The following is a 129,750-nucleotide window of genomic DNA, read 5'->3' as shown; positions in this document are numbered from 1 at the left end:
TGCTTACTAGAACACCATTTACTTAAACAAAAATTCAGTTAGACAGTAGTTTTTATATCTTAAATGTTAGAATCTGCTGTGCAGTGACTAACACGGAAACTTGTAATTTACTATGAATATTTGATGAATCATGGACCTTAATCTCTCAATGAATTACATATCAGTTAGATAATCCTTATTCCTGCAATTTTTTGGAAGCACTTATTTGTCTAAGTAAGTCCCATGGACATTTTAAAATCCAAGAAAGCAGCTGTGCAGGCTAGCAGAAGTGTAATCTTCCTGAATCCAGCGCCATCATTGGACATGAGAGTGACCTAGTTAGACCTGAGGAAGTACAGGCTATAGAGGACTCTTTTCTGCAGTGCTCTATTTCAGTTTAGATATACAATCTCTACCTTCAAAATTGCTGCAAAAGCAGAACTGCCTAAACATGTTGACCTGTTGTGAGCTTTTTTTTTATCTCAACTTTATTGTTCTCTTCACTTTTGCAAACTAGCTACTTTTCCAGTAGGGAAAAAAGCATCCCTACATATTAATGCAGAGGGTTTTAATAGACGACGAAACTTTTGACTGTGAATTCACCTGTTGAACTGTATTTTTTCAAACCGAAGATAGGGCTACAGTGCAATGCATCCTGGTTTATGTAGGCCTGGTATCGCCTTGTCTCTACAAGCATTCATCTTTCTCTGTCTAGATAGCAAACACGGAAAAATAAGTTTCTTTAATTTGTTATCAATGCTGATTGGTCATCCTGATAAAAGATGGTGAATTTTATCTTTGGGAGGAATTATAGCCCTGATTATAAAATTAATCTACTTGATAAGGAAACACAGGTGTGGCTCGATCAGATTGTAAATGACCAAATAAGCTAACAGTCATCAGATTTGATCGCTAACGTTGCTAAATCCTGATTGTGTGTGTAACTTCACCTTTGCCAACTGAGCTCCGTTCAATCCAGACAGCAGGAAGAGAAATCTCTCAAGTGAAGATATCAAATGTGTTGAAGCTTTGACAGGATTGCTTGTTCATATGGGATCATATAACTCATAGTATAGGAAGCTGATTGAAAATATGTGTTTTTTTTGTCGTAATTTACAGGAGAATAAACATACATACAAAGGAACACTTGCAAAAAAAAAAAGAGGAATAATGACTCTACAGTAGGGGTTCTCAAACCTTTCACTCTGTAATCTCAGTGCATATTTCAACTTTTCCTTTACATATATGTCATGAATCACATCCATCCACTCGACCTCCTGGCTCATCCTCTTCCTTGTGATAGACTTTTGGGTTGCCACCCTTAAAATGTTACTTATTGTTGTGATCCCTTATATTGAAGTCTATTTTCCCCAGGTACATCACTTCAAATTTCAATGGTACTTTTACTTTTTTACCATATACTTTTGAGTCCGAAGAGTGACTATGGATGGACAGTCCCAGAATAGATGAAAGTGGTTGGCATGTTACCGCATTTCCTCTGGCAGTTAGCCCCATACTATACTTTATTGAGCAGGTGTAATGAAGAACCTGACCATTCAAACTCCTTCCAGGTCTGGGAATTTGTTGTTTTCCATTGTCCAATTGTTTCCATTCTTCTGTCGTAATAGCAGAATTTGCCTCTCGTTCCCACTTTTCGTTGATGTAGGATGTATCTATCAATTTTGAATTCTGTAAACAATTATAACGTTTTGGTATTATCCTTCTACACTTTTCTAAATGGTAAGCTTCTACAAATACCCACAACACACCTTCTTCTATGAATTTTTTGTATGTTCTTTTGGAGTGATCTGGTTTAAATAATGCCTCACTCATTGCCTGCATCAGTACTCCTTTGACCAAGTCACTTTCTATGTCCTTCCATTTTGGAAAATGTGTGTTTCTATAGGGCCAAAAGAAAATCAACCGTCGTACGGAAAGTTCTGTTTTCACGTACAACAAATACCAACATTCTTGACATTAAAATATAAAGAAACTGTTGTTGGATTACTCAAATATGACCATAAACTTCTCTATTTTTCTTTACTTTAGGTTAGAAAATCCCAACCAGTCAACCAAAAAGGAATAAAAACAATCTCCTATATGCTCTATGCGAAAAACATAAGTCATCAGATATTGTATCAGGGGGTGCACTTTGTGAAGCAATGCATTGGGATTAACATGCTTGAATGCTGCAGAAATACACATCTTTTTGTATTTTATCATACAATAACTTTGAAAACTGTCACACAAGGAACAGATATTAAAATGATTTTAAAAAAAACTATGTAAGAACTGCCAGTAAACGATGAAAAAGGCCTTGCAACATCAGAGCTCTGCACACATGTATACATAAATAAACATGATAACCAGACAAACACATTAAAGAAAGGGTAAACAGCACACCGAGATAGTTTTAATGTTAAATTGAGCTTCAGAAAACCGAACAGGTGCAAGAACATCAACCGTAAGGTGAATTATTTCTGAAATGAGGACATTGTGTAATGAGATTTGAGGACATGTGACCTTGTGCACAAGATAATTTCATGCTCAGCAGATTGATGTTGTTATCTGATCTAAACTGCAGCAGAAATTATTGTGACCTTAGGCACCGTGGATTCAAAGGAGCCACAAAGGACTTTATCAGAGCAGCAGATTAATGCTGTGCACATATCCTCTCTCAGAGACACTGGACTCTGCACTCCGCTATACCAACCCCCTTGAACTTGTCGAGATAAGATAGCCCAAGTTTATGAATACAAGAGGGGGGCACGTAAGAAATGCTAAAACTTAGAAGGAAACATGGACATTTCACTCCATTTTAAACTTATTTTGTATCTACTTCTAAGGAGTTTGTGATGTAGTTGCATAGTGTGGACTTTTAAGAAGGAACATTAGAAAAACTGTGTTTTCTGTTTCATTATGAATCTGTCAATAAAACTTTGGCCGATGTTCACCAGTTTACATCTCTTTTATTTTCCGGGCACTCCTCTAACAGATTAGATATTAAACAATATTATAATATTTTCCAAGGCCGTGATGAGATAGAGACAGATATCCAGGCTACATGAAAAACAAACTGAGATATCCTTTAAACCAGTGCAAACTCTAAGTATTAATGTCATTGTTAAACAGTTTATCACCTTTTATATCACATGTCATGAGTCGCTTTACAGTGCCCTAAAGTTAAGGATTATCATTCAGGGTCACCTACCATGACTTCATTTACAAGTTATTGTTTCGTTCTCTGAATGCATACTCTGATTATTATCACATCTTCCATTACAGACAAAAACCCAACCTGTTTCCACTGCAACTTGTGAACTAAAATAAATAGGTTTTATTATAAGTTGTTTGTCTTATTTGAAACTAATTTACTTGCAGGTTTCTCTGTTTTGGATTTTTATCCTTGTAATTGACTGCACTTAGTGTAAGTTGCTTTCGTGTCAGCCAGAGGTGTAAAGTAACTAAGTATATTTACTCAAGTACTGTACTTAAGATACTTGTACTTTACTTGAGTATTTCCGTTTTATGCTACTTTGTACTTCTACCCCACTTCAGTTCAGAGGTAAGTAGTGAACTTTTACTCCACTACATTGATTTAATACCGTTAATTACTTTAAACATTTGGATTAACAAAGTGAAATATAATCAACACTTAAATCAGACTTTAGTTAAACCTGGAGTAAATTCACCAGCCACCCTGCAGTACGCAAAGTCATTAAAACTAGCTGCACCTTTACCAGCTTTGATAACACTTTAATGATCAATAATTATAAAACATATCAGAGATATTATTCTGACGTGGAGAATCTGCCGAATAGGTACTTTTACTCTTGGTACTTTAAGTATATTCTGAAGCCAATACTTTTGTACTTTTACTTGAGTAACATTTTGAAAGCAGGACTTTTACTTGTGTAGTATTCCAACACTCTGGTACTTCCACTTTTACTCAAATACAAGATCTGAGTGTTTTTTGCACCTCTGGTGTCAGCTAAATCAAATGTTAAGTATTTGTGCCATCCTTAATAAGCATCAAAAAGCGCCCTATGCACCCTGATCCCAATCTTAAACACATCACTTTTTATTGTTCTGTTGTTTTCACGTGACTGACGGTCAAGAGCTTTTGCTTCTACCTGTGCGATTGCTTCTTATCCCTGAGTTACATATCTGATTTATTTCCAGTAAATGTGTGTAGTGTTAAGACATAAAGCAATAAATGTAGATTGGGCTCACATCTTAGCTCCTGTCACGTTGCTTTTACAAGCAAAGGAAGTGTTAACTCTGATTTCCTGGACAAGTATGAGTGAGTTGCTTTTTAATGCATACATCTAAAACAATATGAAAAGTCTTAAGAATTATGACATGGTAGCTGAGTTCAAGTTTTTTTAAGTCACAGGCCTCATAAAAACAAATCTGCTGTGAGTGCACTGCATGTTTCCTGCAGGCCAGAGGTGTTAAATACATATTTTGAGCAGGGGACAAAAGAGATGTGCTTGATGCCAGCCCTACCCTCTCTGTGTGGAATCAGGAGGTTTGACTGAGGGGCAGGGCGCTGGGCCTGTTAAATATTTACTGCAAGTGTAATAATTAACCTTCCACCCAAGCCCTGATCCCTTAAACTGGCTGCTCTGCCTCGATGCCATTGCCTTCGCCCTCCTTGCTGACATTCACACAGAAATACTTCTCCTTCAGCTTCTCCGTCAGTTTTCTCTCTCTTCATTTGCTTTTTGTGTCCGCATTGTTTCTTCTCTTCTATATTTCCTTCCCTTACTCGGCTCCCTTTGTCATATGCTTTGCTGCTGCTCTGAAAACCTTTGGCCTCGTCCTGTAAAAGCCACTGGGGCATGCATCTAAAGGTGAGTACGACTTTTACCAAAAACGATTTAAAAAGTACAGGATTTAAGGCAAACACAGGGACAAGTGTAATTCTTTTTTTATGCAGAGAATACTCACAAAAGCAGGCAGTAAACTAGAAAATATTGAAAAGGCGCTAACTTAAATAAACATTATGTATTGTGAGACAAAGTCTGTCTTAGTTTAATATGTTAATGACATGACACACGTTGACTTATTTCATATATTTAACATTTTTAATCGATTCTACGCTGTTATTGAAAAAAAAATCAAATTTATTTTAAAGGTTTTTTTTCTTCGAAGAGGCAAAACATGCAATCTAATTGATCTGTTAAACAGAATAAAAAGGCAAAGTCTACAGAGATATGAGTTTGTGCGCTGATAGTCAGGTAAAAAAGAGAAGCACTACAAGATTTGAAAAATATCTATATTTGCTTAATTCTGGGAGAATATTGACAAACTATGAAGCTAATCTTTAAGTCATTATGAGGACAAATGTCAGTGCGAGCAGGAAATGCCAGGCCTGCAGGTACATAGGTCAGTCACACCCATATACTCGCATATTGAAAGGCGCCCTCATGTTGACAGCAACCATAAAATCTGTGTTATCTATACAGGCTTTGGCCCTTTGGCCGTGCTGTTGGAGGATTGCGAGCAATGATGCCGTCTACTTGAGGCAATAAAAACTGGGAGGAGGAAATTGCTGGGTCAAAGTCACTTCCACATGGGGACTCCTCACGTACTAAAGCAACTGCCTCCAAGTCAAAATCTTCAGTTAACCTTTCTCTTTCCCCTCTCGCTTTTCTCTCAGGTACTTCCACACCAGCACTCAACCACTAAGAAAACTGGAAATGTGGTCTCATCAAAGGTTGGTCCATTTGTAACTTTGAGGAAGCTGCAGTTCCATGTCAGTCTCCTGGTGCTCGCTGGATGTAACAGCAACTCCATGTGGAAGCTGTGTGTGTTCCAGTGGAGGTGCTGTTACCTGCAGAGAGCCATCGAAAAAAACACACAAAGCCGGAAGGACTCGAGAGGTCGTCGTTTTTTTTTTACAAAGTAACCGAAGAGCAATGGGACACAAGGTGATGACCTATGAATTGACAGCCAGTGATTGTACCATCTGCCTGTCAGTTCTGTAGGCCACTGCTGTGTTTGTCCCCCTGACTGCGTACAGATTAAAGAGGTTAAACAAAGGTTCGGGGTCCATTGGAAGCAACTGTGACTTTTGATGGGATTCTTATTTTGTTTTTTAACAAGAAATACAATTGTTTTTGGAGCATCTTCTACAATCAATAAAGACTGAATTGTTACTCTATGTGTGGATGAGTCTGTCATTTGTTCTGTATTGGTCTGAATACAATTAATGTTTCGCCAAAGAAAGTTTCTTTCATTCATAATATGCAAAATCACAGTTTCTTTTGAAACACTGAAACGTCATGTTTGTGCAACGTTACATTTCCCCTTTTACCCTTTTTTTTTTACTCATGAGGCAAGTCTAGGTGCTTTTTTAAATTCTGTGAAAGTATCAAAACGCTTATCCATAGACAAATGCAAACCACCTGTATTCAGAAGGAGAGAAAGATAACTAAAATGCCCTTCAAAATGGGCAAAGATATTACAAAGATTCAGAGAGAGCATATGCAGTGTGTCCCTAAAACGCTGACCAATCAGAGCAGCCTGGGTCTTTTTGGTAGGGGTTCTTAAAGAGACAGGCGCTGAAACAGATCCTTCCAGAAAAAGGTTGAATAAAGGTATATTGAGGTAGGCAGTGTGAGAAAAATAAAGTGTCTTTTGAACATTGAAGCATGTAAACATGTTGAAGTAGAAACCAAATACAAAAATATACACCTGAAAATGAACATAGAAAGACTTCTTTAACTAAATGATAATTATATATATATATACATTAAACAATAAACAATAAATGATGATGACCATTACAATTTCACAATTGCATTTTTTTCTGTGAATGATTCACCATTAAAAAAAATATGCACACATTCATGATCTGTTAAGGATGATCAAAATTCAAATATATATATATATGATTAATTCCTAGCAGCAAGGTTGTTGGTTTATATCCTTTTTATAAAAAGTCTTTATCCTATGGTCTACAAGCACTAGAATTTCTCGCTGTAAATATGGATTGAATAAGATCATATTATATTATAACCAGTAGGAAACCGTTAATATGTGAATTTATGTTGGTAACACTTAACTGTAGGACAAGGAAGTTATTGAATAGTTCTGCATAATGTCTAATAGTGTCTGGTCTGTTTATGCCACCTTGCTTTAAGCAGAAAAATAAACAAATTGTGAAAGAGGAAAAAAGTCCATTGAAAATAATAAAAACACATCCAATGAACATACTGTAATATCAACATTTCATCACCAGGTGTCACCCTGCACATATCGTGGACCCACACACATTATGAGTGTGTGGAGGGAAAGACTATCCTCTTGGTCATGCATTACTGTGAGGACATCTGAAGTTTCTGCTGTGCTTTTATTATTTAAATACAGAGCAGCATGTTGGATCTATTTCTGTTTCCACTGTGTAAGGAATTTACTTTCCATTATGTTATTGCCATTAACATCTTTGCAATTACTTGCATGTGTCTCCTGAGCACTTTCCAGGAAAAGTAAGGGAAGGCTTTAAGTGTGTAGCTGTATGCTTAAACACGTGTATCTCCCACATTTTTAATAAGATTTCACTTCAATGTCCTGCTAATGCCAAATGAGGTGCTATGAGCTCTTTAGCACATTGTCCGAACTGACAGAACAGTGGACTGCTATAATGCCTTCCTCTCTTTCAGAAAAAGTTGTTGTTAGTGATGATGACAAATGTTTGGAGTGCAACAGTGCCTGGCTCCATCTGTAATGCTCTTGCTCTGGGGACATCATTTTTCTGAAATCTTTATCTCTTTGCATGCGTTTCTATTTATGGCTGAGGTCACTTAAAATGTGGCCGCATACATTGCCCTGCCTTCCTGATTTATAGACCACTTTTTTCTAAACTTCGGATAGTGAACTTGAGAGGAACCACAATTACAGAGAACAGATGGATAGGATTGTTAGGACATCATTAGTTTCGGTCTGTCACCTTTCCAAACGGACTCACACAACTGCACCATGCATGATTTGGTTTTCCAACTCTTCAAAGCAGCGCCACATTGAGCAGTGATTTAAATCATTAAAGACTTATTTGCACAGAGAAGGTGTGGAGTAATAACACACCATCAGTTGGCTCAGGGAGGCCTGAACATGACCTAACTCCAGGGTGCAATTAAAAAAAACGTTTAACTCATGTCTTTGTGACAGTTCATTTTAAGTTTGTTTTCCATGTTTTTCAATTCCTCCAACCCCAACCCCCCCGCCCCCCAACCATTAGCTTCTCCCCCGCACTGCTATTCCCTTTGACTTCTCCAAAAGGAATGCACATTCAACTCCAAGAGTTCCTTAGGAGTTATTGCAGAAACGTACACCCTTCGCTTGAATTTCTGCTCAGAGTAAAGGTCACTATTACTCCCACTCGTAATGGCTGCACGGTTATGCACACTCAGACGCTGTCCGCCCCCCAGCAGACTCTGCACGTCATTGCATTCCTGCTTCTGCGGCCTCTTATCAAGACTTGGAGTTAACACAAACACAGCACAGCAGGACCAGGGAATGCTCATTTCTTCACTGTGAACATGTAAGTCATATGTTAGGTGTATCTGGAGACACAACCTCTTTGTTCTCTGCTTTTATTAGCTGTCCGTCATGGCTTCTCCAGACTATGATCAAGCTGTTGCAGCTCTGCCATTGAAATAGCACCCCCTCCACAGGCCTCAGTAATGCTGCCAACAGGGTTTGCTTTCGAGTGAATCCTAACAGTGAAAGAATACCCCCCACCCCACCCGCCTCTAGACTATTTTTTCTTGTCTTGTATTGTGAGGGCAAATAGACACACTGACTCAGATGTGTTGGAGCCAAAGGAACCAGTGGGGCTTAGGGAAATACGGCAATAGGGAAGAGATCATTCATTTTGACAATGCTTCTTTGTCTGGATCTTATCAGAGCCTATTTTGGATTCTGTACGATTATGTATGGCTAAACCTAATCCTTTTATTAAGAAACAATTCTGTTTTTTAAATGGGAGACACTTCAGGTGAACAGGAGGACTCTTTTTACTGGTAGATACTTTCATCGAGCTTCCCCAGTTGCTTAAATTAAGCATTATTTTAAGTAATCTCGAGTATTAAGTATGTGATAATTTGCATACATTATCAAAACATCATTCTATTAGATAAGAAAAAAATCATTTTGAAAAATGAGCTGTTGAATTCAACATAATTGGCTAGACCCAAAAGTGAATGGGGTATTTACAGACCTAGCTTGAACAACTACCAGCTTTCAAGAATGTTATCTAATGCTTACGTCTCAATTAGAAATAGTGAAGTAAAAAACATCTACTGTTGACCTATTGAGTTAGTCTGAAAGAAGAAATGTTGAAAGCAAAATTTTCAATTTTTTTTATGCCTTGGGGGTTTTTGTGGAATGTAAAGATTTATGGTTTTACTAGTTGAGCAAAACAGCCTATAGAGCTTCGGGCTGTGCACCCACCTGCATAATGACCAGGCAGGGACTCAGTATGAACGTTAAAGCAGCCATACAAACCAAACATAAAGCCTCTGTGACTGAAGTTTCAACCAGAGAACCGGAAACCTGTTGTAAAAAGTAACACTCCCTTCCCAATGTCCGCAAAAAACCTCAGCCACAACTTCTGACACTACCCCCCTACCCCCTGCATCTCCTGCCATCTCTGCTATATGGAAGCCAGAATTATTATGGTGTAACATCTGGCTTTAATTATAGCCTTTCGCCCCCCTCCCTCCTCGCTCACGTCATCCCCCCTCATGCCTCTTTGTTGCTGCTGTTGTCCGCTCAGCATCTCTGTCCGTTTCTTCATCCATTCTAGAACTCTCTCCCCCCTCCTTCATAATCTCCGCCTACCCCGAGCAAAGCAAGGCCTTCCCCCGTTTATCTGACTCTGCTTGCCTCCTGCTACCATCCCCTTAGTCTGCGACAGTCTGCTTGACTTTTTGTGAACGCTGCATCATGATGAATGTGGACTGCATCTGGGGTCTCTCCATGTTCCTGTCTCTGAGTTTAGGATGGACCAAGGCTCAGCAGACCAACTACACCAGGTGAGGACAAGGCTTGAGGAATGTGTCATGGACAGTGTCAACTTGAAATTGTATTTGTTTTAATGACTTTAGGAGAGGCTACGTTTTTTTGCTTGAGAAATCAACTAATCAGCTTCACAAGAGCCAGCGCTTTCAGGGCTAAAAACATTTTGAATTCCTTCTTGTCTTTGTAAGCAAATTCTTTCCACTTCACTGTTTGATTGGGCACAGAGTTTGTGCCTGTTGGTTTTTGGCCCATGATGTGAGGCATGCTGAGTCTGCAGTGGATCAGCCGCCACATATGTGAACGTTTTTTTGGTTGTGCCTGTGGGGTCGAATCAGAGCAGCTTGGCTCGGGCTCCGGACATTTTCACTTTAATTAACAGGCGTCTGACTTTGCTGGGGTTCTGCTGCCTGAGTTTGTGGGAAGCAGTTTTTCCACTGCATCTAAGTACATGTTTACTACTTCAGGATGGGGAATGTCTTTGTAACCTTTTTGCTTCTAGTGAAATGTCACAAGTAATATAAACCACATCATTTTCCAAGTTGAGCCAAACATAACAGTGAATATTTGAATATGCAAACAAAAACAACATTTTACAGTAACAGGCATATTCTTGTTGGCTCATAAATGCATCCCTGCTTGCAACAGCCTGTTACAGGAATCTGAATGTTTTGAAAGTCTTTGAGCTCTGAGAAGGTTTTGAAAGCAACAGAATTTACTAGAGAAAGTAGCACAATGAAGTTTTTGGATTAGTCTGTCAGCTGTCAAATGTTATTGCCAGATGTAGACGGAAATCGAACAAGGCCACAACAGAAAACCTGTATCTTTATTTGTGTTCTTTACAGAGTTGCCTCTTTGGGAGACAAACATACAAACTGAAAACTGAAATAACCAGTTGACAAAAGCTGTAATTAACCAAAGCATGCCTTTAGCTAGCTAGTTATAATGTATGTCCACTCTTATAAAACACAACACAATGTTTTTGGTAAACAGTTTTTTAAAGTGTATTTTATAATGACTCATTAATTTATTTAACAGTTAGTATCAGCATGTGACTTTTCAAATAAAGTGAGGCCTCACAACATTTAAGGCTGTATTATTTCATGATTTACAATTCAATATGAGCAAAGGAATACAGTCTATGTTATAGGGGCCCTGTTCTTCTAATTTTCAGGTTCATATTTGTATTTTTTGCCTCTACTTTGAGATGTCTCCATGCTTTAGTGTTCTAAAAGCTCTTAGTTTTTCTTATACTGCCTGTGCTGCTGCACTTCTTTTCACCCTCTGTCTAAAACCAGAGCCCAGTCTGCTGTGATTGGTTAGCTGGCCGGCTATGTTGTGGTTGGGAACCGTTTAGAGATGTCCCGCCCCTTAGCCTATCAAATATAATATGATGAAACGCTAGCCAAAAGAAGCACAGCTCAAGTGTTGACACAAATTACTTGATGTTTATTTTCTTTTGGTTTCTCCTTGCTTAAACTAAGTTTAATTCATGGAAATCAACAATAAATGTAGCAGTAACGCCCTGGGTTATTAACTTGTGGTCAGCCCATCAATAATAAACAACTGTAATATACTTAGCCTTAAGAATACTAAAAGTAGCTCTAGAAGTAGCACTGCTAAAGGAAGTCAGTCAAAATAATTGCATCTGTGGGAGTTAAAAGAGACTCTGGGTTCGTAATACATTTGTTATTGTGTCATTGACCTACAATGCTGTTAGTACTGCCCATGATATTTTCTACCACTGTGTTTCCTTCATCACAGGCCTGTGTTCCACTGTGGAGGGGACCTGGTCTCAGACTCAGGCTTTGTTGGCAGTGAGGGGTTCCCAAGCTTCTACAAACCCAACAGCAAATGTACCTGGCGTATCACAGTGAGACAGTCACCCTGCAACATGTTGAAATACTGACTCCTTCTTTCCTGTGTCTGACTCATATGGACTGCAATGTCTTTGTTTTCCAGGTCCCAGAGGGAAATGTAGTCATGCTCACTTTCCGAATTTTTGACCTGGAGGCTGATTCACAATGTCGCTACGATTATCTGGATGTGTACAATGGCCAGTCCAACCTGGTGCAAAAACTTGGCCGCTTTTGTGGAACTTTCCGGCCTGGCGCTCTTATTTCCACCACAAACACCATGATGCTAGAGATGGTGTCTGATGAAGCGACACAGGGCAGAGGGTTTGTGGCCTACTTCAATGGAGCCAAACCATACGTAGATGGTATGTGGTCAGAAATGTATTTTGACATTTTATTTAGTATGAAGACTTTTTAGAGGCTTACTATTCTACCAACTTTGTAGTATTATTTGTGACATATTTTATATCCTATGACTTTTCAGTAATATCCACTGCAAACAATCACCTTTTCACTAACTTTTAGATAACAAAGAATACTAAAATATATTTAAAAAAATTCTATATATACTAAAGACTCTTTAATGAACATTAAAACATGTGGTATACTGTGTCTAAAATATCACCAAAAAAAGACTCATGATATGGTATGTCAAATTACAATAAAAGGCGTAAATTTCACTTAAAATATCAGAACCAACAACATACCACATTTTGTCGAAAATATCACCAAAAAAACATTGTATAGTATGTCGATACTATGGAAAAAACAACATAATATATTATGTCAAAATTATGGAAAAAACAACGTAGTATAGTATTTCAAAATTTGGAAAAAACGACATAGTAGAGTAACTAGAACAAATCACAAAAAACAACATAGTATAGCATGTCAGAAATATCACAAAAAACGATGTAGTATAGTATCTAGAAAATAGTAAAAACACGAAATACTATAGGATGTGATAAATATGCAAACAACAAGAAAGTATAGTATGTCGAAATTTTGCAAAAACAACATAATATAGTGTGTTGAAAATATCACAAAAAATGACATAGTATAGTATATCATAAATATGAAAAAGCAACATAATATAGTGTGTCGAAAATATGGAAAAAACAACATTAAAAAAATCACAAAAAAAACATAGTATAGTATCTAAAAAAAAAATGCAAAGAAATACATTGTATATAGTAACTAGAACAAACCACCAAAAACAATATAGTATGTCACAAATTTGGCAAAAACAACATAATATAGTGTGTTGAAAAAATCACAAAAAACAACATAGTATAGTATGTCTAAAATATGCAAAAGAACATAATATAGTGTGTCGAAAATATGGAAAAAATGACATAGTATAGTATTTAGAAAAATATGCAAAAGAAATACATAGTGTAGTTTGTAGGAAAAAAATCACAAAAAACAATATAGTATAGTATGTCATAAATATGCAAAAAACAACATAATAGTATGTTGAAAAAATACCAAAAATCACATAGCATAGTAGGTCAAAATGATCATAAAAACGACATAGTATAGTATGTAGAAAATAGTGAAAAACGACATAGTATAGCATGTCATAAATATGGAAAAGAACATAATATAATGTGTCAAAATAATGGAAAAAAAGACATAGTGTAGTGTGTCGAAAATATCAGAAAAATAAACATAGTATAGCATGTCATAAATATGCAAAAAACAACATAGTATAGTGTGTTGAAAATATCAGAGAAAACAACATAGTATAGTGTGTTGAAAATATCACACAAAACGACATAGTATAGTGTGTTGAAAATATCAGAGAAAACAACATAGTATAGTCTGTTGAAAATATCAGAGAAAACAACATAGTATAGTGTGTTGAAAATATCACACAAAACGACATATTATAGTGTGTTGAAAATATCACACAAAACGACATAGTATAGTGTGTTGAAAATATCACACAAAACGACATAGTATAGTGTGTTGAAAATATCAGAGAAAACAACATAGTATAGTGTGTTGAAAACATAAAAAACACAGTATTTATTTTTGACATACCATAATTAATTGGGTTTTTCAATATTTTCTACCTACTACACTATGTCATTTCTTTGCATATTTCGAGATACTATCCTATGTCGTTTTTCTTTACATTATCGACATACTATTCCATGACGTTTTTTGTGATATTTTTCACATACCAAACTAAAGAGGCTGCAGCGCAATGGACTAGTGCGTTGATCTGCGGTTCAAGGGAGCACAGGTTCACCAGTTAACATGTCATTGTGCCCTTGACCAGACATTTCACCACAAGCTGCTCCTTTGGGGTCACAGTAATGAGCATTTAACAAGTAATATGTAATGCTGGTTTTTATGATATTTTTGGACATACTATACTACCTTTTTTCTCCCCTAATATTTGCAACATACTAATACAAAATGACTTTTTGCACACACTGTACTGTTTGCATATTTCTTAAAGTTACAGTGTGTGTGTGACTTGTTTCAGACCAGCAGTTCTGTGGAGGGAAGATGACGAAGGCCCAGGGAGAGATCAAGACACCCAATTGGCCAGACAACAAATACCCTGCAGGGACCAGCTGCTCCTGGCTTATCACTGTGGAGCCTAATATGGTCGGCAGCTCTCTCACTCCCAACTGTTTCTTTCTTAAAGTCTTTACACACCCAAAATGAAGGACAGCAACTGTTTGAGTGATTATTTGAAGTTCTGTATCTTGTTTTTTTACCAGGTAATCCAGGTTAAGTTTGGTAAATTCGTCTTGGAGGCTGACAGCTATTGTCGGTTTGACTATGTGGCATTCTTTAATGGTGGAGAGAAGGATGATTCGCGGCTAATTGGAAAATACTGTGGTGATCGGGCCCCACAGTGAGTGACAGATTGTTTTTGACCTCTTGAAGTGATTTTGTAGGTGAAGTGAAATCAACCTGAAACTCTTAAACTCTTTAAGAAAACGTTGGAAATGGTTTCCATGATATACTATGAATAAAAATACTGAGAAAAGTATTGATGAATTGAAACAAATGGATACCATATATATTTAAAATATCAGTTTACAAACATTAACAGAGTTCTTGCTGTATGAGTATAAGAGAGTAATATAAGTCATTTATCCAGTCATATGCTCAGTACTTTGCAAACCTCTGCATTTTTGCTAAAACTATTGAAACCACTTGCTTGAGGTCCGAAGCGTTGTTTTGATAAAGCTTTGCTGTTAAATGCGACCCACATTTCTTCATTTCTTCAAGACTTTTCTTAGTTTTTTGATGCAGCATGGAGGCATGGAGACAATGTTCTCTTTATCGTGCTTGGTAATATTGGTCGAGTAATTGATAACAACATTATAATATTGTGCGTTAAGAAATCCTTTAACTTCCACCTCATCTTCTTTCCAGGCCCATCATTACCAGCGGCAATGTGCTATTGGTCCAATTTGTGTCGGACCTCAGTGTGACATCGGATGGATTCTTTGCTGAATATACCAGCGTCCCACCTGGTTCTCAGATACCTTCAATCGACTCAGGAGTCGGCAGCAGGTCCATCCCCCCAAAACCTGCTGTAAAACCAACTGCACCCCCACCCGTCCCCACCGCCAAATATGTGCCAGCTGACCCCAAAGAGGGACCCAATTCACTCAAGCCCTCTAGAGGCCGTGGACAAGGCAACAGGGGGGTTCCCGTCACAAGACCAAATGGAAAGAGGCCTGGTGGGTGAAGTCATGTGGACGACACACTTATGTTTTAATTTGCAGAAGATGTACATCCAAGGGACAAGTTTTATTCTTTATGTTTCCAGTCCCTCAAAACCCTGTGTGTGCCAAAGCCTGCAGAAGAGACGGAACCATCAAGACCAGTTTCTGTGCAAGTGAATTTGGTAAGTTTCCTACTGTTCAGATACTCAAGAAGTAACCAATCAGAAGTTCTGACAGAGCTCTCTCTTTGCAGTGATAACTGGAAAGGTGACCTCTCTGGCCCCCGGGCCCAGAGGCACTCTTATTGTCAGCATCTCCCTCACTAAGGCCTACAAGGCAGGTCGACTGACGATCACACAAGTGGGAGAAACCACGTCGGTTAAACTGGTGTCCCAGTGCAAGAAGTGCCCGCTGCTCCGCAGAGGTAAGTTGAATTGAAACACACACACACACACACACACACACACACACACACACACACACACACACACACACACACACACACACACACACACACACACACACACACACACACACACACACACACACAGATTAATAGAAATTCCATTTACCCAAAAATGATATTACCTACCTTCTTTTATGATTATTTGTTCTGTCCCAATAGGTGGCAGCTACATTATCATGGGTCAAGTGGATGGAGAAGGACGTGGTACCCTGGAACCCGGTGCATTCACAGCTCCATACAAAGCCCCACATCACAAACTATTAATGAATATCAACAACCAACCGTGTTAACCTCACACACACGTGAAGGCTGGAGATTCAGATGACACATCAAATACAATACATCCAGACATTACAATGTGAAATACAGATCAATTAAAGCACAGTGTAAAAGATATACACAACACCAGAGTTTTAGCCACCATTTTAAAGGAATACACATTTTTTATTGCAAACACCTGCCGAACCTAACCTACCTTGGTAAATTATATGAATAAAGGTTTTATATCTCTTACAAATTGTTTGGCTGCATACTTTCTTGTAACTCTAGGTCTCTGTGTGTGTCTGATCCCACCTAGTGGATTCAAAGGGTATTACATTCAAACTGAACTACTGTACTGCTAATCCAACTTTCTTCTAAAGCAGATGCTGTATTTAAAATCCTGGATGTGGAGGTTATTGATTATTTGATTATTTAAATATATAAAAGTGTATACTTTCTTTTTTACATTAAAATACACCTTATTGAATAAACAGAAATGTGTAAAACATCTAAAAATTGTTTGTGTGTATATTTTTTACAAAATCGAATGATCAATTCTACACTGAAAACAAGCAAACACAAAGGGCCAGACTTGACTCTTTATAACAATAATGACTGAAGCAGAATAGAACACATTATTGATATTCTTTTCAAGATGATCCCTGGATATATATATATATTTTTTACTTTGAGGGTATTTTTTCATTAAGTAGATTCATTATCATGACAATTCATTTTGAGTCGATGCGTTGTAAAGAAAGAAATATGCAATTACTCAAAATCACCAATAGAGGTAGGTGTAGGTCAGAAATAAATTAAACATCTATAAATGTTGTATAACTTTTGAAGAAATTATAATCTAATAGCTATTTTTAAAGAAAGTTAAATAGGACCAAATTGTCAACATCACCCTGTGATGCATCTGCTAATAAACTGTACGTCTAAGTACAACTCAAAGCAGTGTAAAAAAAAAAAATGATAACCAAAGGATCAGAAAAGACATGTACCTAAAACAAGAAGAGCAACAGTACTAGTTCAGACATTGGAGAATAGGTGTGTTTAGCAGCTAAAGAAAAGTTTAAAAAACATTGTACTATAAAGGTTTTTGGAATCAAATGAATAGATTATAAAACCGTGCTTTGCCTTTACATTTGGATGCCGCTAACATAAACTACAAGCCAATTCAGTTACATTGGACACACATTTAAAAACCCCTTAAAGTTTCAGCATGGGCGTAGGTTCTTTTTGTTTCAACATTGGGCAAAGGAACACATTTTAAGGGGGTGAGGGTTGGGTGAGACATTTTGATTTCCCATCCATCCCTCCAAAATATACGCCTATACTGTATATTATGCTCATTTAAACTTCAACTTCTTAATTCACAGTCCATCCTGTTTCAGTTGTTTAGGTCGAGTGACACTTTATTGTAAAAAGGTATGAAATACATTCAATACATTGAATTGTTAACAAAAAGCAATATTGATTTCAAAACAACCAATGCAATATGATGGCTTTGTACAACAAAATAAAAAGGACAGAGGCAAATAGGTAAAACAATTTAAAAAAAGAAGCCAGGCCACCCTCCTCATTAAACAGGGATTCATATCAAACCATATCCAATCCTCCTCTCTGCTCCTACACCCACACACTCCCCTTCCCCTCCCTCTCTGAAGCTCCCTGCTGGCCGCAGCAGCCTCCTGCATCGGCCCTCCTGTGGCGAGAGGCGGGCAGGTTCTTGTAGACGGCACGGCTGTAGGGAATAAAACACATTCCCAGCTGGAGGTGTCGGGCCAGGCGACAGAAGGCGGCGAGAGCCAGGACCAGCAGAGGGGTGAGCAGCAGAAAGCCCACTACCAGCAGAGCCACACAGCCGCCGTCATCCAGAATGTCTGAACAATACAGAGATGTGCCGTGGGGCTGCACCTGGAGGGCAAGAAGAGAGGCAAGGGATTAGGAATAACATGGGTGCAAAAATCGTACCAAAAAAGTTCCACACACAAGTCTTGTTTCCATCACTTTAGAGGACATTAAATTGATTTACACTCATTTCTTGAAGAAGAACTGTTATCCTAACCATAACAGGTACTTAACCTCAACCTAAATGTAAACCTAAACAATATTTTTATCTTAAAATACAATTATTTACATGATGGGGATTTTATCTTGTCCTCAAAAGAAAGGTGAGTCCAAACAATGTCAAGTGAAAACATGAGTAAAACAGACTGCTCCTGGAACTATAGCTTTGCGTGTGTGTGTGTGTGTGTGTGTGTATATGTGTGTGTGTGTGTGTGTGTGTGTGTGTGTGTGTGTGTGTGTGTGTGTGTGTGTGTGTGTGTGTGTGTGTGTGTGTGTGTGTGTGTGTGTGTGTGTGTGTGTGTAAAGGTTTGCATCGTCACATTGTGGCTCGCCTAACATATGGGAACACAATGCAAGTGTTCTATGAAAAGGTGGGTAATCAAATATTCACACAGGAACTAGAGCAGCTAAACCACAGCTGCAGAGATAACAAACAATTTAGCCCAGAATGATCCCGGAAACTCTTGGAAAACAGTATCAAATGTCTGGGAAAACATTTGCCTTTTCCTTCTGCAGTTTGAATGAAAGTCACAGTTTGACTGGCAGTATAAATCCTTTGCTGTTGACTTCTTGATCGTAAAGAGGACATATTATGCTCAATTTCTGGTTCATTTGTGACTTGTGCCTCTACTGTGACATGTTTATATGCTTAAATGTTCACAGAGCTCTTTATTTTTCTCATACTGCCTGTGCTGCAGCACCTTTGACCCTCTGTTTGAAACCAGAGCCCAGTCTACTCTGACTGGTTAGCTGTCCAGCTCTGTTGGGATTGGTCAACCACTTAGAGCTGTCCCACTAATCAATAGAAGCGTGAGTGTTGCATAGTGATGTCATTATGCTTCTGAAGTAAACAAACTAGTCCAATGGAGGCATTTCAGACAGGAGGGGGGAGTGTGTGGGAGAGAAACTCCCTTTGAAGTGGAATTTGGGATTTTTTAAGCATTTGTAGACCATATATATGCGAGAAAACAAATATAACACACTACAGGAAAGGGGAACACCCAAAAAGCAAAATGTGTCTCAATGTGTCTTTCATTGTGACACATTATGACTGTATACTATTTAGTTGTTAGTAAGGAATTTGGACACAGCACCAAACCAGGTTTCAATAATAAGATGGCAGCAGACAGTAGATTGTTACCGTGGAGTGGCAGAGGAAGCCGAATATGATCATGACTAGAGAAGGGGTGAGGATGATGCCGAAAATTATGCTGGCCAGCCCGCCGTTGATCAGTGCTATGATCAGATTCTGTGCAGTGACCAGCACCGAGCATGCCCAGCAGTCTAATGAGCCCCTTAACTCCAGCGGGGTGTCAGCGGCTTCACTGCCGCCCAGAGAGTATGGAGGCGGCACCACGACCCCTGACCCCGCTCTGGAGGGGGAGCCCCGCTCAGACTGGGGCTGCTCGGCCACATTCTTCTCCAGCGTCCCATTCCGTGAGAGGCTCATCTGAAGAAAACAAAAAGATTTGTATTATTATGAATTGCAGATGCTTTAATTCATCCTGCTGTTAGCACTGGAAGTCTGCATGAAGGGGTCCTTTTATTTCACAATATAGAGAGATGCTGTGTGTTTAGTTTAGAGTTTGCCAAGTATTCTGCACTTTGTTGAAAAATCCATCCATGAAATAGTTTGTCTATTTTCTGTATCAAAATCCTCCAATTCATCCAGCCCATCCTCTGAAATCAAGGAAAACGCTGAAAGAATGTTTGTTAAATAATGTGCTGAAAGGTGTGGAAAGTCAACACAGATAACTGAGCTAAATAACTAAACACAGCTCTAAGTGCGAGGAAATGAGGCTCCACTGACCCCACCTCTAAACTCCAGGATAACCACGACCAAGAACAATGAACAGCTGGGAAACTAAAAAAATTCCATTAATCAGTCATTTGAGTGTCAGAACAATGATATGACTTTAATTTTCAAAGAGCAAAGGATTTACTACATTTGTTTTTAACAGATTAATGGTAGATAAGTTACAAGTTGTATTTTCTATGTCTCATTTCACTCTAATTTAGTAAACTCAGTGATGAGGGGCAGGTTCCACCATTTCCTTCTAATCTCAAGTATATTAGCAGCTATTGATGTTCTGCCAAGAAGTATGTGGACACATGGGTTTTACAACCAATCCCTCCTTTAGTCTGTCTTTCAACATCATTCAAAGTAAATTACAGTTCTTTCAATTTTTGCCCTCCTATAATCTGATTACTTGTGATGCTTCTTAAGTACAACATCTCATGAAAAACTACTTTCAACTTCAGTTTTTTAAATACTTTAATATCCTTTAAAATACTTGTATAAGTTCTGTTTGTGACTGTGTGTCTTCCATTAACCATGGAGCAGCTCAAACACTTGACTTTGGATGACATCATTAAAGCAGCTTTCTTATTTCCAGATTGATCAATTTAAGGAAATCCTAACTAACTCTTAATAATCTCAACTTTAGTGCAGAAACATATTCCAGCTGTTTCAGTAGGATGTTGTCCTGCGTGCATTATAGTTAGATAAGGCCTTTTCGTTACGGTCAGGATAGCATTTTTTCAGTTTCCTCTATTTGCTTATAATAGAAGTAAGATGGAGCTTGTTGTACTCACTGTGAGATAGACCTGGTGATGTGGAGGATGGGACTCTGAAGAACCTGGAGAGCGTTTAATGGTATTAGACAAAGAGAATTTAAAGAATTTCCTCCTGATGTATGGCTTCTCTTTTTTTAAAATCCAGATCTTGAGAGTGGTATCCAAGTGAGCTTACAACTACTCAACTAAATCTACAATCCTTTTTGTGTTCTGGAATATTTCCAAAAAAACACCATGAGATATTTGCCCGCTCTCGTGAACCCAAATGTCTTCCTGAGACCTCTTGTCGGCTGGGTCAGAAAAGAGCTCTGAAGACTTGAGGAAAATTCTGCTTTCCCACTGGCTTCAGCGCTTCCTTCCCTGACATTCTGTTTCCTCACTCCGACTCCAGTTTGAGATATGATTGAGTGTGTAAGTGTTTATGAGTGTGCGCATGTGTGTGTGTAAGCGTGTATCCTGTGTTGCCTCCAATGCGAATGCACAGAGAGCAGGCTGTGCTGTGTTAACGGCTGCTGCTGGTGTCTGGGCAGGGGAGCAGTGGAGGGTTTCTGTGATAACCCCTGGAACCAGTGGGAGGGAGGAAGAGTGTTTATTTGGAGAGATTAGAGGAGTCAGGGTAGGCTGCCCAATCCCCAACACTTTGCACCCTTACTCACTTTCTCTACTCTACTGTCAAAAAACTGATAAAACAAGAAGAGATTGTTTTATATTGCATCTTCATGAAAAACAACTCAAGACTGACTGTTCCATAACCTGTAGGCAGCAGGGGCGAATTACAAGACAATAGGTCATAGGGCCCAGAAATGGAGAAACACACATACTTTTTTTGTGTCTCTTTGAAATCTCTCTGTGGTCGTTTGTCTCTTTTGTTTTGCTTTTTTATCTGGTCCTTATGTGTCTCTCTGTAGTTTCAGGCTCTTTTGTAATTGCTTTGGTATTTTCTAGCTTTTGTGGCATCTATAGTTGCTAGGCCACTTTTTGTAGTCTCTTTGCTTCTCTTTGTAGTTTGTAGTCTCTTTGTGTTTGTATTCGTTTTGTTTCTTTTATTGGCCGTTTTGTGTCTATTTATGGTCATCTTGTATATCTTTGTAGTTTTTCCCTTTTGAATTATTTTTGCCTTTCTTGAAACTTATTTTTGTCTGCTGTTGTTTTGTTATCTCTTTCGGAGTTCCTTATGTGTTGCTTTTCACAGTCAGTGAGTCTCTGTGTTCTTTTGCAGTTTTTTCACAACTCATTTTAGTTGATTTTAAAAAATCTTTGTAGTAGTTCTTTGTTTCTTTTGGGTCAAATTAGTTTCTTTTCTCGTTGGCACATGTGTCTTTAAGTGGAATTTTCTAGGTGAAGGCTGTGGGGGGGTAGACCTGTTCAGTAATCCGTTACTGAGGCCATGTTACAGTCACACTATAATGTACTGACAAAGGGTGTGAACAATTAGACTGCTCAAATACTCCAAGAATCACAAAACCCATGAATCAGAAGGTTTAGGGAAAGCCAGGGCGCTTGAAATGGTTTTACAAGCTGGACTGACAGGGGATTGAACCTTGACCTTTTGATGAAAAACAGCTCGGCTTTCAGAAAAACATAAGGAAATGAGAATGGGGGTGGGGGCGCTCACCAAATTGGTGGGGGAAAGATGCTATCATGGGACTGATAAGAAATCAGAGGGGCTCAGTTCAAAGGGTGAAATTAGTATTTTGATATGAAGACTCATTTTTTATCCCACAGTGTATTTACTATTTGTTTACAGGGGTAGATATATATTCCCTGGAGGTGGCAAGAGCATTTTAACAGTCGGTACAAGATACAAATGATCAAAGCGTCTATGGCATTAGTGTGCTGGCTACAAAAATATGCAGGAGCAAGGGTGGTTATGTCATTAACAATGCCACAGAGTGTGTTATTTAAATGCGTATGTCAATGTCTGAGGGGGTTGGTAGAGGAAGAGCAGTCTTCCTGTCCTTGGAACCGGGATATCCGCTGCTGTGTCCACGTTCTTGACGAGATGTCCCTGCATCTGCAATCTCCTGTCCTCTAACCCTCCAGACTGATGGCAAAAATAGCAACCAGAAAGAAAAATCTCAGGTTTACACATAGAAAAGGAAATGAGACAGCCTGACGAGACGTACCGCCCTGAGGATTGTTGCTATTTGAAGTTTCACAATTGTATTGTTAGTCAACTGTTTTAGTTTATAACCTGTTTTCAAATCATTGAGAGGAATTTAAGTTGTAGGTTCAGAATGAAGGGGTCCGGTCATCTAGGTCACATTTTTACCTAAAATTGTGGCGTACAGTTACTAAGCACATTCAGTCAAGTACTGTTCTTAAATGCTGTTTTAAAATATAAAGCAAGAGTATTTTCATGTTATTCTTTTACTCCATTTCTTCTCAAAGGGGAATATCAAACTTTTTTTTACTCCATGATTTTTATTTGATCATTTAGTTTTACTCATATAACTTATATAACTTTGAGTAATATAACGTAAACCAGAATATACCGTAAGATTGAATTTTTGTAGGTAAAAAAAGAATTTCACTAAGCAGTCTGCAAAAAGTAATACACCTCAGCTACACCATTACCAGCTGTAACATTTAAGAGATAAACGAAGTGAATAATTATAATCCATGTGTACATTATTCTGAAACGGGCCATTCTTCATAAAGATTTATTTTGCTTGGTAATACTTTTTGTACTTTTACAAAAAGTTCAGGGGTTTGCTACTTTTATTAAAAGGTTTTACTTTTACTCAGCACCTTATCCACCACTGCCTCAAAATCTAAAAACAAACCAAAAACAATCAGATAGTTTTCTTTAGTATTATTATTGCATTACTTTTAGAATACCTCTGCTAAACTATTCGGAGCAGCTGCAGCTTTGACAACATGGTGTCAGGAAAGTGTTGGAGGGAAAATAAATGAGTTTTGCTCTCTCCTCTCTCTCACCATCTGCTTTGAAGACAGACTCAATCAAACTGGTCCAGTGGAACCACCAAGTGGCCAGCCGCTGCAGACTGGGAGGTCAGAGGAAACACGAGCTGTTTGAACTGTGGGAGCACAAGAGAACAAGGAGCCTTTACGGTCTACCCACTCTGACTCACTCAGTAGCCTACATGAACAACTGCTGCTATACAATTATATATCCTACAAGTGTTAAATACAAATAATATGGTTAAAGACAATGCTAAAGACACCCAATCCTGCATTGTTGTTCATTCTTATGGTAGTAACCCAAGTTACTGTGAAATATCATCAACCCTTAAATCAGACTTTAGTTAAAGCTGGAGTAAATTCACCAGCTACCCTGCAGTATACAAAGCTGCACCTTCACCAGCTTTAATAATACTTTAATGATCAATAATTATGAAACATATCATATATATTATTCTGAAATGGGCCAATCTGCATAATGAGTACTTTTACTTTTGGCACATGAAGCACATTATGATGCTAATACTTTTCTACTTTTACTTGAGTAACATTTTGAATGCAGGATTTGTACTTGGAACAGAGTATTCCTACCGTTCCTAATGTGTTTTGCAAATTATGGGTTCATATTTAACCATTGAACAAATTCACGGTTAATCTTTGGACTCAAATTGAAAGTTTTGTATTGTAAATAAAGATAAATAGTTTGGCATTTGGACAGAGGCAAGGGGGTGGCGAAAGTAATTAGATATCAACCAACGGGAACTACCAATATTTGTACAAATCTCAACCACAGAACCAATAAAACCTTCATATGCTGGTGAGGAAATAACAGGGGACTACCAAAGCCATTAGGATTCTTAGGATACCATATCTGTGCTAAATCTCATGGCAATTCATCCTGTAGTACAGATGTTTCAGCTACACCAAAGTGATGAACTTACTGACCCTGCCATCCCTAAAGCCACGCTGCTAGCATGGCTAAAAGCTAACATGGACCAGACGCATGCAGATGTCTATCTCTACAGAACAGTGATTATGACCGGTTCATACCACACGAGGAAACCAAAGGGAAAGACTCATTGTTGAATAATTTATCAAAACATTTTATTTTTCTTGAACAACAATACAATATGTCACAGAAAAATCACAGAGGGATTTAAGACAGGTCTGGCTCAGGTTTTCTTCTATGCGAGTTCTTTTTTTAAAACAATAAGTGCAGCATAAATCAAACAAGTCAAGGGGAAAAGATAGCATTATTACATCCTTCAAATAATACTAATGAGGACAAGACACAAAACAAAACCTTGACGTCATTAAAAGTCACATCCCTAAAAGTCTCTGCAAAAGGTGTCAAGAAGTACAACTACTGCTAATGTGCATCATAAAACCACTAATGCCTCACAAGATTATGAATTTCATACAATGGAAAAAAAAACATTTGAAAAGATCTTGAATAATCTGATACAGTACAAAGACATCATTCCATTTCTGTAACCACTAAACTGTGTTGAAATGGATCTAAGCACCAGTTTTATCACTGATAATGTTCATACTGTATATCGTTATATGCTGTTTAATGAGGGGGGCAATGAGGCAAGGAGGGGTCTAGCACCATGAAAATTAAACAGGCCCCTGATTGCACTTCCCCTATCCACACAATACACCCACACTACAATTTTAAAATACCTTGTAGCCCCTTATCAAGTGAAGTGCCCTTTGATACGCAATAAATATATAAGAAAACCACCATGTACAGTATAAATAATGTCACAATTTACAATTTTCCTTTTTCTCTGTGATCCAAAAAACAGAAACTGACAACAAAAAGAGGTATAAAAGTGGGAACAAATTCCCATTGCAGTAATTTAACTTGAGTGAAAAAGGATATTTTTAGGTTGTTTTATAATACAGCAACAACAAACCATAAAGTCGGATGCAGAAAGATTCGACCACAAACAAATTCAATATTTGATTGAGAACAAAACCACATACATAAGTCATATTGAGAACCTGAAAACAGATACATTATGTACAGTAAATGGTGTGCACAGACTAATGAGGGAAGGGCTGATATATGACAGATGTCATTTGTTGGGATTCATTTGAAATGCTTTAACAGCAGAAATACTAGAACTACTATAAATAGGCCTTACCCAGGTGATCAAATCATTGCAGTAAAATAATTTAATTTCATGTATGAAGCTAAGGATGGTGATGGAAGCCATGAGATGAAAACATAATTTCTGCTGATACGTGATCTAAGTCTGATATACATTGTTTTGTCTCCTGTGTTCATTCAAATAACTTGGTTTTCAAGAATTTCTAAGTTCCTTTTTGAAATCTGTGAACAGGTGTTTGTTGTTGTAATACTCATTTTGGCCACACGAGGCTGAAGTGCACCACTACCCCATGCACTAAATAGGACTTAAAGGATTTAGGTCTTTCTTCCAAGAAATATATACAATATATAATATACATATATTGTACAAAATATATATAGTTTGTTTTAGAATGCATGGAGATATTTAAACTCAGGTGGCATGATAAATGAATGTTTTCAGTCCTTTTTAGAACAAGGTATATTGGTGCAGTTATGCCTCTTGTGGCCAAAATCAATATTACAACATAAAACACTTTTCTTTTTATATCCTGCTAACCCTCCCCCCAAACTGTTTTCACAAATGAGAAAATAAGTAACTAAGAAAATTAAAAACGATTCCCGCCCAAAGAAAGGAAAGAAGTTTAGCTTTTCTTAAGTCATAAACACAGGAGAACTCAATGTAGATTTGACTTTCCTCACCTGCCTTTCAGGGCTTCTGCAGTTTAGCCTAGCCTCAACAAAATGAAACCCTTTATTTTGAAAGATTGTTTAAAGTTGGGTGAAAATGACTGGACCTTTCCTGTCATGTCTCAATTCATGTGCTCTATAACGTGTAAAACTGGATTACAGTATATAAAGCTGGCAGTGCACTGAACAGGACGGATGTTTCAGGGGCTAAATTAAAACAACGATGTGCCGCTCAGTCCGCTCGTCTATTTGGCCTCATGATTGTGTGTCTCTTTGGACATATTACTTTTCCAGACAGAACCTGGCACTTCATTGACATAAACATCAATGGTGACCCTCCCTGTCCCCCTCTGTACCCCGTCTATGCACACCACTGTGTATCCCATAAATTCATTCACAATTTACAATTATTTAATTTTTTCTGTCTAGAAACGAGAACAAAGCAACAAAAGAGGTATAAAACTGGGATTATTTTCCCATTCCAAAAATAAGAACAACACTATGTCTGTTTTCCGGGTGTATCATAGAAAACCACGCATCTATTTAGAGGGATACAAAACAAAAAACTATTTTATCATTTACAAACTTGATTTCAAACTACAGTAAAATCGTTTTAGTCGTCTTTAAACCCATATTCAAGAGAAACCAATACAAGTTTGTTTTTTTAATACCTACATAAATCCTTATTTGTGTGTTTAAACCTCTAATTACCTCTAAATACAGTTTGCAAGGCCAATGTGGTGTACTTATAGGCTGGTAACACTTTTTTAAGTATCTAACGGGAATAAATTAGATTGGAGTAGCACCTCAATGAGTATACAGACAGGAATTACAAATGTCGGAGTTTACCTGAATAGCAAACAAAAACAGGAACCAATACGATGTGACAATCAGCTACTCATCCTGTGAAGTGATTCCCCTGCTGGTACGACAGAATCACAGCAAATTCATGGACACATAGAATAACTAGAGTGGTGTAAAAAAAGTTCTACTGAATTTGCATAAAAGTACCTGAATTTATACAAAGAACCGGCTACTTGACGCTTTTCAATCACAGCAGTGTCCGTTGAACATATAACCTGATTTCCAATGCTAGCAGTGCTCACATATTTTCTTTTTTTTTTTAAATATCTAAAATGCTTTTCATGAGAAGTACCAGTCTAGTCATTCTATTTCAAAACACACGTCCAACCAGCAGCTGGTATGGGGAAGACGGTGAGCTATAGTTGGATTGGCTGAGTATCCATACCTTATTGTGTGATGTAAACAATACTGAGTAAACGTGATTGGCTGATTCAGAGAGTGTTTTCTAGGAATAGATTGCCTTGAAGACAACATTTGTGCAGCCATTAGAGTTTTGGTTTATGGCTGAAAGACGCCAGGGAGGAGTCCTCACTTTGAAACGGGTGATGGAGCCTGAAGGGGGAGACAAGAGGGGGAGACAGAACTCAGCCGGCAACTAGAAAAAGCTGTGTGTTTAATTAGAAACACTTGTGATAAGAAACAATTATTTCTGAACCCCACAGATATCTAATATGCACATACATACTGTAACTTATCATCAGTACTTTTCGTGAAATATTCTGTGATGTCTGTAAAAACTAATGTCTGCAGTTAATTCAACATTTTATGTTTTAGTCCTTGGGAAAGCCGCGGGTATTAAAATGTAAAAATGTCCTTGTTTATAATGTCTTAATAATTACTTATTAGAGGTATGTTTTGTTGACTTATGTCCTCACATTATCACATATATTTAAGAATTTGATATTATAGAGAAATCCTTCATTTTAGTGAAGATAACTTTCCATTTCAGTTCAGCCGTAACAGCGACGGATCCCTTGCTTAACCCACACTTTAGAGATTTGAAGGGATGGATTGAAACTAGACATTTTATATGTATGAAGCAATATGAAGTCCTTTTGTCTGTCCTTACAACCTCATGAAAAAAGCATTACCGTTATTGATCGATAAGTGACACTCACCAGTGTGAAGGCGTCGTAGATTCTCATCAGCTCCTCAATCCGATACTGCTCCAGCACCACGACTCCCGCCAGCAACACGCTCTTAGCTCGGGCGCAGTCCTCACAGTGCACCACGTAGCTCTTCTTAGTGCTGTTGTCACTGGTCACAAGCAGCAGGTCAAACACCTCCACCTGCACACACACACATTTGGGACTCAAGGTTAATTCTATGAAAACAAATGACAGACGTCCTGTTTGGACTGACAGCGAGGCCAGGGAAAGAGGAGACTCACGTCACAGTCGTTGCAGTAGTAGGCGGGCTCGTCCTTCACGCGGCTCTGGTAACAGATCTTCTTCCCTGCAGCCACCAGCTGCTCTCTCAACATCTGGATGTGCTTGATGGACTGCATCAGGCAGTGTCTGAGGGAGATGGAGGAGCGGATAGTGGGGAATGTAAACATACGCAGGCAGGCTCTCTGACTTTATGGAATGCAGATATGGCCAGTAGATGTTATCAAGAGCTCAGTAATCTGAGAATGTTTTAAAAGGACATTTTCATGAGATTTCATTTATAATGTGTAATTATTTCTTAGCTCATATATACAATGCTTTGTTTTGTTTGATGCAGCTGAAACAAAATGTTTTCCCAGTTTAGAAATCATTTTTGCCAGATTTAAAGAAATTCCCTCAAGTAATTCCTGAGGTTTTGCATTTGCGAGAATAGAACAGATGTAGGGCAGGCAACTAGAAAACAGTATATCTACACACCAGGGACAGCTTTGGGCAGAGGATTATATTAAATATAAATAAATAATATTTACACATAAAAAAATATCTTACTTGACCATCTTGCAGGTATCCCGGTCGGTGATCTTGATGGTGCGAGCCACATTCCAGGACACGTGGATCATTGGGACGATTGACTTAACCTTCTTCAACTCGTTCCACTGGTAGCGCTCCAGGGCCAGTTGGTATTGGTATGCTGGGGGAGAGAAAAACAGCGGTGAGCGTATTAAACAGTATATTTATGTTGTAATCTGACACAAAGAACAACACCGGTCAAGTTTAATGCTTCTGTTTTTGCATCGTGTTTGGGGTTCTCATGGTAACTTACAGTTGAGTGGTCCAACATTCCAGGCGATGTTGTTGCACCAGCCCACCGCCTGGACCCAGTGCACAGTCCCTGCATTAATCCACACCAGGTCTCCCGGCCTCTGAATGAAGCGGTACACGGGAATGTTGGCGCTGTAGAGGTCTTCCAGGACCGGCCACCAGGACCCTGTTAGGTAGTCTACTTTATGCCTGAGGGAAAAAACACAATGCATACATAGACTACACAATACAAAACGACAAAGTAAAATAAGTACACAAAACGCATAATCAATCAAAGGCTCTACTTGCTGGAATTCTGAAAACTCAAAGCAGATTTAAGATTTAAAAATGTTAACAATCAAGTTGGTTAAAGCTTTAATGTTTTAAGTACTATCTATGCCCATCAAACCACGGATGATGAAGTTAGCTTTAGCTATGATCAGGTGTACAGGACAACTCTTTGGCAACTGTCCTTGCTTTTGTCTGTACCTGTCCCTTACAGTTCAACATAAAAGCAGACACTGGAGCTAACGCTGCATGTGTTGTTAAACAGCCTCTTCACTTACTTCTCACAGAATTTGTTGATGGCGTCCCAGTAGTGCTCATGGACGGCGAACCACTCACAGTCACCAGGACCGATGTTGATGTTGACTGAGCAGAAGTTGTTGTTCTCTTGATGACCTGAAAACCAGCCCAAAAACGTTTGGGTTCTCTTTGTCTGACGCCTGTGTTTATAATGCATTCTAAAAATACCAATAATTTGCTTATGGCAATGTATGTTCATAGCATTTCAAGCACAACAATAACACATTCAAAAGCATTTCATATTGACTTTAGGGTCATAATCATTCAACATTTTTGTTTACCTTAAAAAATGATATGGATATATGACAATGATGATGGTTACGATAATAATAGTAATTATAATTATTTTGGCTATTATCATAATTACCTTAATTATCATATTTTATATAAAAATAGGATGAGAAATGATACTGTCTTGTTATCTGAACATGGACTTGTAGGAATGATTTTTTTACCTTATAAACGTAGAGATAGAATTTTGTTTATTTGTGTGCGTATTTAATTACTGATTTATCTATTTTTCTTCATCCTGCAACTGGATGACTAACGGGAGGGCTACTTTCTGTATAAGAGATGCTTTCTGCCCTCCCGCTTCTACTCATTTTGTTTGTTTGTCGGATTCATAAATTGTCTGTACTAATATTGCAATAGCATAATAAATACAATTGCTGGTCAATCTGATATTGACCAATTTTAGTGACTTAAAGTAAGCTGTATGTATTATATCTGCCGATATCTCAAATAGCTATTGGATGATGAATTATAAAAAGATAAATCATAACTATGTGAGCATATATGTGGGGGTGATAGACATACTGTTCCTTCATCAGAAAATACAGCGGTCTACTTGTCTGCCTTACACCGGGATGTCTGCGCCGCGGTTTTGTTGCGACCTCGGAACGGCGTCATACCCCACCGGGCGCGTTTCAGAAGCGGAGCGTCTTGCATGCACGGTTCGCAGTTATTGTTGATTTGGTCATATTTCCTGGACATTTGTACTTCTACAAGAAAGTAGTAGGCTACCTAGTGAAATGGTTTTATTTGTATGTCTGTTTAAATTGTGTTTATTGTTGTTATTTCCTATTTTGTTGTGTTGTAGCCTACAGACAAAGTTAATAATAATTGTAATAGTCCAGTTCAAAACAAAATGAATCAAAGATGTGTCGCTGTATTGTAGTTCTAAAAAAAAATGCATGCATCATCATAATAATTCGATATAATTTACACACAGTGCCTGTAAACAGGAGGAGAACGCTGGTATTTCTTCAGCTACTTGAAAGATTAGGGATGGGGGGAGGAGAAGGAGCCAGCTTTGGGTGCACCTCCTCAACCAGCTGAGGCTGGACAGCCAACGACATCCTCAATATTTTAGGATGAGTGCAGAGCAGATGGATGAACTTCTGTCCCTCCTGGGCCCTGAACTGACCAGACAATCAACAAATTACAGAGCTGCCATACAAGCAGAGACTGGCAGTTCCACTTCCTGCCCGGTGCTTTGCAACGCCTCACGTCTGCGTTGAAAATAGACCAGCCGCGTATTTTTAGCAGAGCCCAGCGCGGAGACGCTTCTGGGACGCTTCTGAAACGCGACGTGGTGCGTCTGATGGAATCACACGCATTGACTAGAGTGGCCGCGATTGCTCGGCGCGGCGCAGACGGACCCGATGGAAAATGGGGGTTAGTGTGTTGTCAGTCACACACACTGACCTGGTGTGCGGCTGCCTGGCACCTTCATGTAGAGCTGGACGGTGTTCATGCCCAGGATGGTGCTGCCGACGTGACTGAGCATGTTGTTGCTGGATTCCACCCGCATGAAAGCTGGCAGCTTCAGCAGCTCCTGCAGCTGGGGTTTCCACCTTTACAAACACATGAATCCTAATGTCAACGACGAGCGGAGTCATTGAGCTCCGTTTGAGCAGGCAGATTTTCATAACACAATCTCACCTTTTAGGGTCGGAGAGATCAATATTGGTCCCAAATTTAATGATCTTCCTGCCTGTTTTCTGCTCAGAGCTGGGGGAAAAAACAAAGTCAGGGTTGAGTTTTGTTCACAGTAATATAATGAATTCTTTGCACCGACAGAAGGACGTTTTGCTCTAACCTGGGGGTGCTGTTGGCATGTTCCTCTATGCTGGAGATGGAAGCAGAATTGGCTTTAGTTGTAGTGGAGGCAGGACTGACTGTAACCTGGGCAAATGACAGAGCTGCTTTTGTGGCGGCTGATGTTTCTGAAGACTCGGACTGCTCTTCGTCATCTTCGTTCTCGCTCTCCTTCTCCTCCTATAACACACCTACATGAGCTTAGCTGACATGTTGGCCAACAGCTAAAATTGATTTTCATTTCCCAGCTGAACAAAGATTATGGAGTGCATCAATATCTAACTAAAATTATGAATCATTGTCACAAGTCCATACACCTGTATCGGCTGATGATGAATCCAAACATACATGCATCTTAAAGAGTTACTTTAAAAAAAAACTATGAGAAGCCTATTCTCTTTGCTTTTCCACGGCCATTGTTTAAAATAACCAGGGTTATGGAAAGAATGTTTTAATAATGAAAAGCTACACAGATGATTAAAACATTTGCACGTGTTTTTCAGAACAAACATATTGCTGAAAGTCCATTAATAAAGCATGTTATAATATCTCTATTCACTAAACATTGGACAAAACTATCTACGTGTATGTGTGCACATATGTTGCCATGAAGGAAAATGTCTACCTGTAGGCTCTCCTGGAAGCTGGAGGCCTGGTATTGGGCGTATTTGGCAATTGTGGTGTGTGAGCGGCTGCTTTCACAGGGCCACGTCTGCGCCGAACCATGGTGATCCCAGTTCTCATCGGCAGGCTGCTGAACCTGAGTCCTCACCTCCACTGCATGCTCCGCGTTGGCCTCCACCAGGGATTTGGTGGAGAACAGTCCAAGGTCTTGTATAGGGAAAAGAGAACCTAATTATCATGGGATCTTTAAACACTCAAAAATATTTTTTTATCACTTATGTTGAATTCATTTATATATTTCAGACCATAAGCTTAACATGTTTTATACAACATAGTCCGACTTGAGAGAGTGTGCCGAATAAGAAATAAGATATGTTTATCTACACTGGATGACAGTGAAATACACAATGAAATAAATATGCAAACACATTCAAAATGAAATTCCTATATCACATAAAAGCCTTCCAGTGAGCAAGCCGTCATGTCATGGTTGACCGGTCTGCATTCAAATATGGATCATAATGACTCGATTTAAATGAGAGAATTCAGTTCTGTATTTGCACGTGTTTTACAGCTCCTGAGAACAACAGCTTGCTCAGAAAGCCTTTTATAGAAATGACTCAAAAGTTTCTAAAAAAGTGTAACGTTTAAAATGTCTACTACATCTGAAATAAACCCTGGTTCATAAAAGGTTCATTTATATCTTAATAAACGATGTCTCCTTCTCCTGTTCTACTATGGAAGCCCATAAGGGATTAAATAAAAAGGAGAATATAATGTTTGAAAAAAATCAATAATAATCCAAATTGTTTTTCTATTTTCTTTTCACATACTTGCATGTGCATTGACTGCTGAAAAATGTTGTTATACAGTAATGCAAATCGTTGTCAATTGAGTTTAATTCTTTTAGCTAACCTTGCCTTACCAGCTAGCATGCTACTGCTTATAAACCAACAACTGCATGGCCTGCCAAAACTTTCCAGGTAAAACTTGCACACCAATTTATAAGTGTTACTCATAGACATACATTATTTTGGATCACATGGCGTACAGAAAGGATGCTGAATTCAATACCAAGTCAAATGTGGAAGATAATATTGCTATAGCTGAACAACATTATCATTGTAATAAAGTCCCCTCAGGGCTTCCATACATTACTCTTTTTCTTTTTTCACAACAATGAAAAACAAGACAAAAGCCCAATTTAATAGCTTTTTTTGATGTGCTTCTAATCGCCCAAAACTAGTTGATGGGGATGCTGCTGAGCTTCAAAGAATAACTAGAGCATGGTAAAGTATCTGAGATGAGTATGGTGTATAAACTTACTTAGGCGGAGAGAGCCAGCAAGTCCTCTGATGACTGTTACTGCATTTTTGGGATCAGTGCAGAACTGAAGCAGGACTGGAGAGAAGGCGTCCCTCTTGCTCTCCAACTGCGGAAGAAAACTTACAATTAGAAAAATCTAATATTTGAACGCAGTGAAGCAATACATTTAATTTGTCTTAGAAGCAATTGAAAAATACTGACAGTAGGTTGGTAAGTTGTAGAAGTCCTGAAACAAGGTATGATAAGGCAGCTCTCTCTGCTGCTATCGAGAAAACAATCCAAGACAGTTCAAGTGATTTCAAATAACTAAAATTTATGGTGTTGAGTTACAGAGTCTTTTCAGTCTACAGCCATGCTGGGGGCTTCTGAGGCTGTATTTAGGCAGGGCTGTGAGCTAAATGCTAACTACAGCATGCTATGGTGCTCAGAAAGACATTGCTAGCATGCTGATTGCTATGTTCCGCATGCTAACATTTGCTAATTAGCACTGAACACAAAGTGGCAGCTGAAAGGAATATTTTCAGGAGTATTTAGTTAAAGTGTTGAACTGATTCACATTTTAACGGTAGATGTGAGTTCATGGTTTCATCAGGAGGGGAACTTGAAAGTCTGTGCAACATTTCTGACCCATCAATCAGACAGATTTGGATTTATTTCAGTTTGGCGGACAGACTGGACAATGGACATAACTTGTTTTTGGATCAAAGAAAAGATGTTGCATTCCAAACTAACTCAAATGTGGAAGATAATATTGTTATAGCTGAATAACATTATTATTGTAATAAAGACTGACAATGGACAGGCTGACATTTCCATTTGTAAAACCATGCCTCTAGCATGGCGAATAACATGTTGTTTGGACTCAATATTTGATGTCACTACTTGCTGGACTGCATCTTTTAGACTAAAGCTAAACTCACATAGATGCTCGGTGTGGGAGGATTGAGCTTTTCTCGAGGGATTTTGGTCTCGGTGTCAATGTTGGGTTTAACATTGAAGGCGGGAAGCAGGAAGGACTCCTTGAATTTCCCCTGAACCTTCTCCCCCCTGGAAAAGAGACGACAGGAGTTTATAACAATAACCTATATCAATTGGTAAATGAGAATCTTTGCATTAGCACTCACTTGCAAGCTCTTACTACTTCAGCGCCGGTGTTTTCAATGCTAATCTTGGATAGAGGGATTCTTGGTTCAAACTCTGACATGTCGAATGTTTGTCTTCCGGCATCTACTTTTATTAAGAGGATCTTCAACTCCTTTGACAAGCCCATAGACAAAGCTTTCAGTCTCAGCGGGTCATATTGAATCGTAGAGACTGAAGGCGTGGTTGTATTGGTTGGTGTAGTCTTGGTGTTATTTTGTAACTCTTCCTTCTTCGCCATTTTTATCTGTGCCTCTTCATTCCCCTTTTCTTTATTGATGCCGTGTGGGGTTTGATTTGTTTGAGAAATCTGGCCCTTCGTGCTTTCTTTTAGGAGTTTGGCTGACTTTCTGGAAAGGACAAGCACCGAGGAGGAAACATCCCTTTTCGCCAAATCCCTTATGTCGTTTGCTTTGTTTTTAGGACACATGATCCTGCTCTCTTCCGTCTTTATCTTGATTTGTATCTCTCCTTCTCTTTCTCCATCCGTGCCCTTATGTTTTCTCTTTCTGTTCCCAGAAGTGTCTTTGCTGTGTCCTCTCTCATCCTTGGTCGAGACAGTAATGCGGCTGGTGATCGAGGCTGTATGCGTGGTGGTCAGACTCAGCTCGGCACTAAGTGACCCGTCCAAAAGAGAGGTCTCTGTTCCTTTGGCGAGGATCTCCATTTCTTCACTAGCTTGCTTCTCTTTCATGCTGTTTTCAAGTTCTTTCTGCTTACACTGAGACGGGGATTCTGCGACAGGCTCCCTCGGACTGTGGGCTTTCAAAAGGGTGTCAGAGGTGAGAGTTGGTGACTGATTACCGGGTTTGGAGGATGCTGTGTCTGATATACAGAAGTCCTGATGCTCATGAATATCCGGCCCCAGTTCAAGAGAAGAGGAGTACTTCACTCCTTTGGTGGTGCAGGCAGGAGGACCCCCAAATGGACCGCCTCGACATGTGACCCGCTGGCCTCCGAGGAAAGTTGCCAGGCTCTTGAAGACATCGTCCAGACCAGTTTTATTGTGGCAAAGCTTATGGAAAGAAGAGTCAGGGGTTTCCCCACGGCTGTCTTCCTTTTCTTCCTCAGCAACTGGCACCTTTGCACTGGGGGGATTGCAGATTGCAGGCAGGGAATAATCCACCTGTTGGTCTTCGCAAGCTTCCTTTTTTATATCGGTGGAGCTCTCGCTGTCGTCGGAAAGAGGAGGAGTGAAGCACTGGGTGGGACTGAGCTGGAGGACAGGTCTACTCATCACTCCTTTTTCTAGCTCCTCTTCGTCTTCTCCCAGAATCGACACTGGTGAGCCCTGCCAGCTAAGAACAGGAGGTGTATCTGCAAGGTTGTCTTCTATTTCTCTTAGATTTCCCTCAGGCTGTAGGTCTGGAGCATTGAGAGCCCCTCCCTGGCCACCTTCTCGGCGATGAACAGGCACCTCCAAGGTGAAAGAACAGGCTGAACTGAGAGGCGCTAAGGCTTTAAATAAAAGTGAAGGGAGCGTGTCATCGGGCTTTGCTTTGGGGCTGTGTTTCGAAGCGATGGCGGGCTTCTTGACGGACAGTTTGGCGTTTATGGGAATGCTAGAAGGAGACTTTTTAAGGTGATTCTTGAGTTTTGGGGCACTATTGTTCTTCTTGGGCATTTTAATATTAACAGATTTTGAGGATGGCTGTGGTGAAGAGGGAAGAGGAGTGTTTGTGGATGGTTTTCGTGTTCGAGCACTCCTCTCTCTGTGCTTGTGTTTGCATGGTGCCTGGCTTTGATTGTCGAGGGACAGAGTTGTAGTCTCCATTTGGGCTTCTCCTGAAAAGTGGGAAGTAAAGATAGAAGTCAACGTTTCCTTTTCCGTAACTCCAGTTTTGAACTTTCTATCCCTCTTTGGTATTTTATCCCTCCGCCTTTTCCTCTCAGACAATCTTTTTTCCTCTTTTTTCTTACGCCTCTTCCTCTCTTCACCCTTTCTCTCCCTTTTCACTGGCTTCTCCGTTTTGTTGAGTTCTTCTAACTCCTTCTCAGGCTTGTTTGCTCTCGACCTGCTGTGGGAGGACTGTCGTGAGCAGAGGGGCTGCGAAGTCTTTCTATATTTGACGTCTGACAACCAGGATTTTGGAACATCGCTAGAGTTGTGGGACGCGGTGGATGTCTGGCTAGGTCTCGGGGTGTGATTGGGGCTTCCTTGGAGTTTCTGCTGTCCACTGAGGTCAGGGCTACACTGATGAACGAGTGATGGATCTTTTCTGCTACTGGCCACTGTGTATGGAGAGGGACTTGGAGGAGCACGTGGACTGCTGGCAGTAGAACCTCCATCTTTAGGGCTGCAGAGGAGGGTCGAATAGGAAGGAGAGTCTTCCCCTGAACTCTTGAATTGGGCAGGATCCCTTGAATTGCCCCTTTGATGAAAGCGCTGAGGTTCCTGCAGGGTTAGGACAAGACAATCAATTACATAGAAAACATATATGCACTGTTTATTTATAGATGTATAGAAATTAAGGCAAAATGGCACCCTTTTAAGATTGATTTTCTTTCCAATTAATTGAAGATCGAGCGAATATATATATGGATGTAGACGTTTGTGTGTTCATGCGATTTAAATTTTGATCACTTACTGTGCTTTGTTTGTGGTGATGCCTCCGTGAGTCTTTTTCCTCAGCAGTGTGTAGCTGCGGGTTGTGCTGAAGGGCTCTGGGGTGGCTTGTGTGCCGTTGTTGATAGTGGTAATGATGGTTTTGATGGCTGTAAGGCACACGGGGGTGGTCTGCTGGTGACGAGGACATTTTCCGGTCGACCTTCCCCCTGCTTCCGTGATGAGGTGCTCTGCCGCCACAACCCTGGTTCAGAGCAGCCTGGTGACTGTTATTGAAGCCATGTCCTCCAACTCGTGCTTTAGAGGTTTCCTGTGCATTTCAGAATCAATATTAAAAATAAACAAGCAATGTTTGTATAGTTTGATTTATTTTGGAAAGGAGGTTATATTAATGTCTGTGTATCTGTTTCTCAATAGGGATGTATCATGACACTTGATGGAATGGTGCAGCATAGGCTAATGAATACATCTTACATTTTTGAGCCGCTCCGACTCCCTTGCCGTATTTTATTTTGTTTACCATTGAAGATCAGGGCACTCCATTCATGTGGGGTTGAAATAATGTACAAAAAAAGAGTTCTGACTGGGTACTTAAACCCAAACACTAACTCAGAAACAGCTATTAACATCTTGTAAAATCTCTGAACACATATAGCTTCTGGATACAAGTAGGAAGAACTAGTTCCCATCTCGTGAAATGGGTTGGGGTTAGGGTTAGGGTTCGGTCTATCCGAGTAACATGTGAATGCACCATGGGCCTTGGCCGAGGTCTGTGCCTTCCGTTCGAGTTTTTATTGTAGTTCTTTATTTATTATACAAGCTTACCTGTTGCTGGGTTGAGGTCCTGTGGTCAGAGTGATGGCAATGACCTCCCCTGTCATTTTGAGGCTTCCAGTCGTCCTGGCTGCAGCGGTGGTGGCGAGGTGGCGAAGGGGCATGACCAAGTAAAGGTACATGTCGTGATGCAGGATGAGATGACTAGAAAGAGAAGCATAAATATTTACTTTTGTTGACCCAATTTGACCAATGGGTGGTGCTATTGCACAGAAATTAAAGCATGTGAACAGATAAATACTGCATGTGGTTTACTAAGCCAACAAACTTTACCTGATCGGGGCCAGAGTCCCTTCTCCTCTTGGCCAGACACTCTTCCCTAGGGGATAACGGGTGCTGTGGAGGCGGGCTGTGCTGGTGCAGGTGGTCACGCTGCTGGTGGAGGACTGGACGCTTCCAGGGTTGTGGCTTGTTGTTCATCATTCTGCCAGGAAAGCTCCTGCGACAGTCTGAGGGGGCCCATCTGTCCGGTGGGGTTTGGAGTTCTCTATTGTTGCGATGCAGGCGAGGCCCCCCATACTAACAGTCAAAAACGGAAATAATCAAGTCAAACTTCTTGTTCCAATAACAATATGAACTGCTTTGCAAGGGAGTTCAGGATCAGCAGGCCTCACCACCGTGTTGCTGGCAGTGTTGTCCCAGTGTGAGTAGCGCTCTCCTGGTCCTGTTAGATAACCGTTACTGTTGCCAGCTCTGTTGTGGAATGAGTGTGTTGAGTTGTGATGCCAGGTCTGGGCCTCAAAAGGCGGCTCTTTGTCATCCCAGAGATGCGGCGGCTGTCTGTGCCCCTTAGAGATACCCTTGTCCTGGAAATTGTTAACCGTTCTCTCCCCCCTGAGCAGAAGACAAACTGAACTAAGCAACATGTATCAAGATGCAGATCAGGTGTTGTACTATTCTGCTGCTGCTCAAGTAACAGGCACGGGATAAGTTGTTTCAACAGCAAATGCATTGCAGTACGGATCAAATTTGAGAAAGACTATTTGTATTGTAAGCATCAAAACATTGGGTATGATTTACTCACCTACTATAAAGACGACTTGATGGTGGATAATGTGATTGATTGCGCCCTTCTTGGGATCTGTGTTAATAAAAAAACATACAGAAGACTATAGTCTCAAGATAATAATACAGCACATAAAAGAATATAAGAAACCTGGGCGCTCTGAACCTTAGATGTCTGGTTTTCAGGTTAAAGCTTCTATTTTCAAGTGTTTGCCTTGTATGCGCACTCTTCCTTTGACTGTCTCGAATTAGTTGGTACTGTAACTTTTGGTGACTTTATAAGGAAGAAAAACATATATTCATACAACTGCTTTTTAAAGGGATGAAAATATATTGTTTTTATATTCTAAATAAATAAAACCATACAACAGAAACAATAAATATTAAACATTTGGGAGCGGAGTACAGTCTTTTACTTTTTATATTTAAGTGTTACCGTTTTTAGGACCTTTGTTTACTATACAGGGCAAAGTCATTAAGTTTTTAAAATAATATATGATTTATTGTTTATAGTTTATCATTTACAGTAGGTCACACGTCTTAATCAAAAGTTACATGTCAATGTATACAATTACCAAATCTACGAGCAGAAAGCCACAGAGCCCCAAATTGCCGCAGTGAAACATCTACATGTATGCTTCTCTCTTCTGCAGCAGAATGAGTTACAGTTTAGAGTCCAGCTTGTTTTAAGTGCAGATGGGCGCATGCCACAGCTGCAGCCGTAAAAAGAGCTTTTCATGAATATGCTCAACACAGCTTCAGTGAATCAGTCAGTCCCTTAAAGTGGTGCTTATCTTGATTAAACCTAGACAACACAGGCTTGAGTCCCACCTGCTGGAATGACCCTTATTAGGGCAGTTCAAGCTTCAGGTTGTGCCTCTATCAGTTCCTCTGAGCTTAACATTTGTTCAAGGAAAGCTTCAAACAGCTTTCCCTCCAAACACTTGGTACATGATGAAGGCGATTCTATTTTATCTGCTTTCTTATCTGCTAAGTCCACTTTGACTTCTATGAGGCTTACTGTAGTCTTATTGGAAGTCTTGGTTCAAGACTAAGAACTTAGAAAAAGCTTTTCAGTACACTCAATACATAAGATGCCATATCAACTGCATGTTACATGAGGGCACCTGAGTCTTTCTAAGATGAAAAGGTAACAAAGGTTTAAAAGTACCCAAGATGCATGGAGGAAACATTTAGACATGGTCAACCAGCAATTATTGTTTTTCAGGCACAAATGCCACGTTTCGATCACAGGAGTTTAAGGCAATCCTCTTAACTCAACTCTACAAATAGTATGAACACTAATATTATAAGTGTAGTCTCATCTGTATCAGTTTCTGTTCAGAAACATTTGGTTGCAACAGAATGAATAGACAGGCAAAAAAGTGGTACAGCATCTGAATGTCGATTGAAATTTGAATATCATAATAAGCTTCAGACTTGATGTGTCCGGTTATTTGCATAAATTAAAGGGAAGTGTTATCCGATCCCAAGTGGTCACAAAAGACAAGTTTGGAGAAGGATTCTATTTCCAGAAGTGAACTGATGAACTTGAAAGATGTCCACTTTTGCTCATATGACTCAAGAGACATGTTATGCCAGGTCTGAACAGGGACCGAGTGTGTGAGTGTTGTGAACAATGCTGCTGACCTTTCTGTGTGGCTCCAGGGGCGACTGTTTACAGGAGCCCATTGTCCTCTGTTAGGTCCTCCAGCTGGATAGGAGTCCCATGTGTTGCGGCCAGAGTACAGCTCTGCGGGGTGATACATGCAGCCTGCAACACAGAGGGTGAGGGTTTCAGTTTTTTTGAATAAACAAATGAACATCTAATTTAAATAACGTCTGACTGCATACTATAAAATGCAATTTGGAAGTGCTGCGTATGTCATCCAATCGCCATCACTATGGGTTGAATCTTTCAGTGCATGATGCTTATTCAGGAGAAGACTGCTTTACCCACTGATCCGCTATCTGAAAAAGGCCAAAAGGAAGAGCCCTGTAATCAAGTAAAGTTAAATCGAATTACAGCAATCGGTGAACACTAACTAAAAACACTTCATGCAGTGTGTCATACATACATATATGACGACATTTGTTAGCTCAAAACACGAGTACTGTGCGTCTTCATCACTGTACTATCAGGACATCTAAGCGAATGTCTTTGTTTTCAGACACCGTACAGTGGACAGTAATCTATATCCTTATATAACTGCTTTAAAGGGGACAGTTTGGATGTTTTGAAGTGGGGTTTAATGACTAATCCATAGTCGGTGTATACTACAGTAGATGTGCTCGCCCAGTTTGGAGACACAGGCAGGAGTAGCGGCACGGAAGCTAAGTAGTTCACTACAGTTAGTGGGGCCAAATGTATTATAGCCAGCTAAAAAATCAATATAAGTCTGAATGTATGTTATTTTGAATATTATAACCCTGTTACCTTGCTGTCAGACAGCACTTTCTGACAGAACTAAAGCGGTTATCAATGCTATCATTAAAGACATCGGACTAGCATCCTTTTACAAAAACAAAAAAAATGGTCAGTATTGGGTTGGTGTAGGGTGCCTTGCTCAGGGGCAGGAAGTGCACTGGGACCTCTCCAAGTAGCAGTCCACACTCCATATTTATGTCTGTTTGTGGATTTGAGCCAGCCACCCTTCGGCTCCCAGTCCAAGTCCCTACTGACTGAGTCACTGCTAGACTGTTACCGTTTGATTGAATTTGGAATAACAATTTTTGGGAAAAATAGATAAATGACATTGCTAAACTAGAAGTTATAACGTTATAATAATAATAAAATGTATGGATGTTAAAATGTAAATTCTTTGAAATCTAAAAACGTATTTCCAAAGGATTATAGGAAATAAAATATGATATAACGAACACAAAAATTGGTAAGAAAGCATAGATAATGGCAAGGTCAAGAGGTGAACACCTTGAGTGCCAATATCATGTAAGTGAGTACACTAATATGATATTGAGTTTTTTAACTTGCTATATTATGTTTGGTTGCTGCCCCCATCCTCAGAAGTACATTGCTTCATACATACATAGCTTCTGTACCCCTGTCTGTTTCTCAAAACGGGGGGCTACTGACTGCTATTTAGTATCTACTCCAGTAGAGTACTTAACACACAAATCAGAATTATTCCCTTAATGTAGTCGTATTATAAAGTGCTAGATTGGTGCACATATCTGCATGTTTTTAGCTATACACAAATCACAGGGAGAGAAGCAAGTGTTACCAGTCTTGGTCTGTGTTTGGTCGGCCCTCCACTTCACACCTGAGAGCAAAAAGAAAGACATGAATGAATGACGATACACAGTCATTTGCTTTTGTTCTGGATTATCCCGGAGTGTGCTTAACATCGGGACCGTAAAGTCTTTTAGAATATCTCCAATAAATGTTATTTAATAATGCTGTATCTGCTCAGTGGTCATATCAACAGTCAGCCAGGGCTGCATTGTGCACTCAGCCTCTCTCCAATCACTGCTACCCAGCAGCCACCACAGCCGGGGTCCATCCAATGACAGAAGAAAAGGCACTGAGAGGAAGGGCCATGGCAACCTTACTTAAGAACAAAGAAAAGCAAAGAAAAAAAACAGGGTGGGGTGTAGTAGTATTTTTGAGTTGTAGTAATATCCCTAAGTCTTTATTTCTCTTACAGAACTGGTGGTCTCTCGACAGAAAACGTCTTCCCCCCGCAGGGTCTCATTGTTCATCATCAACTTCCAGAAGCACAATGAGAACTGGACCAGGTCAGCTGTTTCGCTGTCTCAGAATGTATAATCCTTAAAGTTCCTCTGAATACTTTTCATATTTTCATTCTCATTATCCCTGCCTAGGAGGGTAATGTTTTTGACTCAGTTTGTCAGTTTGACAGGAGGATTTCGAAAGAAACGACTGGCCAGATGTTCATGTAACTTCGTAGAAAGGTATTGTATGTGCTGATGAACAAGCCATATCATTTCTGAATAGATGCAAATGGTTTATTTTCTCTATAGGGCATTTGTGCACGTAACCTCAAATTGGTGAAACAATGGCACACTTTTTTGATAATTAGTTAATCAATTCATTTGGTTAAAATTCTTTGAAGAATATAACTATAATACATCTTCTTTGTACCAACTATGATGTCTCCACCTTTGAACATAAAGCTCAAGAACACACCACATTTTAAAGAGCCTGTGAATGCAGCATTGGTCATGGCTAGTTGTCAGGCGATTCCTTACTTTGACAAAACTATTTTAATTACAGTTATGTGTTTGACCCTGGCCAGAAGGAGTGTCCTGCTGTCTGTGATGCTGCCGCCTTTAATGCTCAGAATATTGTGTTGAAATGAGCGGACCTTGTAAAGAATAACCTTGCATGCTGACGTTAGTTTTGCTAATTGGTGTTTGTTTGCACCTCTTGATGAACTCATTTCCTCCAGCTATTTATAAACACTATAAATTACTGCTGTTGAACTTCCCTCTGGGTACGGTTTGTTTCGTACAGGTGTGTTTGTGGTTAGACTGTTGCAGATGTGTGATAACCTTTCTTTGAGTGCTGAATAAGGTGATTGAGCAGATCTCTTCAAGAGTTCATTTCGTTCCAGTTGCTAGAGCAACAGAAGCCAGACGCTTTCAGCTGTTTAGAGTCAACTGCATTTAGGCCTTGGTTTATTTTTAGAGTAGAAAGAGGACACAAAAGGCCTTTATGTACTTACAATGTTGCACTGCAAACATACGCTCAATGAAGACTGCATGACACTGTGTGCCAGTTACTACATAAAGCTGTCTCGTTATATCCTGGCTAATTCTCGCATTACCTCCTGTCCCACTTAAATCTGCTTTTTGAGAGACCAGCTCTCTGAGCTTTTTGCTATTCTCTGCTAATGCTGAAATAATCTCTTCATCCATCGCTGTAAATCTTGGGATCTTGATTGTAGCTACGACCCTATTCTCTGTTTTAACGCGTGTGAATGTCACATATTTTTGCTCATGTAAACAAACTAAAAACATTCCTACTAAGCTGTTTTATGGCTAATGAAAAGAAATAAATAAGCCACTTTTATTTAATTACCATTACATGTCGTCCCATGATGAACAGCCTACGTTGATCCGGTTTAAAAAACGTTAATAATGTTTAAAAGTAGGTGTGATTTTCATTCCGACCAGAAATGTAGGCTTTTCTTTTGGACATATCTCCCCAGACCTTACATTCTTTCGGGAAACTGCAAATGCACAGAAATGGCAAAAAACAACCAAGAAGCAGCATTTAGTAAACTGCGGTAAACACGCTCCAAAAACCCAAATAACATACAGTGGGGCAAAAAATATTTAGTCAGCCACCAATTGTGCAAGTTCTCCCATTTAAAAAGATGAGAGAGGCCTGTAATTTTCATCATAGGTACACTTCAACTATGAGAGACAGAATGGGGGAAACAATCCAGGAAATCACATTGTAGGATTTTTAATGAATTAATTGGTAAATTCCTCGGTAAAATAAGTATTTGGTCACCTACAAACAAGCAAGATTTCTGGCTCTCACAGACCTGTAACTTCTTCTTTAAGAGGCTCCTCTGTCCTCCACTCGTTACCTGTATTAATGGCACATTTTTGAACTCGTTATCAGTATAAAAGACACCTGTCCACAACCTCAAACAGTCATACTCCAAACTCCACTATGGCCAAGACCAAAGAGCTGTCAAAGGAGACCAGAGACAAAATTGTAGACCTGCACCAGGCTGGGAAAACTGAATCTGCAATAGGTAAGCAGCTTGGTGTGAAGAAATCAACTGTGGGAGCAATTATTAGAAAGTGGAAGACATACAAGACCACTGCTAATCTCCCTCGATCTGGGGCTCCACGCAAGATCTCACCCCGTGGGGTCAAAATGATCACAAGAACGTTGAGCAAAAATCCCAGAACCACACGGGGGGACCTAGTGAATGACCTGCAGAGAGCTGGGACCAAAGTAACAGACGCTACCATCAGTAATACACTACGCCGCCAGGGACTTAAATCCTGCAGTTCCAGACGTGTCCCCCTGCTTAAGCCAGTACATGTCCAGGCCCGTCTGAAGTTTGCTAGAGGGCATTTGGATGATCCAGAAGGGGATTGGGAGAATGTCATATGGTCAGATGAAACCAAAATAGAACTTTTTGGTAAAAACTCAACTCGTCGTGTTTGGAGGAGAAAGAATGCAGAGTTGCATCCAAAGAACACCATACCTACTGTGAAGCATGGGGGTGGAAACATCAGGCTTTGGGGCTGTTTTTCTGCAAAGGGACCAGGACGACTGATCCGTGTAAAGGAAAGAATGAATGGGGCCATGTATCGTGAGATTTTGAGTGAAAACCTCCTTCCATCAGCAAGGGCACTGAAGATGAAGCGTGGCTGGGTCTTTCAGCATGACAATGATCCCAAACACACCGCCAGGGCAGCGAAGGAGTGGCGTCGTAAGAAGCATTTCAAGGTCCTGGAGTCTCCAGATCTCAACCCCATAGAAAATCTTTGGAGGGAGTTGAAAGTCTGTGTTGCCCAGCGACAGCCCCAAAACATCACTGCTTTAGAGGAGATCTGCATGGAGGAATGGGCCAAAATACCAGCAACAGTGTGTGAAAACCTTGTGAAGACTTACAGAAAACGTTTGACCTCTGTCATTGCCAACAAAGGGTATATAACAAAGTATTGAGATGAACTTTTGTTATTGACCAAATACTTATTTTCCACAATCATTTGAAAATAAATTCATTAAAAATCCTACAATGTGATTTCCTGGATTTTCTTTTCTCATTCTGTCTCTCATAGTTGAGGTATACCTATGATAAAATTACAGGCCTCTCTCATCTTTTTAAATGGGAGAACTTGCACAATTGGTGGCTGACTAAATACTTTTTTGCCCCACTGTAACATATTGCATATGTCTTCATTGGAAGATGCTACAAATCCTAATGAGGCCTAATTCTTAGTATCCAAAAACAATAAGCAAAGAATATCAATTTAGAATATGGTCATCAGAGCAAAAGTAGTGGAATAGAAAGTGTGCATGTTGCTGTTACTGTTTGCCTGGTTCATGCTAACAAACTGTTTGTTTGGTGTAACATTTTTAGACACAAGCGTTGCAATTATTTTTTTGACAAGAGGAAAAATTCCCTTACCACGCTTTTATCCCCGAGCCTGCTGCTGGTATTTGAGCAACATTACAAAGACAGCACATAAACCATCTGTTGTACACCCTCCCTTTTGCACATTACAGGACACACTGTTGCTACAGGGTTGTAGGGGGAGCCATCACTCAGCAGCAGCTTAAATTTGACTCTGCACAACAATGGCGCTGTGCTTCCAATATTAAACCCATCTGCGCAGGGTTAACTCGAGACATCTGGAATTCAGCTCCAGCCTGGCCAAATGATGTCATGTGCAAAAGGGGTTAAGTTGCTGTTGGGTAAACCCTCTGCTTCACAGCGCGATACGTTTAAGAAGAGAATGTGCAATGCAAACAGTGCAGTTTACGAGTGGGTTTTTGTTCAATGTATGGTAGTTCCAGAGCTAGATTGAGCTTGTGTGAGTTGATAAAGTGTTGGACTGTTTCTGTCACATATCAGGCACTTGGTTTGTGGTGTTAAAACTTCCAAAAATATATATTTGACAAACATAACAATGTCTCTTTGCAGAAAACATGACCCAAGATAGTTCACAGACTTTGTTGTAAGCAGTTTCAAAGTAGCGACAATCTAGTTCCAATATATTGGGGAGGAGGGAGACGTCTCTACGGCCAAAATCTCTAACATTTGACAACTCACAACAACAATCTAAATCTATAAATAGCACTTCTTTCACAACAGGTAAGAGGAAAATATGCATGCTGGGTGAACTGTCCCTTTAAATCTGTCGTATGCACAACTCAGCCTGCTTTCTGCCTCTTGTCACCAAGGAAACCCTGGTGATTCACTCTGTCACCAAAGAGGAATAGACTTATTTTATTCATGTCTCTGTTGAAGCCCCCCATGTGTCTTGTCTTGGGAATGTATTTCATATCTAACAGTGGATGTATTTGAGCATGTGCAGCCAGTCTTACCTTACAATGAGCACTGAGAGGAAGGGGGAGACAGAATCTGGTCCCAATTCGATGACGCTGTCAGTCAGGAATAGCCAGACAGCAGACCCGTGCAGTCCCTTTAAATAGACATGGTCATCCTCCGTGAGCTGGCAAACACACACAGCAGAGGGAGTGAGGAAACACCACAGTCAGTTGGAGCACAGATGTAGAAGACAGGAAATGTTTTATTGTCTTAAACCAAAGCCTTTATCTTTCCTCAATCCCTAATGTACTGCTACCATTCTCCTTCTCATTTCCTACAACAGATGCTTTCACACACACTCGCACTGTTGCAAACCTGACCCTCTCTAGACAAAGGAAGAGGACGAAATTAGATGTAAGGGAGAAGTGAGAGGATGGATGGGCCAGTAACCTCTGACAGGCCTTCTTCTTCTCCTGGCTCTCCTCTTCATCGCCCTGCCCTTTGCTTTATTCTTCACTACTTGTTTCGACAAGGCTCCTTTTCTTTCTAGATACCCAATATCCCTGCCTTTTGCATTCTCTTTCATGCAATGTGTACGGCTCTGCCTATGCCTCACCCTCCCTTTTCTCTGCATGCTGTGTCCTTGTATCCCTGGCAACCGATGATATCATTTAGTCCAGAGCTGGGAGCACGGCCTCAAGCATCCAGGGGGAGTGTATGCGTGTGATTTTTGACATCAAGATAGGGGGGGGGGGGTTTGGAAATGATTAAATGTATACTTCCATTTCTCGTCTTTTTTTTCATTCTACATAGATGTCTGCAAGATTTACACAGCTGACAGCTGAATGAGAAAAACTGTCATTGTTAAGAGACGATCTGCTAATAGGCTGCAATTTGTGTCCTCATTTAGGCAAACCAACAGCCTGTCATTTTCTTGCACACTATCTGGAGCTGCTTGCTAGCTGCAGTGAATCACTGCAGATGTGCATCTCCTGCTGAGACTGTCTGTGTGCCAGTAGTAAGGATCCTGTACCATAAAAGGAAAGGTGGGCTGCACCAGACTAGGCCTGTCTCCGGTGGCTCGTAGGCTAGCTAACAACAGAAGCAGATACATCAGGAGAAGAGATGAAGAGGAAGCGACAGATAGGCTGGATGGACAATCCTTCCTGGATGCATGCACATGTGTGATTTTATTGGATTTGAGCCGGAAAAAGTGCCACAATCACAGAGAGAGAGAGCATACAGTATGAGCCGAATATCAATCACATTTCTAAAAATAACATCCCCGCAGCCACACTCCCTTCGGCTCTATCCCCTTCTCCCGCCTCTCTTCAATAGCAGCTTCACCCGGTGTATGCTCCATAAAGCACAGCCCTCTCTGAGGGGTACTGGAACGTACCAAGGCAAGGTCAAGAGCAAGGAAGAGGGGGTGTCTTTTGCAAGCGATGCAAAATGCACAGGGCTTTTTATTGTTAACAAAGACAATGAGGCATGTTAACATGTTTGAAGAAGGCACTGGGTGCACATGTGTGTATTGTGTTTAAACAGCTGGGTTGTGTGAGGAGTAGAAACCTGGAAATAATTGTCCAGGTGGTTGCCTAAAGCTGACAATCAAATCAACTGGAAGCATGCGCTGGGTACTAGTCATGAAGTAGAAAGTAACACAAAATTATGAAATATTCACTATATCTCAAACATTTAAAAAAAATAACCACAAGTTTATTTTCTAAACACATATTTGTGTTTGTAAAATGTCTGAACATTTTGAAAAATGTCCATAAAAGTTTGTCAAAGTGAAGGGTTATGTCTTGAAATATATTGTTTTGTCATTCCTAAACTCAAAAGGTATTCACTTTGATGTTTTACAAGAAGAGATATGCATTGTTGCACAGAAAATGACTTTAACTATTAATCTATTATCCAAAAAGTTGCATATTATTTCCTATCTAATCGAGTCATCAACTAATGGTTGCAGCTCATATACTTTTGTCAACAAATCCAGTAGTTCATTTCATAGAGAAATCTTTAAAACTGAGCCCCTGAACAAAGAACTATCCAAAAGCACCACTTTACCAGAGATGAACTAACAAGTTTCTTCAAAATAAGTTATTAAGCATGACAGAAGTGACTTGGTGACTTAATAATTCTTAGCTGACAAACACCAAAATTATCTTTATTATATCCAAGAAAATAAGGCTTTCTGTGCCAGTAGTGATGTGACACAGTTCACACACGAGACTAAAGGGAGATTAATCATCACTTAGTCTCACTGTAGCTCCTTTTTACTACACACACACACACACACACACACACACACACACACACACACACACACACACACACACACACACACACACACACACACACACACACACACACACACACACAATTCAACAGTTAAACGTTCCATTGAGCCCGAATGCAACCACAACAAAAGTGTAGCCACAATAGTTTCCCTTCACTACATTCTGCATTTCACATTTCTTATTTGTGCTCCTGCACTCTGTGTCTGCACGTGAGCACTGTATCTATATGTGTGTGTGTGTGTGTGTGTGTGTGTGTGTGTGTTTGTAAGCTTCATGCATGAATGTGCAGCACAGTCTGCAGACAACACACACACACACACACACACACACACACACACACACACACACACACACACACACACACACACACACACACACACACACACACACACACTGCAGTATGTTCTGCCAAGACGAAGGCACATAGAGTAGACACACACATGTAGACACACACACGGGATAAAATGAAATAGAAACACATGCTCGCGCTTCTTCCACACTCGTAGGTGAAGTGCATTCACATTTAGCCATTAGCAAATAGCACATGAAGAAGCTCCACTGTAGTCCTTCTTTTACCTCTTTTTTTTCTTGTCTTCGCTCTCTTTGGTCCACACGCCCCTCTTGGCTCCCCTATTCCTCCCTTTCACTCCTCGCCACCTTGTCTGGCCCGTTCCTCGCTCCTCTGTCTTCTTTCTTCCACCTCACCTCCTCCTCTTCCTGTTTCCACTCCGCTCTCAGATGCTCCTAGCTCGGGCTCTGTAGCAGACCGAGCCATGTACGGAGAGCTAAGAGGCGGGCATACAGAGTGTCAATCACAAGGCACAAGCCAATGAGAGGGGGGAGAATCTATCACATTTTGCAGCTATCTAAAGGAGGGAGGGGGGTTGCAGACAGTGGCTTGGGGGGCTTTTCATTTCTCTCTTCCTCCTGTATGTGTGAGGGAATGAGTTGGAACATGGCCAGTACAGTAAAGGAGGTATTTACAGTTCTCCACAGCTGTATCAAAATTAGCTGGAGCTCACAGACATGAACTAAAGGACTAAGGATTGCAAATGGTTGAAACCCATTTTCATGAATCCTCAAAAAATAGGACACTTAAGGTCTTAATTAAAGGGTAATAGAATCATCATGTATTGGTAAGAACAATGCATATCCCATGTCTGTGACTCATGGGGGGGCTCACCGCATATCCATGTATATTTCTGGATGAATTGGGAGGCGAATCTGAGGAAAATGGTGACAGACGGGCTGCGAGTGTTGTCTGAGCTCAAATGTCAAGTGGCAGGATACAGGGGGAGGTGAGGCTACAGCTCCAGGTTTAAGAGGGAGGATCTACACATTGTCGCTCAGGATTCCCACAAAAAACTATTGCTACCATATCCTCATTTTACCCATCAGTGACCAATGAAAACGCAGGCAGAGGTGTACACTGAGAGGTAGAGACGGAGGATGAGGAGCCAGACGAATGGGAGGGTGAAATGGTGAAAGGAAGGAGGCAGCCCACTGCCAGGTTTTTTTCCTTTTTCCTTTCAAATGCCTTAGCAACAGCCCCTGATCAGCCACAATTCTATTGGCCAATGTATGACCCCATGTGACTATGTGGACCAATGAGAGGGCTTTGGTGCAGAACTTAAGAAGGGAGCGCTTCACAGGACAGGATATCTGCTAAACAGAGCCCCCTGGTGGCTCACTGAGGATTTGTCTAAAGAGTTCCACACAGAAAGCCATAAAAACTAGCATCTGCTGGTATAGTTATTATACGGCAACATTTTTTACAATGTCACAGAACTGAACAGCTGAAGTTTTATTTTCACTTTTTACTATGTTTTTTTAAATGTATGCATATGTAAGTATAGCTGTATTTGTTCGTGTGTCAACGAGTAAGCCTAGTCCTATGTATTTAAGCATGCATATCAATAATTGTATAGTTGTATACAGTTAACATCTGACTGTGCATTTTTCCGTCAATGTTGAGAACACTTCTAAATTCTATAATAATAATAATAATAGTCTACGTTACACTTTTTAGTTGTTAAACATGCATTAATCTGCAATGTTTTTACGCCATGTTACCATAGATTGTACGAGCTCATTATCATGAGGCACGAAAAGGGAACAAGCTACAAACAAGCCTACAATGCCACCTAGTGTTCAATATGTAGTATTGCCGATGACGTACTAGTTTTAGAAAAGAAATTCAAATGTGAAGTGTGTGCTAAAGAAAAGTCAAATAGGCAACATATTTGTGAAGTAGGCCTATGTATTACATTTGACTATTATACTGCATTAAATATACATATTTAAATCACTGTCTCATGTCAGTTTCCCATTACTAAAATAGTTATATAATAACATATCATTTCTTGAATTTGTCATTACATCTCTCAACAAACTGGCACATTCATACTTTTCTACTGAGTTTTTTTCTAGTCAGAATTTCGATTGACATATCTTTTCATTTTACTCAGATTGTCAAATATTCCCGAGGCTGCCAGAGTGATACACAGACCTATTGAGGGGTTTATTCAAATGCGTGTCATAAAGAAACATACAAGATGATGTTGTCTTGCTTTCCTAAAAGCTTAACTCACATACATTTTTACCATCTAAAGAGAACTTCATCAGTAAATACATCCTGTAACAAAGAGCTATAACATTAGACTCGACAATAGTAAAATTCTCTGCTTCCTCCACTGAAGATGAAACAGCACAGGGCCGCTGAACTGGTTCTGTACTCGGTCAGAATATATAATTTTAATTGGTAAAAATGCTGACAGCTGAAAAATGTCTGTTCGCATAACTGCATCATCAGCCCCAGCTACATAAGTTATGATTGTCATAACTCAGGATTAGATCAGAGAGGCAAGCTGGTCCCTCGATGAATAACCAGTCAGTCACTGAAATTGACTTATTAGGGCAGTGAGGGATTGTTGCTCCAGCTTATCTGACTATCACTTACCATTTGCATAAGACTGCATGAGAAGAGGCCAGCGTAGAACAGCAGCAGACACTCCAGCCATTGATATACAGCACATTTCAACTCCTTTACACTATAGACAATTAGGCCTCTGGTTCCCTATCTTTTTTTGACAGACGCATCCACAGAAATGTAACATACTCACACTCCTTAATCAACACCATTGGTCCAGATCATTTAATGAAATGTTGATGTTATTAATTGCTATTTTTAACAAAGTGAATATTGCCACTTTGAGTTAATGAACTATTTCAGCAGTGTAGTATTAATAATTAAGCTACTCAATACTATTTCCACATACCCCCGAAGTGCCCCCACATGGATTGAATAGTGAACAGTCCTACCAGTGTCAGGGTACCCTACTAGCCTTCACACAAAATGTTAATCAAAGACAAAAAGGTAGAGACTTTAAAAGAGCACAAAGCACCATAAAGAGACACGACATGATCGCAAAGACACTAAAAGGAAATGCAAATAGACACAAATCAACTACAAGCAGACTCAACATGAGTACAAAGAGACGAAAATAACTATTACAAAGAGACACAAAACAAATCCATCCATCCATCCATCCATCCATCCATCCATCCATCCATCCATCCATCCATCCATCCATCCATCCATCCATCCATCCATCCATCCATCCATCCATCCATCCATCCATCCATCCATCCATCCATCCATCCATCCATCCATCCATCCTCATAACTCATGTGTGATGAGATCCATGAAACTGACACAACACGGTCAATGAGAAGAGCAATGAGTGATATTCTGTGAGGGGATAGTCAATGCAACATTGCACCGACAATCATCAAATAGTAGTAGTTCATGTATTTGATCAATAAAATGAGTGTGTGTCCAAACTGTCATGAAGGACTCAAGACAGAGAAATGTTGGAAACAGGAAGAGAGTTTCAGATGGATTCATTTCTCTGTACACAGTGATCTGCCAGGAAGAGTCAAGCAACCATTTTGGCAGAACATTGAACCATTTGGTATGAAATATTCATTGTACTTCATGGCAGATACAGTTTCTTACTTTTGGGGTGTTGGGGGTATTTCTTACTCTGCTTCTTCATATTCATAATTCTCTTCACAACTGGTTTGTGAATCAGTCTAGCTTTTGAACTTGTCAATTTGTCGTAGTTATGCATACATGCTTTATCTGTACCATTCATGATGAATAGCATAGTACCTCTGAAGAGTACTGGCCACTGTAGGCCTTTTGTTCCTCACTGAGACAGATTAGACAGTTTTGCATTTTACCATTACGCTGATAGCATGACTGACTGTAAAACGTCTATGTCCCGTGTTCACCTCAATCTTAGAGTGCATTGTAATTATAGCTACAATAAGATGTATCTATTTAAACAATGACTGTACAGAAAACATATTGCACCACATAGCCTATAAGCAGCAGTTGAAAATAACTAAGTACATTTATTCAAGCACTATACTATACTTGTTGAGGTACACATACTTTACTTGAGTGATCCCATTTACAGTAACAACCACCGAGATCAGATAGTTTAACAGCCTGCAAGCAATACTAGCGATATACATTTATTATGGTGGACCAATAACCAAACTCTTTCAGCTACGCTTTCAGGGTTCTAAGGGACCTCCTTAAGAGTTCCATCTCTTCTTCCATTATTTTCAACTCAGTTTAAAATTTGTGCAGACACACCTGAGAAGTACCAAATAGGAAAGTAGTAGCACCATCAAACAATCCAATCACAAAAGTTTTCTCCCTAAAGGAATACCCTTTCCCTAATTTTTGAAATGTTGAAGTGTTTTATGAAATGTTGAAGTGTTTTATGAAATGTTGTTTTGACTTGCACTTCAGGGCCACCGTACATTTTGGGAGCAAATATTGTACTTTTTACTCCATTATCTGACAACACTAATGATTAGTTAATTTTGCAGGTACATATTTATAATACAAAAAGTAACTAATGCATAATTATGTCATTTTATGGATGGGGATACCTGGCAGTATAAAATGTTATTCATTTAATCTCATCCTTTACCAGCTGCAGAAATTATAAATATTATAAAATAAAGTAATAGAATGCATCACTAGTTATAAACCACAGATATAATAAATATTAGTCTAATAAGGGCTATTTTGATAATGGGTACTTTTAGATTTAGTACTTAATCATTTTATGCAGTAAAATCATTTTGTATTTTACTAAAGTAACATTTTGAATGCAAGGTGTTTACTTGTATTTCTACACTGTGGTGTAATTACTTTTATACTTCAGTAAAATATCTTAGTACTTCTTCCACCACTGCCTAGAAGCTCTATGCACATTTCCATCTGTTGTCCGTGGAAGTGTGTATAATGGACATATAGCAAGTTCCCCAAAACATTCATTAATACACAGAACAACCCAACATACTCAGACCTTGATGACGACATGATGGTCTCATTTTCAACATTAATTTGATTAAAACTAAAACACTCAAAACTGTTTTGTTTCTATAATGGAAACCCCATTAATGTTCCTCTGCAGCAAAAATAAAGGGGCCAAAATATATTTATAATTTTCGAATTTCTTAAGGTACTAAGGAGAATTTGTGAAATACTGAGATGGCAAATAAGTGATATGACTGCGAGTTGATAATCCTGTATTTTGTCGCCCCAACCAGTGATTGCACCATTTATAATATACAATATAATAGCTTCTATCCCAAAGAGCAAACCATAACGTCATTAAGAAGAAAGACAAACTTTTCAATTAAACGTCAGTAGGTTTGTTACAGTAACTTTACTCCAAAAAGAGCAATACATCCTAATAGAACATATGCTTTAGAAAAATAAACATAAGAACAAACCTCCTAGGAATTGTGTGTAAGAGCCCATCCACGCCCACATATGAAAGAAAGCCTGCCTTTTGGTCAAACTTTGCATATCTGGTTTGTCCTGGTACTCGTAGCTGCAAACACTTTCTGTCATTGCCTGCAGGTAGGACAGACTGAGGAGACGTTTTAACAATGAAATCTCTACCTTTGCTAGCCTGTTTTTTGCCTCTACTTTCTGCAACAGTTGTTCTAGATTTTAATCACATCGAGAGATGTAAGGACTCCCTGTACATGGGGACACCACCGCGGGGCTTCACCGACACCAACCTGAAGAGGATCTGCCAACGTTATGCCGACAGACCACGCTATGTGACCCTGTACGACCCCCAGAAGAGGATTCCAGTTTACTCAGCTTATACGTTCAAGAAAACAGAGGGAGACAGGCGCGTGGACTACCCATGGATGTATGAGCCACAGGTCAGAGACTTGTCTTTGAGTAAAGATTCAAGTTTATTCAAAGTGTAGGCATTCAGTTTCCTCGCTGGCATGCACAATATAATCAACAAATAATACATCCTGTAATATGATAGGTTAAGAGAAACTTTATTGATCAAAGCTACCCAGCAGTAAACAATCCTTTACCAGTTGCTACATTAAAGTGACAAACTAATTATTTAATGAATAATTGTATGTCAATAACATACTATTCTGAAAGGGGCTGTTGTCCAAACAAAGTGTATGTCTTACTTTTGTATTATTTTACAAAAAAAGGATTTTGAATGTAGACTTGTATTGTAACAAATGTACTTCTTCACTGTACACACTTTTTACTGAAGTGAAGCTCTCATTGGGAATAGATAATAATGGCTTTGCACACTGTAAAATGTGTTAAGTTGAACTGATCCAAAATAATCTAAGATAATTTCCTTAAGCAATTTAATAACGCTAATAGTCCAGGTTTATGTAATATCACCTTTTGGCTACAGTAGAAACCTCTACAGTCTTAGTCTACAGCAAAACAAGTCCCAAATGTTAGTTTTTTTGGCAGGGAGTCTGATATTTCTTTCAAAAGTCTTCACAAGTTGTTCAGAATGGGTTAAGTTTACCTAAAATGGTTTTGTATTTACTTAATTTGTAAAGCTGTTCCAACATAAACATGTGAAGCGGAATGAACTTGTCCTTTTCAAGTTTAGGCTCTCATTCCCAGCATATGTGTCTCCACAGCTGGCAGAAACTGACGGGAATGGAAACATGCAGCCCTTCCCCACTGGCTACCTGCACATGAAGTTTGAGGACAGCCAGGCTGTCCTGGATGACTACTCTGACGTGGTCCTGTACGAGAGGGGTCACCTGAACCCAGACCAGCACCAGTCCACGCCACACGACCGCGCTGCCACCTATACTCTGACTAACGTGGTCCCGCAGATCCGCGAGTTCAACATCGGGCCCTGGCGCGAGTACGAGGAGCGCATTAGGATCCGCCTCAATAACTTCTGCCGCGGCGTGGCCTACATCGTGACCGGAGTGACCACCAGGGGCAACATGATCCGCAGGAACAACCAGGACCGGGTGGCCATCCCCGAAGATGTGTGGTCCGCCTACTGCTGCCCAGACTACGACCGCAACTCCCCGCATGATGTCCGCGTGCGCTTCCCGACCTACGGAGTCCTGGCCAAGAATGCTAAAGAAGGAAACAGCGTGCACGAGATGCCACTGATGGAACTTGAGAACTTCCTGAAGAATAATTTGGATGTTGACCAGAACCTCCAGGTCTTCTATGACAACTGCATCTCCCCTTCACCCCTCCCTCTGTACCTTCAACACACTATTTAAAAGCTCTATGGGTTGGGTTGGATAAATTGCACTGAAAAAACTGAAACGTGACAATGATTAAATGTATTCTGTCAACAGATTTCACAAAACTGTATTGGGTTAGTTGAAAGCAATTAGTTTAAATACAAAATATTTGGTTCAACTTAATATTATTGTTTTCAACTAACCTAAAACAATCTGTTGACAGAATACATTTAATTAAAGTCAACGTTTCAGTCTTTTCATCGGTTATTGTCATATTTCACAGTTAAGTTCATTCAAAATTCCTCTTGCAGCTTAGGTATTCTTCAAGGGGAAAATGTTTGAATAACTGTTTTCTTTCATAATCTGTCCTTTTATCCAAAATGAATAAAGCAACACATTTCGAGCAGCTTTGGAGAGGGAATAACATGTGTGGGAGGCTATTCAAATTGGCTTCTTTAATAAAGTATATTTATTCACTCGATATCTGACTGTCATTACTTTGAATTCTTGTGAAAAAGCTTCTTATCATCATACTCCTGAGAATGTGAGTTTGAATGTTTAGTCAGTTATTAAAATTGCATAGGACTTTTATGGCTAGCTGTTTTATTGTCTTTAGTCATTGAGTTGATCTACTTGTAAAAGTATTTTGAATATCATCTTGAAAAGTCCATGGGCAGTTGTGTAACTTGTTGCAGAGTTACTGAAGTTTTAGAAAAACTAACAGGGTTTAGGAAACTTTACCAATGTAACACCTTTCAAAACAAAACAATGAGGATAATATATAGGTATAAATTAAAACATTCAATTGCTCAAAGATAACCTCTGGGAATTTTGTCATGGAAACTTTTCATATTTGTTTGGTATATGTATCATGTAACGCTGAAGAGGATCTTGTATATTAAGGGACATTTCTTTTTGAAACTTTAAAGAGGAGGATGCTTTCTAAGCTGTTAAAGTGCCATGAGGCATCCGAAAACACACACACACACACACACACACACACACACACACACACACACACACACACACACACACACACACACACACACACACACACACACACACACACACACACACATATATATATATATATATACAATAGAGTTTACTTGTTAATTTGTTTTTGAAGCAGTCATTTTCTGATGCAGCAGGCCTTTCATGTACATATTATGGCTGTACACTGCCATCTAGTGACAAAGGAAAATATTTCCTGTTTTCACTAAAAGAAACACCAGCTGAGGATCATCGCCTGCAAAGGTAATCATGTCATCTAAGCAATTGTGCAATCTGTTTATGACGATTCTGCTGTTATAAGACAAATAATACTGATTGATACAGTGCACGTCAACTATAAGAGTTATTAGCGACAGTGCAAAGTCTAATAACTTTTTTTTATTACAGCAATATTTCAGGGCAGATACTTTAAACCAAAATAAATGATTAAGACATGAAAAACAATTAAAAACTCCAGAAAGTTGCATTATTAACTTGTGCAAGGTCATATTTCATTTTATCGCTTTCTCTCTTCTGTAATGAATTCTCCTAAATTAATTAAAAACAACTTGCACCACCTTGCTCATTAAAGGGATCTATCTTTATGGTTTTTCCAAGGTAATTATCTATATCTTACCTGTGATATTTATAATGCCAAATACACCTTGGGAAGAAAATATCTACTGACTAGAGTGCCATTTGAGAGATAAAAAGAGCAGTGTACAATGTGGATTTTTTTCACCAGTAATAATGAAGAACTAAATGTATCTGTTGCCAATAAAAGTTTTAATTGTTTCCTCTTCGGAGCTTACACAAGTGGAAATCCAAGCAAAAGCACAGATTCTTCATCCTAAAGCCCCAGTGCATCAGCCAGTTCCTGTATGTTGCCATAATGTTGATTTATTGTGTACACAAGCTGAATAAATACATTCCAGAGGTCAGTTCCCTTCATAAAACTGATGCTGTTATTTTTAGCTTTGGTATTCAAATCTCTGGCTAACTTTAAAACCTCACAGAAAGAGATACATCACTCAGTGTATCTGGTTATGTACAATGCAATCATGGAATTGTGGACATTTTGATGATACACTAAAATGCCAGCTGTAAGCTTAAAAATGTTAAACTGAAAAAATAAACAGTTCATGATGATTAAAAATCTTACCCACATCAATCAAACCGCATGGTTCTTCTATTTCTCTTTCTCTAAGCGGCCATCTTATCTCTTAAAACAATGAAAACCAACATCACTCCTGCACTCTAGAAAAAGAAACACAGATTAGTATCATATTATAACAAGAAAAGCGTGTTTGTAACTAAATGTTTTTTAGATAAAATAGATATTTCAGTTATATCAAGATATTTTCATGTTATTACAACATTGAACTAATTTCGTAATAACATCATAGTATTGACTTTCTTATAATCTGAAGATTTCTCACATTGAGAAATTGGTTTCAACATAGCAAATTACATTATAGGGGGATTACTGAAATTATTGAAAAAAAGTGCATTTGAAACTCCACTTCTAGTAAAACGAAGAAGCATTGTATTGGAGTATATGAGAAAAGGACCCCACTTCTCACTTGACAGCAACTAGAGATAAACGGGGTACCTCCTCCAATGTTTTTGTAAGAAGATGTTGTCACATTTGAAATGTATTTTTTATACATAGTACCAAGACAAATAATGTGTTTAACACTTTGAATCTGTATGTTGTAATTATGCGAAAATACTTTTTACCACTGAACGAACGAACAAACGAACGAACCAACCGACCGACCGACCGACCGACCAACCGACCGACCGACCGACCAACAAAACCGACCGACCGACCAGCCAATAAGTCCACCCGACCAGCAGCAGCAGCAGCATCTTGACTGTTTGTAAATGCTCTTAATGTCTTTCATTTTTGTAAAGCACTTTGAATTTCCTTGTGTTGAAAGGTGCTATATAAATGAACTTGCCTTGCCTTGTAAGTTACTAAACAGCCAATAAACAAACTAGCAACTAAGCTACAAGTATTTTTCTGAGACCAAACAAAGCTTAAAGTTACGTGTGTATTGAACGTTCACCAAACACCGCTCCATATTAAAACGTGTATATAACAGACTAACTTATTTGCTATAACAATATCAAAAAGCGTGGTATTCCCGCCGCGGCTTTGAAATGCATGACAGTTTTCATTTTGCATCGTTCACATTGTGACACAAACGGTGGCAAAGCATTTGTTTAAGAATGTCTTTTAATGTTTTCCAGTTCAGATACACAACATACAGTGTGTAATAGCCTCTATTTGAAATAGAAATATTAACTTTAATTCTTTCAACTCCTTCTGGTCATTATGCTCTCTCACAGTATCTCGAGCTCAAGCAGGTTACTGAATTGGACTAAATGAAACAGACAAACAGGTGCAAGCTTTCACTTTACCATTTCAGCAATAAATGTAATAAGAAGATATTTGGATCCTTGTTATGCTTTTTTTTAATATATATATATATTTTTTTTCCTTACCTTAAGCCAACATCAAAACTGTAGTGTAAACATGTAAACTTGGTGAGTGTGCTTCCATTATCTGTTGGCTGTCCAAACGCTTGTTTAGAAAAAGAAATGCTGTTTTCATAATGCTGTTTTCGGACACATTGGAAACTCAAGACTAACATTAAAAAGGTTCAATAATCCCATAAACAGAATGTGCAGAGAAACTTGCAAAAGGTAGCAAAAACAACCACCATGATTAAGAGTCGGAAATAAGACCAAAGAGTACAAAGGATTTCAAAACCTCCCAATTATGACAATGCTCAAGACAATGTGAGACACTAACAATTAAATCCAACAGCATCACAGGTAGAAATTCTCGATTTGTGGTTTGTTTTGAGCATATTTGAGACGTCCGCCCTTTCTCAGGTTTCATTCCTCAAAACATCCCAATTTGTCCCGTCTTGTGTCGATTCCCTGCAGCTGTTCTTTGGTTTCTCAACCAATGAAAGGACTCAAATGCTGCCCCCATGATTGATGGGATAGTGCATGTGTGTGATATGCTTTAGACAGGCATTTTATCACCACAAAATCTAGGCTAACCTGAGCTGTAAGCATTCCTTTTTTTGAGTATTTGTTTTCCTCAACCATGCTGTAATTATTTAAAATTTTGTTAACTGATTTGTGTGCCCACAAACTATTGGAATTTGCCCTTGAGATCTAGGAAATAAAGGAGAATCAAACATACGCATGAGTGCTAAAATCATGTAAGTTAGTCACCTAAACTTGCACCTGTTGTCACAAAGAAAAGATCCGGCCAATCACTCAAACCAAACAACAAACATAATATTTACAAATTCCAGTTTGTTCTCTTACACTTAAAAAATGTACAGTTTTGTTTCATGTGTTGGTTTTTTGTTCTTTTTGTCCTCGTAGCTCGCTCCAGTCCAGCGTTAGGGATGGCAGTCTGACTCCAGAGTGTTGTTGTCCTGAGCAGACCGGATACAGAACATAGCAAGGAACGGAGGGGAATTCATCCCGCTCGCCTTGCTTTCGTGATATATGGTATATGAGTAATGTCTGTCAATAAAGATTTTTTTTAAAATCAGGTTTTTTTAGAACGCATCCTCAGTGCATCGACAGATCATACTGATGAGCGATATCGTTGATCACTGCCGGCATTTGTCCAGTGTTGTCCTAATGTCACTGGGATTTTTTTTTTCCAGAATTGTCCAGAGTGCAGAACCTGTCTCTCGTTGTGCGAAAAGATGTGAAACGCGCGTACAAGGCTTTCTCACCTTTGGACCATCATAAATATATATCTCCCACCCCACAGAAGGGAGAATCATGAAACAACAAAAGACAAAAAGATAACTGTCAGGCAGTCTTTGAAGAATTCGGTTAATGTCAGTCACAGACAAAAACCTTATTTAGACTATTCATGTAACAAAGTTGTTTCCTTTTTTTTGTAACTTAAAAAGTGCTATCTTCAGGTGAGATTGAGAGACAGTGAGTGCGAAGTTGACAGTTGCAAAAGATAAAGAGAAACAGAGCAAAAGAGGGAGGAGAGAAAAAAGGCTTTCATCAGTCTTTCTGGTAGTTTTGCAGCACAGTCTCAGTGTCAGGAAATGAAAAAAATAAAGAGGAAATATTTACTCTCTTTGTTATAATCATATCATATAATCATAGTTTTACACAATATTCATCTCTTAATACTTTAATACCCTTTTGAAGTACCACGAAGTGCAGCTGATATTAAAATAGAAAATGTAAATGATTAAAACTAAATAAAAAACTCAATGAAAAACAAGGCAAATCATTAAAATGGCAAACAAATGTCTCTGTCCACACTCCTTAGAAAAGAAAAAACATCATGCAAATATCCCAGACAGCAAAGTAGTTAGTAAAACTTTATATTCTTTTTTTTCAAACAAGGATATATTGAATCTGATTTCCCTTTAAAGAAGAAGGGACCAGCCACAGTGCAACATTGAGTGTAATAATAATAATAATAATAATAATAATAATAATAATAATAATAATAATAATAATAATAATAATAATAATAATAAAAGTGTGTGGATCAAACAGAAACATGAAGGGGTTGGCACTTTTTATGATCGTAATTCCTTTTGTAAGATACAGTCAGGATGGACCTCTCCAGGCGCTCCACTGGACGCCAGTGAAAGAGGAACTTTATCACAGTACTTGGCACCAAGAATGCTGGTAAAAACGAGATATCAGAATATCTTTTTTTTTTTCATTCATATCCTTACAATTTATTAATAATACATCATTTACATTTGTGTTTTTGTATAAAAGACTCCAAAAGGAAAACAGAGTCTAGAAGTGATTGCAAGGAAAGAGGAGAGAAGTTGAAATGGATTATGTGAATGGATTAATAAAAAGAGCTACGAGGGCAGATGCAGAGAGGGGAAGAGTGTGAGCCAGCGGAAAACAGAGAAGTGGTTTAATGGGCTGAGATGGAGATACAGACAGAGAGATAATGAGAGAGAAACAAATAAAGTAATGGACATGATTAGAGCCTGTGTGGCGGAGATGCAGCGAGTTCTAATGGGCAGCCTGGATTCCAGGTTGCGTCCCACAGACTGAGTGTGATTCAGTTATTTCCTGTACCGCCCAACCGTTGAAGCCCCAATCTGGAAATGCTCTGAAAGCAGCATTTGAGAGTATACAGATTATCGAAATAAAACAATATTTTGGCGGCAATACGGCCGCATTTGAACTGAAAACAGGTAGATACATTTGAAAACAGAAGGTTTATAAATCAAGGAAAAACTCATGCTTAAAATGTCAAAGAGCTCATCCTTTTACTCCCAGCGCTGCAAATACAGTTTTAACAAAAGTCTCTGAAATCAGAATAAAGAGACAGCTGTTGGGACATAGTGCTCAACACAGGGTGCCAAATTCCACTTCCAGATTGGGCCTTTAAAGCTGCAATTTGTAAGTTTCAAGAAATCACCGCTTTATGACAGACAGCTTGTCAGGGCATATGCTGCCTCGCTTGCTGCTGCATGCTACTGTATTATCTTTTCGCTAAATGAACGGAAGTGAGCGTTCTATGTCAAACATAGTTTTGCACTGACAAAACAACACATGTGCAAAAAAACAACAGAGCTACACATAAGATGTCTGACTCAAAAGCTCAATACCTCTTAGAGAGGAGGAGAGCTTAAAGCTGTGGCTCACCTAAGCACGAGATACTGAAGGAGCTTCAACACGAGAAAGCGGTGTGCACCTATGATGACAGGCGTCTGGCAGAGGAGCTTTGTTTCATCAACTCCCCGCCTTTGATTTATGATTACATTTTAGAGGTATTTCGCTGCTTAAAATCTTACAAACTGCAGCTTTATTCGAGGGCTTGATGAGAAAAGACAAAGACAAGGAGAATGGTGAGGGTGGAGATTTGTATGGAGCAGTTTGTGTGGTGTGTCTCTGTACGCCCAGAGTGGGGTAGCAGAGGTTGTGCCTGGTCCTATACACGGGTGGTGGAGTGTTGGTGTGGCAGGGCATTGTTGCTGTGGCTAGGGACAGGTGTGGTGGAGGGGGCCGGCACAGGGGGGTAAGTGTTGAAGGGGTGTAGGGGCTGCATGCTGCTGATGGTGCTGGGGATCATGGTGATGGTGTTGGCTGTCATCAGTGGCACGTCCTCCGGTGCCCGCCGCAGGGCCAGCGTGTAGTCGGGGGCACAAACGGGAGGCCGCAGGGGTTCCAGATCGCCGTGGATGCCGCGGGACGGGAGGGGCGTGCCGTGCTCCAACTCCACTCTCTGCTGCTTCATCTGCAGTGACATCAGCTCCTCCTCCTGACTCAGAGCCAGGTCGTTGTGCGGTGGGGCCCCGACCACTCCCATGCCGACGCCCATGCCCATGCCCATGGTGGTGACGCGTTGCGGGGACAGTCGGCGATGGCGTCTCTGCATGAGTTCGTGGCGCTTATCCCGTTTGTAGTAGAGCGCGGCGAAGGCCAGCACGTTGAGGAAGAGAAGCGAAGCGCCCACAGCTACCGTCACGCTCAGCTCGGTGGAGTAGTCCCTCGTCTCATCGGGGAAGGGGGAGACGCGGGGCCTCTCTGAGCCGTAGGGCTCAGGATCGGGTGGATAGGTGGAGATGCCAGGTGACGGGTGCCGGGTGCCAGTGCCAGGTCCGCTGCCCTTCCGCCCTTTGTTGCCTCCGGGCGGCAGTCGAGTTGTGATGGTGCCAATGAAGTCCTTGTGGAGGCTGTGCAGATGTGGAACCAGCTCCAGCCAGAAGGCCACCTTGTTGGCCCGGTAGTTGTCTCTGACGCGAGGCTTCAGGCCAATATGTAAGTACTGCTTGTCTTTGGAGCTGAACTTGGTCCAGATGACTTCTTCGAAGCGGTTGGGCTTGGTATGGATAAACGTGGTGTCCTGAGGAACTGGTAGGTTAGGATCCCTGGAGGAAAGAAATAGCAGAATCAAAATATTTCTTATGCTAAGAATTATTCATCACTATGTAGGGCCTTTTCACCTCGCCTACTATACTTGGTCCGGGGTCTTTTCGGCCGTTTCAGTTTGATCTGAACCAAAACTACAGCGGTAAAACCTCCCAAGGACCATACTCCAACAAAAAGAGCAACCATGGTCACGTTCCATCTCTACATCTGGCAAGCTATTGTCAAGGAACAGTAGCAAAGCGCCTTTGGAGAACAGTTTGGTGCTTGGCAAGTGTGTGGTAAATAAAAGGAGAGGTGGATGTTTCAAGAGTGGGGTACCTGAGTGAGAGAGGAAGTGAGGAAACCGGTTGTGAAACCTGTTTTAAAACCTCACTCTTATTTCAGATCGATTGCAGGCTTTTTAGGTCAAAACAAATCAGAATATCATACAATAAATTGTGGCATCCTTAGTGTCAGGGAAAGGAAAGTTTGGGGCTCTCTGCTGGAGCTGTTACCTCCGCGACCCTGACGGAAAAGCGGGAGAAGATGGATGGATGGATGGATCCTTAGTGTCTACATATGTATACTTATATTGGCCTATGAGTGGAAAGGAGAGCCGTGTTTACGTAATTTAAATTGCAAGTAGGCCTAAAGGGAGACGCAGGCAGCTTACAGAGACGATGACTGCAGAGCGTAGGGATCTCATGTAGAGATTAAAGTGAACTCACATAACTGCAATATGAAAAACTATCAAGATCAAATGTATATAAACAAAAAACATAAATCTTGAAAAATGTCCCTATCAAGCAAATACCCACACAGTTCTAACGCGCCATATTTAATGTTAAAGGGGCCCTATTAGACTCATTTTCAGGTTCATAATTGTATTTTGTGCCTCTACTGAATTAAAGGTTCAAAAAGGTCTTTATTTTTCTCATACTGCCTGTGCTGCAGCACCTCTTTTCACCCTCTGTCACAAACCAGAGCCCAGTCTGCTCTGATTGGTTAGCTGGCCAGCTCTGTTGTGGTTGGTCAAACACCTAAAGATGTCCCAACCCTTAGCCAATCACGTACAATGTGTTGGAGCGCTAGCCAATAGAAGGAAGTAAACAAAGAAGGCCAATTGAGGCGTTTCAGGCAGGGGGTAGAGTGTTGGGAGTGGAAATCCCTCTGGAGGGAAGTTTGGCATTTCAACCTTTGCAGGCCATTAACATGCACACAAAACTCTATAACACACTACAGGAAAGGGAAAACAGGGCCTCTTTAGGTTTAAGGGAAATTAGCCTCATACAGGTATTGCATGTCATATTGCAACTCACTCCCAAACCATATGTTTTAAACCGCAACCAGCTCAACAGATTATCATATCATTTAGAATATCCTAACCCTAACCCGTACTGTACACACTGTGCAGTACCAAATGCACTTAATAGAGGAAAGTACTTTTTTTATTTGGCACCATACTAACCCTGTCTTTGCAAAGTTGGTCCAGTACGTCATGACTACAGCACTGAGCATGACATCGTTCTTGGAGAAGTTACACGGGAACAGGTCAGTGGCTCCCACCATAGGAATCCCAAACACATAGGGGATCTCATCTCCATGTGCGGCGTCTGCCCACTCTGGCCTGGCCTCCGTCTGACAGTGGTGGTGGAAAGTGTAGAAATAGACAGGCGACTGGAACTCGGCATGCAGTTTGGCAGTGGCGACGGCCGGGGCCACCCACTGATGGTCTGTGAACAGAGCCAGGAGGGTCTTCCTGCGCATGTCCGTGTTGTCCCGGTCAGCCCAGTCTGTGTACATGAACTTTATGGTTTCCCTGAGGATGTCTTTACCTTGGAAAAAATGAAAATGGAACGTGAGTATGTACAGAGTGCAACATTAGGTGACAGGATCAAAGGGTTAAATAGAACTTAGAATAAATCATTTGATTGTCATCTCAACGGTGGTGCGTTTGCCTTCAACTTCCTGTCTACCTGCTGGGACCAACAAAGTCACACCAGAGTCATAGAGCAGGAAAAGGAAATTAAGCTCTGCCTTTTGCTTTATAGTTTGAATAATTCTAAACTAACAGAATGTTTTAAGGTAAAATAGCAGCGAAGGCTCTGACCGTCAGGGAATCCATACAGATTGTCCACAAAGTTGGAGATGGTGTAGTCAAACGTAGAGGATGTTATTCCGTCTTCTCCTTCATTGTCGTCCACGAATTTCAGTCCCTCTCCTTGGTTGACACCCAGCAATATGTCGTAGTTCAGGAACTCGCCCTAGTGTCATGACAAAAACACAACAAATTGCTGCAGGAATGCTGGGACAACAATGTAATCATTCACTGAGGAAGGTCCTTTAGACCTGACACTATGACTGCTGTAAGTTATCGAGTTACAGTATGATCTGTGGACAGATATGTGGACAAGACCTCGATCATTTTTGCACTGTTGACTTACCATAAGATAAATGAGCATTAAACAGTTTTGACAGCATCGCCTCGTCTACGATATGCTTGATAATTTTCATGTCCTTAACTTATCGTGCAATATAAAGACAGATTTATTGATATGAACCTGATCTTTTTGTACATATATGCATTTCATCTCAATCAATTTCGATGACCTTGAGATTGCCTGTTTCTTTATTAGAGAAAAACAACATATCGATTATTCACTCTAAGTCACATTTCATGAAAAAATATGCATTTTTTCCTACTTTTTATATCATATTAAACTAAATATATTTGGATTTTGGACTGAAAAATCAAGCCATTTAAAGATATCTCCTTAGGACGTTAATAAACTTAATATTCATTTCAGTTTTTAAGACCAAACGAAAGTAATTAACACATTTTGTCTATAATTTTGTCAAACATGATGCTAGAATTAACTGATGGGTTTCCCTATCTTCATAATACTCGGACTTCGCACAGACCCCAAAAGTCCATTTCATTTATTGTTTTGCTTGCATGTTTTTTAAACATTTAGATTATTTTAATATATATTTTTACGTTTTCCAATTATAATGTCTGAATATTTGCAATATGATGCAATGGCAATTGTATCAGTGGTGAACATATGTTCTAAAATGACATTAATATTGTTTATTGAAAGTAGTTATCCCGACGGACAATGAGCCCTTACCTGCTGCATGAGGATCTCCGGGTCATCGGGCACCACGTCTCCGTCTACCACAGGTCCGAAGGCGATGTGGTAGCGAGCCGGCTGGATGTCTTGGTCAACCAGCTCCCGGAAACTCTTCCTCCTCAGGCAGTCCACCAACTCAGCCATGTCCCCCAGGGTGCAGCCGACCTTCTTGGCCAGGATCTTCGTGTACATCATGGGTCGGTAGTTGACCGCCCAGCTGGAGATGGCCGAGCCACTCTGAGCGATGGCCCTCTGGAACAGGCCTGCACACACAAATAGCTTCAATAGCAAACATACAATCACTTCCCCTCTCTCGATTCCGTTTTTCCCCCCTCCGACATACTTTTGCCAGCAGCTGATGGGGCCTTCAAGGCCTTACAGTGTGAGTGATTTTAATAATGCATATGTGGAAGGATGAGCATTTGTAGAGCATTACATAGGAGGCAAGATGAAGAAGATGTTCGGTTGCTTTTTATAACCATGGAAAATCTTTACGAGCATTAGGACAATCGAGCGCTTCCATTACATACAGCGAGAGACAGAAGGGAGGAAAGATGGAGGCCGCTCGGAACACAGCAGCGGGCTTGGTGGCAGTGTTGAATAAAGTGCAAAAGAGAGACAGCGAGAGAAAGAAAACTGCTCGCACTGTTGCACCGCTGCACTGTTATGTAAAGTGGCTTTCTGTCCCTCTGTTTTATCTGCAGATTCTGTCATTAATAATTAAGCCCCCCCATATTCTGCATGTGCCCCACCCCCGCTCCTCTCCCTGTGAAATCAATTAAGAAGCCTCTCAGCTGCAGCTCCAGCTCTACCCATCTCATCTCTCCCCCGCGCGCGTGCACACACGTGCGCGTGCACACACGTGCACACACACGCACGCAACACACACACACACACACACACACACACACACACACACACACACACACACACACACACACACACACACACACACACACACACACACACACACACACACACACACACACACACACACACACCATCTCTCAAAATTCTTCACCCACTAACTTTTCCAAGTCTTCAAAATGGAGTAGAAGACATATCTATGCATAACAACCCATAATGATAATGCGGATATACAAGCTTCAAATTTTAGATATGACACCAAGTGTTCACATTAGGAATGTAAATCTGAAGGGTTCCCATGATTTGATTAAAAATAGATTCTTGTTTCAGCACACAGGCGTGCTATCTTCACTACCTCTGTGCTACTGTGTGTTGGATAATGGCATGAACCAGAATAAAGTGTGTTTAAGAATATAGAGTTAACTATAGCTAATTGTGTTATAACTAATTACCTAAACACACAAAGACAAAAGGTAATGTTTATTCATGCTAGACTCGCATACATTTTACGGAACTGCTTTTATCTTTTTTAGAAACATAGCGATGTCAAAAATAATTCAAATGCTTTCCACAGATCACACAATAATGCTTGACTAAATCTTTGTGTGGGATGACGTTCCGCCATTAGCAATAAATAGCTTCTTTTACAGAGAAAAAAAGGTTTGTAAAAACTATTTTTGAATTTCCTACGCTATTTGTTTCGCGAATTCAGGAGAAAAACCTTTCATATTTTCCATTTCATCCCCCATTCCAAGCTCACATGAGCAAAACATATTTTCAATGATATGCTTATGAAATTTTTTGAGATGCTTATTAATATTTTGTATTAAAACCTCAAATAGGCATGATGTAAACATGAAGTGATGATTTCCTCCTTAATGTTGACAAATTTCAGAACGACCTATAGCTTTGCATTAACATGGACACACTTACCATGCACACATTGAGAATCTTCTTCAAATTTACCTATATAATTATTTTTTACTTTATCTGATCAAGGTCAGTTTGTCATAGGAAGGTGAGCAGTTCAGCAATTTAATAATCTGAGTATTTAGTAAGGTATAAAGAGCTGTTAACCTTCAGAGACTTACTGATCAAACATCTGTTGGGTGTTAGAAAGATCAGCCAAAACAAAGGACAGTAGGCTCCTTAGTCAGTACTGCAATGGTTCCCAAGTTAAAGGCTTGAGGACTGTTCAAGACCTATCCTGTTTTTTTACTTAAGTTAAAAGAAAAATGTATCCATAAAATATGAGAATGAAAATGCACCACTGCCTGTTAGAGGTGTGTACTCCAAAAGTGCCAGTCTAGATTTAAAATGCAAATGCTGGAAAAGACAAGAAATAATGTTGATCAGCAGTTCAAGCCATTTAAAAATATAAAATTCACTAATGATGCAAAATATTATGCTGAGTATATTTCTAATAATACAGGTGTGAAGTGGTTATAATGGTGGTCATTGAAAGTCCAAGTAAATGATTTAAAAATATGTAGTTTATATATGTAGACTGGGTTAGTTTGAATAGAGATGGACAATACTGACAGTGCATTTCAGAGGTTTTAGAGCCTTGTGGAATGACGTTGTTTGGGATTATTACAGGTCTTGTGTCCCTAGGTGAGTAATGATTTATGGCAAATATCCTATACTGTTTTCATCCATCTGCCAGAACGGTCCAAATTTGCAATCTGATTTGCTTTAAAATGACTCAATGTGTGCAATTTCTCATGTTTATTGAAACAGAATATCACTGCATATAGTGTGTGTCTCATCTCTGAAGATTGCATCGCTTCACTTTGGGGAATAACATTGCCATATATATTTATTATCTTCTATAGTGTATTCATTAAAATGACTAACAAGCCCCTTGAAGAAACACACTACCCACACTCTGAAATGTTAATCCCTTTTCTAGCAGGGTATATGACTGCTAATGTGACAATGACAGAGAAAAAAGAGTCTTACCCTCGGAGTGGTGGGAGAGGATGAGGAGGTTCACACAGGCGGCACCGGCTCCCGAGCCAAAGATGGTGATTCTCTCTGGGTCCCCTCCGAAGTGGCCAATGTTTTCATTGAGCCAGCGCAGGGCCTGGATCTGGTCCAACAAGCCATAGTTCCCCTTAGCAGACTGGTCCCCTGTGCTCAGAAACCCTGCGGGGTGAATTAGAACAAACACCGAGTGAAAAAGAGAAAGAGAATACTGAATAAGAGCAAGGAAAGAAGGAAAACAAATTCAGGAGCACAGGACAACATCATCCTGTGTGTTTGTTTTAAAGAGGAACTATCCCACATAAACAGAAGATGGCATCCTGTCATTGTCAGGAGCTTCTCAGCCTCCAACTCAGTCTGAGGAGATTTCAAACAGAGAACTTGCCAAATTACTCATTTTTTAATACCCACGCTGGAAATACAACACAGCTAAGAGAACTTGTCAACAGATAGAGGAGGAGAGCAACAGAAGGCATGTATCACCCACTTCCAGGACACACATTCACACAGTAGGTGCACACCCACAACAAGATAGAATAAACTGAACAAAATGTCACACGGTTTTTCATCACTTCATCATTTTCAGTAAACTGCTAACTGCTCAGGTAGGGAGCTGTTCAGGAGAGGATATGGTAAACAAAGCAAGCAAAGTGGCCCACTCATGTCTTGAACTTCGCATTCACCTTGTTGTTATATTATTGCTAACATTATTGGATTTATAATTTTAACACTTTGTGCCATTTCTTGAGCTTGAGCAGAATATCCCACAAAGGCTCATAACTCAAATCAGAACTTATTTTTCACTTAATATAAGTTAAAGTAGAATTTCACTTAAAAGGTACACTACTTAAACTTGCAGCCCTTGCATTTTTGTGAAGCTTGTAAATGATCTGTTTACTTCTGCAACATAATGACATCACTTTGTAACACCTGGCTTCTATTGGCTAGCGCTCCAACACTTTGTACGTGATAGTGAAAGGGATGGAACATCTCTAAGTGGTTGACCTGATTACAACAGAGCTGGCCAACCAGAGCAGACTGGGCTCTGGTTTCAGACAGAGGGTGTAATTGTTGGAATCTCATTAGTTACTTCTCTATACAGCAGTCTGCATTGTCAGAGTCCGCCATTCCCAAAATGGATTTGCATGATGTCCAATGGCAATCCAAGGCCTTCACTGAGCTTTCCATTTAGCCGCTTATAGCGAGACAGTCATTGTGAGGTCAGAGCTGAATACTTATTAAACCTGAAACAGCCATTAAGTAAAGTATAGGGAGTAAAGACAACAGCTGGTAAAAAAAAGTCTGGAGTGTTTTAGTGAGTTCACCTGGATTAATTATGATTTATAATAAGTGTTGACATTTATTTAGGGAAGTAGCATTTTCTATGATGCCAATGCAATATTTAAACATCATTTGCATTATAATAACTTTATAGCACTGTATAATTAATGATGTAGGCATGTCTTTTTAACACTCAATAACCTAGAAACTGAATTAACTTTAGATTTCATCATAAACTTCTTTCACCGCACTGCAAATCATATTTTAGACCCATAATCCAATCCAATACATTCATTTGTATGGGGTACAGTGAGATGCCTTGTATATGCTTGGTTCATCCCTGATTTGGTAAAGTCATTTAGCCTATAATGATAATTTCCATAATGTTATACAAAAAATATCACATGCAAAAAAAACAACTTGTTGGCTGATGAAAAAATCCTACTATAAACAAGCCTTGTGTTTTCTTTGCTACTGCGCCAGCATCCAGAAGTATGGACAGTATTTCCTTGACCTCTACTTAGAAACAATGCTAGTATGTCTGCATGAACAGCAATAATTCAATGTTAAGTAGATTAATCAAAATGTCCATGTGCCTGTGCCTTTATCTGGTTGTCCACCTCGGGATGAAAACTCCTGGGACAAAATGTTTTTGTGTTCACTGCGGCAGTGACCTCGATGTTGTACTTACAAAGCAAAAACATGGATGCAGCCATGATCGTTCAGAATCACTACTCATTTTCCTTGAGAGAACAAATGAATGCTCCAAAAAATTGCTCAATAATATGGATCTTGAGTGTTGAAAAAATGATCTGTCTTTTTACCTTATAAGTTAGAGGTAATAATCATGAGAGCTAGGTTCAATGTTCAGTTCAGTGATTTAGAAAAATGACAGGATTGACACATTTAAACGTAACCACAGCATGCTGCGGTGATAAGTGTGAGGCTATTATTGAAAACAGAAAACCTGTTACATTAAATCATACACAGTATTTTATTCCACTGTGGAGAATTTATTTTTGTTTATTATTCTGTTTTAAGCTTTTTCCTTTTCACATGTGTACAGTATAGTTGACTGTCCTTTTTATATTTCTACAACTGTTTCTTGCACTATTTTTAATATAAAAGTATATGGTTGTGAGGGTTACTTAATAATGTCAATGTATTCTCTTAGTTACCTGTGTAATACATACCTTATGTAATCAGTAAATGATTGTAGATATATAAACATGATGTAACCTGACTACTTTCCGTTTCTTTTGGATTTCCTTAGCATTATATGCAATTCAAAGAAATAAAATACAATAGAAATATCAAATGGATGTTTTTGACTCAAGTGTATTATGCAAGAAAAACTGAACAATGTAACCTTATCAAAAGTAGAAACCAAGATTTTTTTCTTCTCAGAAATGATATTTATTTTATAAAAAATAAAATATGAGCTGGCAGAAAATGCTGTTATAGTTTAACACACACAGTAAAGCTCACACACTGTTTTATGAACATATTGGTTCACAACCTTGAATTTAAAAACAAACCAAAGAAAGTGAAAACCATTAAGCAGACTCAGACAGGAGGTATATAGATTAGCACTCAAAGTATTAGCCAACAGAACAGTACAGCTTACAAAGAAGAAATACAATTCTTCTAGTAATCCTATTGTTTTTACATAATCTGATTAGATTTTACCTATTTTTTGTATCCAGATTAGTAATCCCATTACAGGTAATTCGATACTCCCCAATGTTTCTGTTGCATTGTTTGATGAGTCTTAAGATTGTCATTTCCAAAAGTACACTGTAGCTATTGCGCACATGACTTTGAATCGGATTACATACACACCAATAATACCTTAAAACGTGTTTGTGTAATGTTATTCTGCTAAGATCATCCCATCAGTCGACTGGCTCTTGGTTCGATGTAACTCTGACCCGGTGCCGTATCAGTGCTGACCTGTGCCACTTATCCGGACCACGGGCATGTGGAAGTGTCGGCTCCGTGGCACGCCCGGCCCAGTGCTGAGCACGCCTGCCACAGTTGCCTGGCAACTGTCCAGAGCTTTGGGCGAAATGATATGGACAGACACTCAGGAGAGCACTTGCAAACACACATTGGAGCACTTCCATATCCGAGGAAACAAACACACATGGACAAAAAACAGAGCACACACACGCCAATTGGGAGCGAGCATGCTAGCGCCTCCTCTTGCTGTCTTCGCAAGGGCAACATGAAGAGAGCAAATGTGGTTTATCTTCCATCATTGAAGTCAAGCAAGTTCCTTCTTCTGCTCTTTCTTTTTCACTAAGTTTTCTTTCTGATCCCCCCACCCTCCATCTGCTGAGCTAGGCTTCCTACTGACTTTAGCGCTGAGAGCAGCAGTTTATTAGGCTGAACTCATGCATATTCAACACTTGCTTTAGGTAACGGCCAAGCAACTGTGAGGGGAGTCATCAACCTCTAAGTAAAGACACTGGGCCGGAGATAGGGAAGTGAATGGATGAAAGGGAACAGGAGGAGTGGTGGGCCCTGATGGAGGGAAATTTAAATCAGAAATATTCACAACGTATTGAATCACGGTGAGTGTCCTGTGAGGAAAAAACTCACAAGGACAATCTGATGATAACCACTGTTTCAACTCATTTATCTTTTACAAAAATCATGAAAGCAAAATGCACGCTCCCATTGAATGCAAAAGGTTAAAAATGGTAGAAGCACTTAGCGTTTCTCTAATGTACGCTGATGAGATGAGTCATGGTTGAAACCATTATCTCTTATTGATATTGTATTGCACAGGAAGACAGGATGTATAAGTATAGAGAAAAATAAATCAAAATGGTTAATTACATTTTATTTTGACAGAGATGTGCGTCATCGAATTAAAAGTGGAAGCAACTCCACATCAATAGATTTTATTTTTATGTTATCCAGGGCTCTATAAGGAAAGCTTTATTCCATACATCCTGTCTGTGCACTTTTCATAAACCCCCAAGTCCTGCACAGGGTCAATGAAGGGGGGTCGGAAGGGAGAAAAGGAGAAAATAAAATAACATCAGACAGGTATTAAACCAAAGCCACTGTCAGTTCCCACATGACAGAGAGGTCAAAGGAATATTTTTGAAGCGCCGATTATATAATTCCACTGTGACGTCACGCTGGAGATGATTAGAGATGTCAAAAATCAGAGGGAAGATATCGCCTTTTTAATACTGAGCACAGAGAAAGGTGATTGAAGAGAGGAAACAAAGCAAGGTTTCTGTATCCGTGAGTCACGAAATGAATCAAGCAAAAGCAGAGGCGCTATTACCAAAAAAAAAAGAGAAAAAGGAAATAAAACCATTAGCAGGTGGAGAATATCTCCTGCACACTCGACTAAAGAAGCTGTTTTGACAAATGGAATAAAGTGAAATTGATTCTTCAGTACTGTGCGGTAACCTTGGGTGTTGAATGCAGGTGTGGATGAATATCTGTACTGTATGCAGTATTAGCAGTTTTGAAATAACTTAAGCTTCTCTGTAGATACCGGACTCTACCGTTATGTCGCATCCTCATAAGAGTCTATGTGCACAAGCATGTACTTTGAGTGGTAAATATTTTATATAACTGCAACAAAAAAAAAGGGCTAGTTTTAATGAAAACACTTTTCTGTCCAAGACCTGAAGTCAAAATCATTTCTAGCACCCCCTCGAGGCTTGTTTTTTTACACATCATACATTATGTATAATCACGTCCATTCTTTAATTCAAAGGTTAGTGAATATGTACAAATAAATACCACCCGAGTGTATTCCTTACAATATTAAAACAATTCGTTTTGTGAAATCATTTGTTGAATGTTTAAAAAAGGTGTAATCTTATTAATAATGTTGTTGATTTGCATATATTCGGAAATCTGGATACAACAATGTTTAATTTAGTTGACATATTTTTAGGCTGATAGAAGTTTTGATATCTTTGTGTAAAACTAATAAACTGTTAACTATACTAGAAAACATTTTTGCCATGTTTTTAGGAATACAAATTTATAAAACTCAGGCTATGAATGATTTAGGATGGCTTTGATTTGTCTATGCAAGTGATATTGAGGTGGGATTTCTGACTCTTTCATTTGAAAAAACACACAAAATTCTGCAAGACACTGCAGGTGAATACAGTTAACATCTTTAACTGTTAGATATTTCAAACGTTTCCAGTCGATTACTAACATTAAGACAATTATCTTCTCTGTATTTCTGAAATGTTATGTTGAAAAATGCAAATGAGTCATTATCTAATACTAACTCTTGGTACATGAAGTAGAAAATAAAAAAACACAAATAGACAGTCAATTCAAAAAGTATTTTGAATGTTTGCATCCACTAGTCTGGAAGGAGACTCTCTAAATGGTAAGTCAGCAATCACCCATTCACACACACATTCTTATAGTGAGGCACGTTCCATACAAGGTGCCATCTGCTCATTAGAGATTAACATTCACACGCACCCACACAAGGACACTTTGAGATGTCGATCGAACCACCGACCTTCCTAATGGTGGATGATCGCTACCTCCCAAGCCCCAGCCTATAGTGTGTAGCCTTAAATCTCCTTGTTGGTGCCAGAAGCTCCATCTGAAGAACTGCTGGCAGGTCAATTTCAATTATGCATCACTCTGTATGTCAAGTATACCCAGAAATGTAATTATATTGTAATTGGGCTTCCTCCTGCTGAACTAATGTTATTTGAGCACGCCGCCCATAGGCTTCCAATGTCATTGTGTTTATTACCTTACTTATCTCACTCAATTTTTACTCTCTAAGGACCATTCACATGGTGCCAAGCTGTGCAGTGAAACCAGGCTGTCCCGCAAATTTAAAAAGTAATGCTTCAGACGTCACACTGACACAGAGATGTTTCCAAGCGCTTCAGAGAAAGTTCTATTTCAAATTCATAGCCCTTAAAAGAGACAGGTCATCTAGTCACAACATTAACTGTGTTAGTGAGAGAGATGAAGAGTCTGATGTTAAAGTACGTAGTAATTGCATCAATACATTCATTTTAATGTTGATATCACGCAAGCAGCTCCGACGGCTACACTAGATGTTATTGGTGAGTCAAGTTAGAGATACTACAGCCTGCATTAGTGGCAGTATAGTGCTTATGGATGTACAAACAGCTATTACAGGCTTATTTTGATACTGAAATAAACCGCCATGGCTCTAAGGCAGGTTGTGGAGTCATAAGAGGTAATTTTTTTAAATTCCTAGATGATATTTTATGAACACTAGACACCTTGACCTTTTGAGTTTGATTGTGACACTTCGAACATCAAGTACGACTCGCTGCATTAATTATTTCCTTATATTTGATTGGTCCAACTGTGCAGCTGGCTGGCAGCCTGGGAGGCAGATTGGTGTCAGTTTCACTCAGAATACCTATACGTCATTAGTGCTCAATGTGAACTTTGCCTATATAATGAAGGAAAAGGTTCTTGGCTACAACCGGAAACCTTCCACACGCACAATTTCAACATCGCATTCCACAAAATCACATTCGTAATAAGCACGATAAAGTTTTACAAAGTAAAAACTTTGTCCCTTATTTTCAATATCCAACATCTTGGTGTGCAAATCACAATTAGACTGACTGTATTTCATTTTCATTTATACGGTTTTATTCAGATATATCTTACATATTTTTAGAGTATATTTTCCTTTTTTGTTTTGTAATTTTTATTCTATAGAACTTTCATTTTTTTGCAGATATATTGCAGATGTTTTAATAGTCCTTTTCCTTTTGTCTATTTTTATTTTTTTATGCAGCTTTTCAATACAGAATATATATTGAGAATATATTTGTTTTATGTATTGAATTTTTATATCTATACAACTTTTATTTTAATTCAGATATTTCTTGGGCTTTTTCTGTAATAATCCCTATACAGATTTCATTGTAATTCTAATATATCGTGGATATTTGAAAGATTATCATCATATTATATTTGAATATTTCCAACATGTTTATTTCATTTGACTGTTTGGCTTTCTCATACCATGCTGATCGTAGGCACCAACACACCAAAGCAAATTCCTTTTCGGCTAGAACCGGCCAATAAACCGGATACTGATTCTGATCCGTCGTGCACTGAGGGGGGGCTCGGGAAAGACGAGTTGATATTTGCCTGCAGAGTGGGAAGATTGTGGTTCTGGTTGTGGAGTGGGAGGTGTGTTTCACTGTATTTAGAGTTGTGAGGAGGCAGCAGGCTGCAATTAATTGAAAGCAAAACCTGTGCTGGCTAAAAATACTCTTTATGTCATATTTTAAGGCATGTTTTTGAGAACAACTGGCAACCAACTTCAAAACGATTCCCAAGGCACACTGGGTAAAGTAGTGTTTGTGCATACGCTTTGACATGTACTAAAATAGGTCCATGCCCATGGGTTTCAAATTATATAGTTATATAAGTGATGGTTGAATGAGGAACTCATAAAAGTGTGTAACAAATTGGGAACGTGAGGATGTTATTTTTGGATATATAATTTGACATTTTTTGGTCTGTACTTAAAAAAGAAAACTCAACAGTATTACAAGTTGAATGGAATAATTAGAGTAGCAGAAGTATGGAGATATTGAGTATGTCCAATTAACAAAATAATGGTAGTTACACACTTTAAAGGATGAAGCACAATCACTTTGGTTACATTTATCAAGGTTTTCCACCAAAGTAAAGCTACTTTTGAAGATAACAGACAAGACAATGTGGACTCTTAAACGTTCAAGCTGCTCTAATCAATATTTCAATAACAATGGTTGAAATGTGTAATGTGAAAAGGGTTTTACACAGGGTTTTTTACATTTAAAGCTTTTACTGATGTTTTCAAATGCTGCTTTGACTGTCTGTCAGCATATTTAATGACATGATCACCCTAACCTTTTAGCACCCTTAGGACATACATACTGGTTGTCCCTTGATTCATCTCAGAGATAATATTGGAAAAGCCCCTACAATGCTAGACACTCTATTAGACACTACTTACTCTACCCTAGAATGACTTGAATCGTACTGTTTTAGCTAATCTTTCACTGTAACTGGGTGGTGAGATTGTGTCCTCTAATACTTTTTCAAGTGAACATTTTCTGTCTTCCATCTATTTTCATTAAGCCTTTTTACATGCCCAAGTGTTTGAAATGTGCTATACAAACAATGCTGTCTGGGTTCAGTCTGACCGCTGTGGACAACCTTGTTTCCAGGTGCAGCAGACATGTATTTACAGCAAAAAGATCTGCTAAATTCCCTGTACCCTGTCTTCCCAGATCAGAATAGCAGAAGTTGGTGAACAAATTGGAGCATTTAGCAGCTAAAGAGAACTATACAGTATAGTCGCTTTATTGGGTGGAGACCAAAACAGAGCTTCAAGACGGACAAATCCTATATAACACACAACAGTGGAGGGAAGACCCAAAAAAGCACAATAGGTGATGCAGAGCTATTAAGTTATCAAGCATATACCTTGGATTATATTTTAAAAACGGCATAGTACTTCAAGTGCGCACTATCTAGCTTACTTATGTAGAACATGAAAGTACTCTATCAGGATTGTGTAACTGTAGATCATTTTTTTTGATCAGGAATAAAAGATTATCAGGAAATCTCTAATAATAACCTTATTTTTTACAGGGTAGCAAATCATGTATTTTTTGAAAATACATGATTTGCTACCCTGTCATTCCGAAATAAAGTAATTTAAGATGATAATAATGATACTTATCCTAGCTACAATCACTGCTACCATGATCACTGGCTAAATGCTTATCCTATTGAAAGTCAATGTAGACAATAGGCATATGTTTGCTCAGACGTTCACTTCATAATCATTTTCGGATGATTTTATGTCAGTGTTATGTTGGTAGTGTTGTTGTAGTGATTGTAGCACCTCAGCAGGTAATCAACACATCTAATCAATAGACATTCAGACCACCAGTATTGATCACTCTGGATGTTAACATGGACAACTCATTTCCAGTTATTTGTCTTGAGCTTCTCTAAAACCTCTTCCGATCTCTAGGACAAACAGTAACACATGACTAAGATATGTTGAGTCTCAAAAGATCACCCAGTACACTTGTACATTTAAAATGTGGCAGGCTAATTACCAATGTTTGCTTAATAACTCTATTTAATCATTGTCAAATCTGTGGTTATTAAATGTGGTGGTTTATACTGCTAAATGGGCTGCTTTTACTTAAAAAATAAAAAAGGTGGAAATGCAGAGAAAACGTTTCCAGAAGAAGCGTTTCATCTCCCTTCCTGAGGTGAAAAATGTTCTCACTCTCCCAGCCCTCGATGGTGGGCCTTTCCCCAGAGTTCATTAATTAGTTAATTAGTTAATTAGTCCGAACAGATGGCCGTGCAACACAAATCAGAAAGCTCTCTGGGCCGGGAGCAGGAATAAGGTAGGAGAAGGTGAGCTGAGGAGCAAATCTGGAAACAACTGTCCCCAAACATCTGAACCAGGCTGTGTGCAGCAGACATTTTGCCCTCGCTCACCCATTTTCATTCCACAACGACATAGCGTATGATAAATTAATAAGAAAAGTATTATGACATTTGCTTTAAGATGCATGTGTACGTGTCATAGTGGAGTGGAGGCATAAGGAGTTTAAGCGGCGTGGAAGGGAGCTGTGGTCACACTGCAGGAGCGTTTATTTAAATGAATACTTTGCATCACTGCAGATACGGAAAAACATTTTCTGACGGTTTATTTTTAGACCGTTCCCATATTCCCCCCCAACCCCTCTTCTGTTTCCTTTCCCTTCACTTTCTCTCCATGTTTTTCCCTCGCTCATCTTTCTCTGTTCCCTGCTCTCTCTTCTTCCCTTATACGCGACTCCCAATCGCTCTCTTAAAGGCGCAGGCATTGTATGAAATGAGGTTGGCATGTGTAAGCTCCTGTGTGTGTAAGTACAGGATAATACTAAAGATTAGAACATTAAACCATTAAAAAAAGGCATGCCTGTGTTTCTCACTTTGACTCAAATTCACAGAGTCAGAGAGGAGCCCCATTAAATATTCAGATGTATGCTGCATTATTCATATGTATATTTTACGCACGGCACACAACCTAGTGGCGCGCGCTCACATTCTGTCACGTGCACAGCAGGTATTTGTATGCACATGCATCTTTATGCTACACAAACATACTAACACACACACACACAAACACACACACACACACACACACACACACACACACACACACACACACACACACACACACACACACACACACACACACACACACACACACTAGGATAATCGCCTTAGTACAGTAACCCATTTAAAGCATATCTGAGAGTGAGAGAGAGAAGGAACACACACTCGCCCACATACCAAAAATGTTCAACAACGTTAAAGGAATCGAGGACACTGCGTCATCCCTCATGAGCAGGGTTGCTCTCCGCCTTTATGTGCATGTATATCTTTTCAATGATCGTGTGTGGAAGTCAATATCCATAGTGTAGAATGCATGAGGGCACTTCAAACATGACAATTTAGATCAACCAGACAGCAAACACCAATGACCATTTTCGCCTTGGGTGGGTGTTTGTCAGCAAGATTGCATCAAAATTACAGGACTGATTTGCCTGACACTTGGTGGAAGCATCGGCCAAATAAGAACCCATTTCATTTTTGGTGTGGGTGTGTTAACAGGGACGATGTATTAGAAACTCTTTTGCATTCACATTCTAATATAAAGTAGGGCATTTGTTCTGCATTCATGTGGTGTTGAGCTATATATGCATAAATGAGTTACCAACTGGGAAATTTCACATGAAAGCCCCCCAAAAATCTGAGCAACTCTGGAAGTTGCCAAGGATTTTGCTTCATGGATCAGTTTTCTTTTCTCTTTGCAGTAACACCAATACTGGATATACTGAGCAATAGAGAAGGTCTTCATCACATCTTATGTAACTGCCAAAGACCTTATTCCTTTTCGTCCAGACCCTCCTGGGACACATGTTGTTAGCATGTCTGCATAGAATCACCGAAATAACATTAAGCTTAACAAGTTCAATGTAAAAGTATTAAACTAATTAATAAAACTCAGTACTATGCTGTTTTTAAATAGACAAAAAATAGATATAAGTAATGATATGATAATTGCTCATGATGGTCTTCATTGGAAGTCCAGGTAAAAGAAAGTAGTACAGTATAACTAGTATAAAATAATATAGGATATAAGGATATAACTCAGAAAATGGGGCTATTGGAGACATGAATGCACCGTTGGCCTTGGCGGACGTCTGAGTAATTCTAGTTTAATACTGCATTCAACAAACCTGACTTCAATTTATGAACAGAATCTCACGCCCAATTTGTTACAGGTCACCATTTGTCTGGCAGTGGGGAAAAAGAGCTCATAACAAGCTGAAATGGAGCACGGTAAAGTCGAAGGTCCAGGTCCTCATTCCACTAACCCTCAGTTCGTCCTTGTCCCCTCTCCATTGGCACGCTCAATAACGCTCTGGATTGTGTTACCCCTCTGTTAATACTCTGCTGCAACTCTTGGATGGCATCCTAAACGACTCCCATTTCTCTGTTTATCATTATTCTGATATGTTGAAACAGGCGTGATGCAATAAACAAGATCTGATTACCCAACCTGGCAACCGCAATTCCAGCGTTAGATAGTCTGTGTGCAAACACCTCCGAAAAATGACGGCTAATGTAAATACTTGACTCCACTGATATCCAGCAGCACAAGGGCTGGGTACACACACACACACACACACACACACACACACACACACACACACACACACACACACACACACACACACACACACACACACACACACACACACACACACACACACACACACACACACACACACACACACCTACCACAGTGACAGGCCTTGCAAGCTTTGCAAAGCTCTAACAGAATGGACAAATAGAATAACTCCTAATCCAAAAATACACTGAAAGCTACAAACACAGATTTCAATTGTGTTGTGAATGACTGAATGTACACCAAAGGCAGGAAGGGGTCGGTGGTGTCTCTGAAGTGTTGTGAGTCTGATCCTTTTTTCGCTTGCATAGTGAATATTCATAGATTTAAAAAATATATAATATTTATTTCCTACTATAGACAAATTACAGTAAGTAAACACATTTTCTCAACACAAGTTGAGCACATTGCATTTCTTTATGAATAAAGATGTTTCCTAGTCTTGCACTTAGAATGTTTTACTCTAAATTGGACCATCATTTACAAAATGAACACAAAGCTGTGTTAAGGAATTGAACAGAGAAATAGTGATCACAAATTCTTTAGGAAAATGAAAATGAAGAAGGGATTGTTTTCATTGACTTCTATACAAAAGGACCTCTTTTTGTCAACAAGTTGGGTGGCCCCCTGCTGGCTATTAGAGAGAATGCAGGTTTAAGGAACTTCAGACCTACTGTAAACGTTTTTATTCTACTTCTGCTTCTCGACCAAAACCCTCATCATTGGTTAGTTTGCCCTTCTGATACAGAAGCTCTCTAGAGATACTCACCATTTATACCTGTCTCTCTTTTGTGTGCTCCGTCTACTTTCCCTGACATGTTCTTTCTGCTGTAGTGTCTCAACTCTGTTGACGTAATTTAAGAGCGGCTTTAGAGTGGCTATTTTGTATGTTTTTGAATGGCATCTTAACAAGTGTATGCTGTTCCTGCATGAAGTGACATTCATATGCATTGTGGTGTTAGCTTAGATTAAGACAATAACAGCCTGCAAAAGGATTGGCTTGAATGTTGAATGATGATTTTTTTTGATTGCACCACCATTTCTAAAACCATGAGTGTAGTGCTATTTGTTTCAGTCCCAGAGCGCTCCAATGACATGCGAGCACGTTCAGGGCTGTGGTTCGTTTAAAAGGTTATGTAACCAATGTCAATTAACACTCTCCAGCCAAAATCAGAGCAGCAGAGAGTCAGTTAATCAGTCTGAATTGATCGATGAATGATTGTGGGTAATCCCTACATTATTTGCTGGCCACAGCGACTTTATAGTACCAAAAGTTGTTTTACCACATGAAATCCCGGAGCATCTACGTGAAGGCAGCAGGAATGCTACGTAGATAAAACCGCAGCCTTTGAGAAATGGCGCTGCAGAGCTGCTACTCAGTACTATTCACACACATCCACTAAGGAGTGGCTCAGTCAGTAGGGGCTTGGACTGGGAATCGTAGGGTCGCCGGTTCAAGTCCCCGAACAGACTTGAAAATATGGAAAGTGGACTGCTACTTGGAGAGGTACCAATTTCACTGTGTGTGCTCTGCTGTGTGCATGTATGTGACTAATAAAGAGGGTTTCATCCGATTCATCTAAGGAGGCATCCATTTACCAGGATGCATTAAACCCTCTTTCCAACTTAGTTTTTTTATCAAAAGCAAATAGTAATTTATTTTTTGTTACACTGCCCGGCCAAAAAAAAGGTCACAAGCCTGTGGGGGCAGTGCTATGATCTGGGGTGGCTGCAGTTGGTCTGGTCTAGGTTCAGCAACGTTATGTGCCCAAAGAATGAGGTCAGCTGACTACCTGAATATACTGAAAGACCAGGTTATTCCACCAATGGATGTTTTCTTCCCTGATGGCACGGGCATGTTCCAAGATGACAATGCCAGGATCCATCGGGCTCAAATTGTGAAAGAGTGGTTCAGGGAGCATGAGACATCATTTTCACACATGGATTGGCCCCCACAGAGTCCAGACCTGAACCCGATTGAGAATCTTTGGGATGTGCTGGAGAAGACTTCGCGCAGTGCTCCGAATCTCCCGTCATCAATACAAGATCTTGGCGAAAAATTAATGCAAGACAGAAATAAATGTTGAGACATTGCAGAAGCTTGTGGAAACGATGCCACAGCGAATGCGTGCCGTAATCAAAGCTAAAGATGGTCCAACAAATATTAGATTGTGTGACCTTTTTTTTGGCCAGGCAGTGTATGTCTATGGTTATTATATTAATTACCAGATGAAAAAGATCATCCGCCATGTTTTTGTGGAGATTTTGTGTACTCATGTTGTGAAGCTGAACATCTAGACATAAAGTAAAGCTTTTAGTTTGCTGAGATAGTTAGCACGATTAACTGTGATTCAACTTTATCACATTGGCTTTACTGCATGACATACTGATGATTGGATCTTCTAGGCTTAAACATTTTGAATTTGAACTGCAATATGCGAAATGCAAATATTCAGTTTCCTTAGAATAAAAAGTCACAGGGCATTCCAGTGCGCTGCGCCCATTTATAAAACACACAACCTGATAGACATCAGCAGTCTGACAGACAGAAGGGGGTCAAGAGATGACACATCACAAACAAAGTCTGCTAACAAAACATCAGATGAATTTATGGCTTATAAAGCCCGGCAGGATGCGGCACACCACACTTACCGAGCACGCCCAGTCGATAGTTCATGGTGACCACGATGACATTTCCATACGCAGCCAGGACGCTGCCATCAAACAAGTTCCCTGAGCCCTCCATGTAGGAGCCTCCGTGGATGAACAGCATCACAGGCTTCTTACGACGATCGCGGATATCTGCACAACAAAGACAAACAGCATTGTTTTCATCTCCATTTATTCTCTGGGAAAAATTCTCAACCACACAGTCAAAATGTTTAAAGGCCCTAATGAGTTAAATAAATACTTCACCCACAAAAGGATAATTTTGTATCAAATACTCAACCTGTGTTACCTTGATTTATTTAACTATTTATTGAAGAAGAAGGAAAACATTTGTTGACTAATTGAAATGAATGGAGGGTCGAATTTAACGATGAAAACCTCTGTTTACAAGCTCATATAACATGTGCAGTATAAGCCAAGTCTCAGTCTTGCGAGCCTGAAGTATATTATAAAGTTTTAGCAGAAATGCATTTGTTTGGGAAGTAGTGAGTATAGGACTTGATAAATATACATGGATAATACTACAAAAGTATGCATGTTTTGTGTAAACAAAGATATACTTTGGTTGTTTTTTAAATGTGGCTCAATTACTACGATTCATAAAAAGGTTTGTTTACTGTGGAGACATGTGAGAAAAACAGTTTCCTTCCAAAATTCAAATTTATTCAGAGCTCGACTAATTGGAAATTGTAATCTTTGTGGTGAAATATTATTTTTTAAGTGACAACAGGTCTACCCACTTAAAACTGACAGTTCTAGATTTGTAGAACCGCAGCAGTTTTCAAAGTAAAAACAATGCCTCTATCGCCTCTTTTCGCTTGGAAAAAAAGATGTACATACTAAGTACGAAGCATTCTCAATTGCCTTTAAGTTGGAAGCGTGTTTCATGTGTGCCCCTACCGATGGTAGATTCCCAAACTTTTCTTCCCCTGCATGTGTGGAGCAAATGGTTGCAGCCGGTTCAGATGCCCTCTCTGTTATTGTTGCCCATCAGTGTGTTGCTATGGTTCACTCTCAGCCCACCCCCCCCCTAGCAGCGTCTGTGGTACGGTCTGACCGTGGACGAGGCTGCGAGAGCGGCCAGTGCAGCCCAGCTAGGCTGAGCGTCTGTACTGTGCAGGGCCTGTGGATAATTTGTATGAAAGCCAGACCAAGTGGAAACATAAATAACAGCCACAGCATCTGTTTACCCTGATGAGCTTCAGCACTCAGAGATGGGGAAGAGAGACAGAGAGAGAGATAAAAGGGGGTAAGATGTGAGGGAGCGAGGAGATGAAAATAGGGCAGTGTGAGAGAACTGACGGGGGGGAAGCGACATGGAGGGGAGGTTCACCGCGAAAAAACATGATAGCAAGGACGAAAAAAAAAATGTTACAAAGCAAGTCATACATCGCGAGGTACGCTAATGAACACTCAAATTCACACAGGATTCACACCGTATTCATAGACACACACACACACACACACACACACACACACACACACACACACACACACACACACACACACACACACACACACACACACACACACACACACACACAGAGACACACACACACTTGCATAGGCAGCTGCGATGTCGAGTCGCTATGGAAACTGCTTCTCGCTAATAGAACTGCACCAGCCATTCCATTGCACCGACTCACTGAATGCCTGTTGCCGTGGTAACAAATTCTACTCACGTATTTGCACACCCGCCTGCATCACCACCTGAATCTCAGGTTACACATGCACTTGGGGTGCGTCACTCGCATTCGCACCTAACACACACATAAGGGGACGCGGAAAATGGCACATATGGCTTCACACATGCAGAGATCTTTTGTGGATCAAACGTGTGACACAGGCAGACTGTCTAAAAATAAAGATTTTCAGTCGTACACTCTGACGCGCTGCTCTTTTTCTGCTCTTCTCCGGTGTATTCTGGAGCTCGGCTGATTTCCCAGAGGATATGTAAACAAGTTCAATTATCCCGGCATTAACAGGACAGTATAGAGTAGTGACATATCAGCACGTCTCGCAGTAACCCTCGCACCATAAATTAAATCTTGGGTGACAAGGAACGTAGGCTGAGATATAGCAGCCATTTTAAAAGATTCAATCTGTTATCTTTTATTTCACTTCTAAATTAATGAATGTCGGTGCTGTGTTTACTCAATTGTTTAAATGCAAATGTTATTGTCAAACATCAAACATGTACTGATTAGGCATCGGGAGGAAACAAAGATAATAATGATTATTGTCTGACGCCTACATTGCCCATAAAGCAACGTGGTTGGTAAAAGTTGGGTTGGACACTAGTAGCCTCGAGCATCAGGCAGACTACAGAGGTCTGGTTTGCTTACTTCTTTTATCTCCAAATGAGGGCTGCAAAAAAACAAATCATATGTTTATTATCTCTGATTAATTTGACTATGGACTAATTGTTTTTTTCAATGGTTTAATGCTTTAACTAAAATACAAAAAAATGAATGTAATAAATGCATACTGGGAATGCAGCCATGGACTGAGAATAAAACATTGATTTACACATTTATTTATTGTTTTTTTGTCATGACTCATTTTCAATTAAATATTTTTCTTAATGATCTCTGTTTTTTTTGTATTCTAAGTATGATAAAGCATCTTCCATCTTTGGATTATGTCATTTCATTGTTTATTTAAATGTTTTGCGTTTTATTTAATATTTTCTGTAGCACTGTAGCTACATCACAAACAAAAGTTGTTTAATATAATTATTTGTTTTATCATATTTATTTTGAATAATAAATTGCCAAAGTTTCAGTTGTGAAGCATGAATAGTAGAGTAATGGCATGAAATATTGCAAACACTCCAACTTTAAATTATACACCAGTGCCTCTTCGACCTCATTTCAGCTAATTAGCACTTTCTAAATCTGCCATTTTGTGCAGATTTGCTCAGCTCTCAGAAACAAAAGCTACAGCGTGTGCCATATCTTCCAACATACTCCAAACAAATCAATGATTACATTTATTGCCAACTATTTTTATAGTCATTTAATCGATTTAATCAATATGTTGTTGAAGACTCCCTAGCCCTATTTCTTTTGTTTTTATATTTTCCGATTATTTGTCTTCAACCTAAACCAAAACCGATTTAAGTGACATCACTCAAGGTCCCCCAGGATCCATACAAAGCTTTGTACAACTTTATATCTCAATATCCAGCAGTACTCCCAAAATCTGTAATTTGGTGGAATTCCCTTTTAAATCTTTATTATTATTTACGCAAGTTTTAGTGACCTCTCGTTACATTATTGGCACTTAAATAAATAAATAGCTCCTTTGTAAGCTAGCCTCTGCTTTACTAGCCTTGCCCAGAAAATGTACTTTCCCCTTGAGGCTTTCTTTCATTGGTTTTTCATAAAACATGGAAGTGTTTATCTTTTGTCCAGGTTCAATTGGAATTTATTGCTCCTCTCAAAGCACAAAAAGTATAAATTGAGCAGCATGCAGTTTTAACTAAGATGGATAAACCAATTATGTTAGCATACAACAACTACAGCTCTCGTTTATAGTTCAACAATGCATTTACGTTATGTTAACCCTGACAAACACAAAGTACCCATTTAGTGTTCCTGGCGTCAAGGTCTTTACGGTATGAAGATAGTATATCTGAAGCTAAATTATAAAATTCTTCTTGTTTCACTTAAAAAATATTACATTGTGAATATAAGAGCCTAAAAGGGTTACTTTTCCCAAATAGTCAGAACCTTTATGAAATGTAAACGTTTTTCAAAAACCTGCAGAGTCAAGGAGTAGGCCAAAAATGCTAAATAAAAAGTCTCCATTTATTTTGTAATAAAAGATAAAAAGCCCACGCATACAATGCCTTAATAAAAGACCTCTACCTCGACACTTGTAAGCACTTCTGACAACATTGACTTTTAATAGGTATGCTTAAAAAATTATATATTTCTGGGTTTTATATATATGGGACACAATGTATTCCTATTTTGATGAAAAAGACTTTACAGGATAAACAACCTTTAGTTATAATCGAAAAATGAAGACTCCATATGCTAGAGAGGATCCGTTTTGTGCAATTAAAGAGGACATAGTATGCTCATTTTCAGGTTCATATTTGTATTTTGTGGCTCTACTCTGACATGTTTCCATGCTTTAAAGGTCACCTATTTTACAAAATGCACTTTTTGCTGTCTTTTATACATAAATATGTGTCACCGGTGTGTAAGGAGACTCACAAAGTGTCAGAAAATACAACCCTCTCTCTTTTCCTCCTTACCCACATCTCTAAAAACGGGGGTACAAAGGAGCTGATCCAGATTTGCTGCCAATATGACGTCAGATTGGAAATGTGGGCTGGCTTTACATTGAACTCCTGGCAACGTCCCACCCCCCGTGACACGTCCCAACCTATCGCCCGTAATATACAGTTGCGAGCTGAATCCCCTCTGCAGCCACCTCTGTGTCTGTGTGTTCAGCAGGATGTCTGCAGGAGGGACTTAGAGTTGTTATATATATATAATACATATAATGTCACTGTTGTAGTGGTAAACACTGAGAAGTGTTTCTTAAATAGAGACAGCGAGAGAGACCATGACGCTCCAAAGGGGCGTGGCCAGCTTCAGCTCAGCTCAAATTTAAAGCGACAGTCACAGAATCAGCACTTTCAAAAACGGGGCTGAATTAGAGGGATAGTGGATATGCTAAAATCAATTATCTGTTTGGTATTTTGAGCAAAAAACATGTCGGAGACATGTTTTTTTATACATTTGAAACCTATAATATATGCCATAAAAGAGCATAATAGGAGACCTTTAATATTCAAAAACTCTTTATTTCTCTCATACTGCCTGTGCTGCAGCACCTCTTTTCACCCTCTGTCTGAAACCAGAGCCCAGTCTGCTCTGATTAGTTAGCTGGCCGGCTCTGCAGTGATTGGTCAACCGCTCAGAGCTGACCCGCCCCTTAGCCTATCTCGTACAATAACGTTGAGTGCTAGCCAATAGAAGCAAGTGTGTTATACAGTGATGTCATTATGTTACAGAGGTAAACAAAGTTGTCCAATGGAGGCATTTCAGGCAGGGGGGGGCTGGAGGGAACATTAGGATTTTAGCTTTGCAGACCACTTACATGCACAAAAACCTATATAACACTACAGGAAAGGAAAGACCCCAAATAGGGCCTCTTTGAGTATATTACATAATATAATAATATAATATATTTTTAAAAAGAGGATGGATCTGGTTGGATGCAAGGGTACATAGTACAATGATTGGCGGGGGCTCAGCACAAACAGAGGGGTGATTAGGGGGTGCAGGTTCGCAGGGGAAAGTCTCACTCAGCCCAAATCCAAGGGCTACAGGGCCAACAAGGAGCTCACTGTCCTTCCTGCAGGCCACCAAAACACTGGCACATTATTCACTCCTCTCTTTCCTACCTAACTTGATACTATCCTTCTCTAAATCCACACTCCTCACACTGCTATTCTCAAGGCAACATTTTACCGCCGGATAGAAACTGCCTACTTCTTGCTTCTCCATTATTCTGCTCCTCTCTCATTCATTCTCTATGGAAATCTGCATTGATTTGGAGTGTAAAAAGTTTCATCCTGACTCAGCACTTTAATGTATTTTTGTGCATCCAAAACCCAGGCGCAAACAATGAAGTCTCTCGCACATTTTTTAACAAACAAACTTTTTCTTAAAAGGAAGAAAAGCTGCTAATAATAGGATTTTTCCAACATTTTTTAGGAATCTCTGTCCGATCTATACCTTAGTAATTAGAGTGAGGAATTTGGATCTACCCGAGCCCCCCTTATCCTGTCAAGATCCATCAGGTGTTGGCATAAATGTCAAGCTCTACCAGTCTCCTCATCATCCACCCTCTCAATCTCTCTCTCCCTCCACATCTCTCTAACTTTCAAAGCTTTGTAAATGTCATTTCATCATGCACTTGTCTTCATTATGACTATTTTCCCCCTCCTACCCCCTTGGTTGCCCTCCCCTTGTGCTCTCGCAGTGCTCAGCTTTTCCTTTTCTTTCATCTCTATTCTATCATTCTGCTCCTCTCCGAGGCAATCCTGCATGAATCCTTCCTTCTGTTTTCACCGTTAAGAAACCACACAATTGGATTAGCTACATCTGTCTCTTTTTAAACCATAGCAATTAGAGATGCAAAGGAGAGAGAATTCACTACCCAAATAGCACAGAGCCCTCAAATACAAAAAAAAAGAAAAAAGAAAAACCACACACATTGGCACAAATTAGAACACATGCACTCAGGCGTAGATTTGCACATGCACCGCGCTCGAGTAGGCACACGATGCACAAATGCAGTGCACCCTATGTGTGCAGAATGCTATGTAATATATACAGTATGTCTGGGCACGTGTGCAGAAGCAGATGCATACTGTCTGCATAGATTTTGGTTGCATCAGTAAAGGGTAGTGAGAGCATCTCCATTCGCCTGCTGCAGTGAACTTGAAAATGTACAGCAGTAGCAGAAATATGCAGGAATCCTACTTCTTTAATAAATGAAGACTTGGACGATGTCAAGAAACATTATGAAGGACAATAATTCAGCAGTGAATTTCAAAAGGACTTGAGTGCATCAAAAGCGCAGGTGAAAAAAAAGGAGTGAATATTGATTTCCATTGATGCATCACGCAGGATAGTGAGAACATCAGCGTGTGGTAGATCAACCACATCGCAACCCAAGGAGGGAAAGTAAATTAGCTCTCTGTGCAAGTACCCAAAACGCAGCATTTGTGACAGGGGGGAATGAAGAACAACTACTTTGTATGGAGCTCTTAATGCGCTTCAGCTAAACGTGTGCCTGTGAGGAGGAATAGCAGATTTGTGCGCTAATAAAAGCAGTTAACATCACACAATGTCATTTGCACACACAGTGATGAGTCTAAGATGATTATTAATACAGATGCTAACACAACAATCCCTACAGAGCTAGTGAAATGGAGCACGAGGAAGAAAACTAAAACATGCAATTAAAATACCTTCATCCCTGGGTCTGTTCATCGTAGATTCGTCTTGTTTTTTAGTGAGCGGACCTGAGGTTTTGAAAAAAAGGGGGATGGGGGAGACAAAAGACAGAATTAAAAAAGATTGCATTTTGCTGAAAACCAAGAGAAGATTAAAAGGGAAAAATTAGATGTAATACTTTGTTAATTTTCAGTGGCTTTTTTAACTTCTGCAGAGAAAATGTTAACACACCGTTTTCTTTAATAGATTATCCCAAACTCATCTGTTTTAACTGCTTAGGATCTAGTCACGCACTGCCTTGAAATGACCCCAGAGGCCACTTCTCCTCAACCCAGCTCCCTATCAGTCCTGACACTCTGCTGCTCTGTAAGGGAAAATCAATGAGCAGAAACAAGCCATCACTCTTTTCAGTCAGAAAAGGCGGAGGAATGCCAACATTCTCAGTATCCTGCTCCGGCTCAGGACAGTGTTGCAATCCTGAGGCAGAAAGTCACCGCACGAGACTAGAATGTCAAAACACTGGAGCAGCACGCACGCACGCACACACGCACGCACGCACAGTGCTCATCCTGAATACATGTGGCACGAATACTCAGAGAAATGCTGGCACACAGCCTGAAATGTGAGTCTTTCCTCCCAAATTAGCAAAGAGGGAGCTCTTTGATATTTACAAAGGATCCCCCTCACCAAGGTCAAAGAGGAGCCCCACATTAAGCTTTAATGCTAACGCCGGTTAAACGCTCCATAGGGCACAGATAATAAAAATGCATTTATCACAGTGACCAACCAACGCCCTGGTGTGTCAACCTCTGTAAGTCTTAACTGATAAGCATCCCATAAGTTGGTTTTGTCTTGGTTCCTGTCGGTGAAGCTTTCCATCAGCCCACAATTACCGCTGCGTTTTCTGTCCTTCTTGTTCACTGTCTACATACACACACCTTTGAGAAAGCCATTAAAACACACTCACGTGCACACACACACACACACACACACACACACACACACACACACACACACACACACACACACACACACACACACACACACACACACACACACACACACACACACACACACACACACACACACACACACACACACACACACACACACACACACAGAGCATGTTAACAGTGTCCTTATCATCTGTTGCTGCCCTCTTCTTCGTATCCATGCAGCAGCACATTCCCTGGTCCACGGGAGCGGTTGCAGTCTCTCATTCTAAAGGATACTCTTGCTAAGGAGTTTATCACTCTGCTGGAGTACTTCTGACATGTCTGTCTGCTCTACCATTCTGTTGGAAGCCTACAGAGGAGTAAAGGTCCAGGAAGAAGGACAAAAAAAAAACGTATTATAAAACTATTGACAAGTTAAATTGTAGAGGTCAATTTTTTCAATTTTAGTGTCAGACATTAGAATAAATAAATCAGAAAAGGCTATTTTTTATATTGTTATTTTCCTGCCTTTCAAAAATAATTTAAAATGTCAAGAATAAGGTCAACTTTTAGTATCAGTGCCAGTCTAAAGAATCAGTGCCAGTTTAAAGAATATATAACTCTAATATATACTGTATATATATACAGTATATATATACTGTATATATATATACACTGTATATATATATACAGTATATATATACAGTATATATATATACTGTATATATATACAGTATATATATACAGTATATATATATACTGTATATATATACTGTATATATATATACTGTATATATATACTGTATATATAAATATAACTTTTTGGCACATTTTGGAATTATGTCACGTAAAGCCAAAAAAAGAAGATACCATTTATAGAATAAAACTCAAAAATGTGAGAATAACATCAAAATGTTGAGAATAAACACCAACATTTAAAAGGAATCTAAACTTCTAGCATTAGCGCATAAACCGAAAGTTCGACTTTTTAAAAATTGAATTTGTTTCCTCTTATGCCTTGCCCTTATAGTTTCCAACCGCAACAACCCAGTACAGTGATAGCATGTATTTTTATTGCAGTGGTGTGCTCTGACTCTTTGGTCAATAGATGCACAGCACTGCAATAAAAATACATGCTATCACTGTGCACTCGACCATTACAATGCTGCATTTTCACCCATCCCTTTATATGAAAATGGTTTCCTGATATAATGTGTTTATCTTCAGTCTAAATGGAACTGGATCAATGCTGAATGGATTTGATGCATCCTCTGCATTCCAGCATGCAGACGCCTGATCCGGAGAGCACTTCCCGCCATGGAGGGCGAAGGAACAGTAGTTGGTCCCAGTCTACGGGGGCAGACAGGTAAACAGACCGGTAATGGATAGAAGAGCACACAAGTCGTACGTCTTGTCAGCACTTCCCCAATACTTAGCACCACTCTAAAACCACACATCGCCGCTTAATGGAGACTACTCTGATTTCATTTGTTCTGTAATGCCTAATAGAGAGCTAACCTATATGAGAGGATACGATCCGCTTAAACAGACACACACACTTTGTAAGGGACCATTAGCCCAACACCCCACAAGCGCATATCTGAAACAGAAGTTTATAACAAAAAGAAATGTGATTAGGACTTTGTTCATTATCAAATAATCCTTTTTAGTCTGCATTTCCACAAAAAATAGTGGAAATGCAGTTTCGAAGAGCCTAATAGACAATTTTGGCTGTGAGGTAGTGCGGACATCTTTAAATCAGAAGGTTGTGTGTCGATCCCAGTCAACATGTCGATGTATCCTTGGGCCAGAATCTTAACAAGTTGTATGCCCAACTGTGTGTGAATTTTAGCTTCATTAAGCAGGTGCATAGCAGCCCTGTAAAGACTGTATGAAGCGCTACTTAAAATGCTGTCCAAGGTGAAGTCTTGTTTTGTCCGTCCAACAAAACTACGAGTCTACAGCCATGACAAGCTGCAAGAAGAGGGGCATTTGGACTTGTAGTTTTGCCTAAAAACAAAGTATTCAACAAATGATATTGTTCCCTGAAAGTGTGAACCAAATATCATGGCAATCCATCTAATAACTGTTGAGATATTTCAGTCTAGATCAAAGTGGTTGACTAAGCAACCAACTATGCCATCACAAAAGCCAGGACTAGCATGGAGAACAACACATGTTTAATTTAAAATGACATGAAACTAGGGAAAGCAGCAAAGCTTCATTTTATCTGAGCTTTGAACAATTAGTCAATAATCAGGTTTTAGTACCCGTCAGTATCTAGTGGCCATTTTCACTAGTACACAATTAGTACATGCTAATATAGCAAAGATAGTATGTTTTTATATGGGCCTTAGCATTGAAATAGATGCTCATGGCATTAACTTCTGACAAAAAAAATCTAAGACTTTTGAACAAACACTACAATGAAGAAGAAATCCAAAGTAGGACTTAGCCAAAGGGAAAAACACACTATGTAAAAACATCTTTCCCTTCTGCCTCAGCAGAGGAGCCTGCCGGTAGGTTGACTGTCACATGATGTAATGGGCCACTGGTCACTGAAATGCATTGGCCTGCACTGGAGCATTTGGCTTGGGTTGTCCCAGTACTGTTTGACCTAATGTGGCTCCATCTCTCCGTCAACAGTGTTTCTGTTCGGTTCAGTGAGCTAGTGGCCAGAGCACAAGCTGTCTCCCGTCCCTCTCCATTTCCTCAGTGCAGTAAATGGGATGAAGCTGCAGTATGTCATGTCTATGGCGGCCTGTCTGCTTGACAAGGTGTCAGACAAACCCTCGGTTAAACCTCCCCCTGCATCCAGGCAGCAACTCCCAGCACATGCAGGCCTATCCCTCTGCTCTCTGACTCTTCTACTGTGCCCCCAGCCTCCAGCGCCATCTCTGCCTCCACTGTCCTGCCTCCTGAAATATGGTTTTTAATAAAGAGCGCGGTAAATGGCTGCTCTAGCGGCAATAAAAATGAAAGATCTTTGGCTGAGGACTGTCCTGAGGAAACAGGAATGCAGTGAGACAGTGCTCTTACATAGCAGCTTGGCCACACAGTTAGGATCAAACACTTTAAAAGGAAGGTAGTGAGCAAGAGGGAGATAAAGGGAAGTGCGTAACACTCACTGTTCAAACCGCAAGAACATTTGTGACATTTACATTATTCCAAGGAGGATTTCATTGGAAGGAGTAGCATGCTACATAATGTCCTGGTGGGGAAGGGCACAAAGCTTATTTGCATTCTGAACAGTGACCCCTTCTACCGCAATCTGCATAAAGATGGAGGAGACAGGAGTGGAGAAGAGGCAGGGATGATTTCAGGGAGAAAGAGCAGATGCAGAAAGAAAAAGAGATCAGTGGATTTTTTTAGTTGATCCAAACTGAAACCACATGCTCAGAGAGAGTCTTCCTAGGTCTAAAGCAAGATTTAAGGGAAATGATACAAAATGCAATGAAGATTAAAAGTGTCAAAACCAATGCCAGATTCGGCACCAAATACGTTTTGATCCAGTATAATTTTGGGCTGCCAATTCACTTCGAACCAGCTACAAGTATACAACTGTTTGCTGCCAAAAAACAGATATCCTTCCTTCCATCACTTTCTATTGACACGTTAGGAAGCTAACTTCCCTTAGCATTGCTTCTTAGCACTGAATGCAAAGACCAACGAACTGATTGGGATATCTTGGCAAAGAAAAGTCAATATGCTGTTAAAGCTATATATAAACCTCTTGGGACAATGAATGTCAATACAAATATGGATGCAATCTATTCAAAAGTTGCTATCCCTATTCGACATTGCTATCCCTAACAATATGGCACCACTGTGGCTAAAAATGTTGATGCTGGGCTGAGGGTAACTTGCTAACTGAACGACAGGAAGGACACTCCTTGGCCAATTTTCAGGGCGAATTAATGCAGATACTTTAAGATATTTAAGGAAATGGCCAGTTGCATGTCCAGCAAGAGGTTTAAAGTAATAATATTGAAGATTAAGTCACTATTAATCACCAAATCATGTTACACAAAAGTGATTTATAATTGTGTTATTTATATTTTTGCAGCATTAACAACTTGGAGTCTATGATGATATTCCCAGAAAAACCTTCTATGCAGGCTGAACATTAAAATAAATTCAACAGCAATGGAGCTTATGGAGTCGTATCAGCAAAACGATTACAACTGCAAAATACCAATACAAAATAAGGTCTTTAAAGCTGGTAGTTTTGACGATGTAAACTTTTTGCGCACTTGTGTCGTGCAGAATGCGGTGTGTTTGAATTTCAGGGGCACTTAAGTCTCCTTCAGTCTCTATTTCTCTCTCACACACAGGGCAAAACATATCCTTGGGGACAGCATCAGCCTTGTGTAAGCAGTGACCCCTGACAATAAGTGACAGATTCTGACAAGCAGACAGGGCTACATGTTAAATCAGTCTCACTCATTTGCACACCTTGTCCGCTGGGAATAACACAGGAGACTCTACACCAGCCTCTCGGTGAGTATGTGACATATTGTACAACATACACACTGTGACCGCAGGGCTATAAATATACCCATGTTTGAACACTTTCCATCGTTGAGAGTTGTTAAAATATCTTGATATTCACTTTTTCTGAAAAAAGTCCCTTTTCTTAGTTTCTTTGTCTCTGCTCTGCTCTCCCTTTATGCTGGTTTAATACTTGATATTTTCTACTAGAATTAATCTGATTCCATCTTTTTGTTGGGCCATAGAGTATTCATGAACAACATAAAAATGTGCAACATTGTCTAAATCTAAGAAGGCTACAGCTTTAGCGATAAAATAAAACAATGCTGTGCATCACTTGACTGATCATAGTTAGACTTCCTACGAGCAGTAAAGGATAAACATGTGTTTGCTTGCGTTCTCTCACGCAACTCTCAGGTGAGCCCATTAATGATAGATATTTTTACATTTCATCCTGAGCCGTTACTGTTATACAAATGCTTTGCCGCAAAAAATACACTTTGATCCTGTGTTCTTTCACCTGCCAATCTCCTCTCTCAACCGCTCTTCACTGGATCATTAACGCGAGAAGAACACCCAGATAGCCCGTGAAGAGGTGGAGGTTTTTCATTACAGGGATTTTGGGTAATTTTGCCCCATGAGGTAGAACAAACAAGGTTGTCTTTGGCAACATCTTGTAATTGTTTGATTTTTTCTCCTAACCTAGCTGCTATAACAACAATTCAAGCTGGACCACAGTATCCACAGTGCAGCTTCCAAACAATACAAACCAAAGAGAGAGGGTGAAAAAGCCTCTTCCAAAATGCAGTATTAGTCTTTCAGCACTGAAATGATTAAAATATGGTGGTTATTCCAGCTTACTTGTTGTTCTTCACTCAATGTCTTTTTAATATACTCTCAAGCACCAACGGCTGGCAAGGTGAAGGTCACATCACCAACAATGAAGCTAACTTGCTAGCATGTTTACTGCATATAGGCTGCTATTGGCTGTAAACGCTTGGTGTTTGATAATGTTTTTTCTCATTTTTCTCATGTCACAATTGGTGTAATAGATGGATTAAAAAAAAACATTTGAGGCTAAATTCAAATTACAGTGTTTACTTGTTTTCCAAAACTAAATCAAGAAATGGACAGATCAATTAATGCTTTTCTTTCTGCTATAGTTTCAAACTGCATTTATCAATGAATTATATAATTCAAGTCTTCTCTGATGTACTAACCTTCTAAAGTAGTAGAAGCACAAGTGTCTACTTTTTGTTAGCATGTAATGCTAACTATTTACTCTAGGGGTTTTCTAGATAACACTGACTGTACTGTTATAAATTAGGTAATATAATTAAACATAGACTCACTTTGATAATAGGACATTTACAGAATATAAAAAACAACTTATGTTATCTTTTGCAATGTACTGTATTTGCTATATTACCTTCAAACAAAGTAGACATATTAGCTTTCCTATTCTAAACATGAGTGTGTGTGTGTGTGTTGGTTGGTTGCTAGCTAGTTACTACAGAGGGAATCTAGATAACAACAACACCAACTGTAGGAAGTATCTTTGAAGTTACTGTTCTCTTAAAACATTTACCAAAAAGACAAAATCAATGTCATATTAGAAAGACCAGTATAAAAGGAAACAGTGCTTTAGCAAATTCCTAAAAACATTTTCACTGGATTTGTGTCCTTTGTGAGATTAGTTTTCTTCTGCTCGAAGTAGCACAATGTCTACGTTGTCGGTGAGTGGTAGTGTGATATACACCATTGTTTACTTTGTTAAGTCACTCAAACACATAAAACGTACTCTGCGTTGCTCATTCAAAAGGTTAACATAAGCGAGCTACCGCAGCTAGTATTATAAAGATTTTATGTTCATGCATGATTTAAGCAAGTTAGTGTCAATCGAGCTGAAACCTACAGTAGCATGTCACAGTGTAGCTAATTGTCACAAAAAGCAGCTAGTTAGTAAAGCATATTCTATATGAATTTTAAATATATTCATAAAATGCTAAGATTAATTAAATATGAGAAAATAAATGTAAAGTGTATCTAATTGCTCAACAGAGTATTAGCACAAGAAAGATTATACATTTTACTATGCCGTGATTATATACATCTAGAAAACGATTCGATCAATAGTAATAGAGAAACCAATACTAATTAAGACCGACATTATTGCAGAACAGGACATTATCAGATCTGGTGATATCCTGAGCTCTCCTTTCACTTCCTGTGAGTCCTGGAACGCTGACAGAAATATGAATACAGTTAGAAAAGTACAAAGTGTTCTCACACTCAAAGCAATTGTTTCAGGCCAACTCTCATCTTTTTCTGCCCTGTTCAAAATGCACAGTTTGTAACTCCATGCTAACTTTTCAGTATGTCCTTTTATAGCCAGCATGGGAGTTTTGTCGAACATAACATCTTCCATATTCTGAGCTCTTGCCCAAAACTCTGTATTCTTCGTTTTTTCCATGCGTTTCCAAGACTTAATAGCACCAAGAATGTTTTTTTTTTTTCTTCTTCAAGCTAGACATACAGTATCCGTCTTTTGGAAAAACTTGGTAAATCAGTCGCTGGCGAAAAAAAACTCTAATTTTCTGGTCTTAGCAAAATCTTATTTAGCTATAAAAGGAAAGCCTGATACCTTCTATAAAATATGGGGGAATTTCTTTTGGAAATAAAAATAAAGGCGACCTTTCAATTAAGATGCAAAATAGGATTGGTTCAGATGTGTATTGTCCATTTAATTCTTGGTTTTTGTAATGTTTACATTTATCTCTTCTAAGTTATTATATATACTGCTATATTATACCACAAATATTTGTACATTGGTAAAACGTCTTCTGCTGGAAAACGAAATGGCTATAAAAATATTTGGCAAAATAAAAAACTAAAAAAACTCACCATCTTCAGTGGGTACATAGATGTTGAGGTAAAGGCAATCCTCGCTCTGGTTCTGAACGTAGGTTGCTGCAGCATCCAGGTTGTCTGTGAACCACACTGGTAGCATGATCTCAGGTAAAACCCCGTGGACATTCTGGGGACACACTGGTGCAAATTGGGTGGCATTGCGAATCTCTTGCCATGAGCCTGGAGCTTCGGGAGGCTGAAAGCGGCGCTCGCCGACAGGTGCGGTGGCATATGGCACACCTAAGAACTGTTCCACAGGGCCCAAGATCTCATTGTTGAGCTCCTTCCTGATACCACGGATCTTTCCATAGCCGGTGGACACTATGGGGTATTTCAGGTCAACCCGTTGACATGAGGAGAGAGTGAGGTGTAGCACCAGTCCCAAGAGCCACAGCAGGCAGTGATTGGCAACCCGCTGAGAAGTAAAATGATACTTCCCACCATAGCCTTGATGGCTGGCAGCATTGAGAGGAAAAAACAACATCTCCAAAATAAAGGCTCTTTTAGTCATATCAATAGGAGTAAAGTTGGGTGTAGAGAGGGGTCACAAAATCAGTGGGTTATGGGAAATAAAGGCAAAAAGAGGATATGCGGAAGGGGACAGGTTAACAGTTTTCCTAGGGTGACATGGTGAGGCGCAGGGACAGGTAGCATTCTCAGGTAGACACTGTGGTCTCATCCGCCTTCCTCTTTGGAACTCCTGATGGGTCCAGAGCTGCAGTCAGGAAGCCAATTACACCTGGAAGACACAGACAGGTAGCAGGTTTGAGTCAGTGTGTGTGAATCATTCTGCTCTTTAAGTTCCCTCAGTGTGTTTTAAAAGGCACAAGAGGACAATATAGCTAAGATGATTTAACTGAAGGTGAAGTGTCTGTTAGCTAAAAAAAAAGGGAATAATGACACTTGGCTGCAAATGTAGTTCAGTTATATTACCCTGAGGCTAAAGTTTGCTATTCTGTCTACCACAAGACACATGGTTATATCCATTCAGTCATGTGAGTTAGTCGTTTTGAAGATAATTCATTTGACCAGAAAATGTTGGTGTCAGTAAGAATCTAAGCACTTTGACTATAGCTGTTTGACTAAAATTTAACACAGCATTACCCTTAAACGATGGCACATCTACAAAGAAGCCAACTAAGTAGAATTTGTGAACAGAACCAAGAAAATGAAGCAAACAATGATCAACAAACACTGGTGCTGATAAAGCAGTGCAGTGGAAATGATGACTAAAATATGTGAAATATGAAACTACCAGAACGTATTGTATGCCACTATGTTGTATTTTTCTGTGTTTAACTTATTACAATAACGATTTTTGATGCTAGGTAACTAGCTCATTGTTTCTGAACCTACAGCTACCAAGAGAATGTACATCTAGTTTTTTCTCTTCACATACATTTCCCTTTCTGCCATCTGTTCGTATTATCAATCTTAACACCATTTTTGGGGGTTGCATTTTATCACCACTTTACCTGATAAGCAGCTTGCTGTTGGCCAATTGGGCCACTCTCAGTTTTCCTAAAGGCTCTTTCTAGGATCAGTGTCTAGAGTGCATTCTACAACTGTGTCCACTTCTGTCCAATTTCACGTCCTTACTTAATATGCAAATAACCATCTACCACACATCTACAAAAGTGGCTTCTATAATGCCTCCCAAAATATAGGTTGCATGCAGATGTGCAGCTGAACTCAGAGTTGTAAGTTTGAACATGAACATGCCAAAGACAGTATGGTAGATTTGGCAATAAACGTTATAAGAAGTGCATTGGTTTCATTTAAATGAAAGACCAAACCGATGTTGCTCTAAAATAATCTTGTTTCTTGAAGCTGCATAACACTTTGACACTAGCCACTGCATGAAGTCAAGTCTTACATTGTTACTGTGATGTGTCGGAGCGTAACAAAAATATGTTTTGTAAAGCATGACCAAGTATAAATTGTACTCTGTCAATTTTTTAATTGATGTTCACAGTGCTGTAATCCAAACAAAAGCTGTATTTTTTTTTGTTCATTTTAGATATCTTTTAATTGTAGTGATACATTTCTTTGTCAATGAAAATTACCACCTTTTATTTGGATGTCCAATTAGTTATTATGGTAAATATAGTCAATTAAAGCATGATATTCTTTCTTTATTGATGGAGAAAGTCGAGTTTGCAGATTTCACATCTGTTGTTCTTGCATCCATCATCGTCATTTGACCCGACAGTGGAATAACTGGATGCAAGAAATAACTATTCCTGGTCTCCACCTCTTGGTAGCCAGGGCAACTCTAGATGCGTTCAAGGTAAAACTTGTTTGTTCCCTTTGCTTGTATTGTAAAATAGCTACAAATTTAGAAAATAACAATCAAATGGCATCTTAAAATATAAGTGCAGAAGTTCTTGGACATATATTCCACAGTGTTTTGTTCAACTTGGTTATTTGGCTGTATTTATTAAATTATAATAATAAGTGGGCAGGATAATATGGTCAACAAGGAAGCTAGCACACTAAACATCCTGCTACATACAGTATATATCATGCCCACACTGAGGAACATATTGCTTGAATTTACCATATTTACTATTAAAATGATTAGACATTTATATAAAAGGTGGCAAGTTTTCCTTTTAACATGCTACCTGAAATATTGGAAAGTTCCAACGCCAACTAAGAAATAACCCAAAGCTGTTGACTTTGCATTAGTACTTGAAATCCTGAGCTTACAACGAGCATGTAAAAGCAGGTTTTACTGACTAAGAATATTTGGTCTGGTTGCAGAAATGTCATTTTTAGTCCAAAGCCCAGATTCACTTTTCATCGTGCAGATAATCACAGTCCTTTCAAGTGTTCATCACTCATCTTGTAGTGAAATTGAATTCCCAGAGAACACAATACACAAACACATCTGTTTGAGAGGTGAATAAGGAAAACCTCATTTACCCTGCACCCTTTTCCACCATCCCCACTGTGCAAGAGTTAGCCTTTCCCTCTCAACTCACTTCAGTTGGTTCTTGCTTCCACATCATTACAGATGAATGGGCAGTGCTTATCTCACTCTGGCTCTGGGAGACGGAGCCGTTTAGGTGTGATAAAGCCTTTATGTGGCGCTCACTGTTGGTTGAATGCCACCTCGTCCCCTACACCCTCAACTCTGCAATATCCACACTCCACTGCCAGCCAGCGAACACAAGGGATGACATACAAAAGTACAGCTGAACGATGGCGTGCAACATTACAGGATGTTCAAAGTTAGCGATGTGAGTGCTACTTTGCTTCATGAGGACAAAGCAGGAAGTTGTCTGTAAAAATATTCGCTTCATTAAAGCCGTCTGAGTGAGTCCATCTTGTGATGACTCCACATATTTTTAGGAGGGGGTAAAATGTGTAAGGACAACCTGAATTCTCATCAAGAAAAGTGAGCATGCGTACATAGTCGAGCTGAAAATCCAACTTGGAAAAAGGATTATTGTGAATTACACACAGTACATGACTCGCTGCCTGTTGTAGTTACCGACTCATTGTGAGGGGGTACGATTGCGTGATTTAAAAAAGCCTCTGTGTTATTTTTCATTTACCAAGCCACATTTAAAGTTCCACATAGGAAGTAAGGTGAATTGCTATCTGGAGGAGAGTTGGATGATAAGGAGTGATACCAATCTCATGTCTGTAGGTTGAACATTAAAGGGGTCTTATTATGCTGTCTGCGATGCAGTCCCTCTTTTCACCCCAAAACGAGAGCCTGCTGCTCTCAGGCTGCTCTGATTGGTTAGCTGGGCGGCTCTATTGTGATTGTATATATGTATATATATATATATATATATATATATATATATGTCCCGCCCCTTAGCCTATCACGCACCATGTGTTGGAAGACTAGCCAAAAGAAGCGCAAGTGTAACAGTGATGTCATTATGTCACAAAAGTAGACAAGCATAGGTTCTTTGAATAGAACTGTTGGATTTTAGCCTTTGCAGACAATTTACTTGCACAAAAAACCAATGTAACACATTGCAGTAAAGGGAAAACCCCTAAAAGAAAAATAGGGCTCTCTATAGCTACAATAAAAGCTTAGCTTAGCATAATAACTGAAAAACAGATAAACAGTTAGCCTGTTAGAACTTTTTGTTTATATTTAATAAACATTTGCCAGTGTTATTGACCAGCTACAAAGTCACACACATTAAACAGAGATGCAGTCATTGCTAATTGTTCACATTTGCTACAGAAACATATCCTTTCTGAATTTAAAACTGGCATTTTTGCATGTATTCTGTTGGTAAATGGCAGAGAACATAGCAAAAGCCCAAGGTCAGACCGCCTGTAGTCTAGGGATACACACAGTAGTATGTCCTTTTGACTCAGATAGCATAGGTGAGGGTAACAGGTCTGTAGGAGACAGTTCTCCATTATGCTTGCCTTTAAAATTGAACTAGCAACAACGTACACACACATGCGTAAAATCAGGTGAGGCATTCAATGTTGCATGTGAGTGGAGAAGCACAAATTGCTCTGTTCTCAATCTCTCACAAACGGTAGTGCCCGAACATCCCTAACATCTGTTCATGTCAACCATCCGTAAGCTGAGCAGCATAGAGTGTGCATCTTCGCGCATAAAAAAGGTTAAATTGACACACAAATCACCCGGCAGTTTTAAGCTGTTATATAATAGGTAGTCCTGTCAGCTGCCGCTGTTTTAGAAGGTAAAGTCTCTGCCAGTGGGACACTTTTATGGGTATGTTTAAAAATGGAATGGTCAAAGTGGTTTGTGAAAACTTTCCAACAATTGCGTTGTTAGGGAAAAAGCCCGCCTTGGGATTTTATATTGCTTTGTTTCCACTTTGAGTGTTAAAAAGACATGCATTACATGAGCTGTCAAGCTGCTCTCCTCTGCTAGTCAACATCTGTGGACGACAAGCAGCTTAGCAAGCCAAAAACAGAGTGCTGCGTTTTTGACTACAATTGCTCGGCTGGTATGTACTTCCAAGAAAGAGGAACCCTTCAAGTAATACAAAAAAAAGTTCTGAAGGCTCTATGTTGTATTCTCCTGCAACAACCAATGTTAAAATACACACATCCAATGTCTCTATGAATTGATATCCCATCTGCAAAACATATGTGTACTGTAGTTGTAAAAAGGTCTTGTATGCAATAGCTTTCAAAGCAAATCCACCTTATTCCAAGACTGATGGTACCTTGAAAACATTTTGGGGCCTCCTGATTTCTTATTTTACTGCACCAGCATATAAAAAGTGTGAACAGTTTTCTACATGTGTCTCTAAAAACACAACCTTTCACACCATAAACCCAAAAATTCTAATCCTACCCCTGCCTTCCACTATTGGGCCATGGTAAAACCACCGGAAAAAGTCGCCTTGGATAACTTAAGTTAGGTAGCTTCTTTATTGATTTCTTTGCTACTAGGAATAAGGTATACTAAATAATAAGTTATGACTTCACTGCACAGATTGATCTTCTAAGAAAAAGTTGTTAAGAGGCCTTTTTGCTACCTTGATTCCAAAATGGACTAAGGAAGTGATTGAGAGGTTTTTTTGAATAAGTGAGAGACCAACAAAAGAAGTGGAGCCAAGATTTGACTTGTCGGGCTTCATATGTAGGCTCAGCCACAGGGCTTCATCCTCTTTTACACTATACATTGAAGTGCCCCCGAGTCTGCCCCAATGTACAGACTGCCAGACTGAACTGGGTGATCCCAAGCGTTACCTCCAGGGCTTGTTCTGCATTCTGTTGTTCTACTACAGAAACCTGTCCTGTTCATTGTGTTTTAGGCTTCTTTTCCCTAGCCACAATTAGCATACCTTATAATAAAACAGTTGGCGTGAATTACGTATTCACCTTGCTAACCAACCGGCTATCTCTTCTTGGTTACTCAGGTGTTGGCTTTGCAAGCGGTACACATATATGGATGTATAAAGAGAACTGGAAACTGGGGCCCCGTTTAATTTCTATGAGAGTTACTCAATGGCATATGAAGGCAAGTTGGCCTGACAAAAAAATACTGCAAATCTCTGGATCTTCTGGCAGGCGTCCGCATCCACTGGGCCTATAGAGCATGCTCAATTAAATTGCCTTAAACTCCACAACCAATCGGCTGCCTCACGACTGGTCTCGGCCCAGTCAAATAAATGGAAATGGAAAAAGAACTTGGATTCGGCTTTAAGCAGATTACCAACTTTTTGGAACTAATGATTTAAATGGGCTATTCAAGTGTTCGCACTGAGAAGTTAGTTAACCATTTAAAAAATATCTGCTGAATTACAGACGTCTCATTCCCAATATAAGTCAATAGGAAAATATATTTTAGGGTCCAATGGATTCCCCTGACTGACATTGGAAGGTGTAGTACCACTGTTTGGTGAATAATAAAATCTTCAACGCCCGGCACTCTTCCTGGGGGCTTGGGTGTATCTCCTTCCAAGCTGCACTCTCATCCAAATAAGTTCACTTCTGGTTCCCAAAAAAAAGATGGCAACAGCAATTTGCCAAACTCAAGGGTAAAAAATGGTAATCCAAAAACTGCAGGAAGTCTTCACATATGTCTATTTATATATACAGTCTTTGGGTGAAATAAAAGTAGGGGATGAAGAGAGAAATGGTTGCCAGTCCTAGAAAGTGGATCATTATTTCAGAATAAATTATCCGGAAGTTAGTTAGTTAGAGGCAGTTATACAGTAGTCATGAGTGCATTTTAAAATTCTGTACTGATAGGGCAGTTTCAGCCTATTCTTGTCAATTAGGATCATGTGTGAATCATCGCTTTAGACCCAACTCGTCAACTCAAATAAAAGCCATTGGTTAAATTTAGAATCTGAATCTATTTAGTAACATTTAGTTCACAAACGGCCAAACTGATTCATAAAGTGCCTTTTAATTAGAGAACACTGTTAAGCTCCTGAATTTTTTTTGTCTTTAACTCTATGATACGTAACATAATGAAGACTGAAGCCCCAAGAGACAAGGGAAGAGCTGCAGAGGGTAATGGGCAGAGATTTGGTAGACTTTATGTCAATCGAGCTTTAAACCATATTAGGATTATTGTAATAGGATCACTGTTGGACCTTCTGGGAAGATACATGTTTATTGTGTAGTATATTCTTTCAAGTTGTGTGTGATAAAGAATCACGGATGACTTCGACAGTGTCAAAAAAGCTGCATCTTCATGTTCTGGATAAGAATGTCTGCAACAAATTAAAAAGCAGGTTGACAGGGGATTTTAGCCTAACACTGCCATAATGGGGGCTGGGAGATATACTCAACACTGAAAACATATAGGAATACACAGTATATGTGTCTGTGTATATTCCACCTTATGTCTTGTGTGGTTTGCTGTAGAAAAGCATTGAGAATGACTTTTAAGCTGTTTTTAAGTCATTTTGAAATATCTTTGCTCAAGCTGCTAAGTCTTAAGAGTTTAGACAGGGCTGGGCGGCAATGTAAAGTAAGAAAAAGAAATCATAATGTCAACAAAAAGTATTTTTGCAAAATGCAGCAATACAAAAGCTGATTGAAATATTATATTTCTAGGACTTAATCTGCAAGACAGTTGTGCAAGAATAATAAAATACCTGCACCATCTGCAAGGGTGTCATGGTTATGCATATTTGAAATGATCCAACACAGCTTCAGACTGTCAGTGCCAGATGCTTTAACTAAACAGATCACTGACATCTACTTTAATAATCAGTTTGAGCACAGATAGAGAAAAAAAGAAGTGTGCACACTGATTCAACTGCTGCCACTGTTCGTGTTTCTTGTCAAGTCATCAGCCTGGTATCTGCAGCAGCTGGCTAACTAACCATAGCTAGCCAAAAAGTCAGAAAGGGCTGAACAAAGCCAAATCACACACTGTTCCTTCGAATGATGCAACAGTTTCACTCAGTGACGGCAAGAGCAAACTAGTCATATAAAATCAAGAGACACCTGGAGTCACGGCAGTCCCATAAAAAAGTGTTCTATTTATGTCCTGAGTTTACAGGACTGTGATACCACAAGGCAGCTAATGTAGCCAGATGTTAGGGCTGCACAGCCTATAGTTTTAGAATCGATCGATGGAAAATAGTTATATTATATCTGTAAAATGAACCCAAACAGGTCAAATTAATAATATTTTGATACTTGATACAAAAATGTAATATGGAGAGTTACATAACTAATCCAGTAAATCCCATTAATTACAAATAAATAATATTGTGATCTTGCCCATGGGAATTTTAAACAGTGGGTCAATATTGGCCACCTAATGGCCATCAAATTTGGGTGTATCTACTCGCCTGTAGGCCTATAGCTCTTACAACTGCTGTCAAATCGCATTATATTTTGCAGGAAGAACTTTCAGCAGCCCTACCAGCTTATATCTTTCACTTTTTGACTAATACAACCTTTTCGTTCCTCCATTTTCACAATGTCAATGGAAATTGGAATTAATTAGATTTATGCCCTGCCACTTGGCCATACTTTGCGCCAACCCAAGATATTTCAGGAACTACTTACCAAACCACCATGACATTGGAGCTGGATATTCATTGCGCCTGAGGATGAATATCTAAGCTGTAATAATCTTACTGACGCCCGAGCCTTCACCTTGCACTACCACCACGCCAACATTTCTATATGATCCTTACTGGAATGTTCCGTAAGCAACTTTGAAATCTTATTGAGTGTCCACAAAATTAAAAATATATCTTCCGTTTAGACTTCAAGAATGATCGAACACATCACCATGGAATAAAATAAGCACATTTACTTTATGCTCACCAGAGGATTTACCCTGTTCGTCTTGGACATGAGGTTTGTTTTGGCTCCACCCTCAGGCCATTTGAAACTCTTAAACTTTAATGATGCCAAAACTTCTGCTTCATTGTTAGTAGAATTGTTTGATCAAAGCTCAATTTGGGTTGATGGTTGTTACAAAAAATACTCTGCAGATGCAATCCCGTATCAGTTTCGGAAAGTCTAGGTTACATTACGAAAAAAAAAAAAAAAGCTTAATGTCTTCCTTTCTTTAAAGCTTTTATATATTTATTTTTTTGCATTATCCGTCTGAAGATGCACAGGCAAAAACACACTATAGGGCAATTTATATTGTTTAATAATGACAACATAATTTAACTTTTTTATCATTGCGACTGAAGGAAGAGTTATACTTAATACATACACAAAAATCTAAGATTAAATCTGCTTACTTCTTTTTAATAGCCCCATAAACCATTTATTTAGTTTTGTTAACTGATTATACATACTAAATAGTGGGGCTGGTTACCTTTAAAATCTCAGAGGAAATTAAGGTTTTAGGTACTAAGTTCTTGACATAGTGTTAATTTCATGGCAAACCCATAATTGCGGTGAACCATGGGTGTTGTTCGTGCTGATGAGAGCCGTGAGCTTCATCCCACAATTTATAAAATTCACCATAAGCCCTCCAGACTCAAAGAGCAGCTCAATCAGATACCACAGCCGATCCATCTGCCACCAGTTTCCCATCCTAAACACAGAGCAACCAGAGAAATGTGGGAACATCCATAAGGAAATATCACTTTACATGTTTTATAGCTCCAATTAACCCAAGGTATAACTGGAAATATGTAATTCAAAAGAGATAACAGGCCTGCAGGACACATTCTGACTGAGTAGCAGATGGCCTCGACCTCATTTTAAAACACAGGTATGCACATAAGGTTATTTTCAATGTAAATTATTCTCTTGATTATTGTATAGATAAAATAATTAGTCATTTGGTCTATAAAATGTCAGAAAATGGTTTCCCTAAGCTCAGAATTAGATCGGCAAATTTAAAATGTTGTGGGATTTTAGCCTTTGCAGACCATTTACATGCAAAAAAACCTATGGAACATACTACAGGAAAGGGAAAACCCCAAAAAGCATAATAAGGCCTTTTTAATCTTTGCTGCTCTAGTTAAAACAAATAAAACTATCATGTTATTTTTTCCCTATCCTGCTAATTGAATTCCAAATTAACAAGGAAACAAGGTTTATACAACAAATAATCCAGTAGAAGTCAATTAAAGGGTCCTTAATGAAGCATCAATGCGGGTTGTTAAAGCAGCAGCAGGGATCATAGAGCAGCAGGCACTAAGAGCAGATAGGAGATGTAAGACAAAAGGCCCTCTGTCACTGCTGGACCGGAAAATCAATATGTTGCTGTTGGTCACCACTGTTCTCTCCACTTAACACCTGAAGATCACATGGAAAACCCTTTATCTTACAACTCTCCTCTGCAGCACACATACACAGAGCAAGCTATCTGCACAGCCTCTGGCCACACACTCTCAAAAACGTAGGAAGGGGTGCTATTTTCTATTTATTTGTTTTCTTAAGTGTGTTTGTGAGTGTGTTTCATACTGGACTCCAGAAGTGTGCACACAATCTGGTGCACACTAATTAGCGATGATGATCTTGGTGAAATGCTAGCCGTGTTAGCGTGTTTAAAGGTGATGCTTTGAGCTTAAAGTTAAATCCGGAAAATAGGTAACTTATCCAGGTTAACATGATTGCCCTGTCTCACAGATATACTGTTACATTACATGTTGAAGATGTGAGTAGTAAAAATGATGGTGGTGATATTCTTTTTTTTCTTAAATATGCAGTCTCGAAAAAGGAAACAGAAGACGTAGTTGCAAAGTTGAGGACAATACATGAAAGCATGTCCAGAGGGATGCAATTTTAAAGAAGGAGATTTACTGGATAACATTGAATTACTTGCTTATGTTCCTCAGGCAATCACGTTCAATGCTAAACCACCCCTAGCAAAATGCAATCAGCTTTATTCTTGAGAAAGAGTCGAAAGAGCCCGAGGATCCCGGGCTGACAGGAAACCCAAAAGTCTGAATGTCGCCACAGGCCAGACGCAGCTTTAGCCTACTTTAAATGCTATCACTGAGAAGTGATGACAGCAAGACCACACAATATCACGAGTTTACATCATGTTTAAGCCTGCAGTTTGAAGGGGAAACGCTGAGGCATTGGTTGAAAATATACTGCTCTGTGTTTTCAACCGTGGCACATTTTGTCTGAGGAATCCCAAGTAATACACTGTCAATGTGTGTCTCATGTTCTTGGTGTCGATGTGTTATGATCGTTTCGCTGGCAATGTGCAAGTCTGACTAATTCATTACCAGCTGTGACAGTCACATCCAACTGACAAGCAAATCCCTCTCCCTTTATGTGGAGGACGACTTAATAGGACTTGTAGTAAGTTGGTGAATAAAGGCTTCTTTACAATCACTAATACTATATTAAATATTACAGAAATACCTGGGGACAATTATCCAGAAATCAAAGTTGCAATAGACTGTATTGTAAATGTGCCAGACATTTTGAATGTTATTAAATGATTAAATGGAAGTTCGCAGGGCATTAAATATTGTTACATCAGTCCAGCTAAACTGCACCTACTAGTTTAAGTGAGAGTGGAAACTTAAAGGCATCATGCCTTTAACTTAAAGAAATTTGAGGTTATTAAAGACATAAAACCACTTGGTTCGGTTAAGGAGAAGATGACAGAGGGTTAATATAACAATAGGTTTTTTAGACTACCCAATGTCGGTGGCTGATATTATTAACTACTTAGCTTGCCTTTGCTCTAGTCATAACTACTGATGCTACAGATCGTTGTCATCATATGTATTTATTCTGTCAGGGATCAGGGGTATGAATTTATTTTAACCCTACTCTACCCTTTCTGTTCAAAATCCATAACACTGGTAACCACTGATAAAGGCTGTTTACTCGACTGGTAACGCTCCTTGCTAAATGCACACTTTATGCTACTAGATGCCCTTAACCTTGGTTAGAAATGTGAGGTATATTAAAGAGTTAAAAGTAACATCATGGATCAAACAAGTCAAGTGTTGCCAAATTCTAGTAAAGTTGTGATTTGTCCGTGCATTCAGTCAGGACTGAGAGATTACTACGCCATCTCTTGTACCCCTCCTCCTCTGGACACAAAAGCAAGTAATAAAGACGAAGACTTCACAACGTGATCCAAACACGACAGTAACAGATGCTTTTTCCTCTTTTCACTCGGGCTGGCAGCTCGCGTCCAGGTTTGATTTCTTTCGGGCTATTTTTTGGGGAGCTGTGATTGGATATTTTAATGATTTGAGGCGTTACTTCTGGGAGATGAATGACCTATTGACAGGTGGACAGCAGGATGTTACAAACTTCAATAAACAACATCAAATGTTTTTAAATGTTATATGTTTAAGGTTTACTCGACAACTTCTATCTGTGACCTAAAAAATATTCTAGAGCAATATCTATTTTTTACGATTCTAAAACGTTGTTGGTTGTAAGCTGGACCTGCTCACAAAAAACCTGAGTAAGGTTTCCATGCACAGGCAGAGGATGAGTAAGAGTTGTGAGGGTGTATGAAAAGAGTGAGGTCAAAATGAGGAAGGAAAAGAGGATGGCCTAAAAAAGAGTGAGGAGGAGGAGGAAGAGAAACCAATGGCTAAAACAGAGGGGCAGGTGCCAGCAGCAGGGGTGACATGTGTGGTTAAGTGGTTTTCTGAATGTCACGTTACAGCTTATCCTGTATAATCCCCTTTCTTAAATCTCCACCATACTGATGAGTTTGTGAAGATGATACTTACTTACAGCAAATGCATGGTGGTGCTGTTAAAAATATATTCTAATTATATTTCTTTCCCATCAATGACCTCATTACTTCTGTGAAGGATTAATTAATGAGAGCAATAATGTAAATAACTGAAAGAACAGAACTTTTTAAAGTGAAGGGCTGCCCTTGAAGAAATTCTTAGTCGAATAACACGTGTAATAAAATTAGAAAAAATCTTAGTTACAAAAATAACTTATCATTTATTAATTCCCTATGAAAAAAAAAATTCAGCAAAACATATTTTTGTCACTTCATGACACGGGGCAGCCTTATAGGCTCTTATGATTTAATTGGCAGAAAATCTGAGTTTCTCCCAAAAATTACGCAAAATAATTGAAAAAAAGGTTTATTAGAATTAGGTCATTAAGCATGAATAAAGCATAAAAAGACGGTAAACAAATCAAAGAGAGAAGTCTTTAAAAAAAGCGACCAATAAGGCAACACAACTACAGCGCCACTTCAACAGCCAACTTCACATCTTGCTTGTTTCTGGTGCGTCCATCTTAATGTCTGACCAGTGTTGTCTTTATGTTCAGCATTGATGTTCTTCTGTGTAAAACGAGTTATGGAACAACTCTGAAAGCCAGCACTCAGAGCTAGAGTTTCATTCTACATCAAAAGTGCCGGAGTTGAATGAAAATGTCACTCTCACAATTCTTTTTTGTTGCGCCGTACATATTTTCAAACTGCCATTCTGCCATCAAAGTTTCCCTCGCAACTCATTTAAAACCGATTCAATTTCAGTGGTGTCAAAAGAGAGGTAGCTTTACAGCTTGCTTTGGTTTTATAAGACTCAGTTGGCAAAGAAAAGGATATTGTTAGGCAATAATCTTGACTTGACAATAACTAATAACTAGAACAGAATGCTATTGTGCGCTTCTCTTAATAATTATTTTAATATGCTCAAATTGATGCATGAAAAAGGTTTCGTAGATCAGAGAAACTACCACGTTATACAAACAGTATCAAACTACAGTCTCATATAAGCCACTTTGGACGCAACGTGTAAAAGTCAAGACAGTCAAGACACCTCCTGCCATCAGAGTGTTACGTAATGGAGCTATTTTCAGTCTATTTATCGCCAACATTGATTTTAGGGGAAAATTACCGCTCTACGTGATAGCGGGTACATTACGTCTTCACTAATAGCCCTGCGTAGCAATAAGACATTCATTTAGTTGTTGCAGTTCATATTAACACTGGTCTGTCTATGTCATCAGCAGCATTGTGAGAATATCCTGGTGTGAGGGATTATTTTTCATTTACTAAATGAGTTTCAGTTCAAAACAGGGTTTGGGTAACGAAAGTCCACACTGTTGGAGTGAATACTTTTCGCTCCTGGCAACGGCAAAAGAAACAACAACTAAGAAGTTAAACAACAACAAATATTTTCTCATTTCTCAGCATTCCCCTATTCCAAATTCCTCTCAATGCAAACGGCCCCCAGTCCAATCAAACACACACCTGCGGGGAGAAATCACTTTAATTTTAACTGTGTGTATGTTTAATTGACCTATCATCGCAGCCTCTGTTGTCACAGCAACAAGCATGCCCTTGCCTTGTCCCCATCATGTGATCATGCCATGTATGTTCTGTAAACGGCATTCGAAATGTGTTTGTTTGGGGATTTATTTATCTTTTGCGTAATTAAATCATAAGTATCCATTTATATTTGAATGATGTGTTTTGTTACCTGCTACCCACCTTTTTTGATTCCTCATTGGAAAGGGCAAAACAAAAAGGAAGAATCCTGAGAGCGAGCGGCTGAGGGACACATGTCAGCCCCTCAAGTGTGTACAAAGAAATACTAAACTGGAAATACCACACATGATTGACACAGCGATACTCGTACAGGAGTGTGCAGTCAATCGGTGGGGGGGGAGCAGCTGCAGTCTGGATACTGCACCAGTGTGGGCAGATAAGGGCTGTGAATTTTCAGATGAAGTGGCATGAATTTACAACAGTAAGGTGGGAACAAAGAGCTATATTAGTGACACAGAATGAAATGTATATGCAATGAGACAAAGGAGGCTGCAGAGCTTCTTCGGATGTATCTGTTAAGGTTCATAGTAAATGACAGTAGTGGGAATGGAGGGTAACCCATTTTTTAAGAGGAGATACCTGGAAAAGTAAAACTAGGGGAATGATCAAATAAATGTTTTAACGCCATGAGAGTGATTTAAGCCGATCATGTAGCTCAGGTACGTTTTTTCTTGCATGAATCAGAAAGACTGATTGGAGATTTGTTTAACTTAATACATATTTTTACAAAAAAATGGGATAAACTTTTTAAGCTTACTTTGCTTTATTTAGTTAAGCTAGTAGCAACACATCGGAGTCATTACAAATATTTTAAATGTCCTATATTGTATAGAGGGGAATTCTATTACAATATAACAAACATATGTTCAATTGGATATGGAAGAGGATAAGGGCAACATGTGAAAAAAAAATTAAGATCCGATCAAAAGTGATGTTTTTCTTTGAGTTCTCAAAGAAAAACATCAGAAAATATTTTGTTTTCTTTCTGAAAAGCTAAGAATTCTGACTTTTTCCTCGAAATCTGACTTTCTGAGGCTGCATGTTTTTTTATTGTATACAAATAAATGGGGTTTATTTAAGCCCTTGTCTAAAATAGGTTATTAAAATTTCTCCAAAGATGACTAACCCATCCACATTATGGTTTATAAACTAATACATTTATTAGTTTATTTTTGCTTTGAACCTCTTAGAGTATTTACTAAATTGGTAAAAAAAACAGTGTCCTTGGGTGTCATGAAAAGTGCCCTTAAATAAAATGTAGTATTATTTTTAATATAACGTCCATTTGGGGGTAGAACCCATTGTAGGTCTGGAAGGATATTTTCCACTGATATATTTGATATGTTTCAAGTTATTTTAAGTTGAAAGTAAGAAAAAACAAACGTCCATTTTGTCTTGTTGCGTTGCCCTCTGACGGTCCAAAACATTTATATAACTTTCCCCATTATCATCCTTCTTGTGACGTATTGGGTCAGAAATAGTGATATTTGTTATGTAAGTATTGCCGAGCCCTTTTTCTTTTTTTGAAAACCCTGGAAAATCATGTCTAAAAACAAGATCACACTTTAATATGATTTTATGCTAAGCTTGTGGGACTGACATTTTTTTTGTCATTAAAATAAATGTTTAATTGTCTATGTCATGTTCAATGAGAGAGTTAAGAAGTACAATGACTAAGCTCCAATGAGTTGAAAGAATACTGAGTGATGTTCAAAGTTGAATGTGATTAATTCTTGACTTTGAACTGCAGATGCTCAAAGCTATTTTTGATATGATCACACCAACAACTCCCTTTCCTAATTTATTGCTCATCAGTCCGTAAGACTTTTGGTTCCATGCTTTTGTTTGTTTACTTTGTGTCCTTCACTGCTGCTAAGACCCTGCTCCCTAACTGCTGTGGTGATGCACTGTACTCCAGCTGTGCTGTATGCAAACAAATTAATAATTCAAATGTTTTCAGAAGGGCTGGCAGAACCGGCAAAGTGTTTCACCTCTTTTGCAACCCACCATCCTTTTTTTCTGAAAATAAACCAGAGTAGGTCTATATGTGTAAATGCAGTTACTCCCGCAATATTGAAAGGGTATCCCAAGAATAACATATAGCGACGTTGTTTGCTCATAAAAAGGTAAAGTGGCTCTAACATTTTGAGTCAGAACATTTGCCTTTTTCTTATTTACAGCTAGTCTTTTCATTATGTTAACTATAGCCCTTTTTACAGATACACTGCAACCTTAAATGGATATAGACATTACATGAGAAAGCAAACTTAAACTGATTTCCCCTGCCAGTTTCCTAATCTTAATCCTGTAAAACGTCTGAATGAGCCAATGGGTGAATAGTGCCTTTCCTTGTCTGGAGAACAGCAAGAAGTCGTGTTGATAACTTTAAGATCATGGATGGCATGGAACCAGAAGAAAATAAAAATCCATGGGGAAGTGTCATTCATACAAAGACACCAAAGGACAATGTCTTACTGAAGAGATTCAAAACCAGAACTACGGACAAATCAGGTAACACAAGAGACTCGATTGTTCATTATCAAAATTACGAACTGGCTGCATGAGCTCGGTCTAATCTGCACCCCTCTGCCTCCTAGTCGGTAATCCTACCATCTCCCTTACATGTTTAAAATTGAAGCTCTGACAAAAAAGTTACTCTCTGGACATTGTCTGAGAACATATGAAAAATGGGTAAAGGATTCCAGTTGCCTTACCCATAAAACAAAGGATAATTCTTAAACTTCTGTTTGATCTTTTCCCTAACCTTAAATTATAATTGTAAAGGTTTCACGAAATGATCCCTCCTTTTTTTGACCCTGTTTATGGTTGATATTTTTCAATGCACTGCATTAGCCATTTATTGTACGGATCAGTGTCTCTCATAAGCTTTCTAAGTAGTTATCTTTGGTGGTGGCAGAGTTTGCCATTTCCACCCTGGATACAGAGTGCCTACCTCACACAACAAATTCACCAGCATTAACATCTGAGCTTCATAAACGTAATGCTAATGCAACAATTACATCATGCTACTATTTATACATTTAAGGCTTTCAACTGGAGAAAGACGGAAGGTATTTGTGGCTGCTGATAGCGCTAATAGCAATAACTCGTCAAAATGCATTTAGGAACTTTGTACATTCTCTGAAAGCAGATTAGCTTCAGTTTTAGGGAAATGTCCAATGTGCCATTACATTACATTTCTTAAAATCATTAGGGTTGCATTACCATACAGAGGGTTTACCATCTACACATTCTGGAAATATAATGTTAATGTTATGATGGCAAAAAAGAAAGGCCAATTTATGATACTAATTTGAGATGCAACATATATTGTAGATCATGTGTTATTACACACTGGCATAAATCAATGGATACACAGGGTGAATCAATATTAGAACAATTTGTCAACAGCTATATTAAAGGTCCTTAAAACCTCGTGTGGGTAGGGGTGTTCTTCAGACGAAAAGGAAAAAGACTTTTAATTGGAATTCTAGAAGTACACCTCGGGGCAGCTTTTTTTAAATGGAGGATCAATCACAAATGGAAACCAAAAGAGATATATCATGCTATGGAATGTAGCAGGTGCGCTATGTTTGACCACAGACAATCATAATTATGGGTAATACAATCGTCTATAAGTCATGCAGCTGGTCTAACAGATACACACTGCTCATCTGTTCCGGGCGGGGAAAAACAGACTGGCGTCTTTTTCGAGCCAGAAGAGTTCAGCAACATGTTCTGGAACATAAGCCTGCTTTATTGTCTCACACTGGGGGAATTTTGACTCAGAATCATCATTCATTTTACTAAATACGTACAGTTTACTCTGCATTGCTGTTCAAGCTGCCACAACACGAAACTGCTTCTGAAATGTAAAGGTTGTCTTCAGAGGAAAGTCACGTTCAGTGGAAGGTGTACCTTGCCAGGTGGGCTGGCTGCATTGATGATGCGCATGTTACAGTGGAGGGCTGTATGAGATGCATTCTGCTGAAGTGATTTGTATGCCCAAAAGTGTTTAAAGGTTTCCTGTACTCCAAAGGTACTGCTCTGAGGTCAACTGAATAAAAAGGTGGTGGACTTAGGTTTCAGTGCAAATACTGACTATTAAATTGGAATAGTCATTCCAAAACATACCATAATACATAAACTAATACATTTAAAATAACACAATTTAAGTGTTTTTTTTACAGTGGTTAAATAATATAGTTTTTATTCCCCTCTTCTTTTATCAGTGTTTCCGTATGGTATTGTTGAGTGCGCTGTGGTTGCAATGACAACCGGATTGCTCTCTGTCTATAAACCTATGAGCCACAAATTTAGCGTCTTATTCAAAACCTTATTCAGGGAAAATGTTTTTAATGTATTATATTGTTATCCCTTTATTAATGCTGCTCCAAACAATCGTGGTCCAGGAATCTTTGCCAGCATTTTGGGGTCTTGGTTTCATGCAATGTCTTTATCAATATGTAAATGAGCGTAGGACGTCATCTGGCGACTATGAGCGATTTGGCAACTTTAATTAAAAAGAGGTTGGCCAATTTTGTGCATTTTGTTTCTGCAGATACTTCTGTTGTTCCATGGTCCACATGTCCACTATCTGGGCTAGTAACTGAAATAACGAATTACTCTTTGCTTACTGGGGATGGCTAATGCTGCTATCCTCCTGTTTTGGATCCACAATGGTGGACACACTCCAGTTGTGTGCATTAATCATCATGCAGCCTCATTAAACCTGCACTTGGATATTAAAAGGGACCAAAAACATAATTAAAGGAAGGATATTTTATGATTTGCCAGAATGTTTATTACCTTTGTATTCATGGCTTTTTAAACATGGACTCATGGTGTTATGTAGCGCAATGGAGCGAAACATTGGTTCAGTTTGGGCGCTGGGTGCCTGCTTGCCATCACCTGATCAGTATCAACTCCCACAATCACCTATCAGATTAAAACAAGGTAGAGAAGTGTTTTTTGACAATCTGACAAGCTAACACTTTCACTTCTGTGATTATTTATGTCAATGCTTCGGTTACGGGTTGAATGCCACACGGACTCTTCCCAGCTGCTTGGTGAGCGCTTTCAAATGCAGATCTTTTTCCAGAGAGTGCATCTGGATATCTATTTGCAGTAAATCACCCTGGATCCTTTGATGTAAGTGCCTGACTGAACTGCCTGACATTTTATGAGAGCCCAGCACAGAGTGGAGGTTGTAATAGTCCACAATGCAACCCCTTGGATACAAGACTTTACTGCAACTGATCTTGATGCTCACAAAGTTCAAGTGATTTGACGGATTGTTGGATAAAGGCACAACAATAAAGCTTGAGGTCACTGTGATGGGCATTAATTTAGTAGTTTATAAATAATAGAGGCACAACAAAAATCCAATAAAGATTTGAGATGGTGTAAAAGCAACCAACAGCCAAGACTTAACAGAAAACGCCCCAGCACAGGAAATAAACATTGCTTAGGAAGTTTTTTGTTTTTTTTGCTAAATATGTCCTGTCAGTGTAAGCTCGTACCCTGTTGTTAACTAAATTCACATCTATCATACAAAAAAAATACTCTAGACCCTTACAGTTACTCATAATAATTCAAAAGAGTTAACTAGTAAAGTGAGAATTTGCAAGAATATGTGTCAGGAAATGTAGCTATTTGCCTGATTCTTTCTTTGTTTTTAATCTTGTAATTACATTCTTCATGGAATCCCACTGGAGCACAAATCTCATACTGTCTCTTTAATACATAACCTATAACAGAATGAATTTTCTTCATCTTTCCTTTGCAAAAGGAAATGGATTTTGTTAAGTAGGTAATAGGATATACTGCAAATTTGCTAATTTCAATATGTAGGGGAATATTTCTTTTTTTTTTTAAATGAAAAACCTCATATTTTCTCTTTCATTTGCACAGGCCTATGGATTCTAATCATTAAATCCAATGAGTGCGACAATAACTAAACACTGATCAACAGAACATCATGAGTAACAGACAGACACTATGTATAAAATGTCTGTTGCCCACCATTTAAGTGAAGAGCATTTTTAGGGATGTCTGTTTTTTTTTGCACACGGCTTCATCAGGGTACAGTACACCAAACAATTTAATTGAATGAAAACAACAACAGGCAACAATTCTCAGAACTAAAAGAAAAGCCCACCGTACTCAGAGTAAGGTAGAAATTGAAAAGCCTTGTCACAGAGTACAGTCTTATAATTAGATTATTATTCATTTCAGTGCTTGTCAGTGTCATACAGATCATAGCCATGTCTTAAAATGTCGTTGTCTGAGATCTTACGCCCAGCTACATTGCTTTTTGGTTTATGTTGTTAACGGTTCAGAAAATTCACACTGCACTACACACACTGTGCCTTTTTGTTTTCATTCAATGTGTGTCAATCTTGGCTCATTTTCTTTTCTCTAACTGTGTCTTTATGTTACAGTAGCTACAATAGGTTCCCACAAGGCATTGAGTGCATTGCCATTCACCAGACACTGGGCGACGCTCTAGGAGAATAGTGAGTAAACGGGGGCATGTTATTAACGTGTCCTTTAGCACAATAACTCATTAGGCATTGAAGTTTCCCATTGTTTCCAAATCAATGAAACAAGCATTTTCTAACATCATTCTGCAATATTAATGGCCTATGGAGTGGTGCAGTGATTCCTTATTTTTTAAGGTCGACTCAGAAGTTAGCATCGCAAGGGTTCCCTTGACAAAAAGCAATGTGATTTCCCCACTGGATCTAATTATATATAGAAAATAAGCTCTGTGGCCAACACATGTTTATGATACTTAACAGGTTTTGTTCACAGGAAAATGTCCACATTTTCAAAACACTTTATGATTTTTGAAGCGTAAATGCAATCGGCAGCAGCAAAAGTCGCGGCTGTAAACAAACTACATCAACAGTCGAATGGCTGCAAATCATCCGCGCTAAGCTAAAGGCGGACTCGTGATGACGCTTAGTAGTTTAATTTTGGAACTTAACAACTAGTTTTAAGAGAGATTTGGACATTCACGAGTGGAGTATTTACTGAAGTGTTTTATTTAGCAGAATTATCTTTTCAACTCTCAACCACAGACCTTACTTCAGGATTCTATGCCTCACAGCTGGTCAAATATAAAGCAATAGGTTGGATTTGTTGTAAAACTGGCTTCTCTTCACTCAAGATCTTTTTTTTTTTATTAGAAAGATCCAACATGTCAGTGCTTCAAAATACAGTTTTTATGCTATTAATGTGTAGCTTTCTGGACAGCAAGTCAATGCAGGGCAGTTGGTGCAGCAGTGAGAAAAGATAAGTCTAATCCCAATGTCCAACCTCTGAGCCTAACGGACATTACAGATTTTGAAGAATGTTCTTGATATAGATCTTGTGACTTGGGGTAAAAAAAAAGATGAGCATACAAGGACTCTCTAGTGGACCTTTTGAGTGCTTGAAACCATTTTGAAAATACACAATCCTGCAGACTCTCCTTTAGGGACTGACCCACAGTTCATAGAGTTGTGCCTTACAAACTAAAATAGGAGGGAAACCTCAGACGATACCCCGGGAAAGGCAAAAACTTGGAGGGCATGATGACAAATTGATACAGCATTACTATTTTACCAATCTTGGAACCAATCAGCTATGAGTATGACTAAGCCTCTGAGGGCAGGGGCAGTATCCAAGCTAAGTGATCCTATACTGTGATCGTCAGTATCTACATGTTGGCATTTTGGCCCATGATTTCTGTTTTTTTGGTTCTCCACAAAAGTGTTTACCAGAATGTAATGGCTCGAACGTGATAAGCCGATATTACTCTTACTGCAAAACAGAATCCAGAACCCTTCCAATATCAAATTGTTGTCCTGATGCTACACATTCTGAATGCAGGACATGTTTAAAGAGATTACTATGTTACAGACACCAATCATTTTATAATTACTTCATTATTTTTTAAACCTTAGTGGCAGATTAAATACCTCACCCCTGGTCTATGAGTGGTCAAAAGAAACATTAGTTGCATGCCAAGTTGATGTTAAGATTCTTAAAACCTGACGCTATACCAACACTGTCATCCTAGATAATGTGTTTAGGATGCAGTTAGCTCACAATTTACACCTCCCACCCTAATTTTTCCCCAATAATGCTGAATTATGAACAATAATTCTGTGTTGGAACGGGCAGGACGCAAATGTTTCATGGCGCTTTATCCAGTCTTTACGACCCCTCAAAGCGTTTTTACATACTACGAGTCATTCACCCTTTCACACCCATTCATACATAGCAGTGCACCTTGCTCTAGTAACTATCATTCACACACAATCATTGAAATTGTATGGCAAAGGCACTTGAAGTGCAAATGCAAAACATGAGAATATATAATGACTTGACATTTAGAATGCATAATATTTTGGCAATTTTTGTGTGAATGCATCATTACTAGGAGACCACTTGTTTCATAACACTTTTCCCAGTGCGGCCTCATGATGTGATGGCAGCATGACACTGTACTGCATGTAATGAGGAGTTGTAGATACATACATTGACACAGACTTTTAAAAAAAATGTTTACAGGTGATAGTCTGAAAGCAGCTACATTTGTGAAATCTGAAGTAAAACAACTTCAAATAAAAGTGAATTGCCTTTGATAAATCATAGATTCATGGGTTTTTTTTGCAGCTTATATAACTAACCAATTAAAAACACACATTCATCATACTTTGATGACACCTCTGTTGATCTTCACTTACTACCTGAATTGTATAAAGCACATCATATGGCTGTAGTGCCTTAGTGCAAAGAGCATTTGACCATAGAGCACCACCAACAGCCTGCTAACATACTGAAGGGCCATTTCACCAACTGCCAAATTCCTTTTGACCCATGTATTGTTTTGAAGTACTCAATGTGCACGTCAATCCATGACAATGTGCTGACCATCAGTTGGCAGCTAAAAAAAAGTATGCAGATTCATTTGTTTTACATGCATTCATACGAGTATCAATTCAAGCTTTAAGCTTTAACCAACATTAAATGTACAGGAATTACAAACGCCTATGAGAAAGTACAGTACCAAGCTAAATGTATACAACTAACCCTTTAAAATGCAAGTCCTTTGTTATGGAAATAAACAAGATGTATATCAGTTATATACTGTATACAGCATATATACTACAAAACAACTCAACATCAACCTTGTCCTCCTTAAAGAAAGCTATGTCTTTGATCCTTTTTATGTAAGACTGATGAACATCAAACACCTTTCCACATTTCACCTTGCTCACCCAAACATCCTTCATTAAACATTAAGACTTAACGAGTTTTGTTCTGGATTGTAAGTCTCCGCTACATGTTGTCATCCGATCCATTAATCCGCCATTCTTTCTGGTTTAATTCCATTTATCTTCTCTGTTTTCCCTCTGGAAACCAAGCGACACCGTGCTCACCACAATATTATCTTTATTGGCCCTTTGCGGTAGTTTATTGGATACAATATGCAGGGAACGGTTACAGTCACAGTATCTTTTGCTTGGGGATGAAAAACAATGGCAGTTATAGATGTTAAAAGTTTTAAAAGTTGTTTGGTTGATTAGAGATGGTGTATGATTTCACTGTGCCACATCATCTTGTAATGTGATTTGTCACCAAATCCTTCAGGGACTAGAAACTTGTCCACAAGTGTTAATTATTTTCTTTTCATTTTCTTGATTAATCATTTGGTCCATAAAGTATCCCAGGTTCTAAAAGCTCAAGGTGATGTCTTTTTATGCCTTTTTCCGTCAGTCCGAGACCCGAAGATATTAACTTCAAGATCAAAACAGTTTATGATTACTTTTTTTTGGTTGACCATTCAATCAGACCACCAATTGTTTCAGCAACTAGAAGAGCTGAAATAGAAACAAAATGGATCCATTACAATATTGAGATAACTAACTTCTTATTAGCTAAGAAGAAATATCATTTTAAATGCTCCCAAAATATATTTAAATCTGGTGGTAGGTATACTTCTGCTGAATTTTTGTTCTGGGTGCCTTGAAGAGAAATTGCAGTAAATAATAAATAAGTAAATGTTTGGCATGTATAAAGCCAATGGAAGGCATCAGCCATGTTCTGGTCTATCTAAGTGTCCAAATGCCAGTAACCAGGTTGACATGACGCAGGCTTTAGAAACCAATCACAGCTGTTCCAGCAGTACATGGACAGGAGTAATACTAAAAGATTCTACAAAATCACTTTATTGGTTTTCTGATGGATTTTAAATGTCACTTGCCCAAAGCTACGGGCAACAAATCAGTGTAGAAAACGCCATTAAATCCCTCAAACTGAAAATATACCATTTCTCATCCATGACCTGTCAGAACAGAGGTCCTGTTGTTTGCCATTAACTGAGCACTGCCCAACCACCGCTGAATATTAATGGAGCCTTTCCCTGGATCATCAGAGAGTGTGCATTTAATTCACAATGCTATCTGCATCTTCTCCGGCACAGGCTTCATGTGTCTCTGTAAGAGCATACTGTGTGTATCTCAGAGTTCGTTGTGGGGTTTGTTAACGAGCGAGAGGACATCTTCTGAGTTCAAGGCCTGTCACACACTCTGGCTGAGATGAGTTTCTATTGCAGCATGTGTGTTTAATTAACACAGCCATCAACACATGTAATAAAAGCATTATCAAAATAACCTACACCAAGGTAAGAAATGACACCATTGGAGCTCAATGCAGCCAAACAGCCTGTGTGATTGACAGCCTACATGATGAGTTGATTCCAATTAAATCACATGAATATCATCTCGTTAGCTGAAAACGACAGATGTTGAAGGCACAAAGTAGTCTGATCATGTTAGCATGTGACAGCTTATCAACAGGCAAGGCCAATCGAAGGCTTCCACTCGAAAGGAAGAAAAATAATGTGCTATAGCAACAAAGTGGCACGAGGATTTAAATGGACATCTCATTACCCAATTGTGACAGTGCGTCAAGATGGATAACGTGCGCAATGTGCGAAGTCACCAAAGCGTACAGCTTGCGCACACATAACACCTATGATAGACAGAGAATCTCCAGTCACGTTTAGGAGGTAGCGGTGGACATACGGCTTACCTAAAAAAGAATCGATGCAAGCACTGGAATTATGATGATGGCGGTGGTGATGGCCCGTCCATCGGAACACGATTCTTCTGTTTCTATCCTCTGCCGGAGTGTCGATGATGTTTTAACTAGGCCATTTCTTCCCTGATCGCAATTATTTCTCAGGAGGGCAGCGCGTCGCAGGCTTTCGCACATCAGAACACCTTCTCGATGTCCGTCTTTCTCCGGCTTTTCCAAAAAAAGCACACCTCATACTGCCCCCTCCTCCTCTCATCCCTCTCTGACAACACCCTGCTCTGTGCTCCTTATCCACACGGATATTTGGACTTTTCTAATGTTGAGCAGCGAGTGGGATTCAAAGAGGAGAGGGGGGGGGGGGGGGGGGAAGGCGCTCACAGTAAAATAAACGCTATAGCGTCAAGACTCTGCGCGTTGCTTCAAAAGTCAACGCAATGATCTGTCCTCTTTCCTTCTTTTTTCCATGTTGGTAATAATAATCCACGGTGTATCTGCCCCCCACCACAGCACAGCGAGGGCCTGGGAAAAAAACACGGATTGTTGGACTTAAAAAATGTAGAATAGCGCTAAAAAGACACCCCACAAAATCAGGTGTCCAATCTCTTCTTTACGCGCTTGCGTGGTGCGCTCCCTTGGTTTCACTTGTGAAGCTCACCACAGAAAATAGAGGCTCAGACTCAGAAACAGCGCGGGGATCTTCCGTTTACCCTTCATGGCTTTGGAATAGAGCTTTAAATATTAGCAGGCAGTGATATTATTTGTTGAAGCCCGATTGCTGCACTGAAGAGGATACCACGGCTCGTGCTTCAAAAGCCCCCCCCCCCTCTCTCTCAGTGCGGTCTAAAGCCTCGCTCTCTCTCTCTCTCTCTCTCTCTCTCTCTCTCTCTCTCTCTCTCTGTCTCTCTCTCTGGCTCTCTCTCTCTCTCTCTCTCTCTCTCTCTGGCTCTCTCTCTCTCTCTGGCTCTCTCTCGTTCTCTCTGTCGCTCTCTCTGTCTCTCATAGGACACCACTTGCAATATTTCAATCCCACTGCTAGTTGTCATGACGAAGAGGTGCGACGCATAATTCAATGAACAGGCGCTCGCTCATCGGAAATCGTCATGTGGGAAGAAAACCAGCGCTTCACAGGGATCTGCTTTGATTGTTTTTAGATGAGGATCTGCACCAGGCTGACGTCAGAATTCCCTTTTTTCTTTTTGGCGCCAGGCATCTCTGCTTTTCACAACGATAAGAAATAATAAAAGGCTTTACTAGCAGTAAACTAAATGTAGTGGTTTTGACATTAATAATAAAACATCTAATATAATAATAATATAGGAATATGTATCAGAATAAGAATCAGTACTATATGTATCAGTACTATGTTCTATGGGGATATTTCAACATCCCCATACAAAGTAAAACACCAATTTCTTTATATACTGTACAGGATATTTTTTATACTCGCACAAATTAAGTTTGAGATAAAATAATGTTAAAACAACTATGTAAGCTATATTTCAATATTTGTCATACAATGTAAATAAATATTACATAAATATATTTATACCTGCAATAGCTTGTAATCACAATATAATCATGTACTTGTAATAATAAAATAATATAACAAAGGTTGTATAATAAATACTCTCAATACTGTTGACTATTACCACAGTAACTATTATGTTCTGTAGAGGACTTAAGATAAAATTGAAACAGTGTTCAATTGGTGCACTTTTACTTAGACCTGCAAAAATTGATTCGTTATCACCCAATGAGTTCCCATATGGTGACTGATAGCAAACAGTTCTTATCTAGCAGATATGAAGCAACATAATGTGAACTCTTGTTACCTAAATGAATGTATGATCGCAGAATATTTACAGCTTGGTTTTGTTCCCCACCAACCGACAAATGCTTATTTAGCTGCTATTTACTCCATATTGTTTACCGGCTAATCTCAACATCTGCTTGATAGTGGGCAGATAGCTTTCAGTAGGGCTTGACCTGCGAGATTAAACCAAGCCAGTAAAGTTGCATATCATTAAACCAAAACAATAAGCTCTTAAGAGCTAAAGGAAACTACAGTTGGGTTAGGCCTTGGCAATAAAACCATCTTGAAAATGTTCTTCATAAAATCTTCAACAATAACAAATATAAATCTACCAACAAGCAATAAGTTGTAGGTTTTGCCGTCACCATTTTTATTTGATTCCCAATAAATTACAGGGCCAGCAGGATGTTAGCCAGATCCTCCGATGAAAGCTTTCACCTAATCAACATAAAATGATCACAGTTTTACTGAATTGGTCCAATCAAATCAATTGTTTACCATTTAATACAGTTGGCATGAGAAAACACCTGCCAAAGACATATGTGAAAGGGATGACAACATGGGGCATAGGGGTCTTTCCAAGGTAGCACTACACAGCTTGAACATGTTTGGGTTGACTAACATAACATTATTAAAACCAGAGTACTGCGCAAGGCTCAATAATGATAAGCACCTACATCTACACACATAAATGGCACCATCTACTATCACTGGGTTTATCCCTACAAAACATTGATTCTGGCATCAATAGGGAATTCCAATTCAGTTTAATTTTCAATTGTGTACTTCTGCAAGCTTGGTTGCACTGTGGCCATGGTTACTGGTCTTGTTCACTATGGCGAGTGACGTGAAGCATGATATCCATGGGATATATCGGTGTGACGTCCACAGCGTTGCAGGTGAAAGGAGACCCTGAAGGTGACACTCTTGATTTACCCATCATCGCTCCATGACTATTACCTGTG

At 39.3% G+C, this 129,750-nt stretch overlaps 5 protein-coding genes across 10 annotated transcripts; 2 read left to right on the top strand and 3 right to left on the bottom strand.

Annotated features, from left to right (window-relative positions):
- The first annotated feature begins 9,793 nt into the window (after nucleotides 1-9,793).
- Nucleotides 9,794-16,542, top strand: pcolcea (procollagen C-endopeptidase enhancer a). The gene is made up of 9 exons (XM_063895487.1): nucleotides 9,794-10,022; nucleotides 11,770-11,878; nucleotides 11,968-12,226; nucleotides 14,359-14,483; nucleotides 14,600-14,736; nucleotides 15,264-15,574; nucleotides 15,664-15,741; nucleotides 15,813-15,983; nucleotides 16,185-16,542. Exons 1-9 carry the CDS (start codon nucleotides 9,934-9,936, stop codon nucleotides 16,313-16,315), a joined length of 1,410 nt encoding a protein of 469 aa, XP_063751557.1. The 5' UTR covers nucleotides 9,794-9,933; the 3' UTR covers nucleotides 16,316-16,542.
- A 1,138-nt stretch (nucleotides 16,543-17,680) lies between these two features.
- Nucleotides 17,681-21,477, bottom strand: tmem88a (transmembrane protein 88 a). Its single transcript, XM_063895488.1, has 3 exons — nucleotides 20,958-21,477; nucleotides 19,504-19,812; nucleotides 17,681-18,209 (listed from the first exon to the last, which is right to left on the bottom strand). Exons 2-3 carry the CDS (start codon nucleotides 19,810-19,812, stop codon nucleotides 17,922-17,924), a joined length of 597 nt encoding a protein of 198 aa, XP_063751558.1. The 5' UTR covers nucleotides 20,958-21,477; the 3' UTR covers nucleotides 17,681-17,921.
- Nucleotides 21,478-24,951: 3,474 nt separating this feature from the next.
- Nucleotides 24,952-50,940, bottom strand: LOC134872107 (lysine-specific demethylase 6B-like). 5 transcript variants are annotated; one of them, XM_063895250.1, is made up of 22 exons: nucleotides 50,774-50,940; nucleotides 47,948-48,075; nucleotides 43,128-43,166; nucleotides 41,536-41,659; nucleotides 39,905-39,961; nucleotides 39,495-39,714; nucleotides 39,154-39,399; nucleotides 38,872-39,024; nucleotides 38,069-38,356; nucleotides 35,465-37,875; nucleotides 35,261-35,387; nucleotides 34,341-34,446; nucleotides 33,016-33,221; nucleotides 32,392-32,570; nucleotides 32,235-32,303; nucleotides 31,998-32,146; nucleotides 30,272-30,386; nucleotides 29,728-29,915; nucleotides 29,454-29,595; nucleotides 28,907-29,033; nucleotides 28,635-28,805; nucleotides 24,952-28,068 (listed from the first exon to the last, which is right to left on the bottom strand). In XM_063895250.1, exons 4-22 carry the CDS (start codon nucleotides 41,652-41,654, stop codon nucleotides 28,045-28,047), a joined length of 5,097 nt encoding a protein of 1,698 aa, XP_063751320.1. In that variant the 5' UTR covers nucleotides 41,655-41,659; nucleotides 43,128-43,166; nucleotides 47,948-48,075; nucleotides 50,774-50,940; the 3' UTR covers nucleotides 24,952-28,044. The 5 variants fall into 5 exon arrangements, 4 of the variants coding, with proteins under 4 accessions (XP_063751320.1, XP_063751324.1, XP_063751322.1 ...); XM_063895254.1 differs by having other exon boundaries at nucleotides 39,498-39,714; XM_063895252.1 differs by lacking the exon at nucleotides 43,128-43,166.
- A 5,209-nt stretch (nucleotides 50,941-56,149) lies between these two features.
- LOC134872366 (endonuclease domain-containing 1 protein) lies at nucleotides 56,150-58,262 on the top strand. The gene is made up of 2 exons (XM_063895645.1): nucleotides 56,150-56,461; nucleotides 57,209-58,262. Exons 1-2 carry the CDS (start codon nucleotides 56,177-56,179, stop codon nucleotides 57,815-57,817), a joined length of 894 nt encoding a protein of 297 aa, XP_063751715.1. The 5' UTR covers nucleotides 56,150-56,176; the 3' UTR covers nucleotides 57,818-58,262.
- Nucleotides 58,263-61,022: 2,760 nt separating this feature from the next.
- On the bottom strand, nucleotides 61,023-127,298 carry nlgn2b (neuroligin 2b). 2 transcript variants are annotated; one of them, XM_063895802.1, is made up of 9 exons: nucleotides 126,967-127,298; nucleotides 101,688-102,432; nucleotides 93,372-93,425; nucleotides 86,354-86,503; nucleotides 71,629-71,814; nucleotides 68,797-69,062; nucleotides 67,776-67,929; nucleotides 67,134-67,500; nucleotides 61,023-65,685 (listed from the first exon to the last, which is right to left on the bottom strand). In XM_063895802.1, the coding sequence occupies exons 2-9, from the start codon at nucleotides 102,202-102,204 to the stop codon at nucleotides 64,746-64,748; spliced, it is 2,634 nt and encodes an 877-aa protein (XP_063751872.1). In that variant the 5' UTR covers nucleotides 102,205-102,432; nucleotides 126,967-127,298; the 3' UTR covers nucleotides 61,023-64,745. The 2 variants fall into 2 exon arrangements, with proteins under 2 accessions (XP_063751872.1, XP_063751873.1); XM_063895803.1 differs by having other exon boundaries at nucleotides 67,134-67,494.
- Between the last annotated feature and the right edge of the window lie 2,452 nt (nucleotides 127,299-129,750).

This window comes from Eleginops maclovinus, chromosome 11, assembly GCF_036324505.1.
Source record: "Eleginops maclovinus isolate JMC-PN-2008 ecotype Puerto Natales chromosome 11, JC_Emac_rtc_rv5, whole genome shotgun sequence".
Lineage (NCBI taxonomy): Eukaryota > Metazoa > Chordata > Actinopteri > Perciformes > Eleginopidae > Eleginops > Eleginops maclovinus.
The sequence above is the reverse complement of the archived record's forward strand: the minus strand, read 5'-3'. Positions and strand labels throughout refer to the sequence as shown.

Coding starts and splice junctions, on each gene's coding strand:
- pcolcea (XM_063895487.1), top strand. CDS start 9,934: ATGATGAATGTGGACTGCATCTGGGGTCTCTCCATGTTCCTGTCTCTG. Junction 10,023..11,769: donor CAGCAGACCAACTACACCAG/GTGAGGACAAGG, acceptor CCTTCATCACAG/GCCTGTGTTCCACTGTGGAG. Junction 15,575..15,663: donor ACCAAATGGAAAGAGGCCTG/GTGGGTGAAGTC, acceptor TTATGTTTCCAG/TCCCTCAAAACCCTGTGTGT.
- tmem88a (XM_063895488.1), bottom strand. CDS start 19,812: ATGAGCCTCTCACGGAATGGGACGCTGGAGAAGAATGTGGCCGAGCAG. Junction 18,210..19,503: donor GCTTCCTCTGCCACTCCACG/GTAACAATCTAC, acceptor CTTGCCCTCCAG/GTGCAGCCCCACGGCACATC.
- LOC134872107 (XM_063895250.1), bottom strand. CDS start 41,654: ATGTATCACCCCGCAGAGCTGTACTCTGGCCGCAACACATGGGACTCC. Junction 39,025..39,153: donor GGGACTCTGGCCCCGATCAG/GTAAAGTTTGTT, acceptor TTCTCTTTCTAG/TCATCTCATCCTGCATCACG. Junction 32,571..33,015: donor GCTTCCAGGAGAGCCTACAG/GTAGACATTTTC, acceptor GGTGTGTTATAG/GAGGAGAAGGAGAGCGAGAA.
- LOC134872366 (XM_063895645.1), top strand. CDS start 56,177: ATGAAATCTCTACCTTTGCTAGCCTGTTTTTTGCCTCTACTTTCTGCA. Junction 56,462..57,208: donor CATGGATGTATGAGCCACAG/GTCAGAGACTTG, acceptor GTGTCTCCACAG/CTGGCAGAAACTGACGGGAA.
- nlgn2b (XM_063895802.1), bottom strand. CDS start 102,204: ATGACTAAAAGAGCCTTTATTTTGGAGATGTTGTTTTTTCCTCTCAAT. Junction 93,426..101,687: donor CTATGTACCCACTGAAGATG/GTGAGTTTTTTT, acceptor TCAAAACCTCAG/GTCCGCTCACTAAAAAACAA. Junction 71,815..86,353: donor CTATCGACTGGGCGTGCTCG/GTAAGTGTGGTG, acceptor TTCACCCCGCAG/GGTTTCTGAGCACAGGGGAC.